Below are 144,179 nucleotides of genomic sequence, written 5' to 3'. Positions count from 1 at the left end.
ATTCTGATTTTTGTTTCCTGCTTCCAGATAATAAAAACACAGCATTTAAGACTTGAATATTGCACCCAACCAATAAAAAATAAAAAAGGAGGGGAAAAAACAAGAATGGTGGCCTAGTGGTTAGAGAGCAGGGCAATTGCCAAGTTACCATTTCAACTTCTACACCCTGCCACTCTGCTTCCCTGAGGAAGACCCTTACCCCCAGAATGCTCCCCAGGTGCTGATCAGTGGCAGGCCACTACACACTGAGGCATGGGTTAAATCTGCACTATGGAGTTTAAAAAATACATTTATGCAAAAGTTACCTACTGCAGCTTTAAATGCAAATAGTTATGCATGTTGTAATGACAAGATTCTTCTTCTTCTTCCTCTTATTATTATTATTATTATTATTATAAAAAGTAAAATTTTCATGCAGAAATGGGGACTTAATGAAACGTATGTTTAACACGTCTAAAGGTTTTTTTCTTTTTCCAAAAGGTACTTTTAATCTGGAAAAACAAGCCTAGAAATGCAAATTCTAATTTACTGAAACTGACTTTATATAAACTTTAGAGAACATAAAATAAAAGATAAAAGAAACAGCATGTACATGTATTCACTTGAATAGTAATTTTTTTTTGGAAAAAAAAATATTAAGTCGGGGTCATGCAAATCTGTATTTCTTTCACAGCAGAGTGGCTCAATATCCAGGCTGTAAGGTGTAAATTGCTTAAGGGGAGGGATGGGGGGTTTGTTTGTTCCTTTTTTCTGTTTTTGGAAATAGCACTGACATGTAGCGCTGACATGAAAGTAAAAGTCTAAACCGTTTGTGTCCAGGATGTGAGGGGTCTGGAGATGTGTTAGCTCCCCTTTTCTAACCCTAGACCTGTACAAGAATAGTCTCTGCTGGGCCTTCTTCTGAAAGTGTGTATGTGTAAAGACTAACTCAGGGCCTGGAAAAGGTTGGTTTATTGGAACCAGAACTGATCCACAGTAGACAGGATTTTGGTGAGGATGGTGGGGGCAATTAGCCTGGGTGCCATTCCGAACTTAGTCCCGCCCACAACGGTCGGGAAGTTCGGTCTGGCATTGCTCAATAGTAGCGCAAGTATGCTCGCCCAATATCTGGCGGGCCAATCAAATTGTCAGGGCGGGCTTTATACAATGATGGACAGATGATCAACAGTAAGGTAATCAACCACGTCACCAAAGCGCGCTTGGGTTGAATTCGTTTACAACAACGATGGCTGCCGCTGGAGAGTTGAGGTGTGTAGATTCTGCTATTAGGTCTGTTATCGACAGGTTTGTGTGTTGAAGGACTCCTTGGATCCTTACATTTTTTTTTGCAACACCGGCAAAAATCGTTCACGCTCATCTTCTTATGCTAGGCTAACAGTTGAGTTCCGTTGACAACAACTATGCGTCGCTTAACATACGTCACACACTCTTATTGGTTGTAGGTCTATCCAATTGAGTGCAGAGTAATTTTTTTTCCTGGTTTGTTCGAAACATGCCCCATAATCAGAGCTCTATGGAGCAGTATCAGACTCAAATTCTGACTAGAATTGAGTATGATCATGTCAGGCTAGGGGGCAATTATTGTCGGGCGTGTTCAGCGGAAGCCCACCTTTATCTCCACAGTCTTGAGCTGGTTAGATTCCAGGTGGCACCAGTGGACCAGCTGATCCACCTCCTGTCTATAAGCAGGCTCTTCATTGTCCTGTATCAGACCAACAACAATGGTTTCATCTGAAAACTTAAAGAGTTTCACAGATGGGTTCACTGAGGTCCAGTATTTATTACACACAGAGAGAAGGAGTGAGGAGAAAACACATCGCCGGGCAGCACTGGTGCTAATTGTTCTTGCGCAGGAGAAGATGCTCCTTAGCCTCACCTGCGGCTGCTAGTCAGTCAGGAAGCTGGTATCCACTGACAGGTAGAGACTGTCACTGTGAGCTGGGTTAGCTTCCCAGGGGTTGAAGGCCAAGCTGAAGTCCAAAGAAGATCCTGGCATACGTTACTGGGTGGTCAAGGTAGTGCAGGATGAAGTGAAGTCCCGAGTCATGCTGTTTGCTTACAAAAAGAAAGCTCCACAATCTCTCCCTTCCATAAAAACAATGACAGGCACACCAACAGAGGTTATTGAGACTTACAAGTACCTTGACAAAGGAATGACAATAGGCTTTCATTTGAGTCACATATTGAACATGTTGTAAAGATGTTGAAGATCAAACGTTTTCAGAAATAGATCCTGCTTTTGTTTTAGTGCAAGGAAGCATTTTGTCATAAGGAACTTTCTGCCTCTGTCAGATTACAGTGAGGTGTTTTTTTTTGTGTGAATGCATCTGCCACCTCTCTGCATATGTTGGATGCATTATGGTTCATAACGGCATACATCTCTCACTCATTACTCCTTATGTTCTTGGGTAAACTGGCCATCATTAACAATCCAAAGCTTTCTACATTTTCATCTATAAAGCGATACCCTTGGACTGTCCCCCCTTATCTTCCATGTCACTTAAACCTGTTTAGCATTTAAATTTTGAAATTGAAGATGATCAAATGCAGTCCTAAATCCTTAATAACTATGGAATAACAATTTAATAAATAACCAAAAGTTATAAATCAGAACTGCAGTAAACAGTTGTTGTTTTTTTATTGCTAGAGCACAACCCTGGAAGTCACCCACTCCTGTTGAAAACATGTTTGGGGCATGACTGTGAGATAATCTTTTTTTTTTTATATATATAAAAAATCAAGTTGTCAGACGGCACAAAGTATGTTTAAAAAAAAACACCTGGTCAATAATCTATCAGCAAGCCTTTATTATCTTAATTTCCCTGCTTAACACTCGAGAACATAATAAAAGTCCCTTATTGTCGGCATTAAAGTAGAGATTAAAATATCTGTTATCCCATGTTATTTTCATTACCAGACCTTTTTTCGTGTTTTATTTCTTTTTTTAAATGTCAGACGAAAGTAGCCACACCTGGCAAACCTTCTCCCTCTAAGACTCACATAACTTGCTGAAATTGTCGCGTCTCAGCTGCAATTTGAAGGGTTAACCGGAAGAACTCAGAAACTCCACAATGAATGACTGGGTACTCCACTGTAGTGTAAAGCATTGCCAATGTATTCACCAGAACAAACAGCTGATGCGTAAAAGTGTATGAAACACTCCAGGAAATGGAGCCCCAGGCACGCTTACACAGTGTCTTTTAAAGCTTATCTAACCACAGCTTATGTTGTGCTCCTCACACAGCGTGAAGTGTAAGCACCAGCATGAAATAAAGCCAAGGTTGTAGCTCCACCACCACTAAATCTACATGAGTTACAGAAGCAAAACATAAATGGTTTCACAGGTTAATAAATAAAAAGACAGATATTTTACTAAACAATTTTTGTTTTTTACTTTGTTGCATCTCTCATCAAACCACCTATCTTTAAAAAAAAATGCCAGCTTTGTTCCAGAAAATCTACAAAAACTTTGATTTAGGTGTATTCTTGTAGGCGTTGCAAACTGACATTTGAAAAAAAAAAAAAAACACCATGTACAGTATTGCTTTGTAGCTGGAACCACATCAGTATTTTTTTTTTTTACTGGTTATTATAAAAGTGCCACTTTAGTCTAGACTTTATATCAAATTAATTTTGCTCATAAGCTGAAAAGGTTAATGAATGATATGAAATGTTAAACACTCAAGAAAACATAGCAAGCTTCTGTGGAAGAGTCACTATATTATTAATACCTCTTAAAGTACCTCAAGTTTTGTCACAGAATAATCAAAAATGTCAGTGTATTTTCTCTTGATATCAAGTGATAGACCATCACAAAGTAGAGCATTATTGTGAGGTGGAAAAAAAATGAAATGTTTTTCAAGCACTTCACAAATCAACTCTTCTCTCTAAAGATCATCTCACTAAAGGATGCACAACAGTCTTATGTAAGTTTATTTGGTCACATTCATCCTCACTCTCTGCCATTAGGAATGTCTGGGAGGAAAGCCTTCACCGGACAATAGTATTATGCTTTTCCCTGGTCCACACATCTATTTTTGCCCGCCATTGGTTGAATCATAAGGTTCTAGTAAGGGTTTACTATACTAATCCAGGCTGTCAAAAATCTTTCATTCTGCTAGTGATGCATGTGGCAGGTGTAACATGTCTCCAGCGAATCATGCACACATAATCTGATCCGATCTGTATAATCTGATCCAATCTGTATAATCTGATTGAATTTGACTTTGGAAAGGGCCTTGAGATGATATGTATCATGAATTGGCGTTATATTAATAAAATTGAATTGAACATATTTTGGTTGTGCCCCACATTAGCCCCTTTTTGGATATTCATTTTTGATGTCCTAAATAAAGCATATAGCTGTGCTATACCTCCATATTCCCTATCTGCAATTTTTGGCATTCCCCCTTCGACAGATTTACCAAAAGTATCCGGACAGGTATTGGCGTTCACCACTCTGTTGTCCCGTAAATTGATTTTGCTTAATTGAAAGCTACCCTACCACCCTTCACAGGCACAATGAGTTTGAGAGGTGTTACACAATCTGAAATTGGAGACGCCGAGATGCTCACTCATGGTGGAGTAAAGTCATTCCACAGCATCTGAGATCCATTCCTGCAATATTTGACTCTCTGAATGTTCCTTTTGACCCAGAGGATATATAGCGGTGTTTGTTTTCGTTCTTTCTTAATCACTGTAGTATTATCTAGATAATACTCTTATAATTTTATGTTTGGCCATTTTGGTTGGGAAGTTGGGTGGGTTGGGGTATTGACATGCAATTGGTGTAAAGTTCAAATTTATATACAAGTTGTTTTATTGCACTGTACGTCTGGGAGTTTTGTATAAAATAAAAAAATAAATAAAGTTGGGAAACAACATCACAATTCAATTCTAAAAGAGGGGCACAAATTTGTGTCGGCCACCTCTATTTTGCTATCACTAAATGAAATCCAGTTAAAACCAGGTTCTTTTAGAATTCACCTAATTAGTAAATACGTGGATTCCACCTGTGTGCAATCGTGTCTTAGTTTAAACTGTCATCCGACGTTTGTTAAGAAACATTAGTGAACAAATATCATGAAGACCAAGGGGCACAACAAACGTGCCAGGGAATAAAGTTACGGAGCAGTTTAGTGCAAGGTCAAATTATAAAACAAAATCCCAAGCTTTTAACATCTGTGAGAGAACTGTTTGTTCTATGATCCAAATATCTGATTCAATTGAGAACTTGTGGCAAATCTTAAGTCAATGTTTACAGACATTCTCCATGTAATCTCACTAAGTTTGAGCTATTTTGCAAAAACTGAGCAAAAATGACCATGGTGGCAGAAATCATGGTAAGGCAGTTTGTATAGCAGATCGCTCTATCGAACAAGAGATGATGGTAAGCTGCATCTCATAGTAGAAGACTCAGAGGATTACACATCAAAGCCAGCCAAGTGGCTCCGTTGATAAAGATGTAAATTGGCGCTCTTAAAAACAGACCACCAACCGTGCATTTGTCTTTCCTTTAGTACCTGTCTCTAACTTGTGTTAAGATTTTTGTACTCATTACATCTTTTGTAAGCTTTAGATGACAATAGGTATGTATTTCCCTTTACAATTTAACTGTGCAACTGTAATAAGAATAAGGTTTCACTTCATGATAACTGAAAATATATCATGTCTACCATGAGGACTGGCTTCACAAAGCCGAGGTTTAATCATAATGTAAGTCCCTATGTGTTGTAGAATTGTACAAAATAATCTTGAGCATTATTAAACCTCTTGTTCTACTGATTTATGTGCGCAATTACTGGATGGAAGGCTCTCATCTCCAGGCGGCAGTATTCATCAAACTCATATGTGAAATATTGAATAAACAGCTCGCTCACATTTAATCACTAGTAAAAATGCTATTAAACCAAACAAATACAGGCAATGTCCACACTGACGACGCTGGGTTTGGCTGAATAGAAGGAAAAAAGTCGGCACGGGAGGAACAGGAAACGCTTACAGTATTTGATAATTAACTAGAAGAACGGCAATCTGAGTGCATTTGAGAAACGGCTGCTTTTCTACTGAAGAAATAACTTGCATTGAATTTTGCAGCATTCAGACTTTAATCACTTTCAGCATCCAGTGAATTGGAGTCAGATACGAAGTATCATCCGTTCTGCTTCTGTTTAAATTTTTAAAAGGAGTGAACAATTTTGAAATACATACATTTCACCACAAAATACAAATATAGAGTTTGTACTGATCAGTAGATCAGATATTTAGAACTCAAAATACCAGAGACAAATTTCGCAACCTCATAGTTTGAAAATTATTTTGCATCTACCATTGACCTACCTTGCAGTTTACTTTAGTAAGATATCCTTCCTTGCGTCTTTCTCTGCTCAAACTCTATCCTTATTAATTATTCTCCCCATCTCTCAGCTGTTTCACATTCTCACGTGACTGACTTGGAGGACTGAGTGGTAAATACTGGGGAGTTGGTAGTGTTGTGTATGCGGTCCGATGCAGCAAGAACTGCGCAGACTCCTATATCAAAGAAACCAAACGTCTACACCACGGCATGGTGCAGTACAGGAGGACCAGCAGCTCGGCACAAGATTCAGCAGTCCATTGGCACCTCAAGAACAAAGGACACACTTTTGATGACTATAGCTATGTTTACTTGCATTAAATTTCATGACCGGATTAAAATGTTTTCGGATTAAATAATCGCATTGTACCACTGTATGGGCACACAATCAAGCAATCCGATCATAATGTGCGTGCATATGAACCTGGCTTTATTCAGAATAGAACCACTCTGAGATGCAGTCATCAAACACACAAGAAGAACTTCCATCTTTGCTGAGCAACAAAAAATAGTAAACAAGGCAGTATTATAAGAGTTTGTTTGTCTTCCTTGCGCCCAGAATATACTTGCATGAGGTCCTACTTGCCGTTGAAACCTGAGTAAACAACAATTTTTAGCCATTTTATTTTTTTTAATAGAAAGCTTTTTCGGGAACCCTCCGACAGATTTGCTTCCCGACCCACTCACCAACGCAGAAATACGTCACGTTTACGTCGGTCACACATGCGCACTCAGGACAGTTTGTCATATCCGTAATAACTTGAACCTGACAAGCATTTACATGCATGTGGATCAGATTATCAATCTGCATAACCACCCCTCTCATTCAGAATACAGTTTAATTCTGATTGATCTTAATCCGATCATAATATTCCGATTGGCCCTTTATTCCAATTACTTTTGTCCGTGTAAGCGTAGCTACTGATGTCCTGATTTTGGACAGAGAGAACCGATGGTTTGATGGTAGAGAGTGGCCCAACTAAATGTGGCCTAAATTGTCTTAAAACCCGAGACTTTAATACAGTGAAAAGAATTGTGCTGCTGTTAATTTTGTTACTAATCTGTTCTAAATTCAATAAAGGCTCAGAAAGTTCTAAACTTTAAAGACCCACTAAGTAACATTTCTACCGTAATATGTCCTCTTCTAAATCCCTCTGATGGTAATCTAAGTGTTTATGAGACGATTGAGGGGTCTGTCATCTCCCCTTAATGCCTCTGGCCCAGCCCAAAATGATCAAATGTTGTATTGACAAAAGTTGATTTAAACAGTCAGAATCTGAACTGTGTTTGGTTATAAAAGTTAAATATTAAAGTATATGGTTCTAGCATAACAGCTTATTCAACAATTTGTTATTTCTATCCACAGCTATATCATATTGGGTGTAGAGAATTTTAAACAGTGTACTATCACCCTTCTATCATACTAAATGACATCATAAGCAAAAATAACCCACTCTGGGGCTCTGCATCATTTTAAAACGAATACATTTATACTAAACAATAGAACAAAGTCACACTAAAGTGTTAAGTCAGTTGTGGTGTACTTCAACAAACTGTTGAGAACAAATGGGCTTCTTAAATTGGAACTATTGTCCATCAATAATCCTGTCCTCCTTTTGGATTTAGCTGAACCAATAAAGATTTGATCAACACTCTCGGACGACTGCAAATTTGCACATCTGCCCTTGGTTGATGTATCTGTAATCCTTTTCTCTGTTGAAGCTTGAGGTTGATGCTGATAGATGTGAAAGTATGAAGTGCAACCTTTCTGTCTCTGAATAAATTATATTCTCTGCTGCTTCAAACGAGAATGAGGACAGAATGTAGGGGAAAAAAGTCTGAGTAGTAAAAAGGATTACCTTCACATTAAGCATTTGCTGAGACCAACTGTTGTTTAAGCTGTCATATCTTGAGGTTTTGATTAACAATATTTTTTTCTGATGGTGTGGCTGCCAGCTGCAGACAGGACACCTTTCTATAATTTCCTCGTCTGGCTCTTTGGGATTTAAGCAGCTGTTGGAAGGCCAAACATGGCCTGATAGTTAACCTACTTGCTAGAGTGAAGCCCAAGAAGTATCTTCCTGATTTTTATGGCTGTTTCCTGAGCATAGTTTATATTAACCTACTTTGTCAAGCTCATTACCTGTGTCCTCTGTGCCTTCCAAGTTAAAGCCTTCTTGTTGGTTTCCACATGAACTACAGGTAACTTTTGCAAACCCCCTCCATGACAGATCCCTCCCAGAAATTCATCCATGATCATCCACTGCAACTCCTCCATTTCCATCAGTCCGTGGAGTCTCTCTCCAGCAGTCTCTCTTTCTCCCATCAGTTCAATATCCACGTGGATCTCAGACCTCGGTCTGCTCCACTCATATGGCAATTCCTCTTGTGACACCGGTCTCCTCTATGGAACCCCTTCTACCAAGCTACCACCAGGACCCTAAATTCCCCCCAATCTCATCTACCCAACTCACCAACGTAAGCCTCTCAGGTCAGCTCGTCTGTTAAGATTCATCCTAGTTTCTCTCTTGCTTCATCTAACTGCTAAGTCTTTTCCTCCAGATTCTGCAAAACCCAACTGACAGAAGTCATCTCATTGCAAAGTTTATTAATCAATAAAACCTGTGTGTGGTACATTCTGAGTCCAGGTTTGATTCCACATTTGGGTCAGTATAATATCCAAAAACATGACGTTATCAGGGAAAGTAAAAACTACATCCCGCATCCATTCACCCTAAACTCAGAAATACACATCCATCTCTGTGAACACCTTCGTGAAAACAGTGTGGTCTCAGTCAAAGTTAATACTATATAAAATCTACATAGGGACTGCACAACCATTATATCTGGTTAATGGGGATGACCTAGATTAGATATTTTACCTCCGCCACCTGTTATTTCCAACCAACCACTGCTAACGGTTAACTAATCAACATGCTGGGTAAAGACTGCCTAGTGGGGTTTGTAAAAATCTGTTTAAAGCTCATCTCTTCTCCATCAGATTATGTTCTTCATACCTTTAATTTCTGATAGTCTCTATTGACCAGGCATTGATAATACTGTCCTATAGCCCTTGGTAAAGTGTGAATCATCAACAAACAAACAAATGTCAAAATCTCAAAAAGGGAGAAAACCAAAACCAAACATTAAAACTGAAGGAAGATGCACTATTGTGCTTCGTTCTAGGTAATATTTTCCCAGCTTTGTCCATCTTAGCAGTGGATCTCTGTAGCTCCTCCAGAGTTACCATCAGCCTAATGGCTGCTCATCTTATCAAAGTCCTTGCCCTGCTTTTTTTAGGTTTAGGTGGACAGCCATGCTGTGATACATTTGCTATTGTGCTATCTTATCATATATGTGAAAATGTTCAGTAAATGTGGATACCTTTGCAAGGCACTGACCAAATGGCAAAAAAAGAGAAGGCCTGATATTAATTCTAAAATTAAAGGTATGGTGGACAATTTTTATGGAAATGTAGGTAAGAAATGCCCTTTTTGCATAACTTTGCATGTACAGGACCATCTTACCTGTTCTTTTGCTCCTCAGGGGCATTGCGGGAAATAATCTCCCAAATACACTTCTGAGCCCTTCCTGTTCTTTGCATAAACTTGTAAAACAGTTTTTTTGCAAATCAGCCATTTTCAAAGTTTATGTTTAGAACAGCATGCTTTCTGCCACCAACGCTGACATGCAAGCACATTGGCATTTGGGGAGCGTGTCATAATAATTGCCATGTGGGACAACCAATAGATAAGATGATCCCTGGAACTCCAAGCCGAAAGAAGACTGTCTACTATAAATGTTTCTCAAGATCCAAGTCTGTGGCAATTCTCAAAACCTTTTGACCAAAAACTCTAGAACATAAAGTGAGACATTCTGATAGATTAGTTAAGATAGACATTTTTTGAAGAAGCTTATGAAAGCATCTTTTTTTACTCCAACACTTGGTGCATTTATTGATTTGAATGTCAGAAAGTTACGTGTTTTTGTCTTCACTGCTAAAATATTGAGAGCTATTTATAATGGTTTTGCTTTGGTTGGTCAAAAGGTGGTACAGCTTCCCTGGGGATGTTTACAATAATGTACTTTTCAGCACCCAAAGCCTGAGGAGTAAATAATTTCCATGACAGACTCCTGGCCAAGGGCCTTTTAAATAGATTGCAAATGCAAAACTTTGTTACTTGTCAGTCTCTGCATGGCAATTCTGTGAGAGGATTTCTGATTTCTTGTACCCAAACACAAACATACAGTTTGTCAGGCTTGGCTGACCATTGCCTTCAGGGTCTTCACACAGCCCGGATTTAAACTAAGTGTACGGAGCATGGGGACATTGCATTTTCAGTTTTAGCTTTAAAAATCAATTTATGGAGAGCTATTGTTTGTTTGGGCGAGTTTAACTGGTAGTACACAATAACATTTGTTTTGAAAGGGGCTTTATAAAATTAAATTTTTAATTAAAATAGAGCAAATATTGTTGAGATCACAGTGCTGTTAAATGTCCTTGAGAAAGAATAAAACACTTTGATTTGAGTAAAAGACATGAAGAGGCAAACTGAAAATGGAAGAGACAGCAGAGCCACTGGCAAAGTCAACAAAGTCACATCAGGAAGCATGAACCGTAGTTTGAAGACTTTTAAACATCTCAGAAAACAGCCAAGGGGCTGGGACATCACCTACACTAATTAACCATTCAGTGTTCACATAAACCAACAATGTAACACATAATGTAACATAATTGATTTGTAATTCTAACCTTGAAAATAGTATCAAATATGTGCTAGTTTTGTAATGCAGCCTAAAACAAGAGGTGAGAAAGTTATTTAAAACGTAAACACAAAAATGCAAAGATTTTGAGTTTATTTGCTTATATAAAACAGTGAACATTTTAGATAGTTATGCAAATCATTTCATTTTGGGGATGAAGAATTATGGTAGACAGACATTTTAACCAAAGTGTGACTCAACATGAGAGCAGTAAACTGTATTGAGAACAATTGTGAACAAAAAAATTGGAAATATGGTTAGGATTATTATTTTTGCTTTTCAAACTATTTTTCCTACTGTTGGTTTTATGAAAGTGGCAAGAAATATCCATGTCTGAGTAGTCATTTCTTGTACCCAGAAGCAGTGAGGTGGCGTAGTGTCAAAAAGGTATTTAATGAGAAATAACTGTCCAGAATTTACAAAACTGAGACGCCTAGTAGAAGAACTTCAGAGAGACACGGGTGTTAGGTCGCCAACAGGAGAACAGACAGAAATGGCAAGTAACAATGGGAACAGAAGAGAAGTGAAGGAAATAGACTGCTGGGGAGGTGATTAGTGACATAGGAACCAGATGAGTACAATTACCAGAATGCAGTGCAGCTGAATTGAGGAGCCGAAGAGAAATGAACACAGTGAGGTCTAAAGAGGACAGAAGGATATTTCTAAGTTAAAACTAAGCCAGCACATTAAGAACAGAATCTCAAATGAAAACAGTGAATCGTATATAAAAATATGACAAAATCAAACTGTAAAAGTGCTGAAACCCAAAGGTCTTTTAGATCAAGTTTAAAAGCCAGTTTTATAGAGTTGCCTTTAAACGGTAAAAGGACTGATCTTATATAACGCTTTTCCAGTCACACTCACCACTTAAAGTGCCTTACACTAGAGCCACTGTGCAGATCAGTAGGCAACCTGGGGAAGGCACTAGTGAATGTTTAGTTAGAAATATCCAAATCAATCAGAAATTAAAACACATCCTTCTCTGTATGGACACTACTGCCACTGAGCCCTGTAAAATGTACAATCCCCCCCCCCCTTCACACACACACACACACACACACACACACACACACACACACACACACACACACACACACACTTTCCTCAAATACCTACTGAGGTCTTTGCTTTGACTTCTATTGACGTCCTTACTGTGGCCTTAACAGTATACCTAACCGTAGCCTAAACCTAATTCACACCTTAGTCCTAAACCTAACCCCCCCCCCCCCGCTCCCAAATAAATGAGGATCAAAAAATGTCTTCCCCTCACATGAAAGTCCTCCCTTTGATGGTAAAATACGAGCGATGTGATTCCGCTCGGCTGCAAGTACAAGTATACACACACACACCAAAATGAATCCCTCGGAGTGACTGACCATAGGTTTAAGGACTTCAGCCTTAGTGTTTTTCCACACCATTCGTGAATAGCATGAAGGAAACTGAAAACCGGTGGCCTAAAAGTGACAGAAGACTCACTCTTGGCCTAAAGTGCTTATTTCATCCTAGATGGCAGTTTAGAGACAAACTGTCAGTCATTCCCTGTCCATCCCTTTCTCAGAGTGAGGAGAAAGAAAGAATGTTTTTCGATTAACTTGATGCACAATAGAAATTATAGAAATCGAGAGAATTTTCCTTTTTTTTTTAGAAATGTAAGTCCTTATTGTTGACTAGAAAAGTGGTTATAAAATGTATTACATAAAGCTTTTTTCTAATCAGGACAGTTCACCTTACCTTATCTATGAAATAATGGGTTTATTGACAGTACACATATGTAATATTTCCTATGTCTTTATGATTTTAATGTTGTGTTTGAGCTGTGTTTCAGACAGAACAGTAAGGCTTTGCTAGCTGTGAAATGTTACATGGACGCAAAAAAAATTAACTCACACATCAGATTAATGTGTATATTCCCTTTAATAGTAGCTTTAGGGAAAAATTTCCCGGAAACATTCATTAACTTCTAACGTCTTTAAATGAGCTGTTGCTATTGGGTCTGTGTTTCATTGGGCCTTCCCATGTGCTCAGCCATGTTGACTTTCTTAATCATGGATGGATTCTCAGAGGATAAGACTGTAATGTAACCAATTACTCTGCTCCCCACTGCTAATGACAGATATTAGCTTAGTAAAAGAGGGAAGCCATATTTCTTTGTTGGCACTACATAACTACAGAGCCACCAAGCACACTGCGTCCTTATCATTCCTTTCATAGTTATATATTCAAATTCAAGAGATATACTTGTTGTTCTTAGTTAGTGAGGTGCTGATGTGGAAATCAGTATTGCACTATAGTTATAATTCCTCATGTTGCATAATTTTAATGCATAATTTTTTTCAATGTTTTTTTCATGGACCCGTACAGCACTTTGGTCGGTTTGGGTGTGTAAAACACCCAAACGCGTGATTGATTAATTGATTGATTCATTGATTGATTATCTTCTATGGTTGTATAACTAATCGAATATTCATAAATGTGAGCCCAGTCTCACCTACAAAATGGTTAACATTTTCAAACCACATACTACTGTTGCCTTGAATAAAGATGTCAAGTATGGTAGGGGGGGGGTCAAAATGATTAACCAATCCTGAAGTTTGGCTTTCACCACAAAAAAATAAAAGAGAATATCAAGCCTCACAAAGAAGATAAGAGACAGTTGTGATTCATCGACATGAAAGCAGTACTGTGATTGCATTGGCTCCATGGATCGATGACTGTCATCATTCAAGTTTGAAGTTACAGGCAGTCAGTCTGCCTTAATTCTACACTGGATTTAAGCTTTTGGTGGTTTGCTTTAACAATTTTTTTTGTAGAGTTTTCTATTAATATAACATGCAGCTTGAATCACTTTTGTAAATAAAAGACTAGGTGCAAATGTTTGTGGATTATGCTTAAAAGCTGTGATGAAACTATACTGTTTGAACCAAATTAATACGCTAGTGTCCAGAATTAAACTTGTTGGTGGTTGCAACAAACATTTGGTTGAGGAATAACTTCTTCAAGGTCACTTAATTACAAACTTATGTTTCTGTGTTCACAAAGGAAAGCGCATAAGAAAAAAAAAAAACGTACTTTGTAGATTGCAGAAATGTTTTGATGTATCAGCAGTCACCCCCCCCACCCCAGAATGAGTGGATAAAATAAATGATTAAAGCCCCAAATTACTACAGCAATCATGCTTTTGATAATTGCAAGTAAAAACTGACCTTAACTTTATAAACTCTAAGGTTGGAACAAGGAAGATATAATCACCAGGGAAATTAGAGAGTTATCGATAAGAGCAGAGATAAAACATTCTGAAAAAAATATGGGGCCTTCTTGAATGTGTCCAACCTTTGTCCCAGACACCGTGGAGTAAAATGATTTTTAAAAATCCTTTTCATGTTCAGTTCTCCCTTATAGGGTCCCAATAACATGCAAGGACTTTACAAATTTGTACTCCAGTAGCTCACTTACGGTTGCATACAAAGGTTTTCTGATTAAATTGTCACACCATGCTGGCTTATTATATTTTGTGTTTTACACGTAATCGGAAGCACGATATTTTGCATGCGTGCAACTAACAAACATGAGAAGCAATGGAGCAAAGAGAAGGAGGAAAAGTCCAACATCAAATTTGAAAAAGTGCAAAAACATATTTGATGCAAAGAGGGATAAGACACGAGAGCTCGGAATACAATATGAATGTTGTTGATCACTGAAGCAGGAGCTAAAGCTAGATAGATAGATCGATATAAACAGAGTGAGAGAGGGGAGGACAGTCTTCATCCCCAGCAGGTGGAATCCAGTGCCCGTATTCACAGAGATTCCTAAGACTAAAAGTAGCTCTTAGTGATGTCATTTTAGGAATAAAACTTAGAAGTTCTAAGATTTTTCTTAGAATTTTACCTTGGTAAGACAAAAGTTATTCACAAATCATCTTAGGCCTTAAGAAAGCTCCTAAAGTGAAAAAATATTAGGAGTAGTGATGAGATCTTTTAGCAAAGGAATGATGGTGTTCTTTCTCTCGGTGGAGGCGGTTGCACTTTCTGTCTGCTCCTGGCTACCCCCCCCCCCCCTTTCCTGACGTCCCTGCTTCTGCTGTGTCTTGTCTTTTCTTTTTCTGAGCTCTCTCTTCATATCACCAAATTTTGAAACAATGGATCTGGTCAGCTGGTCTCTCAATGCAATTGATCAAATGTTTCAAATGGAATACCGGGAAAAGGGGACCCGTCCTGTCCTGACGGGACACATTTCGTGAGATACACCCTAGATTCCTGGAACAGGTGGAAAATGGTGTGTCCCTCGATTTTGTTAGTTGAGGACGTTGAAGACGTATACATGTTTGGATTCATGATACTCAAATTTTCTCTATTTGGATTCGGAGGTTATCTAATGTGTCTGCAACTTCAGAGGATGTCGGTGGCAATTATGGCCATGATCAGGCTGCCAGACGCATTTGATGCGCTCACTAAGGCTGTGAACGAGCAGAACCGTAAGTTGGATGCCTTGGAATGTAGGCTGGCTGCGGTGGCAGAACTCAGAGGATAGATGGGATATAATCTTGGATAAATGGAATAAATTTGGATGTGAGACGCGGAAAAAGCCCAACAAATTTGGAATATTGGATTTGCCATGTTGAGCCAGCGGCATAAAAAGACTTCAAAGTTGACAAACAAATTTAGCCAGTTTGTTCTCAAAACAAATAGTGTATTTGGATTTCAGCTTCCCATTTTAATCTAAACTCCCCTGGATGTTATGACGGGAGGGCACAGAAACTGCCCCGCTTCCTCCTCCCCTCACGGACACCTGTGGATGCGTTCAGAACTGTGGCGCTGGTTGATAAACTTTCCATCATATTAAGGACAATGGCCCCTGGACAGCGTTAAACGACAAAAACAGCACACATTCACTCACATGCACACATACACACACACACACACACACACAAAACTGACGCTCAAAATACTACATGGGACTCGCACTGCGACAACTAGGCCTCAAACGTAAACCCTCTGCTGAAACGTCTTGTCATATGTTGCATTTCTCGTGCTGAGGTTTTTTGATATCTCAAAGTGTACCCTTTATTTAAGGATAAAGTGTGAAATATGCTTTTTTTCCCTCTCCCTCCCAAATGTGGCTCCTATCTTTCCACAGAGTCAAAAGGCAACGCCCTAAGGAAACCGCGTCATAGCGGGGTCCTGGGCAGTTTGGAAAAATGCGCCTAACAGCTGCGTTCTTTGGCAACGCAAGGCCTCTGTCAACCGTTCCTCCCAAATATATGTGATGTATGTGATGGACGGTTGTACTGGAACTGTAATTTCAATTACAATGCAAATTGTAGTTGACAATAAAGATTGATTGATTGATTGAGGGAGAGCTGATTGGCTGATCCACCACCTAAACAGTGGAGGAAATGAGTACATAAACGTCTATCACAATCATACAATTATTAACATGTAGATAAGAAACTTTGTCATCCCCTTAGAGGGAATTTAATTCGTTTCAGCGGCCCAACAGGTTAAACGTGTAGCCGTAGTAACGTAACTTTAAATAAATAATAGGAAATAAAAATTAATCAAACGTGGAGAACTGTAAAATGAGGTGAGAATGTAATTTCTGTATTGTGCATGTTGATGTCAGTAGCCTAAATGGCCATCTAGGAGTTTGCTTGTGTGATGCCATCTCCTCACTTTTGATTGCTGCAAAGAGCGCTTTTCGCTGGTGTGTAAAGCACCAAGACATGCAGAGGAAAAGATGCATTGATCTGCGGCAATACGCTTCAGTTTCTGTGTATTTGGTTCTTTGAACCAAGAACCAATTTATCTTTCTACACTCCTCTGTTCTCATCCCAGAGCTGCGAGCTGTGCACTGGGCAGTGCTGTCCTGTTTTTTTCGGCACCTTTTTTCTCCATTTTATGTTGGTCTTTTTGTCAAATCCAATCCATTTATACAAGCAGGAAATCACAATAGAATTCTGACAGGTGAGTGCTCATTAATATCAACTAGATAAAGTAGTAAACTGAGTGCCAAGTAAAAATAAATAAGCAAATCAAAATAATGGAGATGTTAAGGTGCGTTCAAACATTTTGATGCTTTGTGACAATTAATTTTCCTAAGTTTTACCATAATGACACATTTCTGAACCCAGTCTAATAAGTTAGTTTCTCTCCCTTGATTACTAGGAGCTTACTAGGTGTTTTAATTTCTTGTACTATTCACCAATCACAGCTCTTGAAAGACAGTGTCACATCTAGCAACAGGGTCAACCACACTTCCTCACTAAGCTAAAAATTTCCTTGCTCAAAGTCTGTCAGCAGTGATGTGAAATACTCTTAAGCCAAGACTCCTCAGTGGGGATTTTTAGGCTAAGATAGGAGCTCTGAGAATCTTTTTGAATACGGGCACTGAAGATTATTCTAGATCAGATAAAATGCATTTTTCATTAATAATGTACTTACTGCAAAGAAGCATTTTTGTGTGTGTGATTTGTGTACACTGAAATGAAAAAGTATAATTAGATTTATTTTATTAGTTTTTTATGTTTATTACTTTGATGCTTTTTCCCTTTTCCCTTCTGGTAGGAAGAACTGGCTTTTACTTTTTTCGTGTTGTGCTAGGAGCGTCTGAGGATTCACTTGAACTTGGAACCACTGTAGATCGGATTGGTCTTCAACCACGCCAAGTAGTCACTTCACTGCGAGGTATTGCCGGATGGTCTACTGGCTCTTAGGGTGCATTCACATTGAACGCAAGTGTGGCAGGCCGAGTGACAAATTTATATGATGTCCCTACGCACAGGTGACACACGGGACCAACTTCACGCAAAGTGAAGCCACAGAAACAATTCTAGCAACGCAAAACGTGTAATTTTGCCAATTAAAGCGAAACCAGAGCAACGCGACACCTGCAATGGATGAAAAGCGACAGTTGTTGTAGTTGAAAAAGCTGAACTTTAGTGTCTTGTTGCGCCGTGACAACCAATCAGGAACTGGATGTGGCTTTGACGTGGGGGGAAGGAGATGAAGCTGTTTTCATTAAACATAGTGATAGTGATAACTGATAGTGGGGGTCTGCAGTCAGCCTGAGTTGTATGACAACCATGTATTTTCTACAGATGTCATGATTTAGGTTTTTGTTTGTTTGTTTGTTTGTTTTGGACTTTTCTACGATCAGCCCTGTCACCTCTCAGCCCCCATCCTATCAGCTCTGTCTACTTCTCTTCCACCAGTTATCATCCAATCAGCTCAGTCTACATATACCTGCCTCAGCCAACTCATGCCTGCCAGAACGTCTCGTCTTTTACAAAAGTGGTAAAATGCCAGACTTAGTTTCAGGAAGCAGATATTCAGTCACTTATCAAACTGTTCTTGTACTAGCGGAGTATTGCAACAAGGTAAATCTTTATATTTGAATTGTAATGCACATCTTCATTTGGCATAACAAGAGGTAAAGCACAAACACAAATGTAATTAATCCTGTTTAACAAACATGAGTCCGTAAATTAGACAATGCCCCATACACCAATCTTACCATCATACAATATTTACAACAGCGCCTGAATTAATAATACGTTGAGCTTGGGCGTCTCTGAGCATTATGGAGGTGAATGTGAGCTTACAATCATGAAATAATTAGCTTGGCATAAAATCTCTGACACTAGTTTCAAGTCAACCGCAGAAAGCATCTGTTGCTGACAAATTTACAGCTAATGTTGAACTGAATAATTTAAGATCCATCAAGACTTTAAGATAGAAGATGAGGTTCCGATATTTGCATTTTGACCACCACAAGTTAAGGTACTTATAGCACCCCTGTAAACACCATGTTCCTGATCTTTTTGTGAAAACAGAATAAAAAAAAAACAATGATGTCAAGAAGTAATTTTTCCACTAAGAACATTAGTTCTTATGTTCTTCATAAAATATTGTTCAAGCTGTGTTTTTGTACAACAAGGAAACAAGGCAGTTCCCTCCAAACATGCTAAATATCACCCTGTTGATTTGTTGTTTGATTTAACGAGCTGTCTGCAGGCTTGCTAATAACCATAAAAATGGAAAGTCATTATTGTTTTGACCCTCTTTTCCCTCTTTGGTTTTTTTCTTGGGGACAGAGCCATTAACATGTCTTCATGTGTTTGACAAGGAGTCCAGAAAGCATCTCCCTCTGCTCTGCTGGACTGCTCCATCCTTTATCACTTGTTCCTCCAGGCTCCCACAATTACTGCGTCTTTGGTTGACCTGACCGGGATTCATTCGTCTTATCACAAGCAAAGTGCCTTTATTTTGGTGGTGGAGGACCAGCTTCGAAGCTGGGTCCTTTATGCAGAAAAAGGTGCAAAAACACAGACTGATGTATAGCTGCATTGTGCACTTACAATTAAAACCCGGTCTAGGTTCACATCTAAACCTAGACTTGAAAAATAATGCCGGTCCCAAATTCGGATGTTCAAAATAAAACATCTAAATGACACAGAAAGATTTCCTGGCACAGCTTAGATAAATGCCTCACACAGAGGGATGAAAACAAGCCACAGAGTCTCTTTAAAGGAATGAGCAATGTTTGTTTCATCTTAGCCCAGCAGACCTAAATCAACTGCACCATGATTTCAGTGTCCTCTGTCTCACACAAAAGGGACGTAATTATGAGATAAATCATATCCCACATGGTCAGAACAACTGCCAACACAGTCTCAAATGGTGACAAAGACAATACTGAAATTATTTATTTTCATTTATTGAGCAAATATTTTTCACATTTCCTTTCTCCATATGCCTGCTCTCTCCGAGTTGTGGATACGCGTTTAGCAGACTGACACCAATCGTTACTCAAGGTATCCTGGGCATGAAGGCAACAAATCATGCTATTAAGGCAGATTTTTCTCATGTAGTAAAAAATGTCTGGTCATTCTGCACATGTAATCTAGAGATCTTTAGGTTTATTAGTTATTCAGATTTGTTAACTCTTAATGTAGCTAAATCATTTCAATATTACGAGTGACAGATGAAACCTGTCCATCAAGAATTCAGGTAATGAAATTAAGCAACACCAAAGTTATCTGCCAACTTATACAGCATGTATTATCCTCAAACATAATCATTTACTTTGTACAACAACTAAAAACGCATTACAAATGTTTCTCAGGTGGCACAATCAGTTAGGATTATGAGGGAAAATGTTAGGAACTTAACCCAAATCAAAAAGGTTTTAATAGTAAATTACACTGCCTTGAAATAGTGCTGTATTCTTACCCCTTAAGCTTTTTCACAGGTTTTCACTTTTAAACTGCAGGTGTCACCGTGTGTTTTATTAGAATTTCTTATAATAGACATACAACACAAAGCAGATCATGGGTGAAGCACCAGGGCAAAAATAGGAACAAGTCGGCAGAGCACAAACAGAGAATACAGAGAGAAACCTTCAATTTCTGAGAAAATAGTGATTTTCGTTTTATTGCTAATTATGCTTGAAGTTATGCAGAAACCCCTCAATGCTTTAAATCACCATTTCGTGGGGATTTAAGATGGTAAACTTTGCATTTAAACTAACCCTGTTACCCAAGCGGTATCTGTATGTAGGGGAGGGGAAAGCCGCGACTCATTTGCATACCGTCTTTGTGTGGTTCAGTGCAGGCTTTGGTTATGTGTGTCAGCCAATAAGCTGCATGCTCTAAGAAAGCAAATGGCCACTTATGCAGCTACTTAACCTGTTTGAAAGAGAAACTGAGTTTCTGTGGCTGAGGAAAATGGACAGAGCTGAACAGGTTGCCCAAGAACTGAAACGCTGCCTTTCCAGTGCTCTGCTGCAGGAGTGAATATTCATCAGGACCAATCCGGTTTTGATTCAGATTCTGCATCAGAAGGAGATTAAGAGGAATAAATAGCATCGATGGACTTTAGAGAGCATTATTAGCTTCCAGCTGATGGTAACGGAAGATAAGGAAGATAAAGAAAGCTTATTGACAGCTTAAACTTTTTATGTGGACTCAGGGCAGAGCAATGAGAACGTCAGATATCAGAAGCTGTCAGGAGCACATTTGCAGGAGACAGAGTCTACGGAATTGAGAAGAACATCCCAGATTTTGGTGGATTATAGGAGTCATGAAGTCTGGAATATTTCCCAGTTCCTCATGTAGTGAGTTTGAGAATGTTTTTTTTTTTATTTAATAAAACTATTCTGATGCATAGTATTTAAATGTTAAAGCTGTGTAAGCCTCCGTTTTTCATCATGTTTTGACGTCTATTCCTATAAACACACCCATATGCAGATTTTTTTTTATATTACATTAAGTAGCACTTGTTGATGTAAACCATAAGCAGAGAGAAATATTTCCTTTATTTCCCCTATCCAGATTTGCAGAGCCACACTGACTGACATTACCAGACATTTTGAGAACAGGGACAGGGGCCCCATCTTATTAGTCATGAGCAAATCAAGAGTTATACACCAAAGACCTTGCCATTGTGCTGCATGGTCATCATCCTTGGTACAGGTAATGACATGTGAAGCTTTTGCCAACTTGTGTGTCCAAGGCCTCAGTGTGGCATCTCTATACGAAGTCTTCTAAGGAGCTTGGCATGTATAAAAATTCATTTTTATAGAACAGTGAAATCCTTCTAATGACCAGTAATGTAAACCTACTTGGGTGATGTACGGGTAATCAGAAACAGGACAAATTCAGGGGCTTGGCAAGGCTCCTGGTCGTGGTACAATCCAGGTTGTGGACCAGAAATCTAAAGCCTCGGTTGAGGTCTGACAAGAGCTAGATTAACAGGAAAACCCAGATATGGGTGGTGGTGGTCGACACAATGTATCAGGCATAATGTGATGCCTTCCAGCTGTCTGCAGTGGGCTTATCAAGTGAATAATCTTGGTAAGGACAGAGCAGGGTGATTGTCGAGGAATGCAGACAGGCCAGAATCATAACAGCATCATTGTGAAGTGGAAGGTAAAGGGTGCATGGTTATTCATTTCCTTACATACAAAACTCTAAAGCAGCTTTGAAATCCATTGTACCTATGGCAAAGATCCACAGCCAGGGAGAATCTGTCTTTTATATCTGTCTTCAGAACAACTGTAATAAATGCAGCCCAGATACAGCCTTTGTGAAAGAGCGACAAGGCTAGCAGAAGTCTTGTTTGCAAAAAGCCATGTAGGGTTACACCAAATATGAAAATAGGTAATTGAACATTCTGGTCCACATTAAGGTGACCAGCTTTCTCAATCGAAAACCCAGGGGCACTGACGGCGAGCATCACTCTCTGGGAGGGTGAGGTGGTGGGAGTGTTGAGTGTTTTGGTCGACCCGCTATGTTGACGGCTTTTCCACTAAGGCATGACAGCAGCGGGACCAGGCAATAGCTCTTGATGCGCACAATTCTTTTTAAACCAATCATAAAACACTGAAATTCGGGGACTTTCCCCAGGGATGTCTGGTCACCCTAGTCCATGTGCAAAATGTTGCGTCTGGCTGATAGCTAACACTGCACAACATCGCAAACACACCATCCTCATTGTGAAACATGGTGGTGGGAGCAGCACGGTTTGTAGATGTTTTTCCTCAGGAGGCACAAAGAAGCTGGTCAGAGTTATTAGGAAGATGGGGTAAGCTAGATACATGGTATTCCTCAAAGAAAAAAAACATTAAACCCTGCAGGAAAAACTTGAAACTGGAGGTGCATAAATCCAACCAAGAATCTGTGACAGGACTTGAAAATCTATCTTTGCAGGCATGCTTGGCTCAATCTGAGTTAGAGATGATTTTTAGAGAAAGAGTTTTAAAATGTCTGCCTCTAAATGTGCAAAGTTGGCATAAACATACCCCAAAGACCCTGCTGTAGTTGCAGGGAAATACAAGGTATTGCTGAATACAAGTACATGCCACACTTTCCAGATTTTAATTTGTAAAAACAATTTTAACGTTTTATTTTGTGTCGGTCTGTGACATAAATCCCATTAAATCACAAGAGTGACAATATTTTCTTAATATTCTTGGCGCATGAATACTTTTGGCAAGGCAATTTACAACAAAACTGTATATCAGCAGACACATTATGCTGATTCTGATGGATAACAAAGGTTGGCTCACTCACCAATGAAACGGCGCATAAAGGTTGAGCAGTGATCCCCAGGCACCTGTTGCAAGGTTCTCTTCATTCAGCTAGCATCGACCGATATTCACTGCTGTCCAAGTTAGAGACGAGTGAAGCCACAGTCATGATTTTACAGCAGACTCTAATGCAGATGTCCAGTCTGTGTGAGAGAATACGTTTGCAAGAAACAATCAGACAAGATGAGGTAAGGACTTGTGGGTTATGCATGTATGATTGTCTCCTGCTCTTACTCTGTGTAATGACTATCTGCAAGTCTTTGCCTCAATTTTTCCCCAGGACCCCAGACAAATATTATTGAAGGAAATGACAGCTACAGTGACAGGCAGAGAGAAAGTACTGCCGGTTTTCTCTGTGGAACGCTGTTGGTGCACCTGTGGCTCTGTGTCCGTGTGGCCGACCTCTGAGCTTACAGCTAATTGAAACAGATGGGGAAGTTGAATTGAAACCCTTAGGGCAGCGGCAATAAAAGCAGAGAAGAGGTACATAACATGCTGAGCCAATAAATTGAAGATCTTTTCACTTTTTACAGTGCGCACGAACCAAACATCTTCACCAACTGATGCCATTTACTGTAATGCCTGGTGAATAAAATATGCTATAAAATCAAAATATGACACAAACAAAACCTTTATTGCACCTGCAGAAGACAAAATCCAGCCATGTGTGGACTCAAAATATACAAGTTAGAGTATATATATATATATATATATATATATATATGTATATATATATATATATATATATATATCATCGGATAGCTTCCTGGGCTCTGTCGACTGATTTTTTTTGACTGATGACAGAGTTTGACCTTTTCTTCACTTTCCTTCAAGATTGAACAGTTATGTTTTAATCAAAAACCAAGCTAAAAATCAGAAAGCATAAGCGATAATTTGGTGATTTGGGAATTAGGCAAAAGATCCATTTGGACAGCCTAGTCACCTCAAAGAAACCAAACCTTTTGTATTTACTCCAAAATGGTTATGATTCGCATTGTTGAAAAGGTAATTGTCCATCGTTAAATTTTATTTTACCATCCAATGTCCACATTGTTCTCTGTTTGAACAGTTAACTTGAGATTGAGTTTTCTTTATCAAATCAGTCTGCGCGGCAAAACAAAGTCTAATTCACTCTCATATTTTCTCATTTTCTTTTAAGTTCTTTATAACCTTTCATGGTTAAAATATTTAACTAAATCTTCTGGTTGAGATATATTGAAACATTCCAAATCTTTAGAAACTATTCCAGATGTTGAAAGACCTAAATTTCTGCAGTTTTGCATCAGAATATTTTAGTATCAGTTTATAGACTTTGCCAAAAAGCGGTCAACTAGTACAGATTTCTGTTTAGAGAATGCTTACTTTAAATTCAATGCTGACAACCTAATTTTTCAACAATATATCAGACAGCTGTATAATCTCCATGAAACCAGTTGCATTTATAAGCTTCACATTTTAGATTTGCCTAGATCTTCTAATAAACTATCGTTGTGTTGGGTTTTATGCTAAAGTGATAAAGTTTCAAGCTGCAAGTGAAAGCATAAGGGATTTGCCTGACAGACAGCAATTTAAGATAAATGACTGTAGATTATGGTAAAAGAAAAAAAAAATAGAGGAGTTGGAGAAAAATGACCCACAAGCTCCTTAAAACAGGAACTGAGCAGTTGTGAAGGGTGGCATTCCTAACCAGTATTGAGGTGTGAAAAACACTATCATGTCCTGCTGGCTGGAAATCCACAAACAGAAATAAGAGAAGCATTAAATGCACAGATGACTAGTTTTATTAAATTAATTAGCCCAAATCATATTAATTGTATCTCAAGAAGTTTTACAAACCTACTGCAATTCTGGTTTTTGTCATTGATTCTGAGGCAGGTGCTGGAGCAAAGTGCAGACAAGAGCTTGGGAACTGCATGATGAGATGACTTTAGTTTAATGACTGAAACAAACAACTCACAGAAACTGATAATGCAGACACGATGCAAGGAGGAAACATAACGAAGGATCCGACAAATGAGAATGGTGACCAGGTGGTATATAAGGAGGGAAGGAGATGAGAGAAAGCATGAAAAACAGGTGGAGTCAATCAGGTGATTATGGAACTAAAGTGAGAGCAATAAAGGTAGAGAGATGAGGGAGAGGGAGGACAATGACAGGGCAACAGAAAAAACAACAGAGGAAACAGAAATCTAACAGAAACAAGATATTAAAGTAAAATAGAATGAACTAACGGCGCTAAATCACAGGGCAAAAAATAAGCATGAACTAAAGTATGAATAACTAACGAAAGCAAGACTCCAGGAACATAAAGAATACGTCAAAAAGCACAATTCCAGGGGATCATGACAGTTTTTAAGCCTTTTTTCAGAAGATGAACATATCCTTTACTTGGAGTCATCCACTAATGTTCAATAAAGACATCAAATCAATATTTAACCGAGATACTGTGCTGGCCACACCACTCTGACTTATTGTACATTTGTGGAAATCGTACAGTATTACATCTATTAATTCAATCACAAAAGTTGAAAGAATAACTAAGCCACTTTCAATACTCCTCACATTTATTAGTTTTTTTTTCTCCTACCTGTGGAGACAGCTCCAAGCAGCAGGAGATGGTAACAGAGCTGAGTCCCGGCAACAGTTTCACTTCATAAATATACATGAGCAAAAGAACAAATAAATCCATCAAAACAAAGGAAAACTAAACAAAAAGCGTCAAACTCCAGCTACCATGACGAAAAGGTGGCAAACGCTTGTGATATCCTGGAAGAAAAGTGACTTTCCTGCTGCTTTCTAGGCAGACACCTGGGAAAAATGTAACTGCTTCTCTCAGACTCGACCCAGCTCCTCAGTCTGTTCCTGTGTTCATGCTCATGTGTCTCTAGGGGTGGTGTGTCGGCCTCTTTTTTTTTTTTTTTTTCTTTTTTTGTAAGAGGATCCTGGCCAGAAACAATACCTGACCATTCAAGAGGAGATGAAGAGACTTCACTGAGTCACGTTGATCCAAGCCGGAATGGACCAGACAGAGGCAGGGGGGGACTGAATGCCTCCTCTGTGAGGGGAAGAAGGAGACCAGCTGTCTGGTCATTAGCTCCCAGTGTGTGTTGATGCGTGCATGTTTCATCGTGAGGAAGATTCAAAGGCTTTCCTGTAGGGTCAAATTGGGATGATATGGCTGAGGAGGCCTGATGGAGATGAAAGTTGTAAGAGGAAATGGGGTGGTAGATAGGGTGAAATGGATCAGTTTTTACCTGAATGTAAACTCTCCCTCTCTGCAGAGGTAATCCACACCTGCATGAATTATTGAGGAATGGTCTATGTGTGCTTGAGAGGAATCTAGACACTTTTTATCTGAGCGGTGCAGTAAATGTCTGCACTTTGCCTTTCTTCCCTCCCATAAGTCAGCAAAAAAAAAAAAAAAATCCCCATTTCTGGTTGGCAGGTTTTTCCACCCTTAGAGCAACAAAAATTGGATGATTTACAACTTATAATTACTGCCCTCAAGTTAGTGCTCAGTATACACATTTACATATGCTTGCTCCAACAGCCTGTTATTCTTCTCACTCTTCCACCTGAGAAGGGCAGCAGCTGTCACTCATGTCAATGAGCTTTCTCGGTATTTAACAGTCAGCGAGTAAATCCACTCCAGCCTCAAATTGATCTCATCTCAAACGAAGTCCAAAAAGACAAAAGGACAATTTACATATTCATGGTGAACCAGAACAATGCTGACTAAATCTGACAAGGGTGACCTTGAAGGAAAGCTGCAGCTCATTTCCGCTGATCAGTGTCAAGTAGGGTACATACATGCAACTGCACAACATACCCCATCAGCTGAGATCAGGTTAGTTAAATGTGGGGAAAAAAAAGAAAAAAAAAACTACAGCCACTATGTTCAGGATTCTTCAGCCGTCACTAAGACCCAATACATTATTTTTATCCACTTTAAACTGCCACATTGAATTTACTTCCCACATTTTATTCAATTTACACATTTCTAGCTGATTTATCTATTGTTTTTCTGCAGCCTTAGTTTCCGTTTGATTAACCAGTCACCATTTATGGTGTCGTCATAAATCTAAATACTGAATGTCAGAAACAGATAAATAAATATATCTTAGATTATGTGCGTACTTGGGTGACGTAGGTTGCTGCATTTATTGACCTTTTCTGTTTACAATAACCCCCACATTTGAATATTTAGGCCAACAGGGTGTGCAGATGTACTTACTTATGCACTTAGCAGGCAGAAAAATATTGAAGATATAGTTTCCTTCTCTAAACTTTATGCAATTAAATGCACATTGTGGTAAATCTCAGTAAATACATTTCTTATGGGGCTTTTGGCATGAAATTCAATGACAACTCCAGTAATCCACACAATCAAAGAAATCAGGACAGAGGAGTCCATAAAGTGGAAAATCATAAAGTGGAATGAGATGGGGGAAATATCATGCGAAGAAGATGCAAAGAAGTAAATAAAGCCCATAAAATAACTGTCAGTATTTAGAAAACAAGCCAGCTGTCTTTCAGTAGCGGTGTGGAGGCTTATCAAGTTAAAGTCCCATAGAAAGGGTTCCCATGACTGGGATAGGACTCAAGAAGCTTCTCATGATGAGTAAATGGCAAATAGGACTCTCTAAACCTTTGCTATGCAGCTGCCATTGGTTACAGATTACAGTAAATTATGAACTCAGCCAAAATGGCCTCAATGATGCTGACTGCACCAGAGTCCACTGCTAAAGGAAAAAATACATATTGAAGCTCTTTAAAGTTTGCTGCAGAACATTTGGACAAGCCAGAAATACTCAGACGATGTAATATGGTCAGATAAGGCTAAAATTGAACTTTTTGAATGTTACTGTCCACACCAACTCTGTTGGAGGAACGGCACTGAACATCACATCATAAACACTGCACCAACAGTCAAGTCTGGAGGTGAGAACATCGTGGCATTGTTTTTTTTTTCATCATACAGGACTGGCAGACCTCAAACATCTGAAGGAAAAATAAATGGAGAAATATGCCGATGCCGAACATGAAGTGATGTCTCACATTGCTTCCGTGGCTTCTGAGTTTCTTCAGATCTTTTAAAGTGCTCCTGATCAAGGATCAGAAATCTCTAGGATTTCTGCAAGTCTTTCAAGGTTTTTCTTTTGACTTTTGCAGTGCTTTCTCGCTGGGACTGCCCAGCAGCGCAGTTGGCAGCACTGTTGCCTTGCAGCGAGAAGGGTTCAAATCCCGACCTAAGGTCTTACTGCATGTTCTCTTTGTGCATACACGGGTTCTCTCTGGGAACTCTGACTTCCTCCAACAGTCCACAAATATGACTGTAAGGTTAACTGGTCTCTCCAAATTGTAAAAAAAGGTGAGTGCGTGTCTGCATGGTTTATGTTGCCCTGTGATGGACTGTCAACGTGTCCAGGGTGTACCCCGCCTCTTACCCAGTGGAGAAAGAAACTCAATTCAATTCAATTCAATTTTATTTATATAGCGCCAAATCATGAAACATGTCATCTCAAGGCACTTTACAAAGTCAAGTTCAATCATATTATACAGATTGGGTCAGATTATACAGATTGGTCAAAAATGTCCTATATAAGGGAACCAGTTGATTGCATCAAAGTCCCGACAAGCAGCATTCACTCCTGGGGAACCATAGAGCCACAGGAAGAGTCATCTGCATTGTACATGGCTTTGCTGCAATCCCTCATACTGAGCAAGCATGAAGCGACAGTGGGATGAAAAACCACCCATTAACGGGAAGGAAAAACCTCCGGCAGAACCGGGCTCAGTATGAACGGTCATCTGCCTCGACCGACTGGGGTTACAGAAGACAGAGCAGAGACACAACAAGAGAGACAAAAAAGCACAGAAGCACACATTGATCTAGTAATCTGTTCTACATTAGATGGTAGTAGCGGGTGATCTGTCTTCTCTGGATGATGTCACAGTTAACAGAACGCCAGACCAGGTGTACCTACTATGAAGAGAAAAGAGAGAGAACAGAAAGTTAAAGCAGAAATGAAAACACATAATGCATAATTGAAGAACAGTAGAACTCAATATAGTGAGAAAATTAGATCCTGATATACTCCAGTAACCTAAGCCTATAGCAGTAAAACTATAAAGGTAACTGAGAGTAACATGAGCCACTAGTTATAATTTTTGTCAAAAAGAAAAGTTTTAAGCCTAGTCTTAAAAGTAGACAGGGTGTCTGCCTCACGGACCAAAACTGGGAGTTGGTTCCACAGGAGAGGAGCCTGATAGCTAAAGGATCTGCCTCCCATTCTACTTTTAGAGACTCTAGGAACCACCAGCAGACCTGCAGTCTGAGAGCGAAGTGCTCTGTTAGGAACATACGGGGTAATCAGAGCTCTGATATATGATGGAGTTTGATTATTAAGGGCTTATTAAGCCCCTCTGTGATCTTAGACGGTTAAGCGGGTTTAGACAGTGGATGGATGGATGTTTTCTCACTTATTTTAAGTCCTTGAACCTGGCCAAAACAGGTCATTGCATTTAAAAAGTGACTAAAGTAGAAATCTGAAGGACAAAATGAGAAGTATTTAGCAGTGGGAAAAAATCTGAAAGAACTAGATATTAGGTTTAAGAAATATAAAAATATGAATTGTACTGCCAAGGTTAAGTATATATCAATATTCGGCGTGCATCTGTTAGGAGGAACATGCTCAAAATAGCTTCACAGCACTTGAAACTGTTTCATATTATCTGACAATGTATGCGTTTTTCTGTAGTTCAACTACATACCTGGTCAGCAATCTGACTAGTGTTGAGAAGTGTGATGTTCTCAGACATATAAAAAAGAAATACAACCACAAACTAGGGGTCAAAACTAGGCCACAAGGTAGCTGAGGATTTTCTTTAAAGGTTTTGTAACTGAAGTGACTTCTGTTGAACCAAATGAATGAGCCTGAGGCAGGAACAATAATGATTCACCATTTACGGTCAAGCTTCAGCAGCATGGTGAAATAGGAACAACCGTCTGCTGCCATTTTCAGGTATGAGCCAGCCTAACTCAGCGGCAGAAGGAGCATTCTGCGGCACTCAATTAGCCTGTAATCTTTATTCAAGACAATGCGCCATTACATGCAATTATTCCACTTTTTAACTAGAGGAGAAGTTGGCCTCAGAGTTGAGTGAATAATGACCTGGGCCCTTTCTTTTGCTCAGCTAAATTGTGCTGTGCATTCGTGGGCCTTTCTCAAATGTGAGATTGACAATGAGAGAAGACAATACACCTCTACAGAGAGTTTCTGGGCAGCTGTGGACGCTGCCTCAGCAAAAGTTGCTCATTAATGGCTCAGGAGTTACAGTCGGTGGATAGCTTTGTGGAGTTTTTTTTTTTTTTTGTCATTTTGTTAAATGAATAAAGCAGAAACGCTTTTTATAATTTAGTAATTCTGGAAAATATGTACATTATTTGGTTAAAAAGAACATACAGTTTTAATAAAAAGTATGTTTAGATGTTACAGATTCCTTTTGCTTTTTTTTCTCCACATATAAAACAAATTTTAATATAAGAAAAAAATACCTGAGTAAATCCAAAATGTAGCCTTCATTATTTGTGAACTCCTTTTTTTATTTACTAGAGTTATCTTTGTCTGTTTTAAGTGAGCCAAAAAGAAACAAAGTCAAAAACAGAAGACATTATTAAGGAGGCAAATACTTTTTCACACTATGGTATTTACTAGATAATTTAGTTATAGCTCTATTCAGATTTTCATTTCTACATCAAGATTTATTTTTTGGCAAACATTAAAGTTGTAAGTTAAATAACATTTAATTTTCACAGTAAGACTGAACCACATGGGTGCAATTAGCCTAATAATTAAGCAAGCTGCATGTCTACACGAGAGACTGTTTTATTGTCATCACAGAAAAGTTAGAAAAACACATCAGACTCTATTTGAAAACAGGTCATGCACTTTTGAGTCTACATCTTGAATTTACAGCTGTTTAGAGCTGAAACGGCAACTACTGCTGGAATTATTGTGCAAATAGAGGGAACACCAAGGTTTCAATGATTTAACTCTTGCTGCCCCTGCTTGGCTCATTTTGTTTGTCAGCTAAGTCCTAAAAACATATATTTTTTTATTTTTTTATTTTTGCATTGACTTTTTTATTTTGCCAAAGCACGGCCAAATTGAAGACGTTCACATTTGCAGGAAATATTTTAGTCCAGTTGGAGCCGCTGAGTCAATTCACAAAATGTGAAATGAACAGCACTTTAAAGATCCATGAGACAAATGAAAAGCAGCTCTAGTACTAAAGACAGACAGTGTGTGGAAAGAAAAGGAATAGGTTTTATCAAGCATGACACAGAGAAATGGGATCTGGGTTTGTGGGCACTGGAGCAGTAATTGATTCAAGAGTCTAGATTTGCTTGGAGGCCGACCCCGGGAACGCGGTCGTATTAGAACAGATATGAAGCATGATAGCTTAAATACCAATTTAAGATCTGACTCTGTAGCAACTCCTCAGAGCGATGTATCTAACGGATTGGCATGCAAACTTTGTTTTGAGACTGCAATTAGAAACTTCATGTATACAGGTTCATGGTCACATCATCTCCTTTTTCTGAGTGATTTTCATGTGATTGCATCTAACTAGCAATGGGGTTGGATTTATAAAGTGGAAATGATGCTGTTTTCCATGAGTGAACCTAGTGAAGATATGCTCTGTGCAGTAATGAAATAAAAAGAATCAACAAATTAAAGCACTGTGTAGAGCTAAACAGACATGCAGTAAGTTAGAAAACCTTTTATAGAGGCATGTTGAGAGAAAATTAGAGTTAAGATTTAGTTTATCTGCAGCCGTCATTACCCCTGTTCTTTTCTTTGAACTCACCACTGGTTGATCATTTTCAAATAATTAGAGAAGCAGCTGAGGGTGTGCAAGTGTGCAAGGACAAGGACACATTCAAAGTTACACAAGCAAAAGAGTTTTGCACCCTTTTCTTAAAAAAATGCACAGTGCTTTATATTATGTTTAGATGCAAATTTACTGAATGAAAGACATTCAAGCATTTTGCTTGTATTACATTATGTTTTAGTATAATATTTGAGCATGGCACAATGGGATTAATGAATGAACATTACCATATGTGAGTTTTTGTGTGTATTTGTATTAACTTTTTTTATTACACTATAATGTAGACTTTATTTAAAGACAAATAATAAATAATATTATTTGTCTTGCACACTCCAGGAATAAAACAGCATTAGGATAAATAGCAACAGAAGAAACAATATATTAAAAAAAGTGTCAAAAAAGTGACCTAAAAGGACAAGTCAGGAAAAAGTCTAAACTTACTAAATCATGCAACAGCAGGGGAGAAATTAAATGGATTTGATATAAAGCATTAAAAGTGTTGTGTTAGTTTTTATTGAATGAAACAACTTGTGTTTTTACTTGGTAAGTAATTATGTTTTCTCTTTTTGACTTTGCCCCACCCTTCTTAAAAAGTCTCCTGGATTTCTGTTCAGAAATTTGCTAAAACTTTCTTTTCCATAAGGAAACAATAAAAAAAAACTACTATTATGCATCACCGCATTGTGTCTTACATTAACAAGCAACTCCTGAGAAAGTGTTCTCATAGGCAGCACTTCAACTACTCAATGAAAAGTAAATTAAACACATCTCTCTGTAGACTACAGTCATCAGATACATAATCACTGATGCATAAAGTCTCTTGACTTTTTATTAGCATATTATCTGCTTCTAACTTTATCAGATCCTCCCTGTACTAAGTATGAGCTGCGGAGGAAGTTACGTCTGCTAACAGCTGATCTAGATAAGCGCTCAATCATAGAGTCAGCTCAGGCATTTTGCTCCAACACGGTAGCAGGAAATCATTAGGAACAATCTACGTGGAGAGTGTAACCTTGGGAAAATCTACCTCGGTTGTAAAAAATGTCTTAACTGTTCTGTTTTACATTTTCTTCAAAGAACTCTTTTCTCTTTGTAGTTATCATTGTTAAAATTAAACTTGTTGTTGCATGCTTAATTATTAGTGTTGCTGTGTGTTCCAGACATAATTTTCCATGAACGGTTTTAGATTTTATCACAAAACAACCACTAATTTCATTACATTTTATTTAAAATTCTAGGTATATTGTGATAAAGAGTGCCTAATCTTGAAATGGCTGTATAATGGGAGCTGGTTTCTACTTGAATTTGTATTCAGCCTCCCTTAGTCTCTACTTTGTAGAAACAATTTTTAATGTAACAACATTGTTCTTTTAAAAAATGTCTCAACCTCAGTCACATTGTATATGAATCATGATTCATCTTGGGCCTTGGGCCTTGCATTTGCAGTTTAACTGGAGTCTGGACTTTGAATGAGCCATTCAAACACATGAATATGCTCTCAACCCCAGTCTGAAGTATTTCGCATCCTCTGAGAGGTTTTCTTCCAAAATTTCTCTCTGTTTAGACGAGCTCTGACCACTTTCTTGTCCCTGCTGAAGAAAACCTCCCACCAGCATGGCACCACCATTTTTGATCATGGAGATGGTATGTTCTGGGTAATTTACAGGGTTAGTTTTCCAACACACATATCAATTTGCAGACCAAAAGTGATCAGATTTGCTCTGATCTGACCAGAGCACCTTCTTCCAAATGTTTAATGTGTCTCCTACATGCTTGTGGCAAAGGGGGCTTCTTTTGTTTTTCTTGCAACTCTTTCACAAGGGCCAAATTTGTGAAGGGCACAGCTAACAATTGTCCTATCTAGGGATGTCCAGAGAAGATTTGGGCAGATATTGTTATGTGATATTAATATGCCTGTTATGGCAGATAACCAATATTTACCAATAATATATGTATTATATAAATATCCCTACTCTTTTGACACTGTGTAAAGCACCCCACAATCTTGCACTGCATCACTATCACTGTCACAAGCCCAAACAAATACGAGATCGCCATCCCATCCCCTCCCACTACAAAAACACATACACAAATGGCAACAAGAAATGAAAATTGATTGTTAATATTTTACTTATTGTATTTAACATTATTATGTTAAAAAACTATACCAATGTTAATGCCAATACACCGTGCATCCCTGTTGACAGACGCTCCCACCTGAACTGTGGATTTCTAAAGCTCCTTAAGAGTCACCATGGTTTAAGTTTTAGGTAGACACTATCACCATGGGCTGCTATTTCTTTGCATGCTTGCAATTAAGCAATTAATTACATTTGTTTTAATCTGAGAAACTGATAGGTAACATTGGTCAGGCCCTACAAAAGGCTAAGTTTATACATGGTCACAGAAAGAGAAGGCGACAGAGAGAAAGAGAGAAAATTTGTAGGATCAGAAAATGATGACATTTCAAAATAAATGCTGAAATTTCTCATTTACTTTCAACAGCAGCCATTGTAGAAAAACTGTCTTGCCAGAATGTAATGAATTCAGACAGTGCATTTTACAGACAAAGCAGAATATTTTGGTCCCCAAGGACAGACTGAAACCAACTCAAGGTTAGTTGAAGAATATACAAAGGGATCAAGGGATGATAATAAGTCACATTTGATCACAATTCAGGCATTTATGTAAGATTAACAATAGCCTTTTGTTATGCACATAGAATAATCTATAGCATATCTTCAATGCAGGAGAAACTTCAATTTTGGGCCAATGTTATCTCAGCTGAAAAAGCTGGCTAATCTCTAGTCATCTCTGTATCTATCTAAAGTCCCTCTTTTGGCATAACAAGAGCAAAGGTGATGTAAGATTCAGTTTGAGATGGAATAAATCACTTGAGGAAGCAGCTTTGCACTGTTGTGGCAGACGACAGCCGGAGGCTAGTTGAAGGACGGCAGTGGGCATGAGGGCAATCCAGCTGCCTCTCTTTATAACATTTTCTTGCAGTTGTAGAAGAAAAGGTTACAAGGTTAGGTCATGATTACCACAGAGGGAATGGATGGACTTTATAGATACATAAATTGGCACACACATGCTTCCATGCTGACAGCTAGTCATAATTGGCCAGATTACCAGTCCAGATGGATGTTTAACCACACTTTTTATTACAAATGGGAAACCTTAGTTATATTGATATGTTTCCTGACCCTGACACAAATGTATTTGTGCAGTCCAAAAAGTGCGCAGTGTAGTTGAGGTTTGGGCCATTCCAGAAACTCACTGTTCTCTGCCAGTCTGTTCTCTATTCTAAAATCCGTCTTGATTTGCGTTTGGAGTCATTGTGCTATGGGAACATGTAGACTTTGCTATTAAGTCTCCGCTTAAATGTTAAACTGTGCTTGTCTTCTTGATGTAGCCACTAAGAGAGCAACTGCTCTAACCCCCAGTCGGTCGAGGCAGATGACCGTGCACACTGATCCTGGTTCTGCTGGAGGTTTTCCTCCCTGTTAAAGGGAGTTTTCCTTTCCACTGTCGCTTCATGCTTGCTCAGTATATTGGATTGCTGCAAAGCCATCGACAATGCAGCCGACTGTCCACTGTGGCTCTATGCTCTTTCATGAGGAGTGAATGCTGTTTGTCAGGACTCAATTCAATTAGCTCAGTTTCCTTAGATAAGAAACTTTTTAACTAATCTGTGTAATCTGATTGAATTAGACTTTGTAAAGTGCCTTGAGATGACATGAGTTGTGAATTGGCGATATATAAATAACTGCTGCCCTTAACTCTAGAAAGTACTCCTGGACCAATGGTTCTGTTTGTTCTTTTATATGTTATGTCTTGTCAACGCTGCCGTTGGTCGTGGTAGGCTTTAATAAAAAAGGAAGTGGAGGTTGCAAACTAGCATGGACCACACGTCTGTGTAAAAAGAAGAGAGGTTTTCAGGAATGTGATGCAATTGGGAAAGTTGTAACAAATGTTGATGGAAACACGGCTACTGTCACAGCATGTATGCTCTGTACGAGGGATTGCTGCAATGATTACAACTCGATGCAAACAACTCTTCACTGTTGCCACATATTCATTTAGGAGAAGGGATAGCTGCAAAAGCCACATGGAGAATAGAGACTGAATAGCACCCAATTAACAAAAGAAACTCTGAAAACTCTGAATCCCAGAATGCACGGCACCAACCCATTTTGACAAAAGCTCCCAAGGAGAGGAGTTCCCCCGGAGCTGGAATCCCTGTTATAAACTCAGCTCACAGCAGGATTTCTTTCTCTTTGCCCACAGCTCTCCACAGGCTGCATCGGGGGGACACGCGAGTGAACACCTTGTTCTGCCTAGCCGAGTAAAAGCCTGCATCTTTTAAGAATAATATAGGATGCAAAGTAAAGTACGGTCTGCTGTCTGTGTACCAGGTCACAGAAAACAAGACCATCCACCTGAAACTCGGTGTCTGAGCTCCTGCAGAAAGAATCAGATCATAGATTCCACAAGAACAGAATGTCTCTAATCATGTCAATAAAGTGGATTGGAGTGGACTGCCTACTACAGCCATCACACTGAAAGCAGCCGCCATCTCTTCTCTTTTCATCGGACCTGCTGAACTCAACATGCTCTCCTCTTCATTTAACCGATTTACAGTAAAAGGTTGTGTCTTGGCAGAGAAAATAAGTTTTGGATAAAATTATTTAATTATTGTTTATCTGATTGTGTTTTGCTTTGTTTTGATGTTTAAACTGTGTCGGGGCAAGGCCTTCCATGATGCATACATTATCTCAGTGAGTGATTTCAGCATTGAAGGTCAGGTAACATGAATTTGTTCTGTTTTATCTGTGTTTCCCCTTTCCCTCCTCTCCTCTCACTGCCCTGCATAAAATATGTCCAGCATAGTCCATATACATTTTTTAAATTACATTTTTTGTGGCTAGCCTTTGAACTAGTTGTATTACATCCTGATTTGGTGGCATAATGACAGCTCAAAAGAACACTGATGAAAATAGTGGCCACTGCCTGCAAGCTGCTGGGCATTAGTTTGGATAACTCATCTATAAATAGAGACTCATTAACAGGGTAAAACGCATTCTTGCTGATCGAAAGCATCCTCACATTACTTATTTCAATCTGTTCCCCTCAGGTAGAAGTTACTGCTACCCAGCCCTTTCAGAAAATATAACAAAACAGTCCTATGTACTGAAAGCAATTATTATATATTGAATCAATTGTTTTTTATTAGTTTTTTATGGTTAGTGGATCTGGAGTGGTTAAAATTGTATGTTTCTTTGTTAAGAAAATGTTTCCATCAAGTATGTATTTATGGTATTTTCAGGAATAGGATAAGTCTGGTGCATCATTGAATAGTTTGCACAGAAGCCATGTGCTGAGGAGGATGTTGTTGCTGTTGATTCTGTCTTTACATTTTCTGTGGTTTGGGGTGTTTTGATTGAGATTGTGTGTCTTACTTGATTATGTTTGTTTGTTTGTTTGTTGTCTTATAGGTTGTAATTGTGCAAGTGTCATGCATTCACTCACTAAGCAGAATTTCCCTATTGGGACAATATCTCGTGCAAAAAGGAACAAACAGTTTTTACAGGTTTTCTCTGCTGACAGTCACACGGTCTGCCTTTGTAGTCAACAGTTATCTAACCAAGAACAAGGGCGTGATTAGCAACATCAGTTGTCCAAGAATCCCCATTGTTCTTGGAGCAGACGCCCTCCTTCCTCCTTCAACGAGACACAGCTGCGCCTCCCAAGTAGGGTGACCATTTCCATAACGCCAAGAAGGAGGACATGTGGCATATCAATAAATAACTACGGTGTACACAGGACTCTGGTATACTCTCATTTATAGTAACATTTTGAGCGGTTTAAAGATGTTTGTGTCGCTGAATAGGAAAAAAACATTAATGAAAAGTGAAAAAATTTTGGTTTTGCACTTATTCAGTACATTGTGGTGTTCAGAAAGTGAACACTGAGATGAATCTCTAACATGTGTGGACTTAAATGTGGAAAAAAAATTAACAGGTAACATGCATAATAAGAAATGCCTTTAAAAAGCCTAAATAACCTGTTTTGTAAACAACAAGAGATTGTAAAAAAAAACTGCTACACGTTTATTACTTTTGTTTATCCGTACCTGCATGCTATTCAATTGCAGCTTTCCTCTGACTGCTTACGTCGACAGTGCATCGACAGTGTGCAGAAGCAGTGGAATGAGTCTTGACTACTTTTCGTTAAAATTCATGCTCTTTTGTCCATTCTTAATTTTGTTTTAGCATGATGCTAACTTTCTCTCAGTGTCGTATGACATAGCAGCATGTGGATCCTTGTTTACTTTTTTTAATCAATGACAAGAAAAGATATTCATCTGACACCAGCAGCGCTCTTAGCCAATCACTTGCTAGACCAGATATGTTACAGCGCTGGATGCATTTTTCATAGTCTATGGTTGGATATTGTGCTGCAGCCCAGCAAAGATAAAAAAAAATATCCACTCTTCCACTCTAGTGCCTCAAAAAGGAGGACAAATACACGTCTGGCTTGATGCTGCACCGGACGGCGGACAGGGCATTGAAAATCCGGACTGTCCGGCCTAAGGCCTGGTCACCCTACCAGGTTTAGATAGGTCACTTTGTCACACACAAAAAGATATATTGACTTTTGAGGCCTGCAAATATTAAATTGTGTTTCAGTCGGACTGTGAGGGGTCGCTAAAGAGTGCCACAGCCGCTATTTTCTTTGTCGTTAGCTGAGATAATTCCCGATGTGACATCATCACGCCTTCTGGCCGTACGCCACAATGTTTGTCCATATCCATTTTAAGCCACCATCTTGGTAGTCCAACAATCTAGTCAATCAGTCACTGTGATAGCTTTCTATTTAAATTTTTATTTCTATTAGATTTCTATTTCAGCAAATTATTTTTGAAACATTATTTTACCAACATTTTGTTTTACGTTCTCTTCTGCGTTGCATTGTAGACTGGTTGTTTGAACATCTACTAGTTGTTGTTCTTGTTAATTAGTTTTAAAGCCAATTATTCATAACAGACCTTGGTTCTTCAACAAGGTTTAAAACGTGGGATCACTGCATTGTTTTATTCATTATGGGTGTTTTAGTTTTATTCTTATTTGCTCCTTTTAAAAAATGTTTCGTTTTTCTTATTCTTTTCATTTATACTTAGTAGTTTAGTTGAATGTTACTAGCCTAATTAAAGGGTTTGTTGACTGAAATATTTTTGCTGGAAGTATTTTTAACATAATTTTGTGTTTTGAAGAGAAGGTTTTTGTGTTTTTTTCTGTATATGCTGCAATACCACACCTCACCAGGCAGGTATTCATTAAGCAACAACCGACATAGACTGAGAGCTGTATGGCTTTTAAAAAAATTACTAACTTTGCTTACAATTACCTTTGTCTCTTATTAATAGGTAATCACATCCAAATCTTATCTACCACAGCACAACACCCTACTGGTGATCTAATGATTGTTTCACTGTGGTCAGTGGTGATGGTATTCTAGAAGTTTCTATGCCATGAAAGGCTTGAGCTTTGGTGGTTGTTTGGTTTTTCGTGTACATCCTAACCACTGAAGTTGACGTTTTCTATCCGATTGTTAAAATATGAACCCAAAATTAGGTTTTCTTTTAGGACAATGTACCCAAGCACACATCAAAACTTTCTTTGAACTCAATAATGTATACTTACATTAAGTTTCCAGAACACACTTCCTAAAACCAAATTCTAACTCTTTTGAAAATCTTTAAAAGCCAGGCGTGTGCCAGGGGACCAGCTGAATGAAATGTGAAAATTTTACCACCAACAATAGTAAACCAGGCAGCCTGATGTATGCCAGAGCATTTTAGCAGCAGTAAAAAGTGCATGGTTCAGGTGTCACTTGTTGAGGGGCAACTGACCAAATATAAGTGGAGGGGAACCCTTCTAATTGAGAGTGTGTGAATTAGAAAATATCCACAACAAATTCAAAATTTTGCAAACAATTCCTATTTTTATAATAGCTTTATCATCATTCCACCCTACAAAAAGAACAGTTCAAATGCAACATTACAAATTCAGATTTACTATGACATTCATGCTCATGATGTGTAAATGACTATAAATGTACTGTGCTGAACTGTACTGCAGCTTAACCTCCCAGATGTACAGTAACTGACTGACGGCGTGTGAGAATTAGTGTGACTGAGGAGGAAAACCAAAAATGTTTACGTTCAGTTTGACTGTGACATCTTCACAGGATCTTTTTTTTTTCACAAGGTGTGTGAATGAAATGCCTTGCAGTTGGCACAATGAGAGCTTTGCCATGTGAGAACGCCGACAAAAGTGCATACTGCCCCAGCAGGCCCTCAAACATTTATGAGTTCTTCAGCTCATGTGGCTCCATAGAGGCTTGTCAGATTTCATTGCATAATTCTGCACTCTGATCCAGCTTTTATTGTGCCAATGAACCTTTGTTTTTTTTCCTAGGATGTTTTCTGTTGCTACTCTCTCCACTCATGAGGCAAAATAGCAATGACTTTTTTTGTTTATCACTGACAGTATGTTGATCTCTATTCAAGCAGAAGACTGTCACTAAATTGGCCAAACAAACCTGTCTTCCTGTTATATTTTTATCAAATGTAATTGTGGCAAAAACTGCATTTAGTTTTATGATTTTCTGACTATGTTTTGACAATATATGTTTTTACAATAAATGTTGTTGCAAATAAAAATTATCAGTTCAAACATACAAATCTAAAAGCATTTTGTGCAAGGTGCTCATATTTATCACAGTCACATAAAAAGCATTAACACTGTATGCCAAAATGCATTCACGTAAAGGCACAGTAATGGAAGTCATGCTCATTCATCTATCTGTCTCGCTCTGAGATATTGTGACACAAGAAAAACCTAATTTTCTAACGGCTGCACCGCAATTAAACAGATACTACGGATGCAAATTGCCTTGCAAAGGTCTATTTACTGTTCAGTAAGTCCAATAGTATTGTCAGGGAGGAGGAATTTACAAGAGATTGGGTCCTGAGCGCCAGCAATTGTTCAAATCCATCCTTTTCCCTGTTAGAGACTCTTTCAGGATCAGTGGGTTAAAGGAAACCAGAGAAACTGTGATCTAATGGCGCCCACTTGTGTTAAACAGGCTTCCCTGCACCATGTCTCATGACTTCTGCCAGCACGTCTGCAGCACCCTTCACAGTTTAGCTCACAGTTTCACACAGTCGATACGTTGTGAAACGACAAAGAAAGAGAGACAGAGCGAAAGAAAAACATAACAGAGAACTGCTTTTCACAATGACTTTCTGTTGCTTGTTTACTTCTGCCTCAGATCCCAGATAATTCCTCTGTGTTTCTTTTGTGAAACCAGATTTGTAGGAAACTGTGAACACATCTGAGGCGGACGAGAAAGAGGTGAGGAGAAAAGAGGTGGGAATTGAGACTTCTTATAGGTTTGAGGCTCTCGGCTCGTTTTCTTTTCTATCTCCCATTGTTGGTGAATTTTTTCTATCAACTGTGGAGATGATAAAGTTCTGTTTTGCACCCACAACTACATTTGTCTGAAGCACGAAAATGATGTGTGTAGGTCCCCCTTCAGCAGTCACCTGTAAATAACCTTTAACACATGAGTACATAAAGCAAATATTCGCCACACTTCTATACAGGTGCAACTAAATCAACTTTATTATTCTTAAAAAAGGTACTTTAGTTCACTAATTTGGTTCCAAAAACTGAAATTCAAATGTTGATTATACACAGATGTATGTATTTCAAGCATTTATTTCTGTAGTTGTGAAGTTTGTGGCTTACAGCACATAAAATATCAAAAAGATTTATATAAGACCAGCAAGAAAAAATTAATACAGAAATGCTGGCTTAAAAGTACAACCACGTACTGTGCTGTATATGCACTCAATACTTAAGTAGTGTTTCTCTCGCATGAGCTACTACATCAATGCTGCATGACTTTGAGGAGATCAGCCTGTGGGTCTGCTGAGCATTAAGTAATCACAGGTTGCTTTATCAGTGGCCTTTAGCTCGTGTACCTTGTTGGGTCCTTTATCTTTACTTAATTTTCCTCATAAGCACAAAGACACTACAGTAATTAAAGTAGGCGTTAGTGCCTCAAATCATCACTGACTGTGGAACCTTCTGTCTCGGTCTCATCTCAAGCAGATTAGATTCTGTTCCTGTTCCTTTAAACTCTGGGATCTAGATTTAAAAACGCAATGCTAAATTTATCTACATCTGAGAAGAGGACTTTGGACCAATGAGCAACAATTACGTATTTCTTCTATGTTTGAATAATGCAGTAATTGTAAACGATGTCCAAAATATGGCCATACCAATACACTGTATGTGCGGACTCCAAGTTTAACCCACGCCTCGTGAGTCCCCCTTTTCTTTAGAATCGATTAAGGTTGTGATTATCCAATTTTCCTGCTGCACTTTTTTTTTTTGGCACATCTCTTCCTTTCATTCAGTTTTGATCAAGCTGTGTGTGAACAACCAGTTTTTTTTGCAATTACCTTTTGGTGATGCACATTTTTGTGGAGCATGCCAATGATGGTCAGCTGGACAGCTGTCAAGTCAGCAGACTTCCTTATTCTTGTTAAGACTATAACATGATATTTATACAGTAGTTTTTTTTCATTTGGTCTTTGGTCTCTAATTTACTTACAATCAAGTTTTTTTTTTTCCATTTTGATTAGCTGCAAGCCAAACTCATCAAAATCCCTGGAAATAAAATGTTGAAATATATCACTCTTTTTGTAAATGATCCATATAAAATTTGGGTTTCATCTCAATATACATCCTAAAATAAAATAATTTGTAACTATAATCAAGTTTATGAAGGTGCATTTTGTTTGCATGTGCATACAAACACATGTAAACTTTATTTTGATTCTATAGGGCAATTTTAAACAAAAATCCATAAAACCTAACTGTAAATGCTTGCAAAAACTAAATTCTGTGGATATGTTCATAAACAGCAAGCATGTTGGCTCATTGAAGCGCACGGATTTCCACCCACCTGCACTCAAACCCAAGGACGAGAGGCCCTTTCAAAGCCTTAGCTGCTACAGACTACTTGTTCTGCTCCGTGCTCATCCCCGACAACAGTTTTCATCTACTATGCATAAAAAGGTCAGAGCAGTCATCCCCATACTAAATCACATTGCAGACAGATCTTTGGGGCTGTTATTTATCCATAGCGCCTCTCCTCATCCTTCATCATGACACGTCAACACCTGAACCTCAACAGTGAATATTCGTCTTTTGCTCCTATTGATTGGTGACTCTATGTTTTCCAGCAAAGGCTAATGGACTAAAGATTAACTCACCATGTAGGTGTTCTTAATGGGCATGCAGTCTTTAAAAGCAGTCCTCGTTTTAAACAACAAATCTGTTCAGAAAGACAGCAGCCTCTGCTGCAGGGCACGTCATTCCCTGCAGAGATGTTTCTTGGGGTATGTCTTTGAGAAGATTAGAAGAGGGGAGCTCCAGCTGTGAGATAGTTCTTCAAAAGTTCCCAGAGACTGTGATGCTTCCTTTGTTGTTCCTGCGTGCCAGAGCTAATTCCTTTTTTCAACCTCTGAGCATGCACAGTGTACAGAACTGCATGTCTTTAGCAATAGTTTAACAGATTACACACAATATACACAAATGTACAGTGCTAGAGAAATACAAAGATGCACCAACCAGACTAAAGATAATGAAAATGATCTTTTTGAAACAGCAAAGCGTTTAATTTGAAGTAGAGTAGCTGAAAGTAAATGCAATGTTAAAGCTACGCCCTTTCTGTCTATTTAGAAACCTTATTTTAGATACCTTATTTCTCCACGCTGCTCTTCCTCAGTCCCACTCTCCCCAACTTACACACATACATGAATACACAAATGCACAGCGGCTGCTGAATCTAGGTCATCACTGTGGCGAGATGTGAAAGTGAATGATAAATCAAAAGCTTCGGTTTCCCCGAGGCTAAACAGTGGCACTGGACAGCATGCAAGCCAAATGAAAGGTAGATGAAGGCACACACAGTTTTATTTGCATGACTTTAAAGGATATTGCAATGACATATTCATTTATGGAGTTTTTTTTTTTTTTTTTTTAACCATAGCCACAGCTGCTGACCACATAACCAAAGTTACAACCAGTATTAAAACCACGAAATTAGTGTTTTGGTATCATTATAAAAAAATTTCCTCAATAAAGGAGACATATTAAATTGATCTGAAAGAGTGATCAGGCAGGGGGTCCCCACAAAGTGTTTTTGGCAAACAGGTGCATTATGAAAACAAACCTTAAACCTCTTTTATTCTACCATAATGCTATCCTCTACCCTATTCAAATGCAGAGGGTGCCCACTTTTCAATCTCCGCTCCCTCCTCTTCCCACTGATGTTGGCTTCTGAAACCATACAATATAAACTGACCTTGTTATTTTTTTCACACATAGCAAAATCACTTGTGACATCCAATCCTACTCATACTGGGGGATTCTACAGCACACTGCCAACGATTTGTTTCTCTTTTGTTTGTGCAATTGACCACATGTCAGCTTAAATCTACTAGAAGCCGAGGCTGCCACAGGCTCAAAATACTTCCTTCAAGGGACAGACCAAATATTAGAAGAGTATATATATATATATATATATATATATATATATATATATATATATATATATATATATATATATATATATATATATATATATATATATATATATGCACGATAAGCTGCTACTCATGGACAAACATACAGTTGAAGTAAATTAATAAGTATATATGAAACTAAATTGGTGGTGTAAAAAAAATCTAAATTATATAATTTAATAATAATAATAATAATAATAATAATAGTATTGTGAATAAAATTATTGTGTAAGATTACAGGAAGTATCTAAAAGCAGTATGTATAAAGGTATATAAAAAATAATTATGTAAATGTCATCAAGCCTTATTATTGTTAACTATATTACAATAAAAACAAATGACTTGGTAAAACGTTCAGTGCTTCACTTTGCTTTGTTACTTGCTCAGGTATAACAGAAGACATTTACATTTAACACAGTATTTAAATGTAAACATTCTAGGACGTTCTTGATTAAGGTACACAGTTGTCATAAGCATAGTCGTTAGTATGAGGGGTTAAAATCAAAGCGCTGGCCACACAGGACCAGACAGACCAGTTTAGCTACTTTCTGCAGTCCACGTTAAGCGGAAAAAAACTACATTTCCCTTCAACTTGCGACGTCAACGCGTTAAATACTTCCGTGAACAACCGCGTGACTTGTTAGACGCATTCAATGAATCAGGATAGTCTGGGCTAGAAGAAGAAAATGAAACAAGACTAGTTACACTAAAATCTCTTCTTTCTTCTTTGAAAGATATTTCGAATCCTAAGATTTTTATCAGACGCTAGTTTTTAAAATTTGTTTAAAATCTACAAGCCAGGTTTGTTTTTTAAACGTTCTTCATCAAGAAAACGTGTGAAAATGTAACATTGGGATTTGTATTACCTGGGTACAATTAATTAAGCAAACCATATTACATGTGAAAGTCTATAGTAAGTAAATTAAAGAAATATATAATGTTAGCTTTTCTCTGTCGAGACAATTTACACCATTTCTCATTTTTCTCGTCTAAATTCCGAGGTACCACAAACGCCGCATCGGTGTTCTGTTTATTTGTTGTGAAACTGACGGTTCCTTTTCCTCCCTGGATCACAAGACCGCTCAGAATGACCTACCCGCTCTTCACCTGCTTTGTTTTATGTCTGCTTTGCGTCTGCTCTGCTTCACCGCCGAATTTCGTCCTGCTCTTCGCGGATGATCTGGGATTCGGGGACTTGGGCTGCTATGGACACCCCAGTTCGCTGACTCCCAACCTGGACCGCCTCGCTGCAGGAGGACTGAGGTTTACAGATTTTTACAGCACCAGTCCGGTCTGCAGTCCCTCCAGGTACCCCGTTGCTTATGAACGAGCTGTTTATTTTATAAGCTAATTGAATTAGATTACAAGTGTCCGGGGCACCTGCTCTGCAACTGCATCTCATCGCATCATTAGAAGAGCTCATCATTTGCATTAACTAGCCGCCTTATTTGTATCGCTTGCTTCTCAGGGCATCGTTGCTGACAGGTCGCTACCAGACCCGCTCAGGTATCTTCCCAGGTGTGTTTTACCCAGGCTCCATTGGGGGTCTCCCGCTGAATGAGACCACCATCGCTGAGGTGCTGAAACCTTTGGGCTATGTCACAGCTGCTGTGGGGAAGTGGCATTTGGGATATGGGGCCAATGGGAGGTTTCTCCCGACCAAACAGGGGTTTGACCAGTACTTAGGAATCCCATATTCTCATGACCAGGTAAGTGTTTCAAAACCAAACCAAAACGACAACCTTGAAACTCACTTTTTAACATCTGCTTTTCTGTGTTTCCTCCTCAGGGCCCATGCCACAACTTGACCTGCTTCCCTCCAGATGTGAAGTGTTTTGGGCTGTGTGATGTTGGAGTAGTAACCGTCCCGCTGGTCCACAACGACAACATCAAGCAGCAACCGGCCAACTTCCTTGATCTGGAAAGGGCGTACAGTGACTTTGCGACCAATTTTATAGTCACGTCTGTCAAGGAAAAACAGCCTTTCTTTCTCTACTATCCATCCCATGTAAGTAATAAATTAACCTGAGATAGAACACCCCCTTTTTTTTATGCCCTTCAGTTTGGTTGTAGACATTGAAGGTGTAATTGCAACTATTAATTGATTAAATTACTGGAAGTATTAAAGTGAAACTTCCATGTTACTAGTAGTACTACTAGAAAGTGGAAAAGTGGCACTTCCACTACAAGTAGAAGTTTGCTGCTAAAAAAAAAAAAAAGGAAATATGCAGGTGCATGGCGATAAATTATAATATGATTGAACAGTTAATTTATATTAGCCACTCAGTTCGAAAAGTTAAATTCCTATGTTTGAAGAATCGTGGTGGTGTATTGAAAGCCTTTATTTCTCTCCAATTTGATGATTATGGCTTACAGCTAATGAAAACCCAACATTCAGATTAGAAAATTTGAAAGTTCAAAAAAGATCAATAAAATAGTTTTTAATACAGAAATGTAATGTAATGGCTTACACTGTCACGGGGAGGACTTCTGTCTTGACAGCAGTTGCCGATTCCCTCCAAAAGAGGGTTAAGGCACAAAAGGTGGCGCATAAGAGGAAACCAACAGCCCTACAAGCCTTGAAAGAAGTTATGAAGCAAAAGGACACAATTAATCTCATTTTCTATTAACTGTAATGATATTATGATGTACACCATGGTACATTTTGATTATACACAGGAAAAATCTTATGACCAAAGGCTTTTTCATATGCAGAATGTGTTCTAAAATGGAAAGCAGCACTTTTATTTGACCAGATTCCCTTTTATCAGGTGAAAACACATTTGGAAATGTTTTGGCACATTTGGCTAAATTGTGACAAACCCACAGTTCAGCCTGCAACTCTGACCACTTAAACCTTTGTGCGACAAATATGCTTCAGCTGATTCAGTTAGAGTCAGGGTGTGGCTCTATAAAGTCTGAGGCTCCTTCTATATTTCCAAAATGGTTTTCATATTGTTTTGCGATGTTTATTTTGAAAATAAATTTTGGTGAGGCTCATAAATAAGATCTTTTTTTCTTTGTTTAATTACCTATAAATCTGACAAGTGACATTTGTAACAGTGGTTCCACTGGAAAAGTTTGCATTTACACTTTAAAGCTGTGGAGATGTGCTTGATTTATATCTGGTATGTAATTCCAGGCAGAAATTGCTCCTGAGCTTCTGACATGTAATAACTTAATTGTGTGAACGTAGGCTAAACTTTCAGTGAAGCACAGTCTGAAGCCAAAAGTTTAATTACATCATGGTAAAAAAAGCAGACTTTTAAGAATTGACTCTCATGTGTTGGGATGGCCTGTCCTCGACCCATCTCTATTAAAACTAGGGAAACATTGGTTCACTGTTCTGAGAAGTCTTTGAAATGTAAAAAAAAATTATCTGAGTTCCTGAAAGTTGAAAAGATTCACTTATAAATCAAATATTATAGTTTTTCCAACTCATTGGTGCTTCTGCCATTTGCATGTTGATTCTATAAAATCTTATTAGCATAAAAATCTGCCCCTTCTTATTTGATTATTTTTTGATGTTGACTTAAGATCTGAGTTTTTTGCCTTCAAGGTATTTTTTTTTTCGATTTTAAACATTTCATCAAACTAAATATGATTTATTCTCAGACATTTAACAAGTAAGTTTTAGATGGGTTTTTAAAAAAAAACAAGATGGGTTTTTTAAAGCCCATAGTACATTTCTATGAGTTTTGTTTAAAAACAATATAAAGTAGCATGCAAGTTTTATCCGCTACATGTGGAACTATTGTCCTACATAACGCTATAATTTTCCTACCTTCCTTCCCTACATGCAGCACACCCACTACCCACAGTATGCTGGTCCCGGAGCAGCAGGTCGCTCTTTAAGAGGTCCATTTGGCGATTCCCTCTATGAGTTTGACAGCACAATAGGAAACCTGATGACAACCTTGGAAAAGATGGGCGTGATCAACAACACACTTGTGTTCTTCACTGCTGACAATGGGTTAGTTGGTTGTAGACATAAAAAAAGAGAGATTTCAGAAAAATATAACTGACTTTGTAGTGGTTAGCTCAACAGAAATACAGACATAGTGGTTCTTTTTTCTCTTACAGTGTTTACCATAGAAGTAAATCCTGAAAAGAAATACACAGACTCACCTTTTATTGTTGTAGTTGTTTCAAGCGGCAGTGTTCATCTTTGATTTAAAAACGGGTTTGGGGAAAATTTAACTCCCATAAAGACAAACAGATCCACTAGGGAGGTGAAGTGATGACATTAGAGGTGGTATTTGCTCTGTTTGGAGAACAAATTAATCCACAGATTACCAACAAGTAAAAAAAAATAAAAAAAAAAATATATATATATATATATATATATATATATATATATATATATATATATATTAATGAAGTGTAGAGCTGTGCTTGAAAAAACACACTTAATCTTTTTAGAGCAAAGGGGGAAGTGATTCCCTCAAAACATGTGATTCTAATGTCACCGAGTCACTTGCAGAAGCACCAAATGATGAGACTCGTTCTGCAGAGCCTGTAACCCTATGCCAGCCTTGTGCTAAGCAGAAGTAACGATGTATTGTAATGGCCGACCGCAGACTTAGAATCTAAAAACAAACGGCAAAGATTCATGTTATTTAACAGAGCGTTGTGTATTTCTGTAGGCCTGAACTGATGCGTATGTCTCGTGGAGGAAACTCAGGCCCTCTGAAATGTGGCAAAGGAACAACATATGAGGGAGGCATGAGGGAGCCGGCCATTGCGTTCTGGCCAGGGGTCATCACACCAGGTAAGGATCCTAAAAGTATTAGTAATCGTAAAATAATAATAACAATTTAAAAAATAAGATTCAGTGATGTTTACACTTTTTTTTTAAATCCTGGATTGTTTCTTTTAAGGGGTGACCCACGAGATGGCCAGCACTCTGGATATCCTCCCAACCATCGCACGGCTAGCAGGTGCCAAACTACCTCCGGTGATACTGGACGGGTTTGATATGACAGATCTCCTCTTTCACAAAGGAAAGGTAGCAGCTTCGTCCTCTGGACGACAGATTTTAAAAAGCAGGCTGGCCTTTTAACCATCATGCGTGCTTTTGTTCTCATTGTTTGTTTTACAGAGTAAAAGGGAGGCAATGATGTTCTACCCCACAGATCCTAATGAAGAGCGTGGACTGTTTGCTCTGAGATTGGGAAAGTACAAAGCTCACTTTTACACACGAGGTAAGCACATTAAACAGAGTACAGTGAATATAAAGCATCACCAACCCTTTTTAGGCAAGAGCGGTGAAACTCAACTGTATTTATAGAGCACATTTAGAATACACATAATTTGGCCAATGTGCATTACACACTCTAAAAACTAGTAATTCAAAAATATTACTGCATACAAATGCACAAAGTTTTTAAAAATGTTTGTGAAAAAATTAAAATGCATCAATCCTTTCCCTTTAATTTTATACCATTGTGCTGGTGTATCACGAAGTCCCATTAAAGTTAACTGAAATTCTCAATTGTACCCTGAGAAAACGTATAAACAGAAGATCAGATCCCTTCATTTCCAAATCTGCTTTTTCTACACGATATCGCCGTTTGATGAGGAAAAAGTGTCTACTGACGGCCTTGCAGCCACAGGTGGATTGAACGTGTAACCTTGCCTCTTTTCCACCAGGCGCCACCCACAGTGCTACCACCCCCGATCACGACTGTCCCGGGTTTGCAGTCCTCAAGGCCCACGATCCACCGCTCATTTTTGACCTGGAGGCCGACCCCTCGGAGCGCTACCCTCTCCCGCTGGAGGGCAGACCCGACATCCAAGCTGTGCTGGCGCAGATAGAGAAAGTAAAGGCGCAGTTTGAGGCTAATATGGTTTTTGGAGAGAATCAGATAGCAAAAGGAGAGGACCCGAATCTTGAGCCTTGCTGCACTCCTGGATGTAGCCCCAAGCCCACCTGTTGCCACTGTTGATGGGGGTGGGATGGGTTGTTAAAACAAGGTGGAAGGCCTGCTGCACAAAATGTATCCTTGACTCTAAAGATCAAAGTACATTAAGGTCCTGTGAATGTTGAATTTTGCACTCATCTGTAACTTTTAGCTTTTGGAGAAACTATCTTCTCTTGTTACTGAAAATGAATAGTACATTTTCCTCAATGAGGAGACTTTCTTTTAGTTAGTATTGACTTATTTCAGTACTGTATGTTCTCTAACTTGAATACAGATGTCAGAAGATTTGTACAATAACTTCCACCTAAATATTCCTGCAAAAAAAAAAGTTTATAAAAAAAAAATGTTCAAGCCCAATAAAGACAACAAACAAAGCTTCAGACATCAAGCATATATTTTATTCATAAGACTAAACCCATGACAAGGCAGAGTGATTTTTTTATTATTTATTTTGCAATTTTTCTTCGTTTTTCCTTGAATTTTATAAGTCCTTGTTTTTTTGTTTTTTTTAAGGTACAAGATAGGATATGTTGGCTTATTCACATACTGTTTTGCTCTAGGTATACAGTGATGAATCTTGTTGAAGTAATAAAGTCAAAAGTTTGGTTTAACTGTATTTCTCAGTGGCTATATGGAACTAGACCATCCTCGAAGGCTGTTTTTGTGGAGCTGCTTTGGAAACACTGGGTTTCTTTAACTCGGCTTGAACAAGATAGAAAAACATAGTCAGAAGCAAGTAGATACATAGGTCGGAGATGGATTACGCTGTTGTTGCTGAGAGGCGATGATCGCAACAGGCAAGATGTAATTAGATAGCTTTCAGGTGGCATCTGAGTCGGTTGAACTCTATAACAGCATTAGTTGTTAACTTGGTGCAGAGTGTGGCTCTCGCACACCGGCGTCGCCACAGCTCTCGAATGTGCCCTAAATGTGCTGCCGAAGCCTGTCTGTGTAAAAATTACGGAGCCAGCAGGAAAACCTCACTTGAGTGGTAAAAACATACAACGTTAAAATTAAATTATTGCAGATCACATAGATTTAAGTGTTTTCTTTGCTTTAAGGGATTTTTGTCTGATTGTGATCTTTTTTTTCTTTGATATTGAATTTTTTTTTTTTAATAATTTTACATATTCATTTTGTCAACATACTCAACATAAAGGACACAGCACTTAGATTTTCTATTGTATATACATGACCTAACTGACAGATATATATATGTAGATAAAAGCCTCACTCCTGCCATGTCAACTTTTACCACTGAAATCCTGCAGATCCAGATCTTGACAGTGACTGAAAGTAGCAGAGAAGGATGCAAAGTATCTGGCTGGGATTAACCAGAACGATGTTTTGGAGCTGGAAGCCTGAGTTTCAAATGAACAGATGACTGCGGTCCCTGTTTCTTTTTTAGGTGTACCTCCTTCGTCCTCTATCTGAAAATAAAATGTACCGCGGTATTAACAATAACGGAGCTTATTGAGTGCAATATTTGAATCTTTAACAAGCCTAGAAGCATTAAGTAAATATGGGGAACTGGCGGCCATTCTGTAGTTTACACCCCTATAAAAACTCTCTTTGAAGCTTTATTAAAAGGCGAGATTTCACTGTGATACCTGGACCCCGCATTCGCCGTCTACTTTGACACAGGTGGCATGCAGCCACTGTTCGAACCTGTCTCCTTTTCAGAAATGTCAAAATAAAATGACGTGTGAGCCATTGCATCGCCTCAGACCACAATAACTCAATCATAACTGTGAGAATATGGCTTGTCAGGGGGGCCTCAGCTACCTTCGACCTGAGAATCACATCATCTCCAGCAAGGCAGGTTTTGCGTGTTTTGCTATCTAAGCTCAAAAGGGCCACAATCTAATAAATAAATACTTAAAATATGATCATCTCAATAAAATGTCAATAAATGCATTATATCAAGATCAATAAAGGTTTGATATATAAATGGGTCACTTATTGGTATTAAAGAATTCAAAACTGAAAACATAAATTTAAACAAAAATGTATTATTTGTCAAAATCAGTATTGATTTATATTTGATGTGCTATTATTCATCAAGAATAAAAAAAATATATAGTATTATTAAAAAAGCAGTAACAATAAATGTGCTTACCTGAATACTAATAAAACTAATTGGAATATAGAAAAGATTAAATCATAATGAAACTGTCACATCTGAACAGTCACAACAACTCAACTGCAGACCAATCATCATGACAGTAGCAGTGTTTGTTCCCCTACTGACTTTGATTGGAACATAAAATAAATTCATGAGGTTCTGCAAGACAGGACTATGAAGTTATGAAATAAAATAAGCACTTATTATATATCCTTTTTGACATATAAAGAAAACAAGCTTTTAATTGGGTATTGAATAAATGACAAATATTTTGATAATGCTAGATTGTTTTATCTAATGCATATGTTACCATTTTTTTGAGTTATGGCATATATATATATATATATATATATATATATATATATATATATATATATATATATATATATATTTACACACCTTATTACTATTTATTGGACTGTGGCGCTTTTGGGCCCTCGGTATATTTGCCATGAAAGCTACTTGTGGTAAAAGTCAACAAGCTATACAACTGTCAGGTCGGGACGGGGGCGTGGGGGGGAGTCAATGCTGTTAAATTAGTATTCAGATTTTTCAAACAGTTACAGGTTCTAATCCAAAGTGAATAAAATATCTGCAGAGCTAATAGCAGTAAAAGGTCATTCCAAGTCAACTTCTCCAAACTTCTTCCACTTTTACGTCCGGTGTAACTCCTGTCGGAGCGAGCCATTGTTTTGTTGTTTTTTTTATTTTATTATTTATCTACCCACATCAAAATCTATAGCAAAATCAGTCCCGGCTGTTTTCTCAATCAGACTCGATGAGGCAACGTATGTCTACTTTCTATACACGTATTTACAACACACACTTGATCTTGTACGAGACGCAAGGGGTAGGTTGAATAAAAGGGCCGCTAGCCTTCTCTAGTTAACTCTGTCTTCTTCAGTACAAAGCAAATTAGGTGTTTTTAACAAACAAAAAAAAAAAGATATTTACAAACCGTTTGATTCTACACCAATTCCTTACGATTGTTGAGCTGCTTGTCATTCCCTTGGATATGTGTATTTGTTGGTGTGTCAGTGTGCAGCAACCATGCATTGAGAAGTGATACAGCCGTAATAGGTATAAGGTTTTCAGTTCAAAACGGGACGTTTTTTAAATAAACAGGTGCTCAGCTTTTTAGTTTTATATCATAGAAAAAAAAGGTAAAAGAAACAGGCAATTCGATGCATCGAGGTCAAGGAAATCAACAGGAAAAGGTACAACTAGCTTACTGTAGAAATGAGGATCCCGGTTTGAGAAGGATGCAGAAAAATATTTTACAATGGTCCTGGAGGAGAGTAAATAAAAGTAAAGAAAGACTGAGAGTGTCCTCTGGTGGAAAATGTAACCAATGTACAGAGGCTGTCGAGGAAAAGGGTCGTCGCGTGAACTCCTACTCCAGGTAGATGTCTTCAGTCGGGCAGGCGTACTCCAGGTGTTCTTGGTAGTACTCTTGAAAGGCTCGACTGCAGAAAAATACAGACATGGGAGCCAGTATTACACACGACAATCCGTTTTACCATCTTGATCTTTCCAATTGAATAACCAGGCACTAAAATAGTAATGACAAAATAAAGATTTAAAAATAATAAACACAAGTCCTACTCAGGCGCAGGTCTTGTGATTGTGTCAACAGAAAGCGGAACGAGTTGCTAATAGATAAAACTAAGCCTTGCTGTTGGCTCTTAATATCAGCGCAGACAGTGATGCATCAGTACTTATAATTATTCAAACCTACAATAGCTAAACGAGACGTGACAAATGATATAAGTCATTTAACTTGTCTCCCCCACACACTTAAAACTAGGGTGGGGAAAAAAATGCTCACTTCAAATAGTAAAATTCATCTTTGAGATTGTATTAAAACTGCAAAACCATCACAGAACACTTACAGTGGGTGTTTGCAGTTGCATGTATTACCATAATGGACTAAGAAAAAAGTGGAACATTTTCACTTGTTAGTCCTGGGATGTTATTTTTTTTTTTTTTAGTAATAGCACTGAATGCTCATTTTAGTGCATCAAAAACCAAGACCTGAAAATGACGATTTGAATTTTAAATAGTGTGTAGTTTAATTTTAACGTAATGTGCAGGATAAATATTTCTCTTGAAGTTAGCACCATGAGGAGTCGGCTAAATGTAATTGAAAAAAAATTACTACAATATTTTGTTAAGGAATCTTGACAAGTCCAATAAAAGCCTAGCAATAAATGGCGCAGCTAGAGTACAAACATCAACATTTTGTATTCATTAGTTATTTCAGTAAATATACAGTGCTGCTTCTGCCTTGCAAAAGTATTCTTACCAACTAAAGCTTTTCACTTTCAATCAAGTTTCAACCAGGAACTGTAATGTATTTTATTACAATTTATGCAGTCTCTAGCAGAATGTTTTCCACAATGGGTCTGTAACACAAGGTTTCAGTGTGGCAACAGTGTGCTAAGATCAATGTAAAGTGTATTTTCTTTGTCCAAAGATATATTTAAAATATTTGGCTCCCATCTGACCAGAAAAAAGACAATGATTCAAAGGATATCAAATTTTTATAGCAACCAAGTCAAAGTCTAGACCTAAAGCTGTTTGAGATGCTGTGGTGAGACCTTAAACAGAAATGGATATATGAGATTGGTTTGAGGACAGCGACTTCATGTCAAAAACAAACTTTGTGGAAATATCTTTAACTGAGGATCTGTATTATGCAGAAGAAAAATAAAATCCCTCAGATAGCCCCACTATTTGCCCAAGACAGGACGTATTCTGGGGCAAACGGAGCACTTAAGGATGGTACCGCAGATATTACATCCTTATGAGACAATCCCACCCAGCAACGCTCAACGGTTTTAAGATTTGGGAGCAAGAAATACAAAACGGGATAATTGCTGGTGCATGGGAGGAGGAAACTAGATCCGGGCATGAAATGTCAAGGGAAATGCAGACTCAGTGAATTGCTTTCAGGATTACCCGCAGAGCAAGTTCAATGTTAAAATGGTGAGACTAAAGGTAAGTAATCCAGATGTAGGCCGCATATGTGAAAGGAGTATTTGCACGTTCATGCTTATTTTCACATATAGGCTATATCATACACACATAATTTCCTTTAACAAGGTCCTGGGGTGCAATTACTACAGAACCCAGCACTCTGTGTATCATGTATACAGTGATACCAGAAGAGCTCACGCTAATAGTCCAGCAGGCTTTATGGTGCAGACCAGCTCTCATCGCTGGATGTAGAATTGTATCTCACATTGAAAAGCAAAGAATCCTTTAAGGATTGGCGTGTATAAATGACCAGATAATTACCCGAGCTTTACGTTTATTAACAGTCAGAGGGGATTTGGGGTGGAAATGAAGACCTTATATTAATGCAGTAAAGAAAGATTGACAACGAAGAACCTGATCATACTGCTGTAGCCACAGATGTGGTCGCAATGGTTAGCGCCCGTGCTGACAATGTTGGTGGTAAAGATCAAATCCAAATTCAATATCTAAAATAGTTATCACAAACATTAGATGACAGATGTTGCTGCCAATTGCCAGGTTGGATCACATAGATTTTTTCCCCTCAATAAATGAAATCCTCATTAGAAAAAAAAAATTATATCTATTCCGATGGTTTTTGTCAGAGTGTAAATTAGTTTTCTGATCCGAGACGTTTGTATGTGGGGGAAAAAGACAACAACAGAGGAATGCTGTTTTTACTGTATTTTCTACGCCTGTGATCAAAAAGGAGGTGTTTTTACTTATGCCAGTACCTTACAACACAGAAAAAGACAGAAATGTGAACTTACAGTTTGTACAGAGAGTTAAATCAACAGGGTTGGAACCAGCCCCGATGTTAGGTGTTTGGAACGTAACAGCTTTAACCCCTGCCTGAGTGCATGCTATTTTATCATGCATGCTATTTTATCAGTATACGAATAAAGCGGCAATCAACCAGAACTTATTTTTCAAACCTCCTTTGGTCATAGAGGTAATGAATAAGGCACTTTCCTTCGTTTTATGGAATGAAACTTGATTTGTAAGCTAACGGACACAAAAAAAAATAATAATTATACTCTCCTTTGATCACTGTTGAGTTTAAATTAATTGATGTCCTAATAATCTGGACGTACCCGACACACTCAGCCACAGGCCGCATGGACTCCTGGGATACAAACACATGGCAAGCAAATCTGTTCAGCACTGGATGCTTGGTGATGAAGCCAAAGTAGCTGCAGAGAGATCAGAGCAAAAATGATGCAATCAGTCAGATGTTCCAGTGGGCAGTAATAACAGGAGGGCAGAGGACCAGCAGGCTTGTTTACCAGTTGTTCCTCGGATGGCATCCACAGAACGAGATATTCTTCATCTGGAAGAAGTGACTACATCTGTCGTACTGGCGACGACGAGAGAGAGAGACAGACAGAACTTAGAATTAGATTGGAGATGAATCAGGGATGGAAAGTGACTCTGCACAAAATGGATTTTCTGACTCGTTCATTTATCCGTATGTACCTCATCCAGGGTGTCATATTCGTCCTCCAAGCTCATGATTAGTTTAACTCCCTGTAAGCTGATCTCCAGCTCACACAGAGAAGGGGGTCGCACATGTACCGTCCGTTTTCTCGACATCGCAATCTAAACGACAGAAAATGTGTTCATGTGTAAAGATATTAATGTTCGAGGGCGGTGTCCGTAAAGTGTTCAGTGTCGGTCAGAAGTTTACATTGACTCATGGTCCGCATTGTTGCATTTTGGATTCATTTTGGACTTTTAACGATGAAGCTTGATAGTATTTAGTTTTTTTTTTCCAAGGTGGAATGATGATGCAACAACTTTAATGAATTTTAAAATCAAGAATCAAGTGCACAAGTTTGAATTTAATAGCAATTTCATCCAATCCACATAGGTTCAAACCTTTTAAAAGAGGCTCATATCTACCAATCACAGGTGGCTTTTTTTAGTTATCAGCAAGCTTCTGGCAAATTTCTAGCTGCATATTTAATAATTTTTAACAGCAGAATTGGTTTAGCTCTTTTAAATTAATTGATTTTCTGATATGAACACAGCATGACTTGATGTCATTGCACTGGGGAGGGCATCCAGGTAGCCTTTCAAAGTAGTTCTGATGTTTTTTTGGGATTGTTGTCCTGTCGTCCTGTTGTCCTGAACCCATCTGTATCCAGGTTTCAAGACGTTTAAACATGAAAACACTGTACCAACTGAAAGCAAGACTGTACCTTCATGCCCAGGGTCTGTTGCGCTGTGAGTGGTACTGGTGCATTACAGATACTGGGTCGAATAATTAAGAAGGAAATCCATCCATTGTCTATACCTGCTTGTCCTTTCAGGGTCGCAGGGGGACTGGTGTCTATCTCTGGTTGTCATTGGGCAAAAGGCAGGGCACACCCTGGACAGGTTGCAGGTCATTCACAGGGCAACACACACACACACACACACACACACACACACACACACACACACACACACACACACACACACACACACACACACACACACAGCTGGGGGCAACCTTTAGAGACCACTTAACCTAACAGTCATGTTTTTGGACTGTGGGAGGAAGCTGGAGTACCCACTCCTACACTGGGAGAACATGCAAACTCCATGCAGAATAACCCCAGGCTGGGGTTCAAACGCAGGACCTTCTTGCTCCAAGCCAACAGTACCACCAACTGCGTGACCCAAAAAGGAAATCCGATCTCCTCAATATAACATGAAATAAACACCTAGATGGTTGAAACCTGGACACAGTCGGGTGTTCCAGGAGAACAATGATCCCGAACCCAATGCAATGATAGAGCAGGTGGACATTAAACTTGTGGAGTGGCCCAAACCTCAGCCAGATAGGAAAATTATTGGACAATTTATGGACTATGAATACCAACCAATTTAAATGGTGGCCAAATATCACCCCAAAAAATACACCAGAATTGTGTTACTGGCTACAAAAAGTGTGTTGTTTCTCTACAACTTGCTAAGATAATGTATCCAAATATTAGTAGAATTGTACCTATTTATATTTGAGTTTATGTGCTTAGCTGATTCAGAGGGAATTAGAGAAAATCCACCAGAACTTCAAACTTGTGCACCTCATACCTGTTTTTAAAATACATTGAAGTTGCTTATACCATCATTTTAATTTGGAAACAGAACAGTACAAACGCATCATTAAAACACCAACTTTACATTTATGTGCACTATGAGTGTGAATTTCCTACCACTAGTGTAAAATTGTTCCGGTCAACTGTACAGTATGTATGCTTATTTTATATATATATATATATATATATATACTTATTTTATGTATGTATATCTTCCCATTCCTTACCTTTTGCATGGCGGCACAGAGAATGCCGTTGCCTTGGTGATAAGGTACCTCAACAGAACCCAAAAACTGAACATTGAACGTCTCTATCCACCCTGGATTCCTTTTCAGGCCTAGATGGTGAAACAAAAAATGGGTTACGCTTTTTGTAATCCTTGGTTGATGAAATGGGTGTCACCACTCACCCAGCAGCTCCTTGGACTGGCCTATGACCTCATGGGCATAGAATGCAGGAAAGATCCCTTTTTCTCCTGTCCGCATATTGTAGCCTCTGTACCAATAGTCATCTTCTTCTTCTTCCACATATAAAGGATCATCCACGTCCAGCTCCAGTTCATCCTCATGTCTGGGAATGAACCTAGACAAGGAATCAGCAATAAGGAGAAAAAATAGCGTTGTTAAACGCTGCGTTTGTGTTGGATCAGCTATCTTCCCTCGTGAGGGTAACACAGAGACAGAGGAACGCAGCTTATGATGCAGGGTTAGCCTTTATGCATGTGTAGACAGTGAAGGCTGTACTGGCTTTCTTTTTTATTTTGTCATAGTGTGAACCCAGGTGCTGGCTGATCTCATTATTGTCAGCCACCCTGCAGCTCACTGTTCCACAAGTTACAATTACATCTGCTCTCCCCCTAAATGTGTTGATGACAGCTGCAGGACACCAACAACACAGTCAGCCACATAAATCACATTAAGTTTCGTAATACAAGATTTTCCCCCTTTCACGCTTTGGATTTAATACATTTACAAATCATGTGCATAAGCATTAAAAGCTGTTATGTTGGGCATAGGATATAAATTTTTTACTGGCTTACCTGGTTGCATTCTTAAAAGTGAACACTAAAGGCTTACCTGTAAACCGCTCTGTGCGTCTGGTCCCGCTCTTCCCCATTGATGGTACATGAGAAAAGTCCAAAGGATTCTGTGCCTAAATGGGAGTCCGGCACAAGTTATAAACGAGACATTTGGTCCTATATCCAGTTAGGAAATGTTATTCAATTTGCCCAATGCAAACATACTGGTTCCCTTTGTTCTTTGCAGGATCATTGTTACTGTAAATAACTTTACTGTCCATGTGAATGTCTGACTGTTGTTTTCTGCTCTCAGCCAAGTGTATAGCTGTTCTGCATATTGCTTAGAAATTTGTTTAAAGCTCCCAACAATTTCAGTTGCATGTAAACAGATTACTAGGGTAGATATTTACTCCAGAAAACATCCTTGGTAGGGAGGATTTACTTTTCCTTGACCCCAAACTACTCAATCCACTTCAAATATCTCTATAGTCCATATCTTCTGCTAACTTTAAGTGTAATTGGGCTTTGTCAGCCATATGTGCAGACAAGCCAATGAAGTCATCCAGGAAAAATAATATTTTAAGGTTTTACAATACTTTTCTGGCTTACTTTATAAAGCATCTACTAAAGACACAAGTTTCCCCTAATTATAATTTTTTTTCTTAGGGGGAAACTAACCTTTCCTGGAAGATGAATTCTCACGGTATTAGTACGTTCTCACAAATACGAGAATCAATCTTGTTCCGCTCCGGCTTCAACCGTTTGTGCCCGAACCAAGGAACGGTTCGGACCAATCACGTTGCAGTTTTGGGGTTTAAGGCGGGACATATCGGTGTGACGAAAGCAAGAGCGTTTGAGCTCACAGCAGAACCAACACAAACATGCCAGCGCAGGAGGACGCACACCTAGCTACTGCTATCACATCTGTTTTGTCAGAATCCACAATTTCTTCATTGAAAGAAGGGCAGAAAGAAGTGACTTGACTAGCTCACCTTCTTTTGGTTTGTCATAATGCCTGCTGCTTATGTTTTAATTTGATACCATGATTGGCTAAAACCAACCTTTGGTAAGCGGGCACTAGGTGTTGCTTTGCCCGATAACCTCAAAGAGTTTTGCTCAAATTCCCTCCTTTCCCCAAACAAATTCAAATGGAGCAGTCCCAGATCAGTGCTGCACATTATCAATCTGGCTGGCCAGGTTAGGGAGAAACATGTCTTTAGTATGTTTTCCACCTTTAAATGCAGTAAAGGTGGAAAACATACTAAATAATTGAGCAGAGATTTTTTTTCCTCTTCCGCCTAGTACCAAGAAGGTACCTTCACAGTAGGAGTTACCAAATCAAGCGATCCTCTCAGTACCAGCACATGTATTTTACATGAACAGTACCACAATGGAAATGTTTGCAACAAACTGGCAAGATTTAAGTTTCAGGATAATTATGTCATGGGGATAAAGATTAATGGGTAGCATAATGGAGACACACCCTTAGGTTTACTGTCCTTTGACTTTGCATTTGGATCCTCCCATGCTGTTAATTGTGACACTCTTTGGGTTTTAGTTTGTATAACCAACTGACATGGAGTCGGTATGTTACATTTTTTTTTGGATCATTTAAGCTATTTTGAATAATTTTATTGAAATCAATTTAGAAATAAACAAATATTTTCTCAAAATAAGATTACTTTATTTAAACATATATGGGCCATTCCTAATGGAAGCTTGTTGTAGTTGGTAGAATTCAAAGCTGGCTGTTTGTCACAAACTTGACCTAAAACTGAAAAAGCCTTCATAATGTGTTTTTTTTTGTATACAAATACAAAGAGACGCAAATCTTGCAACAAGATTATTCATTATTCTTAAGAGTATTAGCCTGCAGGCTTATTTAGGTCACATGTTAATGTATTATTCTGACAGTAGTATGTCAAACACTTAGAATACTTATAACTGGTATAGTAAATTAATAAATTGAGATTCTTTAGTTTGAAAATAATCAGACTACAGTATTTCCTCTGTTTGCTGTGTTATGCCAACACAGATCTTAACTTTTTAAACAGGTAAATTATCTATTGTCTTATAAAAAAAAAAACAAGTGATAAAAAAAGTATTTTACTATAAAGTCAAGATGTTTTTTGCACAGCTTACTTGAGGAACGGGATGTGCTGTTGACAAACACGTTGAGGAACTTCTTGGAAAACGGCAGATCAGCCTCAGGAGAGGAATCTTCAGAAGAACTCAGAAGTTCTGGCCTGACATCTTCACTGTCATGCCTGTAGCCCACATTTCCGGTCCCCAACAGCTCCTCATCACATAAGGTTGACAACTCACTGTCATCGCTCAAAACTGAGGTGCACCTAAAACAACAAACCAGCAGAGTCATAACTAAAAGGTTGATCACAGAGAATACCAACAGAGGAAAAAGGCTTGACACTTAGGGCTCTGCTTTCTCAGCTTTCCAAAATAATGCAAAGCCTACCTCCGAAGGCTGACGAGTTCCAGCGTCGTGTTCTCATCCACCACTAATGTGTACTTCATGGAGTCATAAGCCAGTCCATCATCTTCAGTTGGCTGCCTGAGAATCAGGTCTTTCTCACACAGTGGGAGGTCACGGTCAGGTAACGGATGATTGTGCACACTGGAATCAATGGGTGGTGAGCTGTCAAGCTCTAGGTCACTACCACCATATGACTGATTCCTCATGCTACCCATAAAAGGATAAGAGTCACCATTGTCCTCCTCTTCATCATTATCAGTGGAGTAAGTCAGACTAAAGCAGCGGTTGGTCTGAGCGGTTGGTATGTCTAGTGTCAGACTGTTTTTGACCTCTGTGATGCGCTCAAGAGATGCTGACGAACGACTCGTTGGCCTGGGTTCGGTTTCCCGCCCCTCATCCTTGTCACTGATCACACTGTCATCGAGGCTGGGTGAGTCTAAATCTCTTCTACCTTCCAGCATCATCAAGTCATTATTAGGTTCTTCATCTTCCAGTCTTCCAGCATTCTTAGATAGTTTATCTGTGGAGTTCTTGTCACTGTCCTTAGGGGCATACAAGGAGTTCAGATCTGTGGTTCCCGTTTCACTGCTTGCACAGGGCTCAAAAATCAGCGGATTTATAGTATCACCGTTGGGGTTGGACATATAGAGATGAGAACTTACTCCTGGTTCCATCCTCTCTTTTCTGTACCCTTTGCCTTCCTTTTCACTTTCCTGTGAACTTCCTGTCTCTGCTTTCTTATCCTGGCTCTCATCACTGAAATCATCTACATCTCCAATGTCTGAAGATGGTGAGATGGTATCAGACACAGATGTCTTCCTCCTAAAGCACTCCTCAGGGCAACTAATTGGATATGAACCCTCAGAGATCATCCTGTTGACTAGGTTGCTAAGAAGCCACGGGGAGTCTGAGTTCTCGCTTAGGTCATCTTCACTCTCCGATTCAGACTCACCCTCACTTGTTTCATCATACTCATCAGCACATGGCATTAGTCTGGGCCCTACTGGAAGGTAGAAGGAGCGTTTGAAACTCTCTAGGCTGTGGTCTGGTTCTATCTCAAGCACCATTGGTCTGGACAGAGGGTCGTCACAGCACTGGGCTGGAGGCAGCGTCTCATCTGGGTCAGCATGGTGATCACAAATCAGCTCAATGTCCACACTCTGCAACCCCATAAGAACCTGACCATCACCGTAGGACTCTGGAGGTAAGATGGGTGAGTCAACAGGTGAGGGTGTAGCAATAGTAGGTGAGGGATTAGGAGAAGGAGAAGGTGGAAGAGAGCCTTCTTTGATTGGATCACGCTGGCCCAAGAGGAGAGATGTTTTCAGGCCAACTATTCCACTGTCCTGTTCTAACTCGGTATCTGGGTCCAGTTCTTGGTCCGAAGTCGGTGAGCTAGCCTCCTCAATAGAGTTGGTAAGGTGAGATGAACGCCCACTGCTGCTCTCATCACTTGTCAAATCCAACTCTGTTTCTGAGATAGAAGAGATCATGTTGGAAACGCGGGGACCCCCACAAGCAAATGCTGCCTCCAGCTCCCCTTCAACATCAGAATCAGAACCTGGAGAGCTAAGGTCCTTGTCCTGGTCTGAAGTCACATAGCCCTGTTGGTTCATGTCTGCTATCCCTGGGTCCGAGGATGGGGAGGTTGAATCATTAGCGGCTGGCTCCACAACTGAAGCTGTTTGAGCATCTGAACTGCTGGACTGGTCTGGGGCTTCCGAACGGCTTGACGATTGATAGCTAGTGAAAGACACAGGGCCAGAGGACTCAATCGGGGGGAATTCCACATAGGACGACTGATTCTCCTTGCAGACCACATCACAGGTCCCCTTATACATGAACTCCACTTCAAAGTCCTTCTCCAGCTCTTCATCAGACAATGGTGTATCGGCGCCTTCGTTTCCTCCCATGGGAGCCGTTGATGACAAACAATGACTGGTCCCATCTGGGTCAGGGTCATTTTCTGGCTCCATACCAGACTCGCTGGTGATTGTGTAAGTGTCTGTGGCGCGCCGGTTTGAGTGTTTATGGTTGTGGTCACTGTTTAGGTCGTGGTCCACCTCTGTGTCTGAACACTGGGAGTGTTCATCTACGGACGGTACTCTGGCTTTCTGGATTGATGGGTCTACCTTTGACTCGGTGAGTTCTGAAGGGCATGGGTGGGATCTGTGCTGACCAAATGAGCCTGTGAAGATAAACGTGATGCAGAAACAAGTTAGGGTAAACACTAGGAACACAGCACGATGTAGCCATAATGAAGTTGATGATGAAGAAACGGAAGTGAAGGCAGACAAGTCTAAGGAGCGGAGATAGAGAAATTCCAGCTCTGTGTACACAACAAGGGATTTTGGTTAAAATGGAAAATGTTTGCTGTGCTTCTGCTGTTTCTGTACACCACAATGGCAAGCCTTTTTTACTGACAACACAATTTGAAAAATGGATTCCAGAGTGGAAGGATTCAAAAACAAGCCGGAAAAATGGATTTGGCCTGCATGGGGAAGACCTGGCACATGCACAGTATGGCTGCAGTCAGAGAAAATTAATATTCACGAATTTGAAAACCATAGCGGTGGTTTTATAATACCAAGTTACCTGAATCAACAGTTGAACTTTCGTCGTCTGTCCATATAAACATTTGAGTCCCTGTTATTCTCAAAGTTTATTTAGTGGTGGTGCCTATCTAAAAAGAGAGTGCTTGTACATATGTGCATGTTGTTGAGTTTCAAAGAACATACCACCTACTAGTGGTATGATAGGGAAATTACATTGTTTTTAATTGATTTTTGTCACGTGCACAGAGCCTTATACATCCAGCATAAAAATAAAGGGTAATCTATGTTTTTAACTGATCAATAGCCACTAAAAACAATATATAAGCAAACACTTAATTAAAAATGTACAATGTTGATGATTGAAATTGTAAATTAATGCAAATCCACAACACAGAACTACATCACGCTGATGTGAATGGGGATGAAACTCAAGCTCGCTGGGCTGGCCTTCATGTTACCATATTCGGGCCTTTCCCGTCTGTTGCCCTCCATGTCGCACAGGAGGGGCCTATGAGGAGACTGGGGGTTCCCGCCCTCCCCTGCTTGTTTTGGTGGAGTACCTTTGCTCTGTGACCCTGGAGCCTGGGAAATTGGAGAGGCTCTGCACTGGCCTGTCACATGGCTACCATCTTCCAAGCATGAGTGGGTTGGAGATAGACGACCTAGATGTATGAAAGGTGTAAATTTTGTCACATCAATCTGAACGATCAGATGAAAACATTTTTTTTTTACAGTTACAATGTTCTCTTATTCATACTTATAACTGTGCAAAATCCCTAATTTCTTCAATCCCATGCAACAGACAGAATGAACATTCCAAACAAATACAGCTAAAATAATTTCGATCAAGTGTTTCATAGGTAATGTGATGACCTCACCTTGTGAAGTTGGATTGCGTAAAGAGTCTTGCCAACTTCCTTTCTTTGGGGACAGACTGCTGTTGTTGTTCAGCGAATCCTAGTGAAAGAGATCCAGTATTATAAAAGACTGTTAATACAAAGAGCTTACTCACGCTTGGTATTTTCCCGGCTGTTAGCTCCTCAATCTGCATACCTGCGAAACAGCAGTGGTGAGGTTCAATGTGGTCGGTCTGCTCTTTAGAGTTCCCAGGGTAGGTGAGGGAGGAGGGGATGCAGAGGGAGATGGGGGTGCATCAGGGTCTACCTCTTCATCCTCTTCCTCCTCTTCGTCCTCATCTTCATCATCAATCATCTCAAACTCTTGAAAGTCATCCTGGAAGGAGCACACTGGGTGGTGCATGTCATTCTTCTCCAGGATAAGGGAATCCTAAAAATAAAGAGACAGTATTTGTTGTGATTAAATATATAATAGAAGACTACATTTAAGGAATTTAGGAAACACACACTTGGTGCACAGTTGTAACAATAGTTACCCTCAACAAGGCATTTTCTGCTCGGACAACAGTGGTAGGAAGAACACAGGATTTAGATGCTTTGATGTATAAAAGATTAATTGACCATTAATTGACCACGGGTATGTATATAAAAAAAGCATACACTGGCAAGGAGCTTTTATACACACAGTGCCTTGGAAAAGTTTACATACCCCCTTTCCACAATTTGTAATGTTACAACCACAAGCTGAGTGAATACTGTCTAGGAACACGCTTTTGTTGCAATTGCAGCTGTAAGCCTTATGGAGTATGACTCTATGAGCTTTGTACATCAACTCTACACACACACACACACACACACACACACACACACACACACACACACACACACACACACACACTACCAGTCAAAGGTTGGGAGTCATCTTTGTTATTTAATGACTTTTCCTTATTTTTGTGAGTTCCTACATTGCAGATACATAGTGACGACATTAAAACTATGACTCAAATGTATACAAAACTAATTATCAAACACAGAATTGTGAATTAACTCATGGCATCTTGTATATTTTAGCTTTTTCTAAAAGCTAAAATAATTCTAAAAAGCTACAAGGCCAGGGGACATCCTAATCGGATGCACAGATAATCTCAGCTGACTCCTTGCAATACGAAGAGGCAGCGGTGATGACGGAGCTCCTTGGCCTGTCTCTAAAGCTGAGTCCAGCCACCTTCTGAAGGAAGCTTATTCCAGCCGCTTGCATCCAGTATCTTGTTCTTTTGGTCATGATCAATATCGTATGACTATAGGTGAGGATCAGAATGTAGATATACCAGTTAATGGAGAGCTTTGCTTTAAGACTAAGTTCTTTCTTCACTACAACAGACTGAAGACCAGGGATTGTATTACTGCAGATGAAGCCCCAATCCATCTGTCTATCTCCTGTTTCACCCAACTGGAGTGTCTGCAAATTACATAAATGATAGACTAACATGTCTTCACGCCTTGTGTAAATCCATCACAAGTTCAGCCTTACCTAGTGTCAGGGTTCAGTTTTGATTTGGGTTTTTATTCACTATTTTTCAGTTCTTCCTCCTGTCTGGGAGAAAAGGGCCTTTATTCCTTTGCCATAACTGTTTCCTGAGTGATAACAGAATCCCGATGAAGGATGCCTATGTATTGTCTGAAAGGTCCATAAAACTAGTTCTTTAGGAATTCTTGTCTGATCCAGCTAAGAATCCTCCACACCGATGTGCTAGTGTGCCAGTGGCAAGGAAACTGACAGACTTTCACGCGATTTCAAGTTGTGAAAAAACAAGCTAATCTAATCAAAAGTTAATTCAGTAGAGGATGAAATGTATCATAAATGCCCAAATTAAGCAAAAAATAAATAAATGTCAGAGTTATTATTGCACAAATATTGATTACATAGCATACTCAGGTAAAAATAGATAAAATATTCTAGTTAAAAACTGGAAATACACCAGCATATTTACAGAACAATATAAGATAAGAATATGAGATAACAATATGAGCATGTTGTAAACAGTAATGAGTCTGTAGTGAGCAGCAGAGATTATTAACAGAAGCTGGAAGGAATGACTTGTGGAAGCGCTCCTTTGAGCATCTGGGATGCAGCAGTCTGTCAATGAAAGAGCTCTCCAGCTCTTGAACAGCTCCATGCATGGGGTAGGAGACATTGTCCATTAGTGATATGATTTTTCTTCCAGTCCTTCTGTCTCCCACCACCTGCACTGGGTCCAGGGGGCATCCCAGGAAAGAGCTGGCATTCCTAATGAGCTTGTCTAGCCGCTTCCCCTCAGCTACAGATAGGCTGAGAGTCTGCTCTGAACCCCTTCCTGTAAAGCGCATCAGTATTGTGACTCCACTTCAGTTTATCGTTCAGGTATACACTCAGGTACTTAGACAAGGCCACTATCTCAACATCAGTTCCCTGGACGTTCACCTGTGTCAGTGAGGTGGGTCTGCAGTTGCGCAAGTCCACCGCCAGCTCGTTTGTTTTCCCTGTTCAAAGTGCTTTACATTATGAAAACATAAAAACATCCAGCACATCAAGGTTGTGCTGGTCTCACACCGTTTGTGAGACCAGTAACAAACATTAAATTGTATCAAGTGAAAAACATCAATACACATCAAGTATGTTGGTCAATGTTACTGTTATTATTGAAAGCAACTCTAAACAGGTGGGTTTTCAGTCATGTTTAAAGGAATGCAGTGTTTCGGCTGTTTTTCAATTTTCTGGAAGTTTTATTCCAAGTATATTTTTTGTCATTAGGTTGGAAACGATATTTTTTTAAAAGATTTTCTACACATGTCTGCATCCTGTATTTGTGGAAAATCAAGTGCATCCTTCTTGTTTTTGGAAGTTTTATGTTCTTCTTTATTTTAAAATCTAAAAATACAAACACTTTGAAAATGACAACAAATTCCCAATGGTAGATTACTATTGATAAATGGCCTATACTTGTATAGAGCTTTATCAAGTCCAGACGACTCCAAAGTGCTTCATACTAGATTAAGTCATTCACCCATTCACGCACACATTCACAGTGATGAGCAACATTTTGAAGTGCAATGGAAACTATTCTTGTTGCAGATGCACTATACTTTTTCAATTTGGGGACGATGGACTGAACAGGGCTCCATGAAACATTCAAATGTTTGGGTGTTGTTTTTTTTATAACCAAACCCTTTTTAATTTTTCCTTATCTCAATCCCTGACCTGTCTGATGTGAAGTGGAGAAATATATTAAAATGGTCCTCATGTCCAACCATTGTATGTGGTTATGAGGATTCTAACTGTCTTTCTCAGCATCAGCATTATGAGAAATAATATAAATCTTTGCAGAATGTGAGGTAATACAGCAAACTTGAGAAAAACAAAATGTAATTGGATCAAGTGGATTTTTATCAAGTGTCATCGGTTTACTGGAAGGTACAACACTAGATGGACTGAGTTTCAATAAACTACACCTCATGTGTCATAAGTTTGTCCGAGATGTGTACAACGGTCAAAAACATATGCTTATACTTATACCATGCATACACAAAAATGCATTGTCACCACATAGACAAGCATTTTTTTCCCATGATGCCTCATTCCCTACTTTAAATATAACAAATGCCTAGATTGATTTGTCTGTTTCATCCTTTTAACAAGCGCAGCAGTTTCTGTGCCTCTAAGTGCAGTCTGTTTAATGGGGGAATCAAAGCTCACCCTCTCACCCGCACCCACCATGCAATTCTGCTGACACCTGACGTATCCACTTTATGCTACAGAATCTGAAATCAACACCCAGTCTGCTGCCTAGGGAGCGCACAACATGCACACTTTTATCTGTTTAACATATCTCAGTCTGATTTAGTTGTTATGTTAAAAATGTTTGGAGAAGAGTTGTTCTCCATGCAAGACAGCTCTGAGGCAAATGTCTGCACTTGCAAAGTCAAACAGCCAAGGCTCGCTAATCTTTTTCGACACGCTAATCCTTAATAATCCACCTTTTGGACATATGTGACCTATAGCGACATGAAAGCGTTAGAGCCCCACAGATCCATATCTAAGTTGAGAAAATGCATCAACTGCGGAGAGACAACACTGCAGCGTCAGGACGCATCCTCTAGCAAGGCCACCTGACAGACAGACAGGCAGGCAGGCTTAAAAAAAACAACAACTATAAATAAGAAGTGTGTGTTGGCAAAAATCAATCCACGCAGTCTCCAGTTCCCAAGGACAACCCAACCAGTCCAGTGGCCATGCATTCTGTGTCGATCAGCAGACAATCCTGCACTCCTGCAGGCAAGCCTCTGGGAAAATATGCTTACAGACTCAGACATAAAATGTATTCAGTTTGTTAATCAGTAAGCTTACATCTGACTGTACCATGACACTCTTTAACCCAAACCAATTTCCCAGTTAATATCCTGCTGATGGCCTACATATATGTATTTAAGATACTCTACAGAAGCTAGCAGAGATATAACTATAATATACTTTAAAGCAAAGAAGCGTTGCGATGTCTAACTAGGAGACCATCGGCCGGTTCAGCATGGCTAATTCTAAATCAAGCGACTCCGCTGCTGCTGCTGCTGCTGAAGCTGAATATCAGAGGAACAGCCCTAACGAAAACTGCTCTATTCACGGGAGCGGAAAACAGACACTTCAGCTCAAACTGCAGCCCCATATAACCCACTGGGCTGACAAGCTGACAGCAAAGAGGGTACGAGATCCTGAAGATGTGAGCTTAAAGCAAATAAGAGTAACATTTTACACATGTTGGGTTAAACCAGATAAAATTATTTCAGAGAGGAATAAAAAAAAAAAATCCAGAGAATAAAAATAAAATGGACCCGTGGGAGACTTAGTAGCTGAAGTAAAGAAAAACTGCAGGATGATTACAATAGACAGGTAGAGAGATTATTTATTCTTTTCTTAGGTGATTGAGGGGTGAGGTTAGTTTGTTTTAGCAAGGCGTTAAATTTATTCACTGCATCGTTGCAATCCATTTACAGCGCCTTGCAAATGCATGCCTACTCCTTCAAGATTTTCTAATGTTTCATGCTAAAACTGTGGGCTTCGATGTAGTATATTTAAAAAAAAGTGTATATATATATATATATATATATATATATATATATATATATATATATATATATATATATATATATATACATATATATATATATATATATATATATATATACATATATATATATATATATATATATATATATATATATATACATATATATCACATAAAGTAGCACCTCAATGTGAAGTGGAAGGAGAATGAGACTTGATTTTACTTTTTTCAAAAAGAAATTAGAGAAGTGTAACCTCCCCACCCTGGTCAATACTCAGTTATTCAATGCAGTAATTAAATTGGGAAATCTAATCAAAATCTGATTTAAATATATGGTCAAAGTCCAACCATCCATCCATCCAACCATTTACTACACACCTGCTTTTCCACGCAGGGTGTGCAGATGTGCAGATGTTCTAATATGATCATTGCATTTTTATGCAATGTATGCATTTTTACAGGAACATACATTAGTTTAAATCAATAATAGTGCTGTATTATTGTTTCCCCTTTCTGATAAATTAATCCTCTCCTGCTTTACAACTTAACTTTAAGTTGCTCACTGTTGCTGTGTCTCACAGATCACACCCTGCAGACCACCTTACAAATCCAAATAACCGATTGCCGTTCTCAGAGCAAGAATGATTTTGCTTTGTCAGGCGGAGAGATGAAATAAATTTATGACGTCTTTATTATGTAGCCAATAACTTAAAATAGATATTAAACAATTACAAATAATTTGAAGGAAAAAAATTGTTTTTTGATACAGATAAATACATTTTATTTACATATCTCAAGTTCTATTAAAAGTTTCACATGTATAAGTAGCAATTTTGGTACTTTTAATTTATTGCTTCCGTGGCCCATTTGGATTTTCATATATGCTGCAATCCAAATTGTTCCTATTTTAGGCTTATGTTTGTGTGATAAGTTTACATTCGCCATGGTCAGAACCTTTCTTTAGCAGTTTAGGTTCTACAGCAGCATCTTCATTAAATTCACAGCCACTCACCTCTAAGCAAGACCACATGTGCAGCAGTGGGGACAAACCTGGCAGTAACGTTAGTCAAGAAAAGGTTACGAGAATACCACAACCATTAATGTTTCCCAGTCTCCAACCGTTACCTATCGGACGTGTTCTAATGATTACTTCTCCTAGAAGAGATGCACAAAAGGTCACTGACAGAAACTGCTGAGTCTGTCGGCTCCTTTAGAGCGACGGGTGCAGAGAAGAGACCGGTCCAGCTGTTGGTGAAATGGGATTGGAGAGAGAACCCCTCTGGTTTGAGGGGTGTTCCTCAGGTGACAGCTGGGGTAAAGTTTCTGTATGTCCAAAGTGATGAAGCGGCTGCCTGACCCAGAGCAGAGGGACTTATTGAGACTGCCTATTTTCCTCTCTCTACCAGTAGCACATCACATATTTTATACTTTACTGGCTTAATAAAGTCAAAGAAGTTGTGTCAGCAGCTAAACCATTTTGTTTGCTTGGGGTAGGGGGGGGTTTCTTCCCCACTACTCCAGAAGTAAATATCAGGACTAATTTTTTTTATTTACAAAAAGCCCTTTTTTTGAGAAACATTTTCCTGCTCATTATTTGATAGTTGGAGGGCCCAGTTGCACCCCACCCCACATCTAAACCACTTAATTCTAACACTGAAACGCTGAATCGCTGATTCTGAAGGCTTTTCTTCCAGTATTACAGCACATTTGGCAATATCTACCTTCCCTTTAACACCAGGTTCCCTGCATGCCTGGAGCATAATCCTGCCACTACCATGATTTACTGTGGACATGGTCTGTTTAGGGGGAGGTGGAGTGTTAGACTTCTGGTGATCATAACATTTATCACGTAGGCTAAAATGATAAACTTTGGTCCTATCCAATTGGTGCATCTTTCACCAAGCACTTGCCGTGTCCCGTACACAGCAAATGTGGACTTTTTCATTCAACAATTGCTTTCTTCAGGCCCATTTTTTATAAAGACCCAACTTGTGAAGTGCGCTGCCATACAACATAAGTTATATTGGAACTCATGGCCTCTTGATAGTCATGTTTTGGTGTGTTTGCCGTTGTACCACACTATTTCTGTTTTCTAATGACAGATTGAAACGTGCTCTCTCTCAGATGTCTAAAGCTTGGTTTAATGTTTTCTAACCCCACCTTAATTTTTTATTACAATTATGCTGTTTTTATAGCCCACTTCTGTTCCATAAGGATCCTCTGAGGCCTTCAAAGAACAGATATATTTATCCTAAAATAAATAACACACAAGTGGACTCCTTACTTACTAGTTGACTTCTGGGGGTCAGTGGTTGCACTGCCTTTTATTCATGGCCAGAAAAGTTAAGGGGATTTCCATGCTGCACATATTAGGCTTTTAATTCTAGCAAACCTATATGCCTAATTTCCCTTACACAACAAAGTCTTTGTGTCGGTCTATCATAAAAAATCGCAATGAAATGCATTGAGGTTTGTGGTTGTAACATGACAAATGTGGAATAACTCAAGGAGTGTTGACAGTTCTGGAAGGCACTGTATATTGTTAGAAATAACTAGCGCTTTCAGTTCTGAAATTACTAAAACACTAAGGAAGAGAGAAGATTTTATTTTATCGGCTTGCATAAATCTTACTTAGCAAATACAGTACGTAATTCTTTGATCAACCCACACAAGAAGAAGAATTTCTCAAGGGTACAGTCTGAAATATGCACTGAGGTAGAGATACATGCTGTTATTTCTCTTAATCTCGGTTTGGACCAAGGGTGTGGTCTACATGATGGTCTGGCAAGTTAACCTCACAGCCAGAGCTTTTCTTTTCATGTCTCCGCAAGAGGGGGTTATGACTGGAGTGCTATATCATTCTTACAAAATCGTTAAGCATGTTAGGTTACCCGGTGAATCTAAATTAATGTCAGGAGGCTGGAAATAACATTCACCATAAATTGAAACTTGCAGTGGCTCTAAATTAGAATCTGTTGGATTGCTGCATCTGTAAATGTCAGCATTTCAAGGCTAAGAGTTGCAGCGTAGCTAGGACAAATACACCGCTGTTCTGTCACATGCTTAATTATGCATATGCTCGTGCGTTCAGTCAGAGCTCTGGAGGGATGGAGATGGCTATTAGAGAGGCAGGAAGAAGCAAATCGGGGGGTGAGATTAGGCATAGAGCAGTGGGGTGTGTCATTGTGAGTATGTGTGTATGTGAGACCTAGTGAAAAGATTTAAAAGCATGAAGGGTGGGGGGGACTCTGCTGCTGTGGTGGTCTCTCCACTTGTCACGGTCAAACACTGGCCTACAGGAATGGAAAAGTTGAGAAAAAACATACAGTCAAACTTACACCTTAGAGAGAGAAGAACAGCCTGGACCGAATATTTTAAAATGTTGTTCGAATTTCAAATTCTGTCAGAGACAGAAAGCCAGATGCAACAGACAACGCACTTTCTGTTTTGATCATGTGCCTCTGCCATGACAGCAGTCTTCTGGGTTATGCAGATTAAGACCCGGACCCAACAACTAATTATAATTAATCAGAACCCTGGATTGGGGCACAGAGATAATTTGTCTATTTAGCTTGTTGGCTCTTCCACAACATCAAAGGCATGCTGCCCCAGTGTGATCAAATCGTACTGACAAGAAACCCACAAGCCTCTGTCTTCTACAGCACAGTGATGAACTGCTGCTGCTGCTAGGGATGACGAGCTGACAAAGTGTCATGCACCTTACTGATGCAAGCAAAATTAAATAGCATGTGAAGTACCCTGCCCATGTGATTCTCTGTCTCGGCTCTCTCTTCTTGTTATCTGAACAAACACACACACACGAGCGCTCAGAGGGCATCCGAAAATGTGTCCTATCCATCCCATGTCAGCAAGAATCCTTCCTCTGGGCAATGATGTAACCTAACAAGGACTGACACTGTGTCTGAACTGTGCTTTCATGTTGGTGAAGAGAGCAGTTTGGATGTCCAGTGATGATGGGAAATCTACGTGGAGAGCATTGATGGAGGAGTAGTCCATGTATGACATCACTGGTCTAAAGTGTGTTTGTTTTTTCCAAAAAAAATATCTTCTGTAGAGGTTTTCTCCACTGTTCGGTTTTAAGCAAGCTTTTCAAATGTGCTTTGTTACAGGATTAAAGCGAAGGAAGCTAAATATCTGGCACAACATTTTGGCTGGAGCTTAAGCATCAGACCCAACGATCTCTGAGCTGTACCCCGTTTCCCAGGCAAGGAATAGAGAAAAGGGAGGAGAAATAGGAGGAGGTGAAGCTTTAAAGGATAATGGAGGGGAAAAGGGAACAGAGATCGAGTAGGGAGTGTAAGCTCTGTCTCTAGGCAACGCTCTGTGCGGGGAGGAAGGGAGACACACTTGGGAGGGAGGGAAAGAAAGAAGCTGTCTCTGCATAGCAGCAAACTGCACTGGGTCACCCAGCCTCTGCTGCAGCCATGGCTCAACGCCACCAGCATAAAACATGAGTATATCCCACAGGATGTAGGAAACAAGAGAGCAGCTGAAATTAGATGACTTCATAACTTAAGTCAAAAGAGGGTCCAACTTCCAGGAAGACACAGTGAATAACTCAATTATTTATACTTCGTTAAATTGTTCATTCGGATGATTGTTATTGACCATACAGGATGCAAACTTACTTAGATGCTAATTTGGTTGGTAACCAGATTTCCTTTAAATAGACCAAGCATTATGTGTCAGGTGGTAAAACTGTCAAAGCAGAAAGATAATTACAGATTTTTTTTTTTTGACCAAAGCTATGTACACTGCGTTGCTTAAGTGCCACTTTTAATAAAAATTAATCTTGTTGACAAAGTGGCAATTAAGCAGACCAAAAAGTCACCAGCACTCTGTTTTACTTCCACAGAACATCGTGGCAGTTGCTGAGTAACCAACACGCGGTACAGTATCTAACCTACGTTACAGCAAATAATTTAACATTTCAAAGAATTATGACAATTCTCTGGCTCATTGATTCAAACTTTCCATGTGTAATTATACAACATAAAAAACTGTGAAATTCACTTAACTGCACATAAGACATACTGTAAGTCATACTTGTACAATCATGCATATTGCAGTTTTCTCACATTGTTCTGTAAATCAGCTGCTGTCTTTCCTCTATTTTAACTTGAACAATGCATTTTTTATGCAATGTATGCATTTTTACCCAATTATGTCATATTATAAGCTACTAGTTGCTCAGCATTTTCCCCCTTTTCTGATAAATTTGTTCTCCTCTGCTTTACAACTTAACTTTAAAGCAGCACTGTGTGAATTTTGACACAAGTATAAGCTTAATTTGACATATAATAAATGATTTTTCAGTTCAATACACAGCACTTGGCGCGTATTGATGCTCAGTGCAGGCTGCCCTTCTCAAAAACTCGCCTAGGGGACTTAAGAAAGTCAGATCCGATGATGAATGGGTCATGTGACCCATTCTATGTCAAAAGAAACAGATATGACACTATTTTCTTTTTCTTTTGTTTTTTTCTAAAAGTGCAGTGTTGCCAGTAGCCTTCAGGGGCATTAAACCTGGAAGTCACAGGTCTAGCGCCCCTGGTGGCTAAAAGTCACACAGAGCTGCTTTAAATTGGCATTTTTATTCGTATTACTTAATCTAGTGTGTAACTCTGGTGTATTCTGTGTAAGTGATTTGCCATTGTCACGCTGGATTTTCCCTATTGTGGGACAATAAAAGTATTTATCTTTTATTCTGTTCTATTCTATACCCAAAATGAGTTGTTATGGTATGTAAAGTCCACCTGGCTTCTGTTTTAAGGCCTTCCCTCTTATATACTTACTTAAATGTGGCTTCTGTTAACCCATTTATGCTGACAATATTCAGTTAAAGAATGATTGAGTCATAACTATCCTCAAGTTCTGGTAACGCAAAGCAATCAATCATATTTCCACTAGGAAATATTTCAGCATTAAGAACATTAATGTCATATCATAACCTGGAGATAATTATCCATAACTGTATGTCCTCTTGTTTAGATTATTGAACACACAGTTTGCTATAAGAGTAGCAAACTGTCTTGATTGTCTTCAGCTTGTTCAAAACTCTGAATCAAAATTCCTAATTTGAACAAAAGGGACATACACAATCCTTGTTTTAAAGTAACTTAATTGGTTACTAAGAACTTTTTGAATTCATTTAGAGATCCTGGTTTTAATTGAAGGGTTTCGTATGATCAAGCCCCTGAATAATATTCTGATTTGATAAAACACTAAATATTAACTTGGATTAATATTTGATTGTCTAACCAGGAACTTTTCATAGCTGCCTAGTCCATTTACTTTTTATCATTTCAATGATATTTTTTTAAATATATTTTATCTATAAAAAGTCTACTAAAGTATATGTGCAAAATCACAAAAAATTAAGCACAAAAAAGCCTGACAATAACAAACCTTTATTATAACAGGAGAGAATGAATTCCTATGACTTTAAAGGTGTGTGGCCACTTTATTTGACATATTTTATTAATTTATACATCAGTAACTCACTCTGGTTGCATATAAAGTTTTTCTGAAAGATTATCACATGTTGCTGGCTGATTAGTTGTTATCTTGGCATTTTACGCTTTGCTTTTGCTCAGTTTGTTAGTAAATGAAGCCCTTCTTGTAAATTAATAACTTGTGAATTAATAATAACGGAAGTGCGACAGATGAGAACGGGGGATAAACAAGGAAGCAGCTAACGGCTATTAGCATCTCTCAGCAGAGTAAACGTCCTTATTAATACTGTGACAATTGTAATAGCAATGCTCTTCTTAGCCTCTACAATCTTAAGCACAAACAACATTATAAATAGATCGATTGATTGATTGGTTGTTACATTGATCCTGTGTTCCTGTTCCTGTTTATGAACAGGAATTTTCTTTCTCTGTGATGTTCAGATACGAGGCTCTTAAAGTTGTTGTTAAATCCATGTATTTAATTAAAAACGGTTGGTCTTCGATTACACCAAGCTGACACTTTACCGCAATGCATTGCAGATGGTCAGGCTCAGTCCGGCATTATTTAGTAGTGATTTAGTAGTCGCCATCTGGCTTTCTGATATTTCTGCGATAGTGCCAGTAGATGGCACCACGTCTTTTTATATCTGTTCATCACACCCGATGCTGGGTTTTATTTAAGCTCAAAAAGGACTATCAAAACACTGTCAGGATGGACGCTTGGTGTAATAACCTTATTGTATCCTAATCAAAATGGCTTTTGGTATTTTGTGTATAAGCATATAACCTGGCTAAGCACCTTTAAGTTATCCATAAATAATTCAATTATGATGAAAATGGTAAACCTTTCAATGTCTATCAGACCAAAATTTGTTCGGAGAATCATTGGTTATGAGTTTGATTATCTTTAAGATTTTTTTCAGTTTGAATGAACATGATGCTCCTAAACCACATGTTTAGTTGAAGTTCTGTTTGTCAGTAAAATGGGACAGGAGTTTATGCTAAAATAGTTGTAAGATGGTCAAGGACACCCTATTATGTTCCTCTTTTCAGTATCTTGGTCTTTTTTTCCTTTTCTACCCTCTATTGCATGTATACACACCAACTAAACTGTACTGTTCTAAAGGCAATTCAATTAAAGTGAGTTTTGGGTGGCATATCAGTAACTTACCACGTTTTATTTCCAGGTTCTATTGATAAATAACGTTTTCTGGTCACCTACAGCGACTTTAGCACTGGATGGATACTATGCAAATAATATTTCTAAAATATCTGAGTAAGTATGATTTAAGGTTTATGAATCAACATTTTTTAAGGTTATTGATTTGCTTATGTAACAGTAGTTTAAAGTTTGATGCAGCCCAAATGTAAAGACAGAAGACTTCTTACATGTAGGACAGATATTCCCAAAACAATTTGTGAAATATTAGTAACTGGAAAATCTTAAAGCGAAGGCTCACCTTTTCATATGGATCAGAGTCGTAGTTGAGTCCAATCCCACAGTCATCTGTGATTTCAGAGAGGTCTTCGTCATCAAACTCCTCTAAACTGATGTCATGGGACGGCCTAGAAACACACAAGGGAGACAGTATTTAACATAAATTTTAGAAAAAATATCTCTGATTACAGTCATATGCTTCCTTCTTTTAAAATGGGATTTCACTTTGAGTGATGCCCACACATACTCAACCCATGTTTCAGGCAAACCCTGCCCTCACTTTGGTTTGCCAGCTCTGACTGGGTTCTGGACTTACATAGCAACCCTAATACCCACTCACACACAACAATCATGCACTACATAAGAAGTAAGTAACAGTTAAATGAGCATTATTGCATACTGCACATCTAATAAGTAAGGACTTGTTAGAAGTTCTATGTTATATCAAAGTTTCTAAACTTTCTTTTATAGCACTATTGCTCCACAGCAGGGGGGCCAAAGGAAGTCTGGCTGTGCAGGCTTTATTTCATCTATGCTTCAATACATCCAGCAGCCTCCCAAGTCTGCAGCAGCTGCCTTGCAATGAGTTAAAGGAAATGCTGCATTGCAGCTTCTCTGCAAAGAGGATTCTTCACATAGTGAGATGCAAGATGAGATTACTTTGTTAGATAGCTTTCCATGTCTTAGTGCTTAAGACAGAAATGACAATACAAGAGTGTATGTGTAGGTAAGACATAAAACTGAAATAAGCCAGGCAAAGAAAAGATATTGATGGTAATCTCCCTTCTTTTTTCTCTCTCATTTTATCCTGTTCAGCATCAACCAGGGCTAGAACCAATCCCAGCAAGCACTGGGGAATATGTAGGTTTCACTGTAGATAACCACTCCATCATAAGGCCCACACCAAGACACATGAGACTAACACAAATCAACACATGCCTTCATAGGCAAATCAGGTCCCCCCCCCCCCCCCCCCCCCCACCTCCGTTAACATTTTTAACAGGTTTTGCACACTTTGAGGAAACCAATGTAAACCACGCAGGAGAGAGTAGGGTGGTGAGGTCACTGGTTTACATCTCGTGTATCAGAGGGGACAGCATTGCTTAAAAGAATAAATCAAAGTATGTCACCGTCTGGTAGAAATAGTCATAGGCTAGATACAGCTGTTAAGGTATTCAAAGGTGTTAAAAAGTCACTGTTCCGAAAGCACTAAAGTTTTCAGCGATAACGTTTTGGCTCTTATAAGTAATTGGAAGAAGATTCCAGAGAAAGTGTTTTCTCACAACTTTAGGTGAAAACTGTGTGCCAGCCTGTGAAAGATAGCTGCCACACTTTTATCTTGTTTGGAAGAAATACTACTTCTTCTTATTTTTTTTATCTTGAAAAACATTGAGTCATAAAATGGACAATTAAGGAGTGCCAGCTGTTAAGCAGATGACTGCGGGTTCTCCCCGAGCAGGAGTAGTACCTTTTCTGCTGATGTCAGCTTATTATACTTGTGCGCACTTATGAGATCAGACAACAGAGAGGTATAATTTTCTGCACAACAAGCACTTCAAAACGACTTTTAAATTGTTTCATATTTTTACTTAAAGGAACAATAAGCGATTTATCACCACCTGGACTGTAGACCAAAACAAGATGTGTATCACGCCACGCCTCTCTCCATCACTGCTCTAGCTCCAACCCGGCACCTATTTCCCCTGGTCCATCTCACACGTAGCTTCGTATGCACATATTTGGAAAGATAAATACACAGCAAAAACGCATCACCTTTTGGAGGACCATGTCTAGTGAAGAAGTAAATAAGAACGTTTTGATCCACTGGGCGTGCTCGCTGCCATTTTGTGCCTGACTGTGGCATTTTATGGGCAGAGAGAGGCTAAGCCCCGAGTGGCAGCTGTTCAAAGGCAGACACATGTGCGTATATGCATGCGTGCCCGACCAGGCTGTGTAAACAAGAGACTGGAGAACAACACAGAGAGATGCTGTGTGACATCATACCATAGTCCATCAAAAAAGATACCTTTAATTCTTCACAACCTATTTTTTAGTTCTTTCTATCTAAAATAATGAAATTTCGCTTATTGCTCCTTTAAGTTTATGTATGAAGATCAAAATAAGAGCATGTTATTATTATAGATAACACTATAACTCAACAGGATATTATTCTTTCAGCAGCAGTGAGTGTAATTGTTGTTTTTAATGTTTTAAGTAAAAGCAATTAGATCACGTTATATATTTTTGTTGTAATATTGGATGTATTTCTACTTGTGGTTATCATACAATGGGAAGGAAGCTCACCGTAGCCCATGCTGAAGTAACAATGCCACACCTGCATATTATGAATATCTTCACAAGGCAATATGAACGCTTTGAAAACTGAATTACCCGTACTTTTCAGACCATAAGGTGCACCAGATTATTCTTCCTAAATATTCTTCCCAAGTGTGTAATATCACTCCGCCCCTTCACGTAGACAGCTCTCTCCTGAGAGGGAGAGCTATCCATTTCTGTTAGGACGACAGAGTAATTGGACTACACTGCCCTGTTTCTAACCCAAAGCCAAAATCAACGTAACTTTTATTTTGAATTAACTTACTAGGTTTATTATTGCTAGCGCGTACTCCGGGCACATACGTACTGTGAACCTACTGTGAGCTGCCCTGACTCTCCGCAGAAGTTTTACCCTTCATAGTTGAGCATACTTTTTCCTACATTTCTTGTGGTAAATTCCTACAATTCTCACACTTCCTGCCAGTGGGACAAAGCAGCAGAATGGATGGTAAAATGTGTGATTAGCTAGCTGAGCACCTAGAGCCATTTCTTTTCCAGCAGGCTCCCACCGCACACCTGTCAGTGAGAACAGAGAGGGATTGTGATGCCGTGCATCCTTGGGACCGCCTGCTTGGAGCAGCTCAGTGTATCAAGCTCGGTGTCACATATAAAACAGTTTGATGTAATGTCTTTGTAGGAGCCTGAATTTATACTTTACGATTTTCTTGGTATGCATTATGGTTAATGTTTTGTGTTTCTTGCTAAATTAACTTTTCTTGAAATTATTACATAATATTGGTAATTTATATTAATTTGGGAAATTCGTATATTTAGCTATTGTGTTTATTCTGTTATTATTTTCATTACTTCTTTTGTTTGAGGCTCCATACGTGTCACTTTTTTAAAGATGATGCAAAATGGGAGTTCATTGTTGTGTGGCTCACAAAGTGGAGCCAAATGATTTTTTGACCTCGGTCGCCCTTATATTTTCTATGTATGTTTGGCACCCTTTTTTCTTCCATCTACTCACTAAAACGTTTTTAACTGCAATAACGTCTCCATGGATTTCTTGGACAAATCATCTGGATAACTTGTGTTGGAAATGTTAAGGGCGCAGCGAGTCAGGCCGGCTTCACTTATTTTTGAACCCTACGTTCTTCTTACCTCCGAGAAGTTTATAGTGTGACACATACTTGTATGTGCGGAGTTCGCACAGAGTCCGCCTCAAGTACGCGCGGACCTCCGCTGAGTGAACTACGCCCGAGTATGTGGGGCCTTAACATGAATGCACTTCTAATTTTCACATTACAGTCAGGCAGTCTTGTAGACAGCTCAGGGGTCCGATCAGGTAGTGTCACAGGGTACCGTAATGCTCTGAATATCCATTGAGCACAGCGGCTTCGTTGCTTACCAAAGTCGTACTTACACATTTTAACAGATTTTCGAGTGCATTGTACAACATAAAATTGGTCAGTACGCACAACTTTAATAATATATAAGTCACCCCGGAATATAAGGTGCACCATCAATTTCTGAGAAGATTTAAGGATTTTAAGTGCACCTTATAGTCTGAAAAACACGGTAGGTTTTGGGTCATGTAAAATGTCATATGTGACAGATGCACAACTAGAAAAACGTCAATTAGATATAGCAAATAGAGGGCAGTCTGAAATACTTTCTTTTGCTAAAGGCAAATTGATAATTAATGTGTTAGTTTCAAGAATTTAATTGACTGGTGTGGTCTGTGTGAAGGATATACAAGCCAGACCTTGACTATATCTACCCACTGTACAAGAACATGCTTTATTTATGCAAAGTAAGAAAGAGAACATGCTTTCTTCCCTGGTGATTTCTAAGAATATTATGTTTGACTATGTAACTTCCCTTTATTCTCTTGTATCTTTCTTTACTTACATCTTTTGCCCAGTCTGCACTGCTTGTGATCTCCCAACCCTATTCCCATCCAATTGCTCCAGTGAGGAGCTCCCCTATTACTCTGTAGCATTACAGTGAGTTAAAGATTTATAACCAAACCATGTATTCATTCACTGCCTTTTTTGTTCCACTTCAATTGCTTTTCAATACAGTTTATTTATACAATGCCAATTCACAGCACGTCGCCTAAAGCCACTTTACAAAAAAAGTCAATTAAATCCAATCATACACACAGATTCTACGTCAAGTCATATATTACAATTGATTCTAATGCAGTCAAGTCCAGTTTATTATTCAAAATGGTTAAAATTTGTTCTATCTAAGTTATTGAGTTGCAGCATTCACTCCTCCTGCACGAGTACATAGACAGCGGAGAGTTGCTTGGAATATGTCTTTGACTTTGCAGCAATCCCTCATACCCAGCATGCATTTAGTGATATTGAAAAGGAAAACTCCCCTTTTACGTCGCGAAACCTTCAGCAGAACCAAGTTTAGCGTGAACAGCCGTCTGACACAGCCAACTGGGGGTTTGAGAAGACAGAGTATACACACAAAAAGAAGACAGAAGCACTGATCTACGAGTACTTTCTATGTTAGAGAAAAGTAAAAAGGTAATGATAGTCGTAGCTCCTTTAGTGGCCTCATCTCCGAGAGAAGCTCTAAGCCAGTTTTTTAAGTCTGTTGGATGAAAGACAGCACATACAGATACTTGCAGTAAAAACTCAACCAATAGCTATGTCTAAGAGAGAGACAGGGTTAAACACTGAAAGACAGGGTATATATAGAAGGAGAACAAGAGGTTGTTGGCAGCAGCAGCCCAGCTGATTGCCCTCTCGAGGACAGTGTCACAGCTAAACAGAACGTCAGGCAAGATGTAGCTCTTATAAAGAGAAAAAACAAAGATCATAAAGTTAAAAGTTGAAATAACAGCAAATAATGCAAAATAGAGTAGGACAATGTAGCAGAAAGAGTAAAAGCGGCAATTGTGTTTTCCAGCAGCCTAGGCCTATATTAGCATAACTACAGAGATAACTTGGTGTAACCTCAGCCCCTCTAACTATAAGCTTTGTCAAAAAGGTCAAGTCTTAAAGGTAAACAGGGTGTCTGCCTCATGGACTAAAACAGGAAAGGAGCCAAGCAAACTAAAATAGTAATAGTAATAATAATAACAATGCTCTGTTAGGAACACGTGGACCAATCTGATGTATGATGGAGCTTCATTATTAAAGGTTTTATATGTGATCAGGAGGATTTTAAAGTCTATTCTGGATTTAATGGGGACCCAATAAAGGGAAGGCATGATAAGGGATTTATGATCCCGGATAATTTCAACGTGTCCTGACCGTGTAACACTTATTTTCACAAGAGGAGCATTACTCCACAAGAGATTGTCTTCAATAAACCACGTTTATATGTTTATTTTTCAGTTCAATCAGAGTCATATTTATTTTTATGAAATATTCAACATTTGCTCCTTTTAGATTAGTTTTTAATCTATTTGATTAGTTTTTTTATTGAATCTATTTCCCTGATGGCAATATAGCATCTAAATGGGGTAATGAGTGGGTAACAGTATAGAAGCTGCAGAGAGGTGTGTTAAACTAAGACTGCTTCCTGGTCTGGACTCTGGCTTGTCAGCATTTTGGAGAACTAATCAATTTGGCCAGATTCCTACAAAGAAGAGCTGCTCCAAAGTGGGATGGATGCAGTCTCTCTGTATCCGACCAGGCTTTCCTCAAAATATTCACCAGCTATCATTGTTACCCACATTGTTTTCAAGACACCACCTAGACAACCAGCGGTTGAATGATGACACGCGGCTAAACATTTTGTCAATGGTCAGATCAGACAGGGGACCAGGGAAGATTTTGGTTTCCGACATTGTTTTGGCAAACTTATACACCAAAGCAATGTTAAATTTAATGACCGTTTACCTTCAATTGGTGTAACCGGTTGTCATTACAGCCAGTGTGAATAACAATTTTACTGTAAAACGCTTATCCTTAACCAGCAGTTTTAGGTAGGATTACAATTCTTTAAGATTAAAATTTAATCAAATAATGAAAAATGTATATATTTCGTGAAACCAGTGAAATACAATTATGTTACAGTGTTCAAAATACAGAAGTGGGTAAGGAATAATATTGCGACTTGTTTTGTTTTCTTTATAACATTTGCATGTGAACGTTTTTCACATGCAGAGTACAATCTGTCACTTACACTTCAAGGGATCAGATACTCTATATTAAAGGGATCTTTTATTAAAGGGATACATTTAATACATTTACCAATCCATTTGGGACCCTATGAAAAATCAGGTTGAAAATGAAAGAATGAAAACAAACTAAATGCAGATTTATTTTCATTTACAGACACACAAGTTAAAACATTTCTTGTACATACTGCCCCTGTTCTTTTCCTTAAAAAGTTTTTTTTGTGTGTATTATAGATTATAATTTGCTGTTCTGCTTGTTTTGTGTTTGTTTGCTTGTTTGTTTTTTTTCATTCAAGATGCAAGTGTTGGAATCTGAAGTCAAATTCCTTGTTAGTATCCACAAACTTGGCAAGTAGATTCTGATTCTGATCTAGAGCAGTTCTTTTCACCTTCTCCAAATAATCTTTTTTATTTTGCTCCATGCAGCAGGTTTCCTCTACAGAATTACTGGAACTGACACTGTCAGCAAGAGTAAAGCCCAATGGGGAAAAAACAATATAAGTTTTCTGAAATAATCAAAATCTTGAATGAGCTTTCAAAATCAATCTTTAATTTGCCACCTTATAGATAATTTCACGACAATCACAGTAAATGCTGGCCATTGGTTAATGCACCAATCATTGGCCCTTGACTGAAATGCCAACCTTAAAACATCATCTGCTCTGACAGGTGATTATTAGGTCAAACATTAGAAAATAATTTTTTTTTATTCTTGTTAATCAATAATCTATATTATCTAAGGTATCCCACATTGTCTTATTGCAAAATAAAAAAACATCAAGGATTTTAATGCGCTTGGAACATGGGGATAGTCAATTAATTGACAACAAACGAGCTACCGCTGTCAAGAAATCTGCAGGATCTTTTTAAAGCAATGAAGCATAGATAAAAGGCTTAAATTAAATTGTGGAATTAAAACAGGTTTGTCTGCATGTGCCATAGTCCTCAGAAAGATCGTTTGATATCTTAATTTTATGGCCTGTTTGAGTGACACATAAGTCTAACCTAGCCAAGAATAAGTTTAAAAATAATTTAATTAATTTCACTGTAATTTAACTGTAGAGTACAATACAAATCCAAGGATTAAAATACAATCAAATTCAGTTGATATTTTACTGGCAATTTCTAAATAGCAACCAACTTTGACTTTGTGCATTCGTGGTTTTACAGTGTAGAGAGGACCTTTAACAAGGAGAAACCCCTAGCTCTCTGGTTGATGTTGAATTGAGTGTTTTTTTAAGTGGACACCTGCCTGGTAAAGGTGAATTGAATACATTTGAAAAGACAAAATCTTCTGCTGTCACTTTGGAGACCTAGCACCTCCATTTGAAACAGGACGAGTTGAATTCTTTTCATAATTTAAATGTAAAGCAGACTTCGAAAGCGATCATTTCAACGTCTTTTATTATTACCAGCCTTATTTTCCCCACAAGGCTGGATAGTACGGGATTACAAAGAAAAAAGACGAATTACAGCATGGGCACGACTAGTGCAGGTGGGAAATGAGCACATCTTCATCAAACTGCCTGCGGTTCATTGGTGTGGCAAGCACTGCAGAAAGGCTGTCAAAACTAATTAACTATTTTAACCAAACCTCATGAAAGAAGGGTGTTACTAAACACCCTTCAGGTAAGGTGTGTTTAGAAGCACAGTGTTACATGTGGAAGTGTCTTGCAGGTGTTGCTGTGACTTGTTAAGCTATAAAATCTGAGATGTTGAATTGAAACAAGTGCGGCGGGGGGAAATGAAGGCATAACTTTGTGCTAGATTAAATGAGAAAAAGAATATTTATGTTATTATAGACACGTACTGCTTCTGGAAAAAAATCCGATTTGTAGCAAGAAAGCTTAGTTTAAAACATTGTATTTGGATCATACACTTATTGGGGAACACAATTCCCAACCTTTAAACATCGACAGCTGTTTCTCATTTGATGTTCCTCTAATTCTCTCTCTCTCTCTCTCTCTCTCTCTCTCTCTCTCTCTTCAAATCTTCTCTAATTCCTACCTGCTCCTTTGTTTACAGACACCATTTTGTTTTCTCTTTGTCTTGTATCAGCAGAGTGTGGCCCCATTTTCCTTACATGGCAAAATGTTAGAAATCTGTGTCAGTAAATTCTGCAAACACAGTAATAACCGGACCAAAGCCTCCCCTAAAATCCTCTCTAAACATCTTGAAAACACTGAGAGGTAGCCATTACAGTATTTCTATCACATGCAGCCCCAAATGCAGTGTTGACGTTAGAGCTGTCACCATGCGGTGACCATGCGGCTGATGGCTTTACCCAGCGGTAATATTTTAATTGCGTTTGCTTCAAATACACTTGTGATTGTTCTTATTAAAATGCAGTTTTAAAACATTTGTCTTTTTCTGCTTTAAATTGAGAAAAATCCCAATCCCTTGTATGTTCTGACACCGACAATGTTTCCTCGTTCAAAAATATTGTTGCATTTATCATTTATTTATCACAAATTCCTTAAAAAAAGTTTTGTTTTGAATATCATTTTCAAAATATGCATCTACACTGTTTTACTAGGGCAGTAATCAGTTTAGGATTTAAAGCATTTAAAACTAAAAGTATAATATTTCAGCCATGAAGAGTGATCATTTATAGTTGATGCTCAGAGACCACGATAAACTTGCCTGGTGAGACTGGGCACCTTCACATGCTCATAAATGATGTTCACTTTTTTTTCCTGCCAGTTTACAAACCCACTGCAAAGTGTTAACTCCTAAAAGGACTCCATGTCTTTGGTGTGGAGTTCTACAGCGTCCTCCTCAATTACCGACACCCCTCTTAAAGATGTGAACAAAATAGCAATTGGGTAGAGTAGATGACCCCAAGATGCTCTTCTTTGCTGCAGTTCTCTAACTGTGAGCCTATGTGGTTATTTTATTATTTCATATCCTCCCCAGTCTGCATAGTGGAAAGATAAACCCGATCCAGTTTAGTGTGCCACCATTCTATTTGTTTTAAACTTTTGAATTATAGCTCAGGCTTGATGTGGACATGTTAAGTGAGTAGCTCTTTAATTTTACCCATTTCCAGCCTTCACAAAGACCAGACACAATGGTCATACTCAAATTGCATATTCTTTTGTCTTTCCCGTTTTTAAAAGCACCTAAAATAAACTTAACACACCAAATGTGCAACCCAAGGGATTAAAATGTATGGACAATTGAACCAAAGTACATAGAAACTCTTATCAACCCAAAAACTTCCAGGTACAAAGTACAAATTATCCAGAGGAATTGTTCTAGGTCCCAAGGTGATGTAATCAAGATAAAGGTTGTGGATGTTTCTAAATATAATAGTGCAAGAGTATGCCACTGCAATAAAAGATGCATTTGTCTAAAGAATGAGAAACTAAAAGTTAGCCACTTGTAATATTTATAAGGTCAACTCTATATGCTTATTTATTAAAAACAAGTATATCGACAATATTAACTGAAATTGCAGTTAAGTTTCGTGGTATTTTATTTTTGCATCTGATATTTAAATTAAACAGCTAATTTCATAGTGAATATTTGAAAAAAATATCTGTTTTACACTATTTAACTTTGACAAACAAGAGATTGTTGACGTTCTTTTTCCAGTTTGCTACAATTGCAATTGTGGAGCTTGAGCCCAGGGGAATCGAATGGGGGGAAAAAAATCAAAGTTTTTTTGACAGTGAATGATGTCAAGCGAGTCTGTCGATGGTGGCATCTGGAGTACTCACGAAGGATGTGGAACTTTTCTCATTAATTAACACAACATAGTTGCTCAGTCGGTCAGACATGAACGGACATGACCGGAACAGAGCAAGCACGGAGTATGCAGAATCTGCGGGACAAAAAAAAAATTTGAAAATTGAACCCGGCAAGTGAGCTTTTCAAAAATCAGAAATGTGAAGCACTTGGAGGAAAATAAGAAAATAGATGATATCTCACGGCAGTTTTGGAAACTCAAGAAGAGCAATTGGTCATTAACCTGACAACAGCCAGCTGCATGTATCGCTCCGCCTAGCTCCACTCACATACGTGAGTGGAGCTAGGCGGAGCGATACATGCAGCTGGCTGTTGTCAGGTTAATTGGTCATAGCTAATGCTAAAATCAGCTACCATCTGTCCTATAATTCCTGCTCTGAACACTTATAATTTTAACATCCTTTGTCCCAGTAAAGGATTATGCTGAAAATATGCCCATAAAACATGACGACCTGTATAGATGAATGACTAAAAGGAGTAATTTGACGAAAACAGCAACATCTATGTTAACAGTATCAAAGCAGAAAAACACGGCGGACAGGCTACAGTCTTTGTTTTAATTAAGGTACCTTTTACCCACAAGCACCCTCTTCACTGTGACATCATCTTTAAAGGCCTCAGACATTCAATGTGGTTGCCTCTGAGTCATTAACAAGATCATTTTCCCTGGCTTTTAAACGACCGCCTTTCGCTGATAAGGACACACACACACACACACACACACACACACACACACATCACTGTTGTATGAGTCATAGCTTCACCCTGATAGAGAGCTCTCTGTTCTCTGTGTGTGATCCAAATGTGAAGATCAAAACATGTTGAGCCAAAGGTGGTGAAGCTGATGATGATGATGATGATTCCCAGGATGCAGATGATGTGATATACAGTAGATTTAGCAGGATTTGGATTAATGGAATCATGAAATGTGATGTAAAAGCTACAGTTGAATGGGAGCGACTCATGTGATGTAAAACACATGGAAACTAAACCACAGACTAAATAACTAATTGAGCTATTGTTTGACGGGCGAAAGCACAGAGAGACGGTTGGTGAGGAATGGGAAACATTTAGAAGGGGATGAGGAGACAGCAGGGGGTTGACGGAGATGGAAGCATTAGGCTAAAATGAATCTGTATTTGAGTTAAGCTTCTTACAACATAGTAACCATCCCCACCAGTACGCACCAACCCCCCCCCCCCCCCCCCCTGAGCTTCCTCCAGCTGCTATCAAAGAGTTGGAAAGCAAAAGTAGAGCATCCGTTAATAAACATGAGGTTCACACTAAAAGGGGTTAGAGTAGAAGAAATTAGGACAAAGTTTGCTGGAAATACTACATCTCTTCCAGTACTGATGCACCATCATAGGGAGCGGCCGCGACTCGGAATAAGCTGTGAGTCAAAGATGGGGTGGGAGGGGCGGGGGCGGGGGGTAGAATTTATGGCTTCTCTGGGCCACATTTTAAAGTGTCATCAAATCAAAATATTGAACTCCATTTGTTGTCTGTGACAGAGGCTGTAGCTAAAGAAAAAAAAAAGGTAACAGAAGTTAAGTACCATAAAATATACTAACTCCATTCTCTAACCTTTTATTGAATTATCTAAAAGCCTTAAATATCAACTGTTACTACTTTGGCTTCAAGAAGGAAACCGACACCAAATGAGTCCCATTACCCGACACACTGATAAATAATTGAACTCATGCATCATCTCAGTGAAAAATTAGCAACCCGGTCTTCCCAAGAAATGTCTGACATGGACTTTTGCTAAATTATCGGATGGCGCAGTCCTTGACATGACAATCTACAGCCTGCAAAATTGATATTGTATCGATGACATCTGTCGTGAGGCTGAACTGATTTGAGGACTTTTAGGTTGCATTTAACCAAGGAAAACATTTGGAGAAAAACAGATTTTTAACAAGAATATTTTGTCTATTGGATAGGCTTAAGTAATAATATGAAAACATTAAGATACAAAACCCCATTTCAACACTTGATGATCATTCTTAGACCTTTCTGTTTATTTCAACTGTATAGATTTTAGAGCAGTGACCAAATTAGGTGGGCGGGAACCCCGGGAGGGCTCGGGGGGGGGGGGGGGGGGGGGGGGTCACGAATAACCTCTTGGGGGTTGTGACATGATTTGATGCTGATGTGCTAAAACAATTTAGTATTTCTTTATTTGTGAAACGGATACCTTTATACTTTAACTTTACAAAAAACGTAGAAAACATTCTTCGTTTTAACAAAGAATAAAAGTACTACTTAATTCTCATATATTTATGGAAAAAAAATCCTACCCATCAAAAGGGGGGCACCAGTCTGTGGAACTGGTATTTTGGGGGTCGCAAGCTGAAAGATTTGGGAATCCCTGCTTGCAAATACGTTAAAAAATGTAAGTATTTAAAAACTAATGTGCTTTTTTTAATTGCACAATATATACAATACTAACTAGTTTTCTAAGTTCCAACATATAGTATTTGGTATCACTGTTATGTAATTAAAATAAGCATTAAAAACTAACAAAATTGTATTTATCTTAGAAAAATGAAGAATATTGAAGTATTTCAATATTCAGAACATTTGACAATCATAACAAACATCACAATCTGTAGTTTGATGTATGCTGGTTTACTTTGACATCATTGTTAATTCTTCTCGTCAAGCAATACGCTTAAGGAAGAAAAACTAAATATACTGCCATGTAAGTAAAAAACACTTTAACTTCAGTTTAAGTGTTTGATGTATACACTGCATATAATTTTTTTGTCCTTTTGCTAAAATCTCACATATAATTTTATGCATTTGCACACAGCATTCTCAAGATTTTACATGACACCGTATTTCCATTTTATGGAGGTTCTAATCCCCGTTGGCAGACGCCACTGACTCAGATTTATCAGATATTACCAGATCCCAAAAAAAAAAAAAAAAAACTGAGTGACATTTTGATAGTAAATATTCTTGGAGTCATGTAGCTACTTTCCCCGCAGCAGGCAAGAAGCAAGACAAAAGAAAATTGTTTTAAGTGAAAAAGGGTCTCAATTGTGAAACGAATGTGACATTTTTTCTTCTTTCAAAACTGCAAATGCACTACATGGAATTAGACACCCCTCTCAAGCTGTTTTTTTTAAATGGCATTTAGATATTAATAGAATGTAAGACAATCATCTAAATTACCATCTGACAAAAACAATGACAAACAATTTTCCCTATCGTTGCTGCCTCAACCAATCTACCAAAACCAGCACTTTGAGAAAATGTCAATTGTAAGGCACAGAATGGACTCTTAGGACTAATTTCACACTGAGGCTTTTATTGAGGCACAGCAGGGAATATTTCAAAAGAAACAAAACAGCAATCTATTTCTATGCTCTAATGCCCATAAAATAAAGAGCTACAGCAACCAAGAGCACCACAAGCACCTTTTCTGCAGTTAGCAGAACGTATCCATTTTCTTATCATTACAAGGCGGCATTTCTTCTTTAAGCATGAATAAAAAAACAAGTATTGATACAAGGCCTGAACTGATCTCTTAAGGCCTTAAAGGTTTAAAATCCCAGCAGCAAAAAAAGGCTTCGCTCAATCCCGAAGGATTTACAGTTTGTCATAAATTTCTGTAGTTCAGAGGGAAAAAAATAAATAAATAAATAAATAAAAAAGATGGCCCCTTTTCATGGATTATGTTGCTGACTGGGAAGAGAGTCAGGGTTATGTAAGGCAGATTACCGTACCACACCATCAACACCTCCGATGAAAACAGGAAAACACAAATACAAATGAAAAGCCCACGGCCGGTATGAGATTCTGGTTGGAATGATGAAACTTGTGCAGAAATATAGTGGTCACATGGTGTTACGCTGTTGTTATTCAAAAAAAGAGAGTAGCAAGTTTTTCTACTGCAGCTCAAATTATGCAAAATATTGACTATTAGTACCAATAATAGTAATAAAATTTAACTTTTTAATTATCATTTGGATTTTATTACATAGGCTTGCCAACTGTAGTTTTACATCATTGCCTTAGTTAGAGTGATGGGTTGCAGTTGGGCTGGGTGATGTGACGGCAGTTCTTGGGTAAATGTTGCAACGACAAAATAAATAAAATCACCAGTTTCCTTTTATGCTTCCATCTCTCTTTGTAAGCTTTAGCAACTTGGGCACTGCCATCTTTGTTGGGTGTGAGTGTCTGCAGCAGTGAAATTCAGTCCATGCAGCTGGCTGTTTTATCGACATGCAAAATGTATATCCATGTGACTTGGAATGTATTAGTGAACGCAGTGCATGTCAATAAGGTTTTTTATGATATCAGTGTAGCATGCACTGACATTGGGATGATGACGTATTGATGATGTATATCCAAAATGTTGAATTTGTCTTTTTTGTAACGTGAGTTAAAACTTTCTTTCAGCCAGCTGACCAGCAGTACAAAGCAAAAAGCAGAGAAGAGGCAGCGCTGTATTAATCTGTGCTGCATCTAGCCTGTCCAAAAGAACTTTAAACTTTTGTAGTATTATTTAAACAAAATACAGGAGATTTTATTCTGTAACCTGTGGCTGAGAACTGAATGAGAAAGCTTTTACGCGTATCTGGATACTGGATACAGCACCTATGTAACATGCTTCTTGATCTGGCTTCCTGCCAATGCTGCAAATCTAAAATATTGATGCCACGGCCATATCTCCGAACAATTTGATCTGCGCTAAGGTCGGTGGTCGACATGTGAGAAAAAGTCAGTCACATCGATCTTACATGAACCATCTATGAGACTGAGATAATCCCACATGAGTACATGGCCTGGATAGAAAACCCAGCAGGAGTGGCTGACTAATGTGATTGCTTCTGTGGGCCCATGGGCCATGTGAGAGCAGAGGGGGAGGGGGGGTCGATGAGATGCTGATGCAGGTTATGTATCAGTGACCATCCTATCCTCAGAAAATCCATCCACTCTTACTCTTTCCCCTAATTTATGTGGCATTGCCTGTATTAAAGTTTCTGTAGCCACATTGTAGTATAATAACCGTTTTTTAATTGGGGATATGGCTGATCATCCAGGGTGCCATTCCATCAGGGGTTGGCTCGGGAACTCCTGATAGGTTTAGCATTGCTTATCTGCCTGTCCAGTCAATAGGGAGTGGTCATCACCTTGTCTTGTTACAGTTTAAGCACTGTTAAGGGAAATATCGCTACGTCACTGAAGGCTAACTCACAATTAGCTCTATATTTAAAGGCTATTTCACTCTTCTTTTTTTTTTTTTTTTTTTTACGGATTAAGAATGACGTGAATGACCTCTAATCCAAGAAAGACAAACATGGCCTGAATTGATCCGGGATTTTCGAAAGCACAGTATCAGATTTGCGGACCTACGTTTTTCTCTCTGCTCTAAAACATACCGGACCAATCACAGCGTGGGAGGCAGGAGTTTACGATGCAGCGCTCTTTACACATAACGCAGCTTTTCTGTAACCATAACAGTCAAGATGGATGCCGCAACAGAGCGATGTTTTAATGATGCCCTTTATTACGCCATGAATGGGATGGATATATCTATAAAAACTCAACAACTGCCTGCTCTAAGAGCTAAAACAGGGCGTGTTGCTGGGAGTTTGCACTACATTCGTAGTTCTTTGTAGTCCCACCTTTGAAATCGGGCTCTACTGGCAGCTTTCCAGACTGATATGCCGTGTTTATGGCGTAAGTCAGTCTGGCTGGCCAGGCTAGGAAAAAAAATTCCTTTCAAGCAACTACTTCTGCTTACAGTGGCTTTATTTTCACATTTTTTTAAGAGATTTTGCACCAGATCTATCAAAAATAAATCCCATTGTGATGTTCATGTCAAAAGAACAGACCCAACTTACAAGCAGCAAAGTATTTGAAAATGCAAGATGTGAGATGAGAAAATAATGAAATCTGTTTGGTACACAACTTGCACTGTAAGAAATGACATGTAGCAGTAGGGCTGGATGATATAGGAAAAAAAAAACATATCGATAAAATAGAAATCATATTGATTATTTTGATAATTATCAACAAATTCAAAACATATTCTAAGTGCAGCCCTGGCCATTTTATGCTGTTGTTTAGTGACCAGTTCTTAGATACAGAACACACAAACACTGAATTCAAACTCAACCCTTTATTCAACCAACTTTTTACTAAAACTGCAAGTATTTAAAAAATTAAAAGGAACGGGTGCTCTCTGAACTCTTTGAAGGGGGGCGGAGCTTGGTTCTTCGATCTGTGTTTGTAATTGGTTGGTAGGATGTAATGACTGTAATATTAACCTACATGATAGGCTAGAATACAAAAGGAAGGAAAACTGTTATTCTATTTAACCTTTTTTATATCATCGATATACATCTATCGATCGATATATATTGTTGCTGAATTATCGTCCTGCCCTATGTAGCAAACCCCAGAAATACATATTTGAAAATATATAATATGCATGACTCAAAAAAAAAAGTATTCAGAGTACTCAAGGCTCCACCAATCAGCACATATCTATCCACATCTATAGTTTGGTTTGTTGGTATTTGTGTTTGGATGGGTAACAGACGGATGACCTCACCCATGGTGCCATTCGTGCAATCAACAACATCAGCAGCGTAAACCGGTGTCACTCCAACATAAACCAAACCCTTCGGTATTTGATTCCGCTGCAGGCTACACACCTAATCCTATACTTTGTCGAGTTTAAACAGAAAGAGAAAAAACGCAGAATTGCTGCATGAGGCATTCCAAACAGCACCATCGCCCTCATCATCGGTGTGACTTCCGTAAATCATTGTTCAGCATCATGCCCTTGCTAGGGTAGGGTTGGACTCAACAGGGCGTGGGCCTCGCGCACAGAGGATGCGCGGGGCTGGTGACGGCCGCCACAGTTTTGGGATGCAACGTTTGCAACATGTTCTGTCGTGGGCTTCGTTTTTGGGCTTTGCGTTTCACCACCGAACGTGTGAATAAGCTAAGACATGAGAAAGTACTGATGGAGTCATGCAGTGCTATCCGGAAGCAGCAGCAACGGTGGGCTGAAGCCCTATAGCCGCAGGTTATTCCAAAATAGCCACAACCACCCACAGAAGCCCGTGTTGTGTTGCAGTAATTGGCATAAAGGTGACATTCGTGTGTTACTGTCTTGCGTTTGTTTGATAGTTTTTTTTTTCCCCTTTCATCAACCTGGCAATTAAATCTCCCCTCCGCTGTAACTCCCGGTGTAAGCCCTTACCTGCAGCCAGGCGGAGAGAGGGAATGGAAAGTGGAAAGAGAAAACATCTCAGCCCTGTCCGCCATCTTCTACTACAAATGACTCAGAGAGACTGCAGGAAGAAAAAAAAGGAAATCACGGAGCACAGCGGCAGTCCAACCAGCAACCACAGGGCAGAGGAGGGACGCAGAAAACCTGGACGGTGGGCTCTTTCTCTCTCTGTTTGTCTGTCTCTCTCTCTCTCTCTTTCTCTCTGCGGCCCCGCAAACGCCCGCCCGGCCGGAAGCCTTCGCGATCAGACGAGCCTGCTCAGCAGCATCAAATCTGCAGTGAAGCATCCACACACGGTCGGCCTCCGGATCGGGGAGCCAAAAAGAAAACAAAAAAGAAAACGGGCCCTTGAAGGCAGCGCGCAACGCCGCGGATGTTCCCGTGTCCCCACGAAACGTCCGCGGGATGGCATGAAGCGCGCAGCTGCTTTGACCGCAGTCCTCGCTTTGCTCGCCAAATGTCTGCTGCCGTGATGCTGCCTGTGACACCCAGCAGCGAAGGAGGGGGGGGGGGGGCAGCAGTGCGGAGACAGGCAGAGGCGGAGGGAGGGAGGAGGAGAAGGGAGGGAGGGAGGAGGAGGAACTGTGGAGGAGCTGAGACAATTATGTCAGTGTCGCTGCTGTGTGAGCAGGCTGTCCCAACTCGATGATCGGCTCCGGTGAAGAAAACAATCTTAGATTTGTTCTTTAACAAAAAAAAAAAAAAAACATTTCGTGCACATCAGATTCAGAGGTGTTTTTTTTTTTTTTTTTTTGTTGTTGTTCAGCATCCTTCACATGCTGTGCCGCCGACCACAAACGCAACATGGTTGTTAGCCTGCAGACAGGGAACAAAAACTGACACAATCAACACAGCCCCTCCAACTTTTCCACATCTTGACAGTTTGACAGTCCCGGGTTATTTTAGACAAAAACAAATGGTGCATAATTATGAAATGGAAAGAAAATTACATGTTTTTTTTTCTTCCAAATGGAGATCCAAAAGTTATGGCGTGCATTTGTATTCCCTTTAGTCTGATACCCTTAAATAAAGCCAAGTACAACCAACTGCCTTCATAAATTCACTTGTATCCTGTGTCCATACACATTGGATGTTTTTTTTAATAAATAACATTGCCAGTTTTTAATACTTCAACTTGATCAGGCCACAAGAAACACTTGGCCCAAGCACTTCGGCCTACACCAAAATACATAGAATAGAATAGAATAGAATAGAATAGAATAGAATAGAATAGAATAGAATAGAATACAATAGAATACAATAGAATAGAATACAATAGAATAGAAGTACCTTTATTGTCCCACATTGGGGAATTTCGGGCGTGAAAGAGGAAAAAACGCGGAGACAGGATACAATCAAGTTACACACTAGATAAAGATGAATTACAAAGTGGCAAATTAAAGTTATGTTGTAAATCGGAATATAATGAATTTATAAGGAAAGAAAAGGGAATGTATTGTCCTAACATTAATTGACAATACGGCATGTTGATATTTTTAAAAATGCAATATTGAAATAGAGGAACGGCAGCAACAAATTCACAAAACGATGTGAGAAAATGTTATGATTGTACAAACACTTGTGCAAATGGACTTTGGCATCTGAGATTAGATTTTCAGATCAATAATCTGTGGAGGCACTAGCATGTTTGTTCAAATTATTGATTTATGGAATGAAGCCAAATTAGGGAGGAAGAAAAACGTGTGCATGCTTTCGCGTATTTCTGATGCTGGCCACTGCCCGTGGTGCTGAAACTCAGCAGTGTGCTAAACTGCAATGTACCGTTTCTGCCACACGGGGTCAGTAAACATCCATACACAATCCATACACAAAATTATGAAAGGTCATAGACAAAAACACACTATATATATATATATATATATATATATATATATATATATATATATATATATATATATATATATATATATATATATAGTGTGTTTTTGTCTATGGCCTATAATTTTCAGTACACTTACGGTGTAGACATTGTTTTTTTCACGTTCACTGCTGTCAGTGGAAGAAACGCTGTCTTCTTTTGTCCTATCTCAACTCTTTTCTGACTAATTTTATTTGAGGTACACTCTCCAAATAACTGAGAGACTTCTTTAAAAAAATCTATTTATATCATTTTGTTCTTGTCAGAATTGTTTTTTATATATAAAACGTTAATCTAATAAGGGAAACAAAAGGAAATTGGATGAGGTTTTAGAACCATATGTCGTTGATCGGCTTTCAAAGAACCGCCAGATGCCAGCTGCCTACTCCCGTGGAACCACCTTGCATTTCCTCCCCAGGGCTCCCTCTCCTCTCTTTCTCGCTCTCTCTCAGCTGGAATAACAAGTTTTTTTTTTCTTTTGGAGACTGGCAGCTGCCAGTTCAGATATAGGTCATTTGGATGGTGATCTTGATGATTAAAAACAATGTTGGACAGGAAGGAATAACATTATTAGAGGAAGTTCCTAAATGCAAAGCTATGTGCATGCATCCAAGACTTCAGGAACAAAAAACAGCTAATTTATATTGGAGATTACATTATTATTTTATGATGAGGTATCTCTTCCTTACAGTGTTTCAAACATGTAACCCTTCTGTTGAATAAAAAGACATGTACACATTAATCAGAATTCACAGGTGTGATGAATTGTAGATTATTCCAAGACGTTATGAATTTCTAAATTTACATAATAAAAACATTTATATAATATAACCTTGACATACATGGGCAGGTAATCAAAATATCAGATATTTGAAGCTGCCATGAATCCAGATCAAGATATTGTGGCGATCTGTGGTTCATCAATAATAGTTTGAGGAGACTTGAAGGAAAGCAGTATGTGGAGGTTAAAGCTCAAATCTGAAGTGTTGGTGCAAACTGTTCATTAATTCCTTTTGTTATTCATGCAGATTTTTATGAACAGGAAACCACAATTCACTCAACTTCCTTATTTATCTTTATTGTATCTCAGGGTGTTCGGCTTTGAAGGGAAAAGGAATTGAAACAAGCACTTTAGATAGTTGCGAATTTTATTTTCATGAAAAGGAGGGTTACAGATTATGGTGCTGGACACATGGGGGTCCACACACTGCCTTACCATTACATAAAAGGGAATCTAAGACAAGTTTTCCTTCATTTATCCCTCCCCCCTAAAAAAAGACCTCTACAAAATTTTTTTGGAAATTTGTCAATATTTAAAATTTTAAGTAGATTTAAGAGACTAAGTGGGAGTTTGTTACTTGTTTAAGAAAATCTACCATGAGACATAGGCATAACATAGACAGCGATATGAACCAATGATACTTTTTATTATGGTGTTCATGGCTACAGCGGAATATCATGTTACACTTCTGTTTTTCAGAGTTTCTTCTCCATGATGGGGATGGGGCCCAGAGAGACAACGCCTTCCCATTCCAAAACTGAAGGGGGAGAAAAAAACAGGTATGTTACTGCAGAAATTACAGTTAATTTAAGAAGGCAAACATACATTTTTCCATATGAGCATAGTAAATGATATAATATGTAGTAAATTATATAATTTGTTCCATTACTGTCACATTTGGTTGTATAAAAATCCCATGATTTAGAAAAAGTGTTCTAGAAGACATACTTTCGGCTTGGGTGACGTCACGGACTTTCCTCGGATTATAAGGGACTTTTGGACTGCCTGGAGCTGGAAGCGTTACTCCACCACCATCAGTAACAACGACAGGTGGTGAAGCGAATGTAACTGCTGGAGCGGTGTACGGCGTCACGTTGGTCTCACAAGAACCACAAGCTCCATCAACTCCACTGGCCTCCCTCCATCTGGGGACAAACATGTTAGGCCTGAACAGTAGCTCTCCCGTTATCGCTGAACTTTGTGTGCAAGCATACTCACCCGCCAGTGTAGGAACAAGCTCTGTGCTGGCTGTCTATGGCCTGGCTAGTAGACGTTGCCTTCAAGTAGCAGGTGATGTAGATCTGTGAAAGCAGATGAGAACCGGCTCAATATTGCACGCTAAGATGTAAAAAAAAACAACATAATGACATTTGTGTTAGTCTTGGAGATGCGCACCACTCCACTGTCAGAATTCTGGAACCTGAAGGCCTCCAACTGGAACTGAAGGTGGTTCTCTTGGGTGCGAGCCATGAACTTTGAGTCAGAGCCTGTGATTCTGGCGTCAATCAAACACCTGTACTCGTGCAAAATAAAGCAAATAAACGTGTAAGAAATTTGTTTTATGTTGTGTTATGATAATCTTCAATGATCGTGGGCGCAAGTGCTATTAACTTTCGGTTATACCTTACCCAAAGTTATCAATGAAGGCATAGTTGGGGCTTGAGGTTACATCGGGAGAGAGGGTTGCCACACATCTGTCCACGTAAACACGCAGGGGTACATGGAAGTATTGCTTGACAGTAACCTCTATACGGATCAGGTCTCCCAGGAAATACTGGTAGCTTGGCCTCTCGTACATCCAGTCATCTGAGCAATGATAAGCAAGTGTTACTTATGTTTGCAATCAACTGAGCTGAATAGGTTTCAGTTGGACCAGCTGAAGGACTAATCTGCAGAAATTAGATGCTTTCAGGTCATTATTTGTAGCCTAGCAACAACTTAGTGGACCGCATCAAAAGTAGCGTCCGCAGAGGCCAACCATATAATAGACGTCCATTTGTTCCACGCATAGTATTTACGGAAAATACTAGCTAACACTTGTCCTTTTCTTTTTGGTACAGAGCTGTTTCTTCCCAGAGATACAGATGTTGTGACCTCACCTTAAAAAGAGCTGCAATTTCTCCCACTTTACTTATACTATTCTCTTTGTCTGGTTAGAGCAGTGAGTTCACAACATGCGTCCTTTGCATTGTCTTTGTACAGAAATGTGCTATACAAATAAATTTGCCTTGCCTTGCCTTTCCTTGCCTCGATGAATGCATAATGCTGTGTTAGCTCCAATCATGCTTTGTTTGTGTCAGACTTCCATGAACATACTTAAAATGCTTTAAACTATTTTGTCAGCTCCTAGTTTTGCATCAGTCCTATTTCTGGGATGTCTCCTATTTAATCAGAGATCTGATTTTGACCTTTTCTTTCTTTTTACTTTTAGGAAGCCAAAATACATTTAGATAAGTTTAGCACATAAAAGCATAAAATGCCTCATCTTTTTTCTTCAATTTTATATACCTGCTTTGCTGAGATGAAGTATAACCTCACTTTTGAAAATAAAACGTTGAACTTTGTCCACAGAAAATGCTGATGATTTTGCATGACCAAAATTGCTGTGTTAGAATTTGTCAAGCTCACCAGTCATGAGTTTCATAGTGAAGTACAGGAACTCCTCAGCCATCTTAACTGCAGAGAATGGGACCCAAAGGGGATCCAGAGGAAGGCTGCTCACATTGTGCTTCCTAATTGATAAAATATGAGTTCCATCAAAATGAAGAATTCAACAACAATTCTCAGACTGATGTACCCCTTGCATCAAAAAATAAAATAAGGATTAAGTCATTCACAGGTTCCGAGTTTTGCTTAGAGGTTGTATGTTACATCTAGGTTTTTTTGAAACTAGTTGACTCCGCGCTACACACCTTGGGTAGTGGCATTCCACGATCACAGCAGCTTGGGAGGTTCTCACAACAGGAACCGATCCCAAAGGCGTAGGGTTATAGTTCAAAACGAAGGTGTAGACGAGAGCATCATTTGTCATCTGGAAAAGACGTGCATAAAATCAGTTAGAAATCAATTGTGAAAATATTACAAAATTCTAACAAACGTCTGTAAATATTTTACTTTTCATGGAACAAATTCAGTTGTTCTTACCATCAGCTGGCTTCCGCATTGATGCAGTTCAGCTTCATAAATCAACACTTGAGCGGCACTATCCTCTCCAACAGGCGCACAGTTACCCAGGGTGAGGTCATTTGGATTGATCGGCTGGCCGGTGCCAAACATGTCTTTCTTGACCTCCACGTGAGCTATGCTCTCTCTGCACTCAACAGCAACGGTTGCAGCAGGAACAGGGTATCTCAACTCAAATGGCACATTAGGCTTGGGGTCTGGCTGGGGATCGTCGGGGTACCTCCAGGTGAGCTCTTTCTCAAATGTCTGCAATTGCTGTTGGTTTTGCGTAGGTGGTGATTGGGGTTTTGATGGCTTACCAGGTTTTGCGTACCCCTGAGCATCACAGAAGCTGCCAAGCAAAGCCAGCGCCACAACGCAAAAGACAGTCCACTTCATCATCATGGCTTCACAAACACAAGTGATCTGAAAAGTTCACCAGGTGCTGTAGGGAATATGGAAAAGTGCACCTGCTTTTATAATGGAGTGAATCTGTTTACTTGCATGACAATCCCACCCCCTAACCTGCCCCCACCAGATGTCCCAACATCACCTTGGCTACAGAGACAGATCTCGACCAGTTAAATGCGCTTACTCAGAAATGAGGAGAGCCTCTGAAGCTGGGAGTAGCTTAATCAAGCTTCATGGTATTAAGATAGACACACATTGAGACCAAGCTAATTTTGTTGTCCTTACTATTTTTATAAAGATTCACATTGAACATTCACATGAAATCAATGACAAAAAGTTGGCAGACCGCAAAAAAAAAGGTCAGAAAATGTCATGGTGACCGAGGGTTAGGTTTTTCTGCCCTGAGCAAATAGAGCAAAGTGTATTGCCAAATCAGATTTTGTGAAGGGGAATCAATACAGTCAAAATCACAATGTGTGACAAAAAGTGTCAGCTCCACCTATGAAGTGTTGGAACCATGTCACGGCAATGGGTTAGTGGGATGATTAACTGAGAAAAACAAACCTGGCATGTGTAAAAGAGCATTGAAAAACAACAAAAAGGGACGTTTTCAATTGATTTGTTACACCACATTGTTTTCAATGTATGTTTCTATTATTAAAATAAGGATTATGAACAACTAAAAAAACAAGTACAATTACATGCAAAATAGATTTTGGAAAACAATGATTTATTGATATTAGCTGTAAAAACTTTAATAAAACACAAATTTAAAACCAATAAATACTTCCACCTTCCTGTTTTTCCTCTGCTTGTAACCTTTTATGTTTTTCATCCCTGAACACACATCCCATGTATTGTTCTTCAGTTTAATTCTGGAAAAACCCCTTGCCATCACTAATTATCACCTTAAATTGCTTTTGCATATATCTAAGTAATTCCTCTATCTGTCTCTGTAGGATCTTTTTTGTTTTTTTCCAAGCAGTTCCTTCTGGTGTCTTGTGTTCCAGTCTTTTTTTTATTGGGCAAGCGTCTGACTTTTCAAGTGGGGATGATGGTCCACACAGAAGTTCTTCACACACGCAGTCATGGCATCAATTCAATTCAATTCAGTTTACTTTTATGGCACCAATTCTCAACATGTCATCTCTAGGCACTTTAAAAAAAATGTTAATTAATTTGAATTATACTGGCACATTCCAAGCCAAGTACATACATTTCAATCGATCTTCATTATCAACCAATGCAGTCAAGTTCAGTTTATTTGTCACACCGGTTAAAAAGTTTTCTTTTTAAGGAAAGATTCCACTGATTTCACTGACTTGCAGCTTTCACTCCTCCTGCACAAGCATGTGGACAGTGAAAAGTCATTTGCATTGTGTCGTTGACTTTGTAGAAATCAAATGAGCATGCATGTGGCAACAGTGGAAAGGAAATCTCCCCTTTAACAGGAAGAAACCTCAGTAGAACCAGGCTCAGTGTGGACAGCCATCTGCCATTACCAACTAGGGGTTTGAGTAGACAGAGAACGAATATAAAATAACACAGAAGCACTGGTCCAGGAGTATTTTCTACTTTAAAGAAAAAAAAAAGTAAAAGGCAATACCAGCCCCTTTTGTGGCTTTAGTAGGAGAGAAACACAGCTAAGCAGGTTAGCTCTGCATGTCTGGGAAAGAGATACAGTTCACCACAGAAATAAAAAATACAAATATTTGCTCATAGAGAGATCTTTGAGTCTGGGATACAATCCGGCAACCAAGGTTCAGTGAATCACATACATCCCAATCCCCTGGTTGGGTGTGTCCCCCCCCCCGATTTCTCAAAACCCCTTCCCTGTCAGCCTACTTAAAAAAAAGCAACCTAGTATTGCTACAAAAAAAAACAGAAAAATAATATATACACTTTGTTTCTATGGTGACTCTTCATAACCACTATCCAAAAAAAAAAGGAACAGCAAAAATCTACTCATCTTGCTGCCTAGCATCGAACATAAGAATAATAGTTCCTTAAAGCAGTAATGTTTCGAAAGGAAAAACAGGAAGACTTGAAAAAAATGTTAAAAAAATTTAACAAATTTTCTCCAACAAGTTCCACCCTGTGTGGCATTGTTCAAGCAAACATTAAAGACAAAGTTATTTTCACAAAATGAAAAAAAGATCTAAACCATAAGCTATGCATTTACCTAAAACTATCATCAGCCAGATGACAGTGTATTTTTCTAACCTGGAATCAGAACAAGCTTTTAGTGCATATTGTATATGTGTGAATGAGCCCAATGAATGTGCAGTCATTGCATAGAGTTTCTGCATCAATTGTCTTGGCTGACTGGTTCAGCAATGGAAGTTAAACAAGATATGTAGAAGTCTACTCTTCACTCACAATGTTTTTCTCTACAAAATGTTAAATATATGTGACCAAATTTAGAAAGGCCAACTTCTCTTGTGTACAACTACTTCTTAGGCCAGAAAATCAACAAAATGAGAAGAAAATGATTATGATTTAAAGCACTTTGAACCACCTTGAAATATGATATACAAATAAATGGGTAAAACCGATGTGATCCTGTCTTTGACATGACAACTAAAGGAAGTTTGTGTCATTTTAAAATTGTAACTTTATTTGTCAAGGTTGAGTTGACTGAACCAAAGTACAGAATTGTTGTATACAACCATGTGACCTGCAGATGCAATTAATAATTATCTATGTCAAACAAAAAGATAAGAAATATTTATTTACTGTGTAACCTGTTAATGCTTAGTTGAGGTCACAAAGACCCTTTGAATGTTTTGCTCTCTGGAAACATTAATAAAAATAAATTTCAGTCAGAATTTCAACAAATACTAAGATCTGTTTTATCATAGCTGTTAAGAAATGTTTTTTATAAATTATATCTTTACTGTAACATCCACACAAATTATCTAGGTTAAGTGTTTCGCAGAGACTTGGCATTGCAGCTTATTTGCTCAGCACATTAGGTCAGGGCAGCTGGGGCAGGAGCGAGCTGATTGGCAGCTGTGGATAGCAAATAGGGTGAGGGACATCTAGTCAGCGTGACCCACACCTTATAAAAGTCAGCATATTTACTCCAAGTTTTCCACAGCATTCTGTGTTATTTGCAAATAACTCTATGCTGTGAGCCCATGACAATGAAGCTGATTTACTGCTGTCTTTTGGCCGTCGCCATCCATGGCTACCTGGTAGGTGCTCAACCTGGAAAGCCTCAGTATCCTTCGAAGCCTCAGCAACCCCAGCAGCCTCAGTATCCTCAGCAACCCCAGCAGCCTCAGTATCCCCAGCAGCCTCAACAACCCCAGCAGCCTCAGTATCCTTCGAAGCCTCAGCAACCCCAGCAGCCTCAGTATCCTCAACAACCCCAGCAGCCTCAGTATCCCCAGCAGCCTCAACAACCCCAGCAGCCTCAGTATCCTTCGAAGCCTCAGCAACCCCAGAAGCCTCAGCAACCCCAGCAGCCTCAGTATCCTTCGAAGCCTCAGCAACCCCAGCAGCCTCAGTATCCTTCGAAGCCTCAGCAACCCCAGCAGCCTCAGTATCCCCAGCAGCCTCAACAACCCCAGCAGCCTCAGTATCCTTCGAAGCCTCAGTATCCTTCGAAGCCTCAGCAACCCCAGCAGCCTCAGTATCCTTCGAAGCCTCAGCAACCCCAGCAGCCTCAGTATCCTTCGAAGCCTCAGCAACCCCAGCAGCCTCAGTATCCTTCGAAGCCTCAGCAACCCCAGCAGCCTCAGTATCCTCAGAAGCCTCAGACACCTACAGAGACATTTCACACCTGCGATGTGCCTGCACCCTTCAGGATACAATGTGGCGCCCCGACCATCTCTAACACAGAATGTGAAGCTATAAACTGCTGCTTTGATGGACGTATGTGCTATTACGGCAAATCAGGTAAGTGCTTCTCTTTTTCTTTCAAACTAAATCTTGAGAAGATACGCTCTTGTGAATGTTAAATTCAAAAGAGAAAAGGGGAAAAAAAGACTAAAAGCTATTTATTTTGCTGTTGATGATTTCTTTCAGTGACTCTTCAGTGCACCAAGGATGGCCAGTTCATCATAGTTGTGGCTAGAGATGCCACTCTACCGCACATTGACTTAGAGTCAATAAGTTTGCTAGGAGGTGGTCCAAATTGTGGTCCTGTTGGTACAACTTCAGCTTTTGCCATCTACCAATTCCCAGTGACTGCCTGCGGCACCATCATGACGGTACTGTTTGGAACTCAACTATCTTGTCTAAGTAATATGTGCATATATTTGTTTGCCATTTTTTCAAAGTGGAATCCTTTGATTTTATTGTAGGAGGAACCAGGTGTTATAATCTATGAGAACAGGATGGCCTCTTCCTATGAAGTGGCTGTTGGACCTTATGGGGCTATTACCAGGGACAGCCAATATGAGTATGAGTTTTATAGTTTTATTTATTTAAAAAAAAAAAGAAAATAAGCCTAAACTTGGACTAAAAGCCAACTGCATGCTGTTGTTGCAAAGACATAATGAGTGCAAAATCACAATTTGAGACTAAATTGCTTAAATTCAATTGCAAAGATCTTCAGTCAGCGTACAAATTGTTGTTGTTGTTGTTTTACTTTCTAGGCTGTTCGTACAGTGCAGATACATTGGCACTTCTATTGAGGCTTTGGTAATTGAGGTTGGTTTACTTCCTCCACCACCCGGAGTTGCAGCTCCTGGACCTCTGCGTGTGGAGCTCAGGCTTGGGAATGGAGAGTGTGCTGTCAAGGGTTGTACCGAAGGTTAGTGGAAGGGACATGCTTTGCACACTGGCCTGTCTCTAGCTGGGACTGTCTCACCCACCACTGTGTTTGTCCCTACAGAGCAAGTGGCCTACACTTCCTACTACACAGATGCTGACTACCCTGTCACAAAGATTCTCAGAGACCCAGTGTACGTTGAGGTCCGAATCCTGGAGAGAACTGATCCCAACATTGTTTTGACTCTTGGAAGATGCTGGGCAACTGCTAGCCCTTTCCCTCAAAGTCTTCCGCAGTGGGATTTGCTTATTAATGGGTAAGGACATTTCAGGCTTGACTTTTAAGAAACCTTTGATGTACATTTTAAACATTATTATCCTCATTTCTCTTCTTACAGATGCCCCTACCAGGATGACCGCTACCGTACAAACCTCATCCCTGTGGACAGTTCATCTGGACTGCTGTTTCCAACCCACTACAGGCGTTTTGTTTTCAAGATGTTCACATTTGTGAGTGGTGGTGGTGGAGCTTCTGATGCTACCAAGAAGACACCTTCGGATCCATCATGGAATCCACTTCATGAAAAGGTATGAGTAAAAAAACAACTTTTATTCATATGTTAAAACCCCTCGCCCATGTTTATGCAAACAATGTTCTTTTGTCCTCTAGGTGTATATACACTGTGATGCTGCTGTGTGCCAGCCTTCTATGACAAATAGCTGTGAGCCAAGTTGCGGCAGGAAAAGTAAGTGGTTCAACTGTCTTCTCAATTACAGTGGGATTCGCTGGTATGGCTTTTAACTTGAAATGACTGTGTAGTATTTCATCATCATTTTAACCAACCATCGTCTGACTGTTGTGTTGTTGGTTTTTTTCGTGCAGAGAGAGAGATTTCTGGTTCCACCAAGATGATCTCCAGAGAAGAAGCCACCATTGTTAGCAGCAAGGAAGTTGTCTTCACTGCAACTGAGTAAAAACGTTGCAATGACATTTCCATCATCATGTGTAATTTACTGATGTGTGCTTAAAATCAACTGAGTTTAAAATAAATACCATACTGGAACCCTTGTGTCACGTGCACTTGATTCTGTACTGTAAAAAAAAACAGCACTTTCAAAATTATTAGAATTAAACTTTTCTATATAGGCTTTTTTTTTAAATGCATTTGCTGAAGTTCACATTGCTGTAGATTCTCTTAGATTGCCAGCTAATCAGTTTATTTCTACCATAGATTAAAAAGCAGGATCTGCAAGAAGTTTGAACCATGTTGTATCAACAAACAAAGGATAACAACAATTTTATTTGAAGATTTAGTAACATCTGGGTCAGCGTTCTTAAGAATGTCTTCGATAAGCTTTATTCGTTTTCTTAACTGAGGGACTCTAGAGTCAGTTTTTGAGAGCAGACAAACTGACTCAATGTTGTTGATTTATAATCTCAAAATTGTTGATCAGCTATATGAAATCAGTTTACTTGCTAGTCAATCAAAAAACAAACCAACTGGTGTTTATGCCTATGATTAATAAAGGCAAGTTCCTGTTAAAAAAAAACAACAACAGGAAACAGATGGGAAGATATAGTCATTTTTGGTACATGTGGGATAAACAAAAAACAAAACCTTTTTAACATACCATTGTGTACACACAAAGACACATTGTGTTTGCTTAATTGTCACATTGTGAATTTATGATCCTTTTTAATAAGTTCATCAGTATGTGCTCATTAAAATGTCCATCTGTCCCTTTTAATGCTTTTGTTGGGGTTAGACAAGAAAGCATTTTGGCTCTTCTTCTCTTCAATGTGTACGTTTATATGAGCTGGAAAAAATACTATAAACCAAGATGAATAGTTAGTAGACCCATAATTAACCATTTGTTCTAGTGGGGTATTTTTTTCCATATAGGTGGACTTCAAAGGCAATTAAGGATTTGCTTTCAATATGAGTTAGAGTTTGACATAAACTGTAATGCAAAGATTTGCTGTTTCTAAAGTAGCATTTATTAATAGTCTCTGTCTGGTAGGCTGTACATCATAAAATGTATGCACTACAATATCTAGAATGTTATATATCTTAACTTAAAATGATGATATGGAGATTTGCAGAAAAACGTGTATGCTTGTTTAAGCGCTTGTTACGTCATTTACGCAAGCGATTATTTTATTTTCAAGTATTTACAAGCTGTTATGCTGTGTTGTGACAAACATACACCAAACTCATTTAATAACTCTCGAACCCTGAACCATGGTTTCATGTAAACACTTTCATGTAAATTTAAAACCATAAAGTATTTAACAAAGTAAATTGAATTAACACTAAACACTGGAGGAAAAAAAGACAGTAAATAAAACAATTCAGTTTTAAATTTCGAACAAATTTAGTCGTCTTTATTTGGAACTACATTTCCCAGAAACACTTGCGAAGCGAGAGGGCTTACACACGACTGACCAATGAGGTCGACAGCAGGATGGTCCCTGAGTTGTGATTGGACCTTGAAAGCTCCGCTTTGTCTTTACGGATATTCCTGCTGGTTACGCTCATAGACATAATATAAGAGTAGACCCCGCATTGACTGTCGCGGCGCAGGAATTACGGCCGCCATCTTGGGGCGGTCGACCTGCTACCCTAACCTGCTGATTCAAGCTGAACACACTAATGATATCTCAGCACTGGGCGGCGTATTTTTGTTTAAATCGACGGACTATTGACCTGACGTCGAGGGATAACTTTTCACAAGTAAGATTAAAAGATATTGTGTATATTAGAATGTGATTTTTCTAATAGAGAGAGAGACAGAGAGAGAGACAGAGAGAGAGACAGAGAGATACAGGTCTACACGTCCAAGTTTTTGTGACGTAGTCTCCAAAATTGCATTTACTTCATAAAGGCATCAGAGCTTTAGACATTGGTGAATAAGATATTCACCAATGAATATATTATTCAATATATATATATATATATATATATATATATATATATATATATATATATATATATATATATATATATATATATATATATACTGTAACTGTTTTTGTATATAGTAATAAATAATTATTAAAGTGTATGAGTGGCTGTGTTTTGCAGCATACATAAATTCTGTCAGAATATTCAATTACTTTTAACCACACTAAGAATATTTAAATGCACTGAACCGTTTGTTATGATAGCTATAGCTTTAAAGTAAAAAAAAAAAAAAAAAAAAAAAAAACAACATGAAAATTAGTTCAATAATCAGCGAGTATAATTGACTAAAATTGCTTCTGCACCTGGTTAAAACATTACACTGAGCGGAGTTGTCGACCGCCCCAAGATGGCGCCCCTAAATCTCGTTAGCGCCTATAGGCGAGAGCGGTCGATGCGGGGTCTACTCTTTATATATGTCTATGGTTACGCTTGCCAGGGTAATAAAAAGTAATTTGAATAATACATCATCACACTTAAAGCCGCCGAGCGCCTTCCATGCGGTTCAGGACATCCAGTTATGTTCGGCTCTTCCGACTAAGCAGCTTTATCAGTGAACTGCGCGAGTCAGCACGGCCGCCCCGCCGCCTCACCAGACCGACATTTTACGGCGGCGTTCATTCACTCCTCACCCGGAAACTCACGATGCAGTCCGGCCGAAATGCGAACCACGGTAACTGCTGCGGCGCGGAGGGCAGAGCGGAGAAACCGGGGCCAGGGCTCCACGGCAGCCCCTCCCTCTCCTCGGAAGACAGCGGTTCTCCGGCGGAGAAGAGGCGAGCAGCGAGCTCGCTTTTGGTCCACGAGAGACACCTGAGGAGTCCGAGTCCTCTGGTGGATGACGACTCGGAGGCTGAGTCGTTTCGGGATGGGAGAAGCGAGGAGGTCGACCGGGACACAAAAAGCAGGGCCTTCTTGTGGTGCAGAGACTTTTTGTCTGGATCGTGGAAAACCGTCGGGGAAGCGGACTTTCAGATTAGTATTATCAGGTAATTAATCTGGCAGGGACAGCGCCAGGTCGCTTTGTCATAATGTGCAACAATACGTATTCTTTTTCTCTGAATGTACTAATGTTAAGGAAACACTATACTACTTATCTGCTTATTTTGTTTTTAAAATTTCATCCCTTTTTCACATCCGTTGTACCCAAAACAACAGTGGCGGTTCACGCTCAAATGGGTTCCTGGGCGAGTCGACGACCCCCCCCCCCCTTTTTTTTTTTTTTTTTGGCTCATTTGTATATAATAATGTGACACTAGAGGTCACTGCACAAAAGCAAAGCTATAAGTCCTAGAACTAAGAGTTAGAAAGAAAAATCTGAAAATATACATTACAATAGCAGACTTTAAATCTGCTACCGTGTTCTGGCCATCAAACTAATTTCAATCTGAGTCAAATTAAACTGGGTAAACATAAGAGAAGTTTAAAAATGAGGATTAGTCAGCATTTATTAAGGCGAAAAGCTATCCAAACCAGCTGGCTGTAAGATAAGATAAGATAGGCTTTATTGATCTCACCATGGAGAAATTCACTTGTCACATCGGCTCAATAGTCAATCAATAGTCAGAAGAAGGTGCCAAAAGTAGGAAAAGGTGCATCAGTTATATACAGTGTATCAAAAAGAAAATGAGAAAAAATAAGAATAAAAATGCAAAAGAAATCGGAGTAGGCAGATAATGTCATATGTACATTCACGTTTTTATATATATATATATATATATATATATATATATATATATATATATATATATATATATATATATATATATATATATATTCATGACCTAGTGATAGCAGCAGAAGTCACTTCTTTCAGGATCATTGCACGGGTTATAGCACAGTGTATTAAATGGATTATTGCACATTAGTTATTGCACATTAGTTATTACAGTTATAATGACGTTATAATTACAGTTATAGTGCAGCATTGTATAATCTGGTAGCAGCGGGAATGAATGATCTGCGGTAGCGCTGTTTGTGCCGCCTTCAGGTGCAGCAAGCGATAGCTGGCGGTGTTTTGTTTTTTTTGCTAAATTGTTTTATTTCAGAGTCACAGTGGACGGTTTCAGAGCATTATCATCCCGTTTATAGACTTTGACATGGAAATCCCAAAAGCTGCTCTTTTTCTGAAAGGTTGTTAGTTTTACAGCAGCGGTCCCAGAAGGCACACCTTTCAAAATGTACCACTTTTTTATCGTCAGTCCACGCAAGGGCACTGGTTTGTTATTTCGTTGCTTCAGCATTCATTTATTCAGCCACGCAGCGGCGCCTTGCGTGGTGCAGATCACGTCTGTCAAGCTAATAACAGCTAGCGGCAAGTATAAAAAGGCCCATAATATAGAGGAGGAAACCCTGCAGGAAAGGAAGCCCGAACGTCAGCCAATGAGCGTAAACAAGTGCCCGTAACTCTCAGGATAAGACGATTTCACAGCGCCGAGGTCCTCCCACAGATGGGTTTGTCGCGTATCTGTGCGCACAAGAAGGTAAATGTGTTCATTAACACAAGTCGAATAGTTTAACAGACAGCGACGGCGAGAACCCTGTCGTCTGTTCTGGAACTTCTTGAAATGTGTACATTATGTGTTGCTTTTCAAGATCTTTTTTTTTTTTTTTTTTTTTTTATATAAATCTGTCCAAACTGCAAGCCTTTCTTTGACAATCTTAATGAACAGGAAGTGGATGAACTATGTAACCTTCACTATGAATATTGTCTTTGCTTTCCCAGTGGAGGACTGAGTAATCTACTGTTCCTGTGTTGCTTGCCTGAACATGTCCCATGTGTGGGGGAGGAACCCCGCCAGGTGCTCCTGAGAGTCTACGGTGCCATCTTGCAGGTTGGTGAGCTTGGTTCTGGTCATCAAGAAGCTGCATTTGGCCATTAGTCATCCTCACTGCTAATATTTGGCTTCTCTGTATGGGATCCTCTCTTGTAAGAGTGAAACAAACCTTTTGCTGTTTTTTTTTTTTTTTTTTTTTCCCCCGACTCAGGGTGTGGATTCTCTGGTACTGGAGAGTGTTATGTTTGCCATTCTGGCAGAGCGAACTTTGGGGCCTAAACTTTACGGGATCTTTCCAGAGGGACGTTTGGAGCAGTACCTGCCAGTACGCAACATTTGCTCTCCAGATGACATCTGTTTTTTTGTCGGTTGTTTTCTGAGCGTCTCTTGTTTTCACGTAGAACACCCGCATGCGCACAGAACAGCTCTCGGACCCGGGCATTTCGGCGGAGATCGCCACCAAGCTGGCACGCTTCCACAAAATGGTTATGCCCTTTAACAAGGAGCCCAAGTGGCTTTTCGGGACCATCGACAAGTGAGAGATCAGGACGCTGTCCCTCATTTTATGCCTGTAGTCGTTGCTGTGTTGTGCTTACACAAGCTCTTCGTACTCTTAGCTGTTTTTTTTTTGTTTAAAGATACATGGATCAAGTGATGAAGATTAATTTTGTGCGTGAGGCACATGTAAAAAAGTACAAGAAACTGATGAAGTTTGACCTTCCTGCTGAGCTGAAGCGTCTCCGGTGAGTCGGGCTGAATTATTGAACAAAGTGTACGATAAAGATTTTAATGTGTATTCAGTTGTATTAGCTAAAGAAAAACGTCTCAGCATACGGTCTAACAGACACACATGATACTTTATTAAATAGGCCACAACCCTACAACATTATAGTAGCCAGTGCAGCTAAACGGCGCATAATTGCTTTAAATCCCACTTTCAAGCAAACATGGAATGGTCTTACATTTGTGGGAGTGGAAAGTTTCCAACAGCGAAAACAATCTGTCCTAGAATAAGTTTGGGGGTTACAAATGTCATTGCAAAAAATGCATTGTTATCCCAGAAAAACAAATTATTATTGCAATGACTGCGACTATTATTGGTTTCCTATCAGATCTGAGCTTTAGATTTCATGTTGGACTGACTCAGTTTATTTTGTAAGATACAGTCATGGACAAAAATTGTTGGTACCCTTCTGTTGATCAAAAGGAAAAACCCACGATGGTCACTTAAATAACCTGGGACAGAATAAAGTAGTAATAAATACAAATTTACTGAGAATTAACCAATGGACATCAAACATTGCTTTTGAATTGTGGTTAAACAGAATAATAAAAATAATAATAATAATAATGAAACAAGCCTGGACAAAAATGGTGGTACCTCTAGAAAAGATTAAAAAAAATTTGACCCTAGGGGCATGTTAAACTGAGGTGTGTTCTCTAATTAGCATTACACATGTCTTCAAGCTTGTAACCAGTCTGTCTATATGAAGGGTTACAAGTAGTCACTGGTGTTTGGTGAACAAGGATCAATCACAGGAAGAGAAGAAGAGAGTTGTCTCAGGAGATTAGAGGGAAAATTATCGATTATAGACAAGCATGTTAGGGGTAAAGGTTATAAGATGATCTCCAAGCAGCTTCGTGTTCCTCTGACTACAGTTGCACATATTATTCAGAAGTTTAAGGTCCACGGGACTGTAGCCAACCTCCCTGGTCGACGCCGCAGGAGGGAAATGGATGAAACATAGAAGAGAAGAATGATATGAATGGTTACCAAGGAGCCCAGAACCAACTCTAAATAAATTAAAGGTGAACTCCAAGGTGAAGGTACATCAGTGTCAGATCGTACCACCCGTCACCGTTTGAGCCAAAGTGGACTTCATGGGAGACACCGCCGTTGAAAGCAAATCATAAGAAAGCAAGACTGGAATTTGCCACAGTGCATATTGTTGAGCCACAAAGCTTCTGGGAGAATTTCCTTTGGGCAAATGAGACAAAACTGGCCCTGCGACAGACTGGCGACCTTTCCAGGGTGTACCCCGCCTCTCGCCCATTGAATTCTGGTGATAGGCACCAGCAACTCCCGCGACCCCATGATGGACAAGCGTGACAGAAAATGGATGGATGGATGGATGGATGGATAGATGGATGGATGGATGGATGGAGACAAAACTGGGGCTTTTTGGCAAGGCACATCAGCTCCATCTTCACAGGCTAAAAAGAAATAAAGCACACCTGGAAATGAACACTGTCCCTACTGTGAAACATGGAGGAGGTTCGGTTCTGTTCTGGGGTTGCTTTACTGCATCTGGCACTAGGTGTCTCAGATCTGTGCAGGGTTCAATGAAATCACAAGGTTGTTAAAGGTTGTTAATGCCCACGTTCCCACCCTGCCCTCAAAGCTGCTGTCATTCGCCCCCTTCCTGAAGAAACCCTCCCTGGACCCGGACAACCTTGCAAACTACAGGCCTATTTCCAGCCTCCCTTACCTATCTAAGGTACTTGAGAAAACAGTTGCCATACAGCTTCAGGACTACCTCACACGTCACAATCTGTTTGCTTTCGTTCAGCTTACAGCACTGAGACGGCTCTGCTCAGGGTGACAAATTACCTTCTGATGACTGCTGACTCAGGGTCACCATCACTCCTCGTCCTCCCGGATCTGACAGCAGCTTTCGACTCCGTAGACCACACCATCCTCCGTGAGCGTCTCTACAACATCATATAACTGACAGACTACGCACTGCAGAATATAAGTCCTATCTCTCAGATAGGACTGGATATGTCTCACTCGGAGGATGTGAGTCCAGGCCGCTCTGTGTCACCTGTGGCGTTCCCCAGGGGTCAGTCTTTGCCCCCATCCTTTTTTTTAACCATTTACCATTTCCTCACCTATATCTTAACTCACCTTCAACAGACAAATCGTTCCCCTCTCCTCCTCAGCAACAAACCTGAGAGTTTGATTTCACCCCCACCCGACCTTCAACGACCACATAAAGCTTCTGTGCAAAATCTCATTCCACCATCTCCGCAATATTTCAAAACTCAGTCCCACTCTAACCAGAAGAAGAACAACTGCTCATTGCCTTCATTTCCTCAAGGCTGGACTACTGTAACGGGGTTCTTCGTCGGGACACCTGGCAGAACCATCCAGAAGCTCCAATACATTCAAAACAACGCTGCCAGGGTCCACATCACCCTCATCCCTCAATCACTGCACTGGCTCCCCTGTCTCATCCCAGATCAATTGTAAAATTCTGCTTCTCACCCATAAAGGCCTCTTTTAAAAGAGGCCTAAAAAAACATTTTCAGAAAGGCCTATGAATGCTACCCTTGTGAGACCATCCTGATCTCGCGAGCTTTCAAGGTTTCACTCGCAAATCAGTCTGGCTACTTTCCGTTAAAGGTCTCATTGCCGGCTAAAGAAATTCTTTGACTGCAGTGATTGCCTTAAAAAGCTACACAACCAAACATTAACTTACTGGTACGGCCATTTTTGTCCAGGCCTGTTTCATTAGTTGTTGTTTTTTTTTTATGATTCTGTTGAACCACAATTCAAAAGCAATGTCTGATTTTCATTGAATAATTTTCAGTACATTTTATTCATTATTATTTCAGTCAGTTTCAAGTTATTTCCATGACTCGTGGATTTTATTTTCATTAAAGGAGTGCCAACAATTTTGTCCATGGCCGCTATTTTAGCCTTTTAGGGCCGAGACAAATTATTAACCCAAATCTTTAAATATGCTTTAATAACTCGCGCTGAGTGTCAGTGGTTGATAAGAAACACGCGAGGGCTGTTTAGGAGGCCGTAAAGGGTTGTACTGATACCTCTCTCATCTATTTATGTTAAAACCACTAGAAATTCATTTCTGCAGCTATTTAACTGCAGTTTTTTTCCAGACTAACCTCCCAAATAGTGTTTTAAAAAAGGGTTTGTTACATGAACAAGGCTTCTGGAAAGCCTATTCTAAGGGACAGGACTCTGTATGTTTTGGTTTGTTTGCTCTCAGACCAGTCAATGACCTTTGATCCTGTGCTTCCACGACTTCACCTCAGATTTCTACTCATGGTTCGAAAGTCCGAACCAGTGCAGAATCAGGCCGCTGCTTATTATCTGTTGTGTATTTATGTATAAACAGATGTTATCTTGTTGATAGGCACCTGTCCTTCTCCTATTCAGGATCAGCATTACCTGGAACCGGTTATCTGCTTCGGTCAACTGTACTGGATCTTGATTCAGATGAATTTATTTTGTAATGTTTAGTCTTTAGTCAAATGTTCTAGACACGTTTGAGAAAGTGGAGATGGTTTTATTAAAATCAGGAGGGATTTTATTCACTCAAAGCTTCATTTATCGGTCAACAGTAGCCACAGGACCGGTATAGAAAATACAAGCATTGCACCCTCTTCCTTTTGAAACTGTAAAGTTTTCTTTCTGTTTTTTACCTAACGCTGTTTTATTTTGTGCCTAATTTCTAAATATTTGAATTTAATTCCGTGGGATTTTCTGAAAATGCAACACTGATCCCTTTACTCTGTTCTTTTCCTCTTCTTTGTGCACTTTGTCAATAGTTCATTGCTGGCAGCAACTCCATCCCCGGTGGTTTTTTGCCATAATGATGTCCAAGAAGGTAAAAACTGAACTTTCATTCCTCTTTTTTAAAGCTTTATCGATTCCTTTTCAATCCTGGTGGTTACATTTCTAAGGGTAACAGGTCAATGGGTCACACTAAGAAAAGATCTGATGAACACGTGGCTGGACTCGCATTTCAAGAGTGTCTCATTTCATAATGTGTTGGGTTGAAGACAGTAGAGCAGCAAATGAGAGTCTACAAATTTGCACTAGCTGTTCAATAAAGAGATCTCAACATCATAAACATTTGTTAACATCTTGGTATGTTGGGATCTGGTGAAACATTACTTTTTTTTACTTCTAGTTGTAAGGGAATACGTTAACATACTGTACTTTTGCAATGGAATGAATATGATAACATAACAAATGCTGGATTTGATACACTTTTTTAGCCCTTAAATACATTTTGTTGTGTACTTGGACTCTCTAGGAATGCATAAAACTTGAATTTAATGTCTCCAGGAGCTGCATAAATATCTTTACATTATTTTTGTCATATTTTTCAAGCCGTTCAGTTTACTGTTTCCTATTAAATTTTTTTTTTCCACAATTACATCACAGTATTTGCGCTGCGAAACACGGTCATGGACTTCTGGCTTACCAATTTTGCATATTAAGGATGCCAATGCTACCAGTGGATAAGTCCAAGTTTTCAGTCATTGATTTTATCGTCCCCCAGAATATTACAAAAATGGCCAGACAGGGTGGAGTGGAACGCTCTATGACCTGGAGGAAGGGCAGGTTGTGAAGTGCCTCCTTTAGATTTAAAGAGACAGCACCAAAATCAGTTGCTCTGACGCACCCCGCAGTGGTACAAAGGGGGTACATGGGGGTAAATTAAGGAGGAATGTAGAGCAAAGCATTATAGTTCCACTTTATATAGACCACAAGTGAATGATATGTCCCCTTTAAATACGGAACAGCAAATTCTGTAACACAATTTATTTTTTTTGGGAGGGGTGGGGGACTTTATCCAGTGTTCTTGTTATGAGGATTAACATTAAAATGCAAAGAAAAGGTTTTGCTACTAAAGTAGAAGCACAATTATGTATTCTTTTACATGACATTACATTAATTTGGACTTAAACAAAGCAGCACTTCCTTTTTTTTTTTTGCTTCATGTTGGTTTAAGATAAAAACTAAGGATAGGTGATACGGATTTCAGATTTCAGCACCATGATTAGTTTTTTTTCATTGAGATAATGCTGAAAGTGGTAAGAAGAATTAGAAAATTTCTTGCTGTCATTGTTGTTTTGGTAATGCATCCATCACTTCCCAACAAACACAAATGCAGCTCCAAAATTAAAACGTATCCATTATCAAAGAGTACACAGGTTCAATGAAGTGGTGCAATTGGACCACTAGAAAGTCCTCAGTAATGGCATTAAACTCAATTCTCAACTATATAGATTTAATTGATGCTCTTAGGGAACTATCATTGAAAAAAAAAATCAAAGGAAAATGTTTTGTACATATCATCGCTTAGTTTGTTATTGTCACAATAAATCCCAGAAAAAAAAGGTTAAGAAAAATAAAACAACTGGACTTCTGTTGTGAAGCTGAAGACGTTTCCCTTCCCATCCAGGAAGCTTTCTCAATTCAAAATGTCTGGATTAGGGTGGAGTTCCAAGCTCTATAGAGCTTAGATTCACATGTAGATTCACCTGAAACTGATCGCTCCTCACGATGGAGAGTTCTTAGGCTCATGGTTTGCCTGGCTCCCAGGAGAAATGTTGTCACATGCATTGGGGTGTGAATTGGGGTGAAACTTGGCAGGAAGTCGTTGTCTATAGCTGCCTCCTGTTTAAAGTTGTTTTTTCTCGCTTTCCTTCACCCCTCTCTCAAACCATCTGTCTTCTCTGTCCAAAATATGAACATTTTGATCCTCAAAAGAGTGTCCTTTGTCCTTGAGGAGCAGGTGGATGGCTGAGTCCTGTCCAGAGGAGGTAGCTCTCCTGTGTTGAGCCTCAGACAGAGGCTGGTCCATGCTAAGGACAAAAAAAACCCCAAGCCTAAGATGAGCGGAGTGGTGTATGCAGTTGGAGAAATCAAACAACCACATTATGTAAACAAGAAATGTGATTAAAGATATTTAGCTGACAAAGATGCAGATCAGTATTCATTTTAGTATCCGTATATATCCAGAAGACCAGCAAACAAGCTGTACGTACGTGTTGTAGTTTTTATTTCTGACAGAGAGGAGCCCGTCTCTTCTCTTCCCTTCAGCCGCCGTCTGGACCGAACATCAGCAAAACGTGTTTCCCTCATCTGTGTGTTATGTTGTTTTAAAGAATAAAACCAGCGTTACTCTCAGATGTTGGTTTTATTATTAAACTTATTGAATAATTTTATGAAGATTTCTTGTTTTACTGGTGCAGGAAACATTCTTATGCTGGAGGACCGGGACAACGGATCGACAGAAAGTCTCATGCTTATTGACTTTGAATACAGCAGTTACAATTACAGGTAAAATGAGCACTTTCATTATTCGTTGGAAACGGACCGCTGTTTTAGGTTGAGATGAGTCATTTAGAAGTTAGTTTGGACCTGGTGTGTAATAATGTTAATAGTATCACATTCATCTTTCCGGTAGGGGTTTCGACTTTGGCAACCATTTCTGTGAGTGGATGTATGATTACACATACAACGAGTGGCCGTTTTACAAAGTCACCCCTGAGAACTACCCAACCAGAGAGCAGCAGGTCAGTCGAACCATGGTGCCTTACGATTATCTGCTTAACCGTTCGAAAATGGCCGTTGTCTAGGGATGGGTCGCTTAACCGTTTGAACTGATATGGTGCCGATACCCGCTACCTGGGAATTGATACCGGTACTGTAATGGAACAAAGAATATTTTTACTACTTTTGTGTGTTATTTAGTAATAAATGTTAGTTTATCAGTAAAATCTTTAAATTTTTCAATTTGATGCATTAATTTCTCAATATATAATCTTGTTTTGCTCTAGAAACGAACCTTATTACATAATTCATGACTTAATACATTGCCTGAGTCCATAGCACTTAAAACTAATTTTTACCAGAACAACAGTTGTCAGAGGCACAGAGTGAAATTGGTGAATACGGGACTGAACCCGTGTGTGAAGAAAATGTTGCATTAAAACTTTTGTTTTAATGCAAAAGTTTCAGAGAAGAAAAGGAAAAAAAAAACATGTTAAAAATATATTTTATCCAGCTTTGTAAATCAGGGCGGGAGACATTTGCAGTGAGGAAACAGCCTATGTACTCGTTTTTATGATGTGTTTTTTAATTTTCTTATAATGACGCTAGGTCAGTGTAAAGGTCTGATCCTGACAACAAATTATACATTTTCAATAATTATATTGTTTGATGTTAAATTTAAGAAAATAATATTTAACATTTTGCACGTTTAAATACAATTTGCAAGGTTAGAAACTGTAAGTGCTCTGTTGTAGTAGTGCAGTGACATCTAGTGGTAAAACGTGTTAATTGAACTGAGTTAATAATTAGAGGGTGACTTTTTTTGTTGTTGTTTTTAAACCATCCCACTCCCACATAAACAAAATATTGTCTCATCCTAATTCTGGTGAAATGACTTCTGCTCTCATCCCACTCCTGGTAAAAAAAATAAAACATAAAAGTATTTAAGTCTTTGAAATTCCAGAATTTCCACATAACCTTAGATTTTTTCTGATCTAATTTTTAAGTATTAAAACTTGAAGCTATGTACAGTCAGTAGGCCTGCTTGAGCAGCCTTTTTAAAATAAAATGTCTCTTGATGGTAATTTCTTGAATGACTACTGCTACTTTTTACTTGAGTACAAATTTCTGCCGCTCTAACCACCGCTGCTCATAGCTGTATTTGACAACAAAAGCCATTAAAGACGCCCTCCACTCTCCCTACATTAGATTATCTGTCAATTGCATTATGTTGGGCATAACACTGACACATGTTGTATTCTTTTAGCGGAAGAGTTTTATGGAAATATGTTGTCTATTATTGGGTGGCAGTACTTAATCCCCGTCACTTACCAATGCTGCTGTAACAGAAATGTTTCCTTGTGAGACAAATAAGGCTTTTCTTAGTTCTTACTTAAATCTGCTTGTTCAATCTGCTAAATATGTCAGCCTCTAACAGGGATTCAGATCAAATATGGGAACATTTTCGGTTTTATTCTGCCACTACACCAACTATAAATTAATGTTTCTTCCAAAATTTCTAACGTGTAAAAAAAAAAATCATTTGTATATAATTTCAGCTTTTCTTCATAAGGAGCTATTTGGCCGAGCACCATCGCCACTCTAAGTGTGACCTGGACCAGACACAAATAGAAGAGGATATGATCATTGAAGCGAACAGGTCAACCTTTTACTTCACTGCAGCTGTAATTTCCTGTTTTCAAACTTACTGAAGAATATTAAGACTCTTAAACTTGTGTTGCTTTCATTGTTGTAGATATGCGTTAGCGTCACATTTCCTTTGGGGGCTGTGGTCCATCATTCAAGCCAAGATATCCAAGATTGAGTTTGGATATATGGTAAGGGGTTTGCTTTGGTTATCTGGCACGTTCTCATGTTTATTTCAACAATCTTTAAAACAGTGCTTCCGATGGTTGCCGACTTTATATAAAAATATACCAACCATCAAGAATCTGATTACAAATTAATTTCAATGAAAAATAGATTCACTTTTTTCATTCAAACAGATTAGCAATCAGATTCTTGGTTGTCCTAATGTCTTTAAAAAATGAAGGTAGCTGTGCAACATTTACGGGAAGGGGTTTAAATCTCTACCCGGAAATGCTGTACAGTTAGCCGCTGGAGTCACACTGTGCAGAATTGCTTATTATGCACAACTGCCTTAACGTCTTACTTTAGAGTTTTGTAAATATTCGAAATTGATTCCTTTTTGTTGGGATGTGTACTGTGAAACCCCCGGTACAGAATGAGATACTGTAAAGAAATATTTAGTATTTGTTGTCTCTAATTCAGCGTATTGCCTTGAAACCTCTCAGTTAGAACATGGATACATTTTTTGTATTTAAAATGTTAATCAGATGAGCTTGTTTTTGTTTTTTTTTTTTTTTGCCAGGCGTGTCAAAAAATAAACATAGAGCCGAACACACAGCTTCACTCTACCCATACAGTCTAGCCCCTTATTAATGATCATATTCTAGATTTTTCTTAAATAGAAAAATGGAAATTGTGGAATAATCCTTGACTTCCCATCCTAGTCACAGCATTCAGTGTGGCTCTACGTAATTGAATTGAACTGATTTTGGATGGGATTTTACCCTGAACTGTAATTCCAAGTGTCATGATATTCCTTATTTTCCTGCTGATGTGATATTCAGCCAGCTGGGTTAAGTCGTGCTGCAGTAGATGATCACATCAGACACAGATACATGGTCACCAATATTACTACTGCGATATTTATCGATAACGCACCCATCTCGTGATTGTCTAGTATCGTGAAACTTTTGTCGTCTAACATCAAGTCTAAATAGCCACTTATATTCTTTTGTGCTCCCTCCAGCATCTTATTCAAACACATCACTTCTGATGAAAATGTCTGACTCGGTGTATTTTCCACAATAAAAGCTTACAAATGCAACAGTGTGACATGCTGGAAAGTAAGTATTTTGTGTTCGCTGATCTGGAAAAAAAAATCAGGTTTATGGATTTCCGACTGCCTGGTCCCAGGTCAGACCCCGTCCAGCTGTAGACCTGCCAGTTTTCGCTGCATCTGAAACTGAACTGAGATCAGCAGCTTGTCGAAGTGTTAAAAAGCGGATACCAGCTGAAACTCACATTGAAGTCTCTGATATTACGGATCTCATCCAAAAAAACTTTAATATATATATAGGGTTGTTCTTTTATCTGACTTATTTTTATCTGGCATTAAGTAACTGTTAGTTACAGTGAGACATTACATTTTATGTTTTACTTTTTAATTACAGCTTTGTGAACATTTTTTTTTTGTGTGCAGGACTATGCTCAGAGCCGTTTTGATGCCTACTTCAAGCAGAAAAAGCTCTACTCCTGAATTCCTCCCATCAGAAAATCACAACGTACTGTCTCTTTAACTGCATCTTTCCAGCTCTGCTGATGCCTATGCAAGCATTTTATATAAACTCTCCTTTGTCTGATTATGGTTTATGAATGTAAAAAAGAAAGAATAGAAAAGCAAATATGTTTTAAAAAATGCACAAGTTCAGCTTGTGCAGCACTTTTCTAAAATGTATTAGGAGTTACTAAGAGTAGATCTGTGGCTCTTTAACTTTTAAGTTAACCAGTTTTGATCCACCTGTCTTCTTTGGACCACTTTGTGACATTCATGCACATTTGATCCTTTCGCTGTGTTCCCTGTGCATGTCAGAGGTCAACGATGGCCGTGTCAGAAAAACATTGTCTTCACTTTCGACTGTATTTTTCATCTGTTTTTTAAATTATAAATCCAAAATACTTTTGTATAGAACGCATTTGTGTAACTCGTTCCTGTTGGGTTTTTAGTAATCCTACCTCAGTTGTTTTAATGTCCACTCCACATTAGGATGTCAGCATTCTTAATTGCGGCCATGTGGATCGCGTCCAATTGTGTCCAAACTGAATTCCTTGTGACTGAAATACTTCATATGTTACCTTTTGGAAGAAAATTAAGATATTTTTCTTCAGAACCACATAAAATTTAAAATACTAATAGTAAGCACACCGTTATACGAGGGCTATCTTCTACAGAATTGTATGCTTGTTTTTAATTATTATTTCTCAACGCTTGTGCTGGTTACTAATTGATCCTTTCTGCTTAACAAGCTTACGTTATCTGTCTGCTCATGTCCAATATGTTGGTCTGTAGTAAATGTCTTTCGCTAAAAGCATTTTTGTTTTTATTTATTTATTGTTAGCTTGCTAGCAATCAGTACTAAGTGCAACTCAAACAGATGAAAGCTTGTCTGTGATGATTGGTTATTTAACATTTTCAGCTGGCCCTCTTATGCTCCAGCAGTCAATACATTTCAGGGCGTAGCTCATTTGAATGTGAAAGAAGGTTTTTTTTTCATCTTTTCTAGAGACTTTGTTTGCATTGTCTCTATGAAGGTTTTATGTATTTAAACTGATGCTTGAACAAACTGAATGTGATGATGGAGTTGTAGTGAACAAGGGTCCTTTTCCTGATTCTGTCAACAGGAAAAGAAGTTGCCTGTAACAACTTTCCTTTGTTTGGATGTTTTTTCCACTAACAAGAAAAAAAGTTTAAATCTATTAAACTTGGGTTTTCAGAATCTACAGCTGCCTGTCTGAGTCAATTTAATTTAAAATATGCATTAAACGTATTATTTCTTGTTGAATGTGACGTTAATCTTGTGTAAAATTGTAAATTACAGATATTTCTACAAAATTAGATTTAAATGAAAATGTTTAAGTAATTCAAAAGCTGAAACATGTATAGATTTAATGACTCTCTGGGTCGAAATATTTCAAGTGTCCACTGCTGTTAATTTTGATAAATGTTAATTACAGCTTGGAGAAACCCATATTCACTTTCTCAGAAAATCAAATATTAAAACAAAAATAATTTTAACGTATAAATACTTAAAAGTATGTCTCTATACTCTATCTGCACTGAATACTTTGTTATGGATCCTTTTCGAGAATCAGAGTCTTTATTGTCGTTGTGTAACTGTAATGACATTTTTACACTTTTTGACAAACAATTGCGCCAGTGCAATGTGGCATGAAGGCGATCTGCCTTTGGTTCCGCTGAGATGTTAAGAGAAAAACCTTCAGCTCATCTCCAATGTTATCTCTGCTGTTTCCCCATCTCTTGGCAGTCCTGCATAGTTTCTGGATGCGGTTCAGGTCAGTCCAGTCTGCCGGTCAACCAAACACTGATACCATGGGCATTAAACTCGCTCTTTTTATTTTTGTCGTTGTTGGAAGGTACCGACACTGCTAGGAAAAGAAGTTCAGTCTCTCGGTAAAGCTTCTCAGCAGAGAAAAGCATTAAGCGCTCTAAAATCTACGTTTGGACGGCTGTGTTGACTCTGGACTTGATAAAAACCTGTTAATAGATGAAGTAAATCTGTGTGCGGCACCATTGACACCAGCTGCGTTCTTGTGCATTTCTTCCAAACTCTTCAACATCACAGTGCTCTCCAGGCTGTGCACTTGTGCGCTTTTATCCACCAGTTTTCTTTCCACTAAGCCTCCCATTGATCTGACTAGACACAGCTGTCTGTGTAAACATCCCGTTCAGTGAGCAATGGCCTTTGGTGGCTGACCCTGCTTGTGCTAGCTAATGACTGATTCCTATACTGTAGCTTCCAACTGTCTTTCCTGGGACTTTAAAAGTTGTGAAATAACATTTCTGTATTAAATACCCTTTTTTTTTTTTTTTGGTTTAGTGTAGTATTAAAATATTCAGAGAAAATAAGTCATGGTAAACTTCTAAAATGAATCCTTCAGATATATGAACCTGCGTTTGATGAATCCTAAAAGGTTCTAGTGTAATAAAATCAACCTTTTAAAAATGTTCCATGTTACGGAGTCGCGGCAGTTCTTTGAGTCGCTCATCATGACGTTGAGCGCAGCGTGGCTGCCACGTTTCATCTCCCAGAGCTGACAGTTGCTCCACCTCCAAGGTCTAAGAATAGGCCGGTCAAAATGGACAGCTCTGCTCAAAGACCGAGAGACTCTCCGGCAACATTTTGATTTAGTTAAGACTGAAACAACGGTCTTCACCCAAAGAATTTATTCTTTATTTATTTATTTTTTTGCAGCTGTGTTTGGTCTGTTTGCATATACTCCAGAATACTATTCTCTGTGAGAAAGGGAAAGAAATCAGGCTAGTGATCACCATGCATTTTGTCTATCCCTCCCATTGGACCGTGGCTTTTTCGATCATGCTAAGCTGTCTTTAGTTGGACAATTTTTTGTTCTGGGTGATCGATTGAATTCTTGTAAACTGCATTTTAGCCCCCCCCCCCCCTTTTAACGATATAAACTTTAGATCCATAAAACTTAAGTATGATCAATGCAATCAGACAGTATTTCATAATACTTGTTAAGTGCTTACTCCTCTGGTTGAAAGATGGGATTAAAAGGCTGGTGGGTGCTAATCCAGCTGTCAACAGCTGGATAGCATCCACGCGTACCCCTCACAGAAGACCATGTCACGCAGACTCGGAGGCGTGGAGAACGGACGAGGCCCTCCGCAGGTATCACCGAGAAGACGAAAATGGAGCCGAGGTTACGATCCAAACCAGCACGCACGCCTTTCACGTGAGTATGCGTTTGTAAGTTTTCCAAACTAGCCAAGTAAATCAAAATCCAACTTAATGATCAATTCCACCAAGGTGGACCTCCAAAGGCTTTCAGAGATCAGCGAGTACTTCAGAGCCTTGTCCCAATCCAGTATGAGAGAGACCTCAGAAAGCCTCATTCGTCTGGATCATGTGTCCTCCTCCGTTTTCCACAATCTCCTTGAGTTCTACTTCAATCAGGATTTTAAAGTTCCCCAAGAAGAACTGGGAGCACACATTCAGGTATCCAGTGACATATCAAAGCCTTCTTGGTCGATGCTCCATGGCCGTGCAGGTTGTGTAAGCCTAAATCCAGTCGCTCTCTCGTTGTCTTCCCTTCTCGCCAGGTGGGCAGCTATCTTCTGGCTGAAGCCTTCGTCTCGAGGTGCCTGGTGGTCCTGGCACGAGAACTCAGTCCATCTAACTGCTTGTCATACTTGAACCTCGCTCAGGAGATTTTTTGCTTAGAGCTGAAGAGCACGGTGTTCACTTATTTGAGTGGGAACCTGCTGGAGCTGCCACACGTGATCAGGTATGTGCAGTTGGACTTCACCGGTTTCCTAAAGCCCTCTGTAAATCACTGAGAGACGCATTCCACACACATCAGGTGCCTGAGCGCCGAGGAGAGGCAGGAGGTCATCAGCCTGAGACTGAAAGGAGAGCGCTGCCTGTGCAGCTTCAGGAAAGAAAACCTAACTTCTTGGAACGACCCGGAAACAGAACGTGCCCGGTACATTTTCACCCTGAAAGGGTCAGAGGACAGTGGGGACTGGCACGCGGCTACAGAGCTTCCCTTCAGGGCTGACAAGTGGTGCTTCACTGCAGCGGTGCTGTACAACTACCTGTATGTGATAGGAGGCTACAGGCAGCGTATGAAGAGAGGCTGGGAGTTCACTATGGCTTCCTTTAGGTATAATCCCTTCAACAATTCATGGGTGGCTACATCACCTCTGATAAAGGTACAACAGTCTCGTGACTGAATGAACCGTGTGGTGATCTTGTCCAAAATGAATAAAGTTGTAATTTATTTTATTGTTTAGCCTAAAAAGAGATAATCATTTACTGTTCTACAGCACAGGAGGCACTTCAGCGCAGTGGCCTGTGAAGGTTTTATTTACGCGGTTGGAGGCTGGTATTTGGATTCTCTGGTGACTCCAGACTCCAGCACAGCTCTGTACACAGCTGTGGAGCGCTACGATCCATGGGAAGACACGTGGAGGTCTGGGCTCTTTTGAAGCAGGGTTGCATCATCGACGTGCATATTTCACTACATTTTAAAAGCAAAAATCTGGTGTGCCCTCTTTGAATTTAGTGCATATTTTCTAACCATCGGTAATACATGTACAGAATCGAGTATAGGGCAATTGTCTTCAAAGGACAAACACTGGAGATAACGACATATATTTTGTTTGAAGAATCAAGCCGGGGCTTTAAAATTAAAGAACCCTCCAACAACTGTCAAGCATGGTGAGGGTAGCATCATGCTAATGATCTGTTCAGTGCCAGTTTTATTGTTGCCTTGCACGATGTATTTAGAGCATCCAAAATGGACTGTCTCCCAGCTGAAATCAAGTGCTAGAAAGCTGAAACTTGGACACCATTTGGTGTTCCGTCTGGACAGTGATTACAAACCAACATCAAAACTGGTTTTGAATGTACATAAACAGGGCTAATATTGAGCTTTTTGACTTTCCCCAACCTCAATCCCTTTTGAAAATGCTTTGATGAAGTTCCAAATTGGAGAATGGTCAACCATCAAAAGAGAATTAGACCAGAAATCTTTTGATGGAAACAATAAACATCCGATTCTTCTGCAACTTACTGAGGGAAATGTATCCATATACAAGTGGGGTTATGTGTACATTTTATCCTGTATCTAGAATTATAAATGTGTTATGATTAGAGGAAGATTTATGTCATATGCATTTTAACCTCTGCCCAGCACTGTAAGCAACTCATATAATTACGTTCTCTCCCTCTGAAATGCCTCCTTAAGTCATGCGCATCCTTTCTCTCTTAGGTTTGTTTCCTCATTGCCACTCACTGACTTCCAGTTCACCATGTCCTTGTCCCACGATGTCCCCCTCAGTACCAGCCTTGGACAGTGTATCTATGTGCTGGGGAGCATCCAGAGGACAGGCGAGAAATTACTGCTGCAGTACAACACAAAGCAAGGTAAACAAAAAAAAAAAAAAAAAAATACATTCCCACCAAACTTTTTTCCTGTTCTACCTGCTATGTGTGGTGTGGTTTGCATTCACATGGTTCACATATGCATCTGTCCTGTCTTCCTCTCATAGACTCCTGGTCTGAACTACTTCCCACCCTGACAAGAGCCGACGTAGACCTTCCGACGCTCTACTTCCTGAGGGGCGCTGACAAGCTGCTCGTGATTGGTGGGAACAACTCGGGCAATGTGGTGACGTCATTCTGTGTGAAATCCAAAACATGGGGGCAGGTAAAGGTTCTCAGGATTGATCTAATTCCCTTAACAGAGTCGGGTGAGCACAGACATGGGTCCCGTTTTAATTAAAGACTTTTTTTGGCGCGGTGTTCTTCTTTTCCTTCAGATCCACAGAACAGACAAAGTGTCGTATGCCGGACAGGGGACACTTGCCGGCGACCAGCTCCTGATACCCAGTATAGAGCACAACACGGTCATAAGTCTGGATCTCCAAACCTTAACCACCAGGATGCTCCCAGCTTTACCTGTCCCCACCCGCTATGAGGCTATCTTTTACCTTTACTTTTAACATTACAGCTCACTGGTTTACTTATAGCACGGTATGGGCCTGTGTTTGAGAATTAGTATTTTAAATCCTTTAAATCAAGCAGATTTTTTTTTTTTCTTAGGGTACCTTGGCAGCTGAACCTTTTTGAGTATGTTGCCCCCCTTCTACCCTTGGCAGAGTCTCTCATCTCAGCAAAAATGTTTAGGTATTTCCTTTGGGATTTGTTGGGATCTGTTGTCTTTTTTTCAGAGGTCACCAATGAAGCAGAGACTCGTTTCAGGTTGTGGAGGTGTGGCCGATCTGAGTGTCTCTCTTTCTCGCTCCAGGCTGAGCCACCGATGCACCTGAGAACCCCCAGGATTCTGTTGTGTGTAACTTTATAGCAATTTAATTCAAATTATGTTCCAATTTTATTTCCAGAACATTTATTATTATGGTTGTGTTGTTGTAACTGCAACACATTTTTCTTTTCCTTTCTTTTTTTTGGGGGGGGGAGTTAACCCGGCTTGGGACACTGAAGGGTGTGCGTGGCTAAAAAAGTTTGGGAACTGCTGCCTTAGTCTCATGTCATTGCTTTTGATGTACTTTGTGTCAGCAGTGGTTGGTGTTAAAACGCTTTATAAATAAAGTTGATGACGAGATGGGGACATCACGGTGTGGAGCTGTTGCTCGGCACATGGTATTGGCAGACTTCATGTAATATAATGAAGGCAGAAAAGTGAAATGTAAGGGGGCGCTCTTGATCAGAACCCACGTAACACACGCGTGGGTTTTTTCTTTTTTTTGACAGCTCAGTAATCCCAAACGCAGAAAATAACATTTCCAGAATGCTCCAGTCAATCACACAACTGGTGCACAAATGAAAACCTACAAACAGAGCGGAAACGTGGAGGGCATTGTAACAAACCCCAGAACCTTCAAGATTTTAAGACAGCCTGTGCGTAAAAATGGGTCAAAATCACACCTTAGTAGTTTCTCCATAAAGGAGACCTTTTGAAGTAGTCATCACCAAAATGGCTCTTCTATTAATTATTAAATAACTTTTAGTAAGCTTGTTCCACCACTTTACTACACATAACACTATTTATAGTGTTGTTCGTTTCGATTTGCTTAAACCTGTGATATTACAGATAATGTCTGTAATATCAGAATGAATAACTTTGCTGAGTCAAAATATTATTTCTTTTTATATGGGAATCAGGTGAAATGTCACATGGGTCCGGTTCAGTTACGTAGCAGGGATCTCATAGAACACCGGGTCAGGCGCTGTCTATGTTTGGTGTCTGGTTACAACCAGAGCCATGATGTGGGTGAGAGGGGACAGGGAGAGGTGGTTAGGGTAGCACAGGAAACGGCTACTATGCACACTACCTGAGTAAAGCCACCTCAAGGACACAGAAACCCACAAGCTTCAGTGCAGAGGAAACTCGCCGGCTCCGTCCTGCAGACCAAACTCTCTGCCCTCCTTTAACCTGAGTGTGTGGTTCTCTGTATGCTCTGAAAAAGGTAAAGTATGCTCCTGCTCTTTATATGTCTTTTATTTTGACATCTGGGAAATGAACTTTCACTTTTATCCTTGCCTTTTCCAAACAGATGACCGTGTAAATGACAGAGTGCTAACAAGTTTGGGTGTGATGCTTGCTTTCTATGTAAAAATCCTAAAGAATTTCAATGACAAAGTAATATAAAAATGCAGCCTGTATAATACCTATGACTTGTGTAACTTGTCTTAATGAAATTAACTTAAAATTTGCATTTAATCCAGAGGTTTTTCCCATCTGTTATTGGTGGTACTCTGTTTATATTTCCTTTCCTGTCTGAGTCCTGCTGCACATGCTCTGCTAATGAACAACTATATCTGGCCATTGAACTTTATCCCACTTGGTGACTGTTCAGTCATGTGACATGGAAAAAGCCATACCAGACCTGCTACTCAAAACATAACATGAAGGGATGTTGGAAGGCCAAATATGTCTGTTTAACATTTCAGAAGGACCTCACAATTAGAAATCCACGACTTAGATGTTTTACCTTTACCCTGTGCTTATTTATTTTTATCAAAACGGAAATCTAAACTGCCCCCTATCCCACTACTCCCACCTGGCTCCTTAAAAAAGCACTTGGGAAGTACCAAGCTAGTTTGTGTCTGTTATCTATCCCAATGAAACAAAATCCTGAGATAAAATTAAGAGAAAAAGTATTATTTTGTTTACTAATAAGCAATTAAACGTTCAAATTAAGCAGTCAAACCACCATTTTTTTTTTGCTTAGATAGAAAATATGAAATGTCAAGACGCAGAAGCTTAAAAACAAGTGCTGAAAATATCCTTTATATTCACTACCTTTACAATTATTAGCAGCACAGGGTAAAAAAAATTCTAAAAAAAGAAACAGTAGCAATCTCTCACACTGAAAAAACAAAAAAAATAAATAACATTTATGCTGAGTACCTTTATGACGTGAGGCAAAACAAATCAATTAATAAATCGTTTTTAACAAGCTCGACCAACACAACCATTCTGGTAACACTAATACCTATTCCCAATAAAGAAATTAACGTTTTTTTTAAGGCTCATTTCTAGTTTTTTAAGTTAATAAGTGTTTCTAAATTTTCTTCAGTAATCCATGAATTCCTGTTTCCCCCGGATATAAATATCCCATGACAGAGAGGCCTATTGCCTTGGCCGCTGTTCAAAATGGGAACTTGCCATTTAAGGAACCCAGAAAACTTACCTCCATCTACAGTCAGAGCAATGATTAAGAAATTTAAAACCACTGGGACTGTTGTAGAGAGGAAAATAAAAGTGTAAATGTCCCCAAAGCTCCCTGGTTGCATCATTGCAGCAAGGAACGGAATTTAGGGCTTACCAAGTCTCCATGACAACCATTTATTTTCAAATTTGAGTCTTTGCTGAAGCAGCTTCTAGGGCAAATTGAAAGGTCACATTATGCATTGTTTCAGCATAGAAACGTAACATAGCGTCAATTAAAGTTCTTGATCATCTTTGATGTAGGTTTGTCTTATTTTGTAGAATTTCGTAACAGAATTATAACAATTTTTTCTGTATGGTTTACTGAAAAGCTGACATATTGGCTTGCAGGGGCAATAAGGTAAGGTCCCTCTCTCCAGCAACAAGACTGAGCTTATTCTGGGGGATCCCATGGCGTTCCCAGGCCAAACGAGATATAAAGTCCATCCAGTGAGTTCTAGCTCTTCCCCAGGGTCTCCTCCCACTGGCTCCGCCAAATGGAGGTGCACAGGAGGCATCCTGATCAAAAGCCTGAACCAGCTCAACTGACTCCTTTCGATGCAGATAAACAGCGGCTCTACTGTGATGATCCACATCTCGTGACTATAGGTGAGGGTTGGAACGTGGGCAGACCCCAAATCGAGAGTTTTGCAAGACAGGTCATGCATTACTGCGGACAAAGCCCCAATCAACCTATCTGTCCATCTCCTGACCAAGACACCCAGAAACTTAAACTCATCCAGCGGGACATGAGAAGAGTTCTACTGTAGCTGTCAATTGTAGATGACCTGGACATGTCCTTTGTCAGATGTTCCCTGATCCCAACGTTCCTCTGTGCAGGTGGTGGGTCCACATAGAGAGACGTGTTATATCTTCTTTAGGCTGAGCCTGACAAATGCAAATACATAGATAATGCCAAGCCCAAACTCTTTTTTTTTCAATTGAGAAGATACATAACATTTTCCTGATAGTTTCCATCTTCTACCTATGTCAGTGATTTAGGAAAATGGCTGAAGCCCATCAGGCAGTGGGCTTCCAGTTCACTGTGCGCCCAGATGGTGTGGACCTGAAGCTGAGTCAGGAGGTCATCAAAAACATCTACCTGTCAGGAGTGACTGCCTGGAAAAAGAAAGCAATTCAGTTCAAGGTGCAAGCACAATTTCTGCAGAATGGTCTATGTTTAAAACATGTTTAAAACATTTGCTGTACGTCAATGAAATAAGATTCTAAATGACTAATTTAGTGTTTAAAATCCCCAAAGACATTTTTTTTTCTCTTCCTTGATCACCGGTAAAAATAATTTAAATTGGTATGTTTTACAGAATGGCGTACTCACTGGGGTTTACCCTGCCAGTCCATCCAGTTGGCTGATAGTTGTGATTGCCATGATGAGTTCCTTGTACACTCACATCGACCCCTCTCTAGGAATGATAGACGCCATCAAGGAAAACCTTCCTTACAAGTCAGTAACCTACACAACCTAAGATGTTCAAGTGATTCTTAGCTGTTGTGAATTGTTGAAAATCTTAATATTCTAGGCTGTGCTTGGTAGAACATTGTGTCAGTAGCTCTAAACTAGCCACCCTGTATATTTCACTGTATGTTTTTTGTATCAGCGGTCACACTGACAGAGGCTGTGTTTTCTGAGCAGACGCTGCATTTCGCTGCAGACCAGAGCAGTGCTGAGCGCAATCCTGTTTGCCACAGGACTCTGGCTCTTCTTCATCTACCTCTTGAGGTACACTCTGAAAGCTCTGCTTTCCTACCACGGATGGATTTTTGAATCCCATGGAAAAATGAGTGCATCTACCAAACTATGGCTGGTATGTTTGCTTCGGGGAATTTCACTTACACTGTCTGAATGTTCATTTTACGACATGTGTCAGTGACTGACCTTGGCCCACCACCAGGGTAAAATTGGATCTAAGAAACCTGTCAGGAAAGACGATGAAGTATATGGCAAGCATCTGATTAATCCCTTTTCAATAATTCATAATTATTATTCCATCCAGAGCCTGGTTAAGATGCTTTCTGGACGACGGCCCCTGCTTTACAGCTTCCAGACTGCCTTGCCCCGACTCCCTGTCCCCCGAGTGGATGATACCATTCAAAGGGTTTGTTGAATTACAATAAAAAGTTTTCAATGACAGTAAATTAACAATAGGTTAGAAACAAATTGGATTTTTTCCTTTTGTTTTGCATGTATTCCATGCCATGCAAAAGTAAACTCTTTCCCACTTTTTTTAACAATTACAACACAAATGTCATCGTATTTTATTAGGATTTTAAGTGATTACAATTATAAAGTTCAAATATTTTTGCAAATAAATATGTTAAAAGAATGGTGTCTGCATGCATTCGGTCCCCTTTAATCTGATACCCCTGAGTAAAACCCAATCAAATATCCTCAAACGGCACCTACAAGTATATATCCCGCTGATCTGTGAAGACCTCAAAGATTGTTAAAGGACATTAGTGAACAAACAGCATCATGGAGAAAAAAAGGAACACATTAGACGGATAGGGGACGGTGATAGGATATGTTTAAACCAGGGTGAGGCTGTACAACAATTTACCAAGATTTTAACATCCAAAACACGATAATCCACCTAATCACACAGGCCAGACATTGACAGCATTGATCAGAGAGGCAGCCAAAAGGGTTGGCTTTTGGGGAGCTGTAGAGATCTCCGGCTCAGGTAAACAAACCTGTCAAATAAAGAACAGCCATCAGTCGTACACTCCTTAAATCTGGCTTTTATCACAGAGCAGCACGACGAAAGCCACTGTTGAAAGAAAGCCATGTAGGGGACACAGCAAACAGAAGGAAGAAGGCGCTTAGCCCAGATGAGACAAGAATTTTACCCTTTTGCCTAAACGCAAAATCTGTGTGGTTGAAAACTAATACTGCACCTCTCCCTGAAAACACCAACCCTAAAAACATGGTGGCCACAGCATCACACTGTGAGGAAGGATAGGGACGGGCTGCAGTGGAGGGACACCTTACCGTTGGACAACAACCTCAAACCCTAGCTAGAGCTATGACTAAATTACTTTGTGTCAACATGTCACATAAATCAAATTCCCAATAAAAATGCAGGTCTGTGGTTGTATGTTTAGGAAACTACGTAATAGCGTCTTTTAATTCCGATTTTAAGCTTTTTATTAGAGTAGCCATTAAACCACACATGTAAGAGGTAAGAGGTGGACATCTTGTATTGCCTCTATGACAGGAGAAGTAGCCTCAATGTTCTTCTGGCCTTTCCACATAACATTACATCTTTCCCACAGTATCTTGAGTCAGTGCGCCCTCTGCTGGACAGTGAGCAGTACAACCAAATGGAGATGTTGGCCAGTGACTTTAAAGAAACTGAAGCAGCGCAGCTCCAGAGATACCTCATCCTAAAATCTTGGTGGGCAACAAATTATGTGAGTGTTCTTCAAACATTTTTATTAAATCACATCCCAAGTGCACTCAATGTGTTTATTTTGTGTTATTAATAATGCGTTTCCCTCTAAAGGTAAGTGACTGGTGGGAGGAATACATCTACCTGAGGAGCAGAAGTCCTATAATGGTCAACAGCAACTTTTATATCATGGTAGGGTGAGACCCAGATCTGTTTGTTTGTTATTTATGTATTTTCTTTTCTACAAATTGTAGCTTTTTACTAATAAATAAACACGATGAAGTTCATTGGACAGCAACGATGTTCGAAGCCAGTATGTATTTTGTGATCTGAGTCCTGAAGTGCCGCTGATGTTGGATGTTTTTGCTTGAAGGACTTTTTATACGTGACCCCAACACACCGGCAGGCCGCTCGGGCAGGAAACGTGGTTCATGCCATGCTGCAGTACAGGCGCAAGCTGGAGCGTGCTGAACATGCACCGGTAATCCGCCTGTTTTACATAAACATAAAAAAAAGCCCCACAACAAAAACATGTAGAATCACTGCTCCTGGAAGACGTTCTGACAGTTGTTTCAACAAATCACAGTAGGCACTAATTTCAATGAAAAGGCGAGCTCTCCGGCTTGTTAAAAGTATACCTAAAGAAATGACAGCGTTGTAAACCAATGGGACATTTTTACATGCATTAGAGGAAAAAATATGGATTCATAATATTGGAGTAAAACCATCAACAGAAAACATAATCCAAAGAAGAAAATATGCTGTTTTTCTGACAGCTTTAACTATGTGAGACATCATCTATACAAAAAGCAACATTCTTCATCAGTCAGGTTCCTGAATCCTCTTATAGCAGGCGACAGATCAGCTTTGCAGGATAGAGTCTTGCCATGCACCGTTTTTTGTAATTTCCATCATAAATTGGACTGATATCCATGGTGCTTGTTCTCCACACTCCTGAGTGGTTTCACCTTTGCTGAGGAGAGGTTTTCATGCTTTTTGCTTGAAAGCAAGTTGCATCACCCTGAAAGGGGAGATTTTAGCAATCTAATTGTCCACTTGATCACTATGTAGAGCATTAAAACAATGTTTACTTGCGCTTCTTCTTCCTGATGCAAACTAGCCTTTGGGAAAGCACCAAATAATTTAGCATAATCGAGCACTGCTCATCACTCAAGAGCACTTTAACATAATGATCTACGATCCATGAGTGCTTCTCTTCTGCCCACTGAAACCGTGTTTTCTTTTGTTTAGGTTTTAATGATGCTTTACGTTTCGCTTTGCCCCATTTCAGTTTAATCACATAGACGGAAATCTCTTCCAACTGACTTGTTCTTCATTTCTTTTGCTGTGCAGTTTTATGTTTGCAGAGTATATTAACTTTTATTATCCAGCGGCTATGATGTCCCACTTGGATGTTTTTCTGCCACAGCTTTCACCATGTTGGTTTCTTACTCCAAGTTTATTTATTTATTTTTTGCCACACCCTACATTGATTTACCTTGAGGTCTGCAAGCTGTCTCTTATAATTGTGAAACAATTCATTTTCCATTAGTAGGCATTTGCTGGTATTTCTTTTAAAAATGAAAATAACTCCATTATATTGATTCTCTTCCCGAATTCAGAAAAAAAGGTGCCATTAATAAAAAATATTGTCATGTTTTAAGCATTTTTAAGTAAAACAACTGACTGAACATCCTCCTGGAGTATTCATTCCCTATTTATTTCATCACGTTGTGCGTTAACTTTCAAGTCCAGAACATTAATTGATGAATGATGATGATTTCTGTCTTTTTTTCTTCTTAGCTGAGAGCTCTAGGGACCGTTCCAATGTGTTCCACTCAGATGGAGAGAATGTTCAACACCACTCGCATCCCTGGTATAGAAACAGGTGAGAAAATGACCGGGCTGGTGTGTGGCTTAAGCTGTGCTGGTCAACATCGGCTGCAGGTCCCTCGCTCTAGGTGTAAGCAATGGGGGGTTGGTCTTTTTCAGGCAAGGGTGCAACATCGTGGAATGGTCTTACCTTTGAGCTAGGCTCCATCACTGATCTGCCTCTATTCATATCCAAACTGAAGACCCATTTATCTAGAAAGGCTTTTAAGTTTTAATACGTTTGATATTTCTCTTTTAATGTATTTGTATTTCTAGCTTTTCACTTGGTACTTTCTTTGTTTTAATGTGTCCTGTATTTGTTTGTTTTCATGCTATAACGCACTTTGGCTGAGGCAATGCATTGTTTGAAGGTGGTGTGTTAATAAAGTTTGATTTGTTTTGGCAGTTTTAAATGTAATAAATCCAGTAGTGTATTACCTTGCCATTAATGTGCTACGGTTGTTGTTGTTGTTTTGTTTTTTTTGCCAAAAACATAAAAGCATTTATTAATAGTGTAATAATTTTACTATATTGGGGTAGCATTAAGAAATCCTTTGATGTGTGATTTAAGTGTGATACCACCTGAGTACTGGTCTCTGGTCTCTCCCTTAATTTTATTCCACTCCACTTTCTGATCTAACAGCCAACTTTGCTTCACAAAAATGTATGAAACTGGCTTCAATATATGAAATCATGAATTTACATATTCAAGCAAATAATATTCTAAATAAAGATTTTGTACAACAGATAATTCTAGGATTGGCCATTACAATCACAAGTACGGGGAGCAAGAGTGCTACTTAGTATCAATGATTTCAGAATTATAAGGACTGTGTCATCCATTATACCTTTTGTTTTAAATGTCTTGATTGGCACAATGTGCAAAAACAACCAAAAAAAACTATTTTATTTCCAGAAGCATAATTCTGCAACTGCAATACTTTGTCTTATAACATTCTAAACTGCAGTTACATTCTGTTAGTAGCTTTATTACATGTAAAATGGCCAAAGCAATGATGTTATTAGCAGGAAGCAATTATTTCATTAGTCTTTATCACATCCTCTTCCATTTCTAACTGATCATAATCCAAGCTTAAATCCGTGGTAACAACCTTCCTACGCTGTCCGCAGATATTGTGCAGCACCTGACGGACCGAAAGCATCTCATCGTCTACCACAAGGGCCGCTTCTTCAAAGTGTGGCTGTACACCGGGGGGCGCCACCTCTTGCCCAGTGAGCTGGAGAACCAGTTTCAAAGGATTCTCAACGATACATCAGAACCGCAGCCAGGAGAGCAGAGACTAGCAGCGCTCACTGCAGGAGACAGGCATGTTCAAACCCTTCAAACGCACCGTATGCAAAACCACTCACCTGCTGTAGATTAACTCACTCTTACACTCTTTTCCAGAGTTCCTTGGGCACGCGCTCGGATTAAGTACTTTAGCCATGGACTGAACAAAGTGTCCCTGGATGCCATTGAGTCTGCTGCATTCTTCCTGACGCTTGACGAAGAGCCACAGGGTTATGACCCGGCAAAGCCTGACTCGCTTGATGTTTACGCCAAGTCCCTGCTGCATGGCAAATGCTACGACAGGTAGCCAGAGAGGACAGGGGAAGACCTCCGCTCTCAGCCTCAGTCTAAATGTTACCCTTTTATCGTGTTTTCTGTCTTACAGGTGGTTTGACAAGTCTTTCACCCTAATCTCATATCCAAACGGGAAGATGGGTATCAATATTGAGCACTCTTGGGCTGATGCACCCATCGTTGGACACATGTGGGAGGTATAAAGAGCATTTCAGTTCCGAATCCTGAGAAAATGAAAGTTTCTGGTATTTCATCAACTGTTTGTGTGTGTGTGTTTGTAGTATGTTCTTGCAACAGACTGCTTTCATCTTGGCTACACAGAGGAGGGACATTGTAAAGGGGACGTGAATAGGGGCCTTCCTAGCCCCACTCGACTACAGTGGCAGATTTCAGCAGAGGTACAGTGAACCTCACTGGTTTAAGGTAACCGGTCGTTAATCGTTACTTATTCTCTGCGTTTTCTCCAACCTCAGTGCCAAGACGTCATTGAAATGTCATACCTGTCAGCCAGGCGGCTGGCTGATGACGTGGACTTCCACGGCTATCTGTTCTCCGAGTTCGGCAAAGGCCTGATCAAGAAGTGCAGGACGAGCCCCGACGCCTTCATTCAGCTGGCTCTGCAACTAGCACAGTTCAGGGTTGGTGAGCCCTCACTTCCCCAACATCCTTCCTTCTGAATATCTGTTTCATTAACTCACATCGAGCTCATCTCCTTCGCAGGACCAGGGAGTGTTCTGCCTGACGTACGAGTCGTCCATGACCCGCATGTTCAGGGACGGGCGGACGGAGACGGTGCGCTCCTGCACCTCGGAGGCTGTCGCTTTTGTCCGGGCCATGGAGGATCCGGGCGCAACTGTGAGCAAAACAAACACACATGCAATGAAAGCCCCCCCAGGCCAAAGCATTTAAATGTGTCTCAATAAATGTATAAAACTATTAAAAAGTCGATTCATTTCTGTTGTTCGGTTCAGTTCATGAATTTCATGAAACTAGTGAAATGTAGAGAATTGAGTGAACATAGATAAATGTATAGATAAATATATAACTGTTTGTAATGACTATTAAATATATGAATATGACTATAGGTCAGGAGATTCCTTTTTTAATAGAATTACTGAAATAATTGAACTTTTCAATGAATTTTCTAAACACCGAGATGCATTTCCTTCTTCTATTTCCACAGAATAAACATTTAGGATACACAGGGCATTAAATTTGTCTTGTCATGCTGTGAGCGCATTTGTTTTCGTATAAAAGTTCCCCCTCTGAGGGGTCACATTGTACTTGTAAGGTCTAGGTCACCAGGACATGAATAAACTCCAACGCCATGCCAGGAGGTTAAGCTAACACGTTTGGCTTTAAGGTCACTGCTATATAAAAATATAGAATGTCATTCAGTGCTTGTCTGCGCTATGTTTCTGTGTGCATGTTGAGAAAAGTGTAAGAACCATGATGTAAATTGCCGATGTCGTCTGTGAACAGAAAGCCCAAAGACTCGCACTGTTTCTGAGGGCAGCCGAAAAGCATCAGAACATGTATCGCCTAGCCATGACTGGATCTGGCATCGATCGGCACCTCTTCTGCCTTTACATAGTGTCCAAATACCTCGGTGTTGAATCACCATTTCTTAAGAAGGTTAGAGGTGCAAGCTAATTTAATTTATTAAAATTTTTTTTTTACTTTTATGGGTTACTTCAGAATAACTTGTCAGATTCAACTTTCACTTGCAGGTGCTTTCAGAGCCGTGGAAGCTGTCGACCAGCCAGACTCCTCAGCAGCAGCTTAATTTAGTTGATATCAACAAGTTTCCTAAATACGTGGGAGCCGGAGGTGGATTTGGCCCAGTGAGTGCTTTGGGTCTGGACAGGTCTAAATCACGCACCTTATGCAGTGTCGCTTACGATATAACCGCCTCTCTCCTGCACTCCCAGGTGGCCGATGATGGCTACGGTGTGTCTTACATCATTGTTGGGGAAAATCTCATCACATTCCACATCTCCAGCAAGTTCTCCAGTCCTGACACGGTGAGGCCTTTATATGCCTCCGTCCACCTGGAGACACCCCATCGCCTCTCTGCTGGTCTTTTTTCACAGCATTTCCTCTCCCTCCGTGTCAAACTGCAGGACTCCGGTCGGTTCGGCCAGCACATTCGGAAAGCCATGATTGACATCCAGGCCCTGTTCAAGCCGGAAAATGAAAAGAGGGCGGTGGAGAATGGAAAGTATGCACATTTGGAAAATGCGAAAAAGCACATGTAGGACTGTGTTGGGGAGGAGTCTTCTTGGTGCGCTTCCATCCAAACCAAGTTCAGCTGACAGAATGGGAATTTTATGTCTGCTTTTCTGGCGAGCCGCACCACAGGATGTGGGCATTCCACTCAGACAAAGAGAACGGTTATCACTCCTCTAATTTATTTCTGTTTCTATCAGACATGCTTGAGTTGCTGTAAAAACAAATACTGAGTAGTGTGTTAATGCTGCTTATGAAACCTTCTTTTCTGGATAAACCTGCACTGTGTAAAATACTTTGTGAAATGAAACTTTTGGAGAATTTGCTGTTAATATTAACAATAATAGTATTTTATGTTTAATAAAAAAAAATACCCCAGATTGTTTATGTCTTTAGCTTAATTTTAAGAGCCACAGAACATTAACTTAGATTTAAATGTTCAATAAAATCACAGATATGGTACAAAACCTAATGTTTTATTTAGCAGCTGCATTCTGGGTTTGTATAACATACTGAGAAATAAAACGATGAAATTTATTTAGGAATAAACTAGAGGGACATATTTGGATCCACTCTATGTTGAAGAGGATATTCTAAAATCACGAGTTGAAAAAAATTGCATAAAGCACATCTTTTATGACAGCTTAAATTGTTAAACACACGGAGCTCACCCATGAAAAACAATATTTATTACACTCCAGTTCTAACATGTTATATCATATGAGAGATCAGCTTTTAAAACTTTTGCATCTTCATGCTTTATTTTCTTTATTTATTTGCATTCACAGTAAACTTTTAGCTAAATTGAGATTTGGAGATGTTTCATGCCATGTTGTTCAGTTTATTGGGTTTTCCAGAACAATTTTTAATTAACTTTTTCTTTCCCCACTCTGCTCAGTGAAGTTGCATTCACTGAGCAGAAGTGCAAGAGGGCACTTTCTCATAGCATTGAAATCATCCTGTGAAATAAAAGTATACCATAACTATGGTATTTATGGGTGTTGTTATGCAGTGTTGATTAAGAGTAGATTTTTGAGATGCAGCAGGGTGAATTCTGCTTTGTTATTTGAGGTTAACTTTAGAGTATTAACATAGGAAAGGAAGTCCTCTAAAAACACTTGAAACTATACATACCCATGGTCCAAGGTCTCAGACCATGACGTTGATGTGTTAATGTATGGAGGGTGTGGGTGTATGGGCAACTTTTTTTACTTAATCTTCAAACTTTTAAAGAACGAGATTTGAGTTACAGATGCAATATTCAAATAGTTTTGGATCTGCTACACATCCAAATAACTCCTCATAGTGAATCATACAGCACATGTGATTTGTTAGTGCTTATTTCTGTTCTTCTTTATAGTTATCTGTTAGAGCTGATGAAAACTCCAAATTCTACGTTGGTGTTGGTCCACTGTGTTTTACCAAGTCCACAGTCAGCACAGCCCTCTTCAAGGAAATTTTAGAGCACTTCATGTCCTGATACATCGCAATAATCCAGGTAGAAAAATACAAAAAAGAACAATAAAAAAGGAGTGTCAGTATTTAAAAAATTAATTGGTACTCTGGACAGGTTCTTTGAAACGTTTAGTCCCTTCTCTGAGAAGCTTCTTCAGTCTGTAGAGTTGTAGGGAAACTCAGCCTTCTAAGCAGTGACTTTGCAATCTAACGAGTTTCAGTGTTACAAACAAAACTGGTTGTCCACGTGAAAAAGTGGACATCAGGCTACCAACTGATTGTTAGAGCACTTCATGCTTCCTTATGGAGACGCTGGATTAGGCACCTGCCCACACTGCTTTGCAGACCATGGTATCCCTGTGCAGGCCAGCTGACAGCTTTGCTAGGGCAAAGTCTTTTTGGGCACCAGCCGCCACCACACCACACACACGCGCGCACACACACACACCAAAAAAAGTCAACTTAACTGTATACTTCATTCTCCTATGCCTTTTATTTTATTCAATTACCTGCTGTTTACAGAAATATTTATTTTTGTCCTCCAAACAAGTCTTAGATGACTTCTCTTCAAAAATGTGGTTAGACCCTCTGAATCTGCTGGCGGTTCATTTGCCATCTCTGAGAAAGGCTTCCTTTTTGCCGTTAAATGCACAACATTTACTCAATCAGAATCAGTCACTTTTGTTGGCCATAACGTGGGATCATTGAAATTGACGGCGTGAGCCGTCTCTGAGCCACTATGCTCAGACTCTCCAATCGGGCAGCAAGCCTTTAGTGTCATCTTCTCTTTTTCTCTCCTCGTTTCATTTCTGTGCGCCGGACATCTAAAAACCTGACATTCTTAGTTTGCATCGAAACAAACTTTCATAGTTGCAGCCAGCCGTTGTCCTAATGGTCTAACCATTTTATGTTGGGGTGGGGGGGAGTTCTGCATTGGGTATATGTAATATACCTAATGCAGATATATATGTATATATTTAGTTACTCTAATATTAAATATTTTTCACACAAATATCTTTTGAAAAATTACTTTGCCTGTATTTTAATAGTCAGAGTGTCAGTTTTGGGGCCCCCCTCTGTCCTGGGCCCGGGATAATGGACCCGTTTGTCCCACCCTGTCAGCGGGCGTGCGATTGGTCAACTCATCTGGTTTAAGATGAAGAAGCTACGGGGACGGGGTATTGTAAAGAAGATGAGAGACACCACACCCGACAATACAGATGAGATTAAGGCCACTTTTAACGAAACCTGGGCTT

At 39.3% G+C, this 144,179-nt stretch overlaps 7 protein-coding genes across 15 annotated transcripts; 5 read left to right on the top strand and 2 right to left on the bottom strand.

The window, feature by feature from the left end:
- Positions 1 to 45,774: 45,774 nt before the first annotated feature.
- arsa (arylsulfatase A) lies at positions 45,775 to 52,675 on the top strand. The gene is made up of 8 exons (XM_021307207.2): positions 45,775 to 46,076; positions 46,237 to 46,477; positions 46,558 to 46,776; positions 48,572 to 48,741; positions 49,415 to 49,539; positions 49,649 to 49,776; positions 49,870 to 49,972; positions 50,421 to 52,675. The coding sequence occupies exons 1-8, from the start codon at positions 45,856 to 45,858 to the stop codon at positions 50,714 to 50,716; spliced, it is 1,503 nt and encodes a 500-aa protein (XP_021162882.2). The 5' UTR covers positions 45,775 to 45,855; the 3' UTR covers positions 50,717 to 52,675.
- A 954-nt stretch (positions 52,676 to 53,629) lies between these two features.
- Positions 53,630 to 96,788, bottom strand: mapk8ip2 (mitogen-activated protein kinase 8 interacting protein 2). Of its 3 annotated transcripts, XM_021307206.2 has the most exons (15): positions 96,255 to 96,788; positions 78,872 to 78,977; positions 66,036 to 66,269; positions 65,861 to 65,939; positions 65,441 to 65,644; positions 63,149 to 64,615; positions 62,410 to 63,109; positions 62,079 to 62,287; positions 59,995 to 60,070; positions 59,328 to 59,500; positions 59,146 to 59,255; positions 57,312 to 57,434; positions 57,122 to 57,192; positions 56,930 to 57,028; positions 53,630 to 54,283 (listed from the first exon to the last, which is right to left on the bottom strand). In XM_021307206.2, exons 1-15 carry the CDS (start codon positions 96,317 to 96,319, stop codon positions 54,211 to 54,213), a joined length of 3,789 nt encoding a protein of 1,262 aa, XP_021162881.2. In that variant the 5' UTR covers positions 96,320 to 96,788; the 3' UTR covers positions 53,630 to 54,210. The 3 variants fall into 3 exon arrangements, with proteins under 3 accessions (XP_021162881.2, XP_012735302.2, XP_012735303.2); XM_012879848.3 differs by having other exon boundaries at positions 62,410 to 64,615; XM_012879849.3 differs by having other exon boundaries at positions 62,410 to 64,615; positions 65,543 to 65,644.
- Positions 96,789 to 99,571: 2,783 nt separating this feature from the next.
- Positions 99,572 to 102,555, bottom strand: LOC105938196 (zona pellucida sperm-binding protein 3-like). Its single transcript, NM_001309917.1, is given in 8 exon segments — positions 99,572 to 99,701; positions 99,893 to 100,089; positions 100,163 to 100,245; positions 100,340 to 100,457; positions 100,573 to 100,750; positions 101,573 to 101,676; positions 101,857 to 101,975; positions 102,089 to 102,555. Coding segments are annotated over 8 exon segments (1,284 nt in total). The 5' UTR covers positions 102,512 to 102,555; the 3' UTR covers positions 99,572 to 99,639.
- A 3,057-nt stretch (positions 102,556 to 105,612) lies between these two features.
- LOC105938208 (zona pellucida sperm-binding protein 4) lies at positions 105,613 to 108,300 on the top strand. Its single transcript, XM_012879862.3, has 8 exons — positions 105,613 to 106,420; positions 106,550 to 106,734; positions 106,828 to 106,925; positions 107,122 to 107,279; positions 107,361 to 107,553; positions 107,635 to 107,824; positions 107,907 to 107,982; positions 108,120 to 108,300. Exons 1-8 carry the CDS (start codon positions 105,658 to 105,660, stop codon positions 108,209 to 108,211), a joined length of 1,755 nt encoding a protein of 584 aa, XP_012735316.2. The 5' UTR covers positions 105,613 to 105,657; the 3' UTR covers positions 108,212 to 108,300.
- Positions 108,301 to 110,600: 2,300 nt separating this feature from the next.
- On the top strand, positions 110,601 to 124,880 carry chkb (choline kinase beta). 2 transcript variants are annotated; one of them, XM_012879873.3, is made up of 11 exons: positions 110,601 to 111,188; positions 112,925 to 113,033; positions 113,188 to 113,301; positions 113,378 to 113,511; positions 113,615 to 113,719; positions 117,552 to 117,610; positions 119,991 to 120,078; positions 120,206 to 120,314; positions 121,851 to 121,951; positions 122,048 to 122,129; positions 123,581 to 124,880. In XM_012879873.3, exons 1-11 carry the CDS (start codon positions 110,698 to 110,700, stop codon positions 123,635 to 123,637), a joined length of 1,449 nt encoding a protein of 482 aa, XP_012735327.2. In that variant the 5' UTR covers positions 110,601 to 110,697; the 3' UTR covers positions 123,638 to 124,880. The 2 variants fall into 2 exon arrangements, with proteins under 2 accessions (XP_012735327.2, XP_021162906.2); XM_021307231.2 differs by having other exon boundaries at positions 119,985 to 120,078.
- Positions 124,881 to 126,220: 1,340 nt separating this feature from the next.
- LOC105938189 (kelch repeat and BTB domain-containing protein 11-like) lies at positions 126,221 to 130,274 on the top strand. 3 transcript variants are annotated; one of them, XM_036134892.1, is made up of 8 exons: positions 126,221 to 126,873; positions 126,948 to 127,136; positions 127,346 to 127,425; positions 127,501 to 127,852; positions 127,967 to 128,112; positions 128,914 to 129,068; positions 129,194 to 129,351; positions 129,464 to 130,274. In XM_036134892.1, exons 1-8 carry the CDS (start codon positions 126,619 to 126,621, stop codon positions 129,644 to 129,646), a joined length of 1,518 nt encoding a protein of 505 aa, XP_035990785.1. In that variant the 5' UTR covers positions 126,221 to 126,618; the 3' UTR covers positions 129,647 to 130,274. The 3 variants fall into 3 exon arrangements, with proteins under 3 accessions (XP_035990785.1, XP_035990784.1, XP_035990786.1); XM_036134891.1 differs by having other exon boundaries at positions 126,223 to 126,873; positions 127,241 to 127,425; XM_036134893.1 differs by having other exon boundaries at positions 126,737 to 126,873; positions 126,962 to 127,136; positions 127,241 to 127,425.
- Positions 130,275 to 130,321: 47 nt separating this feature from the next.
- Positions 130,322 to 141,847, top strand: cpt1b (carnitine palmitoyltransferase 1B (muscle)). Of its 4 annotated transcripts, none has more exons than XM_012860587.3 (19): positions 130,322 to 131,131; positions 133,370 to 133,522; positions 133,698 to 133,837; positions 134,027 to 134,198; positions 134,388 to 134,489; positions 135,667 to 135,804; positions 135,897 to 135,974; positions 136,156 to 136,263; positions 137,586 to 137,670; positions 138,786 to 138,981; positions 139,063 to 139,248; positions 139,331 to 139,436; positions 139,521 to 139,637; positions 139,713 to 139,877; positions 139,960 to 140,094; positions 140,722 to 140,874; positions 140,970 to 141,083; positions 141,171 to 141,263; positions 141,363 to 141,847. In XM_012860587.3, exons 2-19 carry the CDS (start codon positions 133,382 to 133,384, stop codon positions 141,495 to 141,497), a joined length of 2,364 nt encoding a protein of 787 aa, XP_012716041.2. In that variant the 5' UTR covers positions 130,322 to 131,131; positions 133,370 to 133,381; the 3' UTR covers positions 141,498 to 141,847. The 4 variants fall into 4 exon arrangements, with proteins under 4 accessions (XP_012716041.2, XP_035990783.1, XP_021171125.2 ...); XM_021315450.2 differs by lacking the exon at positions 130,322 to 131,131 and adding an exon at positions 131,138 to 132,984; XM_021315451.2 differs by lacking the exon at positions 130,322 to 131,131 and adding an exon at positions 131,138 to 133,218.
- Positions 141,848 to 144,179: the final 2,332 nt, after the last annotated feature.

Source organism: Fundulus heteroclitus, unplaced genomic scaffold (genome assembly GCF_011125445.2).
Source record: "Fundulus heteroclitus isolate FHET01 unplaced genomic scaffold, MU-UCD_Fhet_4.1 scaffold_93, whole genome shotgun sequence".
NCBI lineage: Eukaryota > Metazoa > Chordata > Actinopteri > Cyprinodontiformes > Fundulidae > Fundulus > Fundulus heteroclitus.
The sequence above is the reverse complement of the archived record's forward strand: the minus strand, read 5'-3'. Positions and strand labels throughout refer to the sequence as shown.

Excerpts from the sequence above, each read along its gene's own strand:
- arsa (XM_021307207.2), top strand. The coding sequence starts at position 45,856 with ATGACCTACCCGCTCTTCACCTGCTTTGTTTTATGTCTGCTTTGCGTC. Across the intron at positions 46,077-46,236 it reads CCGGTCTGCAGTCCCTCCAG|GGCATCGTTGCTGACAGGTC; the intron begins GTACCCCGTTGC and ends CTTGCTTCTCAG. Across the intron at positions 49,777-49,869 it reads TCCTCTTTCACAAAGGAAAG|AGTAAAAGGGAGGCAATGAT; the intron begins GTAGCAGCTTCG and ends TTTGTTTTACAG.
- mapk8ip2 (XM_012879848.3), bottom strand. The coding sequence starts at position 96,319 with ATGGCGGACAGGGCTGAGATGTTTTCTCTTTCCACTTTCCATTCCCTC. Across the intron at positions 65,645-65,860 it reads ACGCAATCCAACTTCACAAG|GTCGTCTATCTCCAACCCAC; the intron begins GTGAGGTCATCA and ends TCATACATCTAG. Across the intron at positions 57,193-57,311 it reads AATATGACACCCTGGATGAG|TACGACAGATGTAGTCACTT; the intron begins GTACATACGGAT and ends CGTCGTCGCCAG.
- LOC105938208 (XM_012879862.3), top strand. The coding sequence starts at position 105,658 with ATGACAATGAAGCTGATTTACTGCTGTCTTTTGGCCGTCGCCATCCAT. Across the intron at positions 107,554-107,634 it reads TGGGATTTGCTTATTAATGG|ATGCCCCTACCAGGATGACC; the intron begins GTAAGGACATTT and ends CTCTTCTTACAG. Across the intron at positions 107,983-108,119 it reads GCCAAGTTGCGGCAGGAAAA|AGAGAGAGATTTCTGGTTCC; the intron begins GTAAGTGGTTCA and ends TTTTTCGTGCAG.
- chkb (XM_021307231.2), top strand. The coding sequence starts at position 110,698 with ATGCGGTTCAGGACATCCAGTTATGTTCGGCTCTTCCGACTAAGCAGC. Across the intron at positions 113,034-113,187 it reads TCTACGGTGCCATCTTGCAG|GGTGTGGATTCTCTGGTACT; the intron begins GTTGGTGAGCTT and ends CCCCCGACTCAG. Across the intron at positions 113,302-113,377 it reads GTTTGGAGCAGTACCTGCCA|AACACCCGCATGCGCACAGA; the intron begins GTACGCAACATT and ends GTTTTCACGTAG.
- LOC105938189 (XM_036134891.1), top strand. The coding sequence starts at position 126,619 with ATGATCAATGCAATCAGACAGTATTTCATAATACTTGTTAAGTGCTTA. Across the intron at positions 128,113-128,913 it reads CCATGGGAAGACACGTGGAG|GTTTGTTTCCTCATTGCCAC; the intron begins GTCTGGGCTCTT and ends TTTCTCTCTTAG. Across the intron at positions 129,069-129,193 it reads GCAGTACAACACAAAGCAAG|ACTCCTGGTCTGAACTACTT; the intron begins GTAAACAAAAAA and ends TTCCTCTCATAG.
- cpt1b (XM_012860587.3), top strand. The coding sequence starts at position 133,382 with ATGGCTGAAGCCCATCAGGCAGTGGGCTTCCAGTTCACTGTGCGCCCA. Across the intron at positions 135,975-136,155 it reads ACAGCAACTTTTATATCATG|GACTTTTTATACGTGACCCC; the intron begins GTAGGGTGAGAC and ends TTTTGCTTGAAG. Across the intron at positions 139,878-139,959 it reads TGCAACTAGCACAGTTCAGG|GACCAGGGAGTGTTCTGCCT; the intron begins GTTGGTGAGCCC and ends TCTCCTTCGCAG.